The 144,179-nt window shown below is 39.5% G+C and overlaps 1 protein-coding gene and 2 long non-coding RNA genes across 4 annotated transcripts; 1 reads left to right on the top strand and 2 right to left on the bottom strand.

Moving 5' to 3' along the window:
• Positions 1-2,471: 2,471 nt before the first annotated feature.
• On the bottom strand, positions 2,472-86,144 carry SLC39A8 (solute carrier family 39 member 8). 2 transcript variants are annotated; one of them, XM_055587814.1, is made up of 9 exons: positions 85,893-86,144; positions 84,625-85,108; positions 54,436-54,598; positions 47,634-47,803; positions 45,334-45,456; positions 44,693-44,860; positions 9,009-9,216; positions 7,916-8,100; positions 2,472-3,905 (listed from the first exon to the last, which is right to left on the bottom strand). In XM_055587814.1, exons 2-9 carry the CDS (start codon positions 84,841-84,843, stop codon positions 3,756-3,758), a joined length of 1,386 nt encoding a protein of 461 aa, XP_055443789.1. In that variant the 5' UTR covers positions 84,844-85,108; positions 85,893-86,144; the 3' UTR covers positions 2,472-3,755. The 2 variants fall into 2 exon arrangements, with proteins under 2 accessions (XP_055443789.1, XP_055443790.1); XM_055587815.1 differs by lacking the exon at positions 85,893-86,144 and adding an exon at positions 85,554-85,700.
• LOC129657536 (uncharacterized) lies at positions 85,228-94,840 on the top strand. The gene is made up of 3 exons (XR_008716787.1): positions 85,228-85,528; positions 90,870-91,016; positions 94,649-94,840. It is a non-coding gene; the product is annotated as an uncharacterized LOC129657536 (long non-coding RNA).
• A 21,246-nt stretch (positions 94,841-116,086) lies between these two features.
• Positions 116,087-120,045, bottom strand: LOC129657166 (uncharacterized). Its single transcript, XR_008716570.1, has 3 exons — positions 119,773-120,045; positions 118,974-119,421; positions 116,087-116,550 (listed from the first exon to the last, which is right to left on the bottom strand). It is a non-coding gene; the product is annotated as an uncharacterized LOC129657166 (long non-coding RNA).
• Positions 120,046-144,179: the final 24,134 nt, after the last annotated feature.

Genomic DNA, 144,179 nt, shown 5'->3' on the forward strand with positions numbered 1-144,179 from the left:
CAGGGCTAGGTTCATTTCTACTTTCTATGAGAATGTTATTTTCCTTCCCTTACCAGTGTAAGTAATAGAGGTCTCTTATGGTCTGAATGTTAATGTTCCCCCCAAAACTCATATGTTGAAATTCTAATCCCCAGTGATGATGATATGGAAAGTAAGGGTTTGGGAACATACTTAGATCATAAGGTCGGGGGAGCCCTCATGGATGGGAATAGCACACTCATAAAGGAGGCTCCAGAGAGATTCTTTGGCCCATCTGTGGACACAGCAAGCAGGTGCCATCTATAAAGCAGACACCACATGTGCCTGTGCATAGATCATGGACTTCCAGCCTCCAGAACTGTAAGAAATAGATTTTGGTTGTTTATAACCTATTCAGTCTGTGGTATTTGCTATAGCAGTCTAAACAGACTCAGACAGGGGCTGATTCAGGACTCAGAAAATGCCAAATTAGTAATCAATTGTTATAAAGTTCAATAATATAAAAGTATACACCCCCATACAATGGGTTGAAATCACTTTTGGTTTGTCATAGTAGCATCTTTAAAGCCTGAAATTATATTCAATTTGCATAATGAATGTCTCAGTAGAAGGTATGTTGACTGACAGGTTTACATTTTGTTATCTAGGATAATTTAAATTTAATCACGGTTTCCCCTATCCTACCTTCTACCTGGAACCATAGCCTCTAATAAGTAGCAATTTTCTATTTTTGAGGTCGTCATACCCTATCGTCTCTGTTCTAATACTTGAGAAAAATGGCCAAAAGACCAATACATAAAGAGACTAACACAGAGTACCCAGACAGTCCACATACATTTTGATCAACACCAGATGAGTTTGTTAAACTATCTTGTTTTAATATCATGTTGCAGCTTTTTAAAAAATTTTTAAATTGGAGTATAATTGCTTTACAATGTTGTTAGTTTCTGCTCTACAACAACGTGAACCAGCCGTAAGTATACATAAAACCCCTCCTCTAAAACCTCCCTCCCCCCTCACCACCCCACCCCTCTACATTGTCACAGAGCACTGAGGTGAGCTCCCTGTGCTATATATACACAGCGCCTTCCCACTGGCTATCTACTTTGCACATGGTAGTGTATATATGGGCTTCCCAGTTAGTGCTAGTTGTAAAGAACCCACTGTTCTGGCATGACCCAATTCCTGGGTCAGGAAGATCCCCTGGAACAGGATCTGGCAACTCACTCCAGTATTCTTGCCTGGAGAGTCCCATGGACAGAGGAACTTGATGGGCTACAGTCCATGGGGTCACAAAGAGCTGGACACAACTAAAGCAACCGAGTATGCATGCATGCAGTGTATATATACCATTTTGTTATTTGTTGTTTAGTTGCTCAGTTGTGTCCAATTCTTTTTTTTTTTTTTTAAACTTTACATAACTATATTAGTTTTGCCAAATATCAAAATGAATCCGCCACAGGTATACATGTGTTCCCCATCCTGAACCCTCCTCCCTCCTCCCTCCCCATTCCATCCCTCTGGGTCGTCCCAGTGCACCAGCCCCAAGCATCCAGTATCATGCATCGAACCTGGACTGGCAACTCGTTTCATACATGATATTTTACATGTTTCAATGCCATTCTCCCAAATCTTTCCACCCTCTCCCTCTCCAACAGAGTTGTGTCCAATTCTTTGTGACCCCATGGACTGTAGCCCACCAGGCTCCTCTGTCCATAGATTTCCAAAGCAAGAATACTGGGGCAGGTTGCCATTCCTTCTCCAAGAGATCTTCCTGACCCATGTCTCCTGCTTGGTAGGTGGATTCTTTACCACAGAGATACCTGGCAAGCCAATGACCCAGCAATCCCACTCATGGGCATACACCCTGAGAAAACCATGCTTCAAAAAGACACATGTACCCCAAGGTTCACTGCAGCACTATTTACAATAGCCAAGACATGGAAGCAACCTAGATGTCCACTGACAGATGAATGGGTAAAGAAGATGTGGTACGTACACACAGTGGAATATTACTCAGCCATAAAAAGGAATGAAATTGGGTCATTTTGGTGATGCAGATGAACTTAGAGTCTGTCATACAGAGTGAAGTAAGTCAGAAAGAGAAAAACAAATATTGCATATTAACACATATATATGGAAATCTAGAAAAATAGTACTGATAAACCTATTTGCAGGGCAGGAATAGAGACAAAGACATAGAGGATACATATATACTACCGTGCTGTAGCTTCTTAAATAGCTTCTCAACCCAGACATATAATCTGTGCTTTGAAAAGGTAAAGATAATTTCCTAAGATTGAATGTAAACAGGTGAAATGATAAAAATAGATTCTATGTATACTGATTTCAATGAACAATGATTAATCTTTATAGTATTTATTTGCTGAATAGCTTTAAAATAAACATACCTATTTCTCTTCCTCGTAATACCAGGTACATGAAAGTCACTCAAAAACTATCCATTGAAATGAATAAGGAATGACACAATACAAGGTTTCAAAGGTGTTTACTATTTGGTCAAACAATATTTTTCAATTGTCAGAGGGAAATGTACATTAACATACATGCTAAACATTCATCACTTCTGCATTATTGCTATGTGACACAATTTTACAGCCTGTGGGACAGTATAATTGCCAAGGTCATTGTGGGCATCTGTCAAATATTTTTCTCAGTTAAATCATCTTCCCTTAAGTGATTTGGGCGTGAGATTGGGGCTAGGATGTTCAATTATAGACCAAATTTCTGTATCTACTAAATGAATAAAGTCTCTATCTTTTATAAAAGGTAGAAAAATAATCATGCTGTGTGGGATTTTTTTTGCAAAATATACCATATAGGAAAAACACAGGCTGAATACAGAAGAAGTATTTTCTGTTTCTTGGACACCCATAAAAAACATATATCTTAGTCTTTGATATACAGCCATTCAGCTGTTATTTTGCATTTACTTAAAACATCCTCTGCTAAATAGTTGTGTTCATCTTTAAAAGTAAATTGCTTAAAATTACATTCAATTTCTTTCTGTAAACCAACATTTCTTCACCTCAACAAAGGAAATACCTTGGATACCACCGATGAGCTGTCATCAGCGTTACATTACACTTAGAGGGGGAAAAAATCTGAGTCTGAAATTAGTAGAGTTAACAAAATTTTACTGATTTCATATTATTTCAAGATGGTTTTCAAAGCCATCCAACAAGTCCCTATCTGTAATATAAAAACAAAACCAAAGCTATGAGCAATCTTTCTCTCCTGGATTCATTAAGGCCTTGGAATCATTTATATCTGTGTTTTGTACATTTTGATTCTCTTCCACATTTTTATGTACTTGCTTGTGAAAGCACTAGAACAAATTAATTGAAAGAAACCACTCTGAAACTACTTGAACATTTGATCCGACCATAGAGATTTAAAGGCTTATACAGCCTAGTTTATATTTTCCTCTGGGTTTTGGTGTCGAAATGATTATAGAATGCATGTTTCTTGCTTTGTGATGGTTTTTTAATATGCGTGAAACATTAAAAAAAAGTCAGCATTTACCAAAGATCTCATGTATCAGGCTTTTCAGACTGGAACCAAAAGCTTTTTAAAGCATTTTTAACAACAAATGATGGTCTCTTTCACAGATCCTGAAACCAATAATCAGTTTTCTTGACATACAGCTAAAAACAAAATTATCTTTTAACTAAATAGGATCAGCTTAAAAATCCCTTTGGAGCTGTTTTTATTTATTAAATGCCTTCATTAACACCACCATCTTTCACTTCTTATTACTCCAATTCAATTTCTCCCGCATACAAAGTGATGAGAAGAATGGCTGTGAATCCAGTTAACATCCCTGCGTTCTGAATCATGAAGAAGGTGAAATCGGTTTTTCTTCCAGTTACCTTTTCTCTCAACATATCGTTCATCTCTGGAAACTAGAGGAAAGATACATTGTTAGATAACTGTTGCCATCTTGTGGTCAAACATAAAAGTTATTACAGATTCCTGTGGGGGTGGGAGGGGGTGAGCGTTTCTCTCCCTGGTTTAAATGTTTTAGTACAGAGAGCATAACAGCAAAAGCCTGTGTAATCAGACATCAACAAGAAGAAGAGTAGGAAGACTGTGCCCCAGGTTAGTCAATCAGTGGCTGGAGATAAATCTCATTTTATGCCTCCTCTCCCTCCCTTCCTTGCTCTCTCTGCTCCATCCACATCATTCGGACCTCAAATGTATCCAGCCTCTTTCCATCCTCAAAATCTTCACGCCCACCAAAACCTCTTTTGCCTCAAGTCTTTCAACGAGCTAAATCTTTGAGGTTTCTGCTTTCTTATTTTCATAGGAAGGCTTCTCCTAGGCCTTCCTAACTTTTGGTTCAGTTCAGTTCAGTCGCTCAGTCGTGTCCGACTCTTTGCGCCCCCATGAATCGCAGCACGCCAAGCCTCCCTGTCCATCACCAACTCCCGGAGTTCACTCAGACTACATCCATCGAGTCAGTGATGCCATCCAGCCATCTCATCCTCTGTCGTCCCCTTCTCCTCCTGCCCCCAATGGCTCCCAGCATCAGAGTCTTTTCCAATGAGTCAACACTTGGCATGAGGTGGCCAAAGTACTGGAGTTTCAGCTTTAGCATCATTCCTTCCAAAGAAATCCCAGGGCTGATCTCCTTCAGAATGGACTGGTTGGATCTCCTTGCAGTCCAAGGGACTCTCAAGAGTCTTCTCCAACACCACAGTTCAAAAGCATCAATTCTTTGGTGCTCAGCCTTCTTCACAGTCCAGCTCTCACATCCATACATGACCACAGGAAAAACCATAGCCTTGACTAGACGGACCTTTGTTGGCAAAGTAATATCTCTGCTTTTGAACATGTTTTCTAGGTTGGTCATAACTTTCCTTCCAAGGAGTAAGCGTCTTTTAATTTCATGGCTGCAGTCACCATCTGCAGTGATTTTGGAGCCCAGAAAAATAAAGTCTGACACTGTTTCCACTGTTTCCCCATCTATTTGCCATGAAGTGATGGGACCAGATGCCATGATCTTCGTTTTCTGAATGTTGAGCTTTAAGCCAACTTTTTCACTCTCCACTTTCACTTTCATCAAGAGGCTTTTGAGTTCCTCTTCACTTTCTGCCATAAGGGTGGTGTCATCTGCATATCTGAGGTTGTTGATATTTCTCACGGCAATCTTGATTCCAGCTGTGCTTCTTCCAGTCCAGCGTTTCTCATGATGTACTCTGCATAGAAGTTAAATAAGCAGGGTGACAATATACGGCCTTGATGTACTCCTTTTCCTATTTGGAACCAGTCTGTTGTTCCATGTCCAGTTCTAACTGTTGTTTCCTGACCTGCATACAGATTTCTCAAGAGGCAGATCAGGTGGTCTGGTATTCCCATCTCTTGAAGAATTTTCCAGTTTGTTGTGATCCACACAGTCAAAGGCTTTGGCATAGTCAATAAAGCAGAAATAGATGTTTTTCTGGAACTCTCTTGCTTTTTCCATGATCCAGCGGATGTTGGCAATTTGATCTCTGGTTCCTCTGCCTTTTCTAAAACCAGCTTGAACATCTGGAAGTTCACGGTATTGCTGAAGGCTGGCTTGGAGAATTTTGAGCATTACTTTACTAGCGTGTGAGATGAGTGCAATTGTGCGGTAGTTTGAACATTCTTTGGCATTGCCTTTCTTTGGGAATGGAATGAAAACTGACCTTTTCCAGTCCTGTGGCCACTGCTGAGTTTTCCAAATTTGCTGGCATATTGAGGGCAGCACTTTCACAGCATCATCTTTCAGGATTTGAAAGAGCTCAACTGGAATTTCATTACCTCCACTAGCTTTGTTCGTAGTGACGCTTTCTAAGGCCCACTTGACTTTGCATTCCAGGATGTCTGGCTCTAGGTCAGTGATCACACCATCGTGATTATTTGGGTCGTGAAGATCTTTTTTGTATAGTTCTTCTGTGCATTCTTGCCATCTCTTCTTAATATCTTCTGCTTCTGTTAGGTTCATACCATTTCTGTCCTTTATCGAGCCCATCTTTGCATGAAATATTCCCTTGGTATCTCTAATTTTCTTGAAGAGATCTCTTGTCTTTCTCATTCTGTTGTTTTCCTCTATTTCTTTGCACTGATCACTGAAGAAGGCTTTCTTATCTCTTCTTGCTATTCTTTGGAACTCTGCATTCAGATGCTTATATCTTTCCTTTTCTCCTTTGCTTTTTGCCTCTCTTCTTTTCACAGCTATTTGTAAGGCCTCCCCAGACAACTTAGACACCCCTATTATCATCTTGCATCACATATACTGTTTTTCCATTCATTTCAGTTTTTATTTGTGTTTATGTAATCATGTGTGTGGTTTTGTTTGTTGAATTACAGGTTCCCCTCTTTGTAGATAAAAAACCGTGCCTTTCTGCTCCCTCCATCATCTACAATGCCTTACCAATTTCCAAGCCTGATACAAAAATATCAATTGATAATAGCTTATGAAATATGCTTTCAGAAGTCACTATATAGTTAATTCTTATTCTCTCCAATTTGTTTCCTTTTGCTTGTTCTATCCCTCATAAAATCATAAGGTTTTTTAAAAAAAACGGTGCTGTTTTTGAATTGAAGACTATAACAATCTCATGGCGGTGAAAGCAATTAAAACCCCAAGTTCTGTACTTAAAATCCACTCTTTCTCAGCACAAAACTTCTACTGAAAAGGCTCATGAAGAGATCTGTAAATGTCATCTTTTCAAAATGCATTTCCAAGTGATTTGCTATGTACACAGTGGTGCAACGTGCCAAAGCATTCAGGAGACCTCCAGACTCTGCAGTCACTCCATTTGCCTGATTTGAGAAAACGTAAATTACAAGGATACAATGGATGAAATTTGTGAAGCCATTCTGAAAAAAGCAAAACTGCCGTAAGTACATATAGCATCATTTATTCGTATTATTTCTTTAAACCGAATAACTCTAATAGATTCTGTTCTTATATTTCAAAAGAAAAGAAGTGATGACCTAACATAAATACATTATGAGGCACTAAATTCTGTGAAGAAAGACATAAATGCAGTGATGGTTGTAAGAGATGAAATCCTTGTGCTTATAAGGGTCTGCAGAACAATGAACAGTGTTAAGAATGCAGATGGAGGAAATTAAATTAGTAAATTATACATGTAAAAAGACATTCAGTTCCAAATGCAAAGGAAACATTCCTTGATTTGCATCCATTTAGCACATTTTCATTTTCTAGGAAGCCATCCATGATTTATTTGAAAATGCATGGAACCACTGATACTCTCTCCCTTACACACACACAGACATACACAGAAACAGCATAAACATAAACATAGATATAAATATATACTGACCCAAGTAAATATCGTTCACCTTTAACTTATCAAATTTACTTTAACTCAAAAGGCTCTCACTGTTTAGAACTTTGAAGTAACAGAATGCTATTTACTTTATTCAACAAGTCATTTCCTTCCGAATATGACATCTTCTTGAAAAAAGGGTGAAAAGTCCTTCAGAGCCATACCATAGCAGGATACAAGCTTTACCCACAAGGAAAAACACCTGGGAAAATATCTCTACTTCAACAAAAATAAGTCATTTTGTCCTCTAGCAATGAGATCCTACCTAGATCAAAGAATTGATGAGAATCACTGTCAAATCACTATTAGTACAAACCACTCAAAAAGAGTGGACCTGAAATACTTTAAATGACAACAGAAAGGCCATCCACACTGAGAAAAGCAAAAGGTCACCCTTAGAGAAGGAAATGGCAACCCACTCCAGTGTTCTTGCCTGGAGAATCCCAGGGACGGGGGAGCCTGGTGGGCTGCCATCTATGGGGTTGCACAGAGTCAGACACGACTGAAGTGACTTAGCAGCAGCAGCAGTCAATTCATAACCCAGATGTTTATTTCCAAATTTAAAATACAACAAAATCAAAATGTCTTACCATGTCTGCCAGAGAAATATAGAGGAACATGCCTCCAGCAAGGGCAAAGATGATATTTGGAGCAAAATTATTGCCCACCAAGATGCCAAAAGCTAGCCCAACATAGCAGGAACATGCAGAAAGGAAATTGAATAACAAGGCTTGTCGAGTGCTCATTCCTGCATTGAGTAGGATCACAAAGTCCCCTAGAAGAAGAAGAACACATTAAGTCAATGGTTTTTCTTTTTTTTTTTTAATTACTTTTTACTGGAGTATAGTTGCTTTACAATGTTGTGTTAGCTTCTACTGTGCAGCAAACAGGTATTCTCTCTTTTCGATTTCCTTCCCATTTTGGTCACCACAGAGCACCAAGCAGAGTTCCTTGAGCTACACAGCAGGTTCTCACTAGTTATCTATTTTATACACAGTGTCAATAGTGAAAGCAAAAGGTGAAGAGGGTGGCAGAAGATGAGATGGTTGGATGGCATCACCAGAGCTGACTCATTGGAAAATACCCTGATGCTGGGAAAGATTGAAGGTGGGAGGAGAAGGGGACCACAGAGGATGAGATGGGTTAGATGGCATCACCGACTCAATGGACATGAGTTTGAGTGAACTCCGGGAGTTGGTGATGGACAGGGAGGCCTGGCGTGCTGCAGTCCATGGGGTGGCAAAGAGTCGGACATGACTGAGCAACTGAACTGAACTGAACTCAACAGACATGAACGTGGGCAAACTTCGGGAGACAGTTTGACCAAGGGAAGGACAGGGAAGCCTGGCGTGCTGCAGTCCATGGAGTTGCAAAGAGTCAGTCATGACTTAGCTATTGAACAACAACAATCAATCCCAATCTCCCAATTCATTCCACCCCACCTCTTCCCCCGTCACTGGTGTTCATATATTTGTTCTCTACTTAAATAGTTTAGTAGATTTATTCTCTACTTAAATACTTTTTTCTCTTTTTGGATAAAATAAACGATAATAACCAATGTCTAAAAAGGCTCCTTCATTTCGAGACATCAGCAGGAGTTTTAAGAGTGTGTCATCTGAAATGTCTCCCTCCCCTTAAACCAAGAAGTTAACGGACTTGGACGACGTGAGAAGAACTCCTTACCTAACTCATGAGGGAACTCCTCGCATAGGATGGCTATGGAGGTGCTGAGTCCCTGCAGAAGAGACAAGGTGCAGGAGGCCCCGATGGCCAGGCCATCGATGAAATTGTGGAGGGCATCACTGAGCGTTATCATCCAGGCGATCGTCCCTATTTCTGAGAGCTTCGGCCCCTTCAAACAAGTACATGAGCTTGACTCTTTTTTTCCATCCTGTAAAATAACAGAAAATCAATCCACAGGATAACCGACATTTCTTGAAAGTCCAAGCGATACAGAGAAGTAGATGTATTATGTGTTGAGAGAGACAAATGTTTCCAACAGAAAGTCTTTCATAGTGGATAGGAACCACTAATCATAAAAAATGGAGGAAAAAACTTGGAGAAAGGAAAGGAAGAGACTGACAGGCCTTGAACAAACCACTTAAAAGACATTTTACTCTGGTTTCCCTTCAAACAATCCTTTTGACTTGTATGAACAAATTCTTACTACTCCCTTCCTAAAATGTAATATTAATAGATATTAACCTAAGAATTTGATTTATTCATACACTTTAAAGTAAAAGAAGTTTTTCAAAGACTGAATTTAAATTATTTTCCATGTTATAATTTGAATGTGAAATCCACATTTAAAGCATGATAACATCAAGGAGTATGTATTCTAATCTATCCTGTGCCAACCTTGTAACTGTGAGCAAGTAATCTGAGCTTTAGTGTCTTTGATTATGAAGTGAAGAGAATGCTCTAAATTATTCATTTATTTTTCAATGACTTAGTAAGTTTCCACTGTGTTCCAGGTAGAGTTCTGGGTGTTTAGGATATCCTACAAGCTCTAAATTTCAATGATTCTCTTAACAAATTATATGAAGTATGATTAAAACAGGCTTGCCTTTACACCACACTTCTTTCCACCATGAAACAACAGAAAATCCTACAGCAGAATCTTTGTAAGAATTTTAATTTCCATAAGAAATTTTTTCAAAAAGAATTTAAATTTCCATAAAATTTACAAAGTTGTATAAAATCAAATGACAGATGCCAACTGAAGCATATTCCAGAAACTGTGGGAAAAGATAATAAAATGCAAATTCATTTTTAAGTAGGGAAGCAATTTGCAATTAACTGGAGAACATTTTATTCCTAATTCTCCTCCCCTCAACTCTACCTCAGCAGCTAATCAACATATTTATTGAACATCTGCAATTTATACAACAGTCTGTTGAATGCTACAGGAAGTGCACAGAAGTGGGAAACACAGGTTCTATCTCCAAGAAGCCTATTTACCTTGGAGAAACAAGATGTAAAGTATACAACTGACTCTAAAAATTGTGCAACATATATCAGCTGAAAAGGGCTTCCTTCAGAGCGATCATCTGAGAGGTGGTGCTTTTTCTCTGATGTCACTAAACTGCTCAAAACACTTTGGGGACCATTCTTTCTAAGTTGACTTCCAATCTTGCCACACACCTTTTCACTGTTTCATTAGTGGCAAATCTTCACCTTTGAGGGATGTTTTGTTTGTGCATGCGTGCACGCTCAGTTGCTTCAGTCATGTTCGACTCTTTGTGACCCTATGGACTGTAGCCCACCAGGCTCCTCTGTCCATGGGATTCTCCAGGAAAGAATACTGGAGTGGGTTGCCATGCCCTCCTCCAGGGGATTTTCCAGGCCCAGGGATCTAACCCATGTCTCCTGTGGCTCCTGCCTTGCAGGTGGATTCTTTACCACTGAGCTACCAGCAATTTGCAAGGGGAACATCCCCTTCTCTCAAAAACACAGGAAGTGACATTAATCTCCTTTTACTTTAAAAGGCAGTTCTTATCAGCATAAAAAGAATTCCTTCTGGTTTTAAAATGTGGTCTTTTCACTGTACAGTGTTAAAACATAATCTGAGGCAAATTAAATAATTTAAGAGTTTATTCAAGCAAGAATGGATTCCAAGCTGGCAGTGTCAAACCAGGAGTAGTTAGGAGCATTCCAGGGACAGGAAGCCTAGGGAGACTTTTACAGAGAAAAGATGGAAGCAAAGCAAGGAAATTATTGATTGAATACAGCTCAATGTCTACTTGGAAGTTAGGAACTGACTGTCTTTAGGTTTTGATTTTGTAGTCTTGAAGCATTTACAGGCTTAGATTTTGGATTGCTTACATATGACATTTGAGCCACCTCAGCCTCTGTCCTTATTTAATTAATTCAATAGTTGATATATCTTAACTGCCACAATGTAATAAACAACAATGACTTCAGTTCAGTCCAGTCATTCAGTCATGTCTGACTCTTTGCGACCCTATGAACCACAGCACACCAGGCCTCCCTGTCCATCACCAACTCCTGGAGTTCACTCAAACTCATGTCTATTGAGGTGGTGATGCCATCCAACCATCTCATCCTCTGTCGTCCCCTTCTCCTCCTGCCGTCAGTCTTTTCCAGCATCACCTTCTTTTCAATTGAGTCAGTTCTTCACATCAGGTGGCCAAAATACGGAGTTTCAGCTTCAACATCGGTCCTTCCAGTGAATCTTCAGGACTGATTTCCTTTAGGATGGACTGGTTGGGATCTCCTTTCAGTCTGAGGGACTCTCAAGAGTCTTCTCCAACACTACAGTTCAAAAGCATCAATTCTTCTGCACTCAGCTTTCTTTATAGTCCAACTCTCACATCCATACATGACCACTGGAAAAACCATAGACTTGACTAGATGGACCTTTGTTGGCAAAGTAATGTCTCTGCTTTTTAATATTGTGTCTAGGTTGGTCATAACTTTTCTTCCAAGGAGTAAGCGTCTTTTAATTTCATGGCTGCAGTCACCATCCACAGTGATTTTGGAGCCCAAAAAAATAAAGTTTGATCTGTTTCCACTGTTGCCCCATCTATTTGCCATGAAGTGATGGGACCGGATGCCATGATCTTCGTTTTCTGAATGTTGAGCTTTAAGCCAACTTTTTCACTCTCCTCTTTCACTTTCTTCAGAAGGCTCTTTAGTTCTTCTTCACTTTCTGCCATAAGGGTGGTGTCATCTGCATATCTGAGGTTATTGATATTTCTCCCAGCAATCTTGATTCCAGCTATGCTTCATCCAGCCCAGCATTTCTCATGATGTACTCTGCATATAAGTTAAATAAGCAGGGTGACAATATATAGCTTTGACGTACTCCTTTCCCTATTTGGAACCAGTCTGTTGTTCCATGTCCAGTTCTAACTGTTGCTTCCTGACCTGCATACAGATTTCTCAAGAGGCAGGTCAGGTGGTCTGGTATTCCCATCTCTTGAAGAATTTTCCACAGTTTGTTGTGATCCACACAGTAAAAGGCTTTGGCATAGTCAATAAAGCAGAAATAGATGTTTTTCTGGAACTCTCTTGCTTTTTTGATGATCCAGCAGATGTTGGCAATTTGATCTCTGGTTCCTCTGCCTTTTCTAAAACCAGCTTGAACATCTGGAATTTCACGGTTCACGTATTGCTGAAGCCTGGCTTGGAGAAATTTGAGCATTACTTTACCAGCGTGTGCTGCTGCTGCTAAGTTGCTTCAGTTGTGTCTGACTCTGTGCGACCCCATAGACGGCAGCCCACCAGGCTCCCCGGTCCCTGGGATTCTCCAGGCAAGAACACTAGAGTGGGTTGCCATTTCCTTCTCCAATGCAGGAAAAGTGAAAAGTGAAAGTGAAGTCGCTCAGTCGTGTCCGACTCTATGCGACCCCATAGACAGCAGCCTACCAGGCTCCTCCGTCCATGGGATTCTCCAGGCAAGAGTACTGGAGTGGGTTGCCATTGCCTTCTCCATGAGTACAATTGTGTGGTAGTTTGAGCATTCTTTGGCATTGCCTTTCTTTGGGATTGGCAGCTGCACAGCACTGGAGCAGCTGAGGAGATGCCCCACGTCCAAGGGCAAAGGAGAAGCCCCAGCAAGACGGTAGGTGCTGGAGCGGTGGCTACACGGTGCTGGAGTGACTTTGAGGACATACCCAACGTCCAAGGGCAAAGGAGAAGCTCTAGAAGGATGGTTGCTGCTGCTAAGTCGCTTCAGTCATGTCCAACTCTGTGCGACCCCATAGACGGCAGCCCACCAGGCTCCACCATCCCTGGGATTCTCCAGGCAAGAACACTGGAGTGGCTTGCCATTTCCTTCTCCAATGCATGAATGTGAAAAGTGAAAGCTAAGTCACTCAGTCATGTCTGAACCTCAGTGACACCATGGACTGCAGCCTTCCCAGGCTCCTCCATCCATGGGATTTTCCAGGCAAGAGTACTGTAGTGGGGTGCCATTGCCTTCTCCAGAAGGATGGTAGGAGGGGTGAATTCATGTTTAGAATCAAACCCCATTCCCGCCAGAGATACTCAGAGGGCTCAAACAATCTTGTGTGCACCAGGACCCAGGGACCCCACAGAGAGTGAGACAGAACTGTGTTTGAGCATCTCCTGTGGAGGTACGGGTCAGCAGTGGACTGCCACGTGGGCAGGGGCTCTGGGTGCAGCAGACCTGGGTATAGCGTAAGCCCTCTTGGAGGAGGTCGTCATTAACCCCACCACAGAGCTGCCAGAACTTACACAGGACTGGGAAATAAGAGTCTTGGAGGGAACAAACAGGATCTTGTGTGCACTAGCACCCAGGAGAAAGGAGCAGTGACCCCAGAAGAGACTGACCCAGACTTGCCCGGGAGTGTCCAGGAGTCTCCAGTAGAGGCATGGGTCAGTGGTGGCCTGCTGCAAGGTTGGGGGCACTGAGTGTAGCAGTACATGCATGGAATCTTTTGAAGGAGAACTCCATTATCTTCATAACCTTCAACATAGTTTGGCCCCAGGTAAATAGCAGGGAGGGAACACAGCTCCACCCATCAACAGAAAATTGGATTAAAGATTTACTGAGCATGACCCCATTTTATTGTATTACATTGAAAACAATAGAGAAAGGAGTGTGTCAAGGCTGTATATTGTCACCTTGCTTATTTAGCTTATATCATGAGAAATGATGGGCTGGATGAAGCACAAGCTGGAATCAAGATAGCAGGGAGGAACATCAATAACCTCGGAGATGCAGATGACACCACCCTTATGACAGAAAGTGAAGAAGAACTAAAGAGCCTCTTGAAGAAAGTGAAAGAGGAGAGTGAAAAAGTTGGCTTAAAACTCAACATTCAGAAAACGAAGATCATGGCATCTGGTCCCATCACTTCATGGCAAAAAGATGGGGCAACAGTGGAAACAGGTCAAACTTTATTTTTGGGGGCTCCAAAATCACTGCAGATGGTGACTGCAGCCATGAAATTAAAAGACGCTTACTCCTGGGAAGAAAAGTTATGACCAACCTAGACACAATATTCAAAAGCAGAGACATTACTTTGCCAACAAAGGTTCATCTAGTCAAGGCTATGGTTTTTCTAGTAGTCATGTACGGATGTGAGAGTTGGACTATAAAGAAAGCTGATTGCAGAGGAATTGATGCTTTTGAACTGTGGTGTTGGAAAAGACTCTTGAGAGTCCCTCAGACTGCAAGGAGATCCAACCCAGTCCATCCTACAGGAAATTAGTCCTGAAGATTTACTGGAAGGACTGATGTTGAAGCTGAAACTCCAGGACTTTGGCCACCTGATGTGAAGAACTGACTCATTTGAAAAGACCCTGATGAAGGCAGGAGAAGGGGACGACAGAGGATGAGATGATTGGATGGCATCACCGCCTCGATGGACATGAGTTTGAGTGAACTCCGGGAGTTCGTGATGGACAGAGAGGCCTGGTGTGCTGCCAGACACAACTGAGCAACTGAACTGAACTGAACTGAACTGAACTAAGGATAGCCCTGCCCATCAGCACAAGACCCAGTTTCCCCCTCAGTCAGTCTCTCCCATCAGGAAGCTTCCATAGCCTCTTATCCTTCTCCATCAGAGGGCAGACAGAATGAAAACCACAATCACAGAAAACTAACCAATCTGATCACATGGACCACACCCTTGTCTAACTCAATGAAGCTATGAGCCATGCCAGGTAGGGCCACCCAAGACCGACAGGTCATGGTGGAGAATTCTGACAATGACTTAGTACATGTCAAATGAGTGGCTTGGGTGAAAAGTCCCAGATTAGGAAACAATTACTGTCAAAGAGAAACAAAGGCAGTCATGAGAAACACCATAGAGAAAGTGACCTTGGCTTTGCAAAAACTTACTGCCAAGATACACTTCAAAAGACCAGTTGTTTTCCTTTACCAACTTGATTTGCCTAATCACTTATTTATAATTTCCTTATTTACTTGTGATGACTTAGGGAAAAGATTGCTAGACCAAGTCTTAACTACCTGAAATTTTGGACAGAGCCTGTATACAAATTCCTTTAATTCTGAAAAACAAATTAATGTATCAGGCAGGGTTCTTTTACCTCTGAGTACAGATATTACTATGTTTATTATACTTCCTTTAATCTTATAATCTTAGGACTGAAATAACACTGTTGGCTAGATTAACTGTTATACATTTTTAAAAGTCTTAGAAGGAATGAAAGCAGGCAAACATTCATAACAGTTCTTTTTTAATTCACCTGGAACAAAGTCATTGAGCAGAGAGAACACTAGAGTCAAGTCTTTGTTAAATTAAGACTACTCTCTTTCCCATTATTTTTTTTATCTTTCTTTGGTCTTGTTGCTTGTTTGCTTTCTTCCTTGTTTGACTTCTACACTAAATATGAGGCTATTTCTAACCTCAGCCATGATAAGGCAATGCAATCTAGTGAAAAGACCACTGGTCTGAAATCCAGGCCAACCAAGGTCTTGCTTGGCTCTGACAAGAATTACAGTGTAATCATCAGCAAGATGAATAAGATTGCTCACTTAAATTATTAATGAAAATGAAGTCAAAGCAAAGCACAGACTAATCAGAAGCGGGGGAGAAATAATAGCATAAACAAAGTTATGAGAGCAGAAGGGAGACTGAATAGAATCCCAACTTAAGTATGGAGGGGAAGAAGAAAAAGTAAAACAAAAAAGCACTAAGAAATCATAATGAAGAAAGCAAATGGGCTTATTGCAGAACAGTTTAAAGTTAAATAAGGCAGTTAAAGAAAGTTAAAGAAGACCAAAAAAAGAGACAAAGAAGCAGATGTGAGAGGAGGAGGAAGAGGAAGACAGGAAGAAGGAAGAGTGGCATGTGTTGGGAGGAGCAGGAAGAGCTATCAAAAGAGGAAGATAAGTAGGATGAGGAAAAGGAAAAGAAAAAGGAGAGGGTGGAGGAGAAGAACAAGAAGGAGGGCAAAGACGAGGGGGAAGATTAGGAAAAAAAAGAAAGAACTTGGCTATCCTGCATAGGACATGGATCATATAAACACGGCTTACACCTGCAGTGAAATACTATGCAGAGTAGCAGGGATGATGAATATCTGTATTTTTCCAAAACATAGCATTGAGGTAAAATATATTTATATTTATACTTAACAACATGCCTACTGGGCACCTTTTGTAAAAATTAATATTATAATCCTCTGATGGTCTGAGTGCAACTTGAAAAGATACATATACAAATGCTAATCATGGTTCTCCCTTGGGGACAGTACTATGGGTAATCCTCGGGTTTCTTCTTTTATCTTTTATGGGTGTTCTGGATTTTTTGCATTATGTTATTACAATACTCAGAAAACAAAACATTAAAGCCATGGGATGAGAACCAGCAAGAGGCAAAAGTGAAGCTGTAATGACTCAGGAGTTATCACCAGCAAACAAGGTGGGGAAGCTGGAGAAGCAGGCTACCTGCCAGGTTTAATCTGCATTTAAGAGGGCGTATGGTCCCACTAAGTGAAATACTTTTTTGTTCAATTAATGGCTGCAAAAATCAGCATGAACACTATCAGAATTCACTCTGTATCGGGGGAGGCAATGTGAGCCATGATGAATAAAAATGTTTTTTATGGTTTGTTATCTTCTATTTTACTGATAAGAAGGTAAAAGCAGGCAACCACTGCAGTTAAAGCTAAATTTCAAATTCCATATACCATGCTCAAAGAATTTTACAGAGCAAGAATTCTGGTTACTAAAAAAAAAGAAGCACCAAGTCAAAAAGGAAAGTAGAAACCCTCCAAAAAACATAATTAAGATGGCAAAAGGAAGTATAAATAAACAAAAGCTGAAAATTATATGCAAAGCTAAACATAAAATCTATGCCCATAAAAGAGAAACTCATGTAACATAAAAACTATAAAATATTATTTTAAGATGTCACAAATAAAAAGATGAGAGTTAAAGAAAGAGGCATTGAATGCAAGCTAGCTTAATGATTCAAGGATATGGGCTTTGGCACCAAATGGGTATGAGTTTAAGTAATGGCTCTGCTACTTAATATTAATAGCTCCATGTCCTTTGGAAAGTTACTTGGATCTTAGCTAATGCAGTAAGACAAGAAAAGGAAATAAAAGGTATATACATATTGGGAAGAAATAAATAAAACTGTCTTTGTTGGCAAACGGACATGACCGTCTATGTAGAAAATGCTAAAGGATCAACAAAAAAGCTCCTAAAACATAATAAGCAAGTCTGGCAAGGTTTCAGGATGCAGATTAACATATAAAAATCAGTTGCTTTCCAATATGCCAGCAATGAACAAGTAGAATTTGAAATTAAAATCATAATAGCATGTATATTAGTACCTCCTAAAATTAACTACTCAGGTATAAATCTAACAAAATATGTGGAGGACCTATATGAGGAAAGGCACAAAACTATGATGAAAGAAATCAAAGAAGAACTATTCCATTCATGCATTAGAAGACAATGAATAATTGTCAAATGTTAGTCCTTCCCAAGTTGATCAACAGACTCAGTGCAATCCCAATCAAAATCTCAGAATGTTATTTTGTCGATTTTTTTTATTCTAAATCTATATGAAAACGAAAAATTCTTAGAATAGCTAACACAACATTGAAGGAAAGAAAGAAGTTGGATAACTGACACTATCTGACTGCAAGACTTACTATGAAGCTACAGTAATCAAGATGGTGCATTATGATGAAATAATAGACAAATAGATGAGTGGAACAAATAGAGAGCCTAAAAATAGACACATATAAACATGGTCTACTTATCTTGGACCAAGAAGCAAAAGCAATACAATGGAGAAAGTCTTTTCTCCCATTCTGTGGCTTGTCTTATTCTGTTGGCATTGTCTTTTGCAAGAAGGTTTAAATGGTGCTGAAATAAGTGGACATCCATATTTAAAAAAAAAAAAAACACCGAGTGTAGACACAAACTTGACACTCTTCACAAAAAAAAAAAAAAAAAAAGAACTCAAAATGGATCATAGACCTAACTATAAATGCCACACTCTAAAACTCCTAGACGATAAGATAGGAGAAAACCTAGATGACCCTGAGTACAGCCATGGATTTCTAGATACAACACCAAAAGCATAATCCATGAAAGAAATAATTGATAGCCTGGACTTTATTAAAATTTAAACCTTCTCTTTGCAAAAGACAATGCCAACAGAATGAAAAGACAAACCACAGAATGTGAGAAAATATTTGCAAAAGACAAATATCTGATATCTGATAAAGACTTAAGCAAAATATACAATAAGAAAACAATCAATTAAAAAACAAGCCAAAGACCTTAACAGACACTTCATTAAAGAAGACTTACAGATGTCAAATAAGGATAGGAAAAGCTCCATATCATATGTCATCAGGGAACAGCAAATTGAAACAAGATAACACTACACACCTATTAGAATGGCCAAACTCAGTAACACTGACACCACCAAACACAGGCAAGGATTTGGAGCAGCGGGAACACTCATTCATTGCCGGTGGGAATGTAAAATGGTACGGACACTTTGGAAGATAGTTTGGCAATTTCTTACAAAACTAAATATATTCTTCCCATACAATTCAGCAATGATGCTCCTTGATATTTACCCAAAGAAGTTGGAAACTTATGTCCACATAAAGACCTGGACACAGATGTTTACAGTATTTTTTTCCTAACGGCCAAAACTTGGAAGCAACTAAGATATCCTTAATTAGGTGAATGGATAAATGAACTATGAGACATCCAGACAACAGAATCATATTAAAGTCCCCCAGCCCCCAAATGAGCTATCAAGCCATGAAAAGACATGGATGACACTTAAATGCACATTACTAAATACAAGAAGCCAAATTTGAAAAGGCTACATAGTGTATGATTGTAACTATATGACATTCTGAAAAAGGCAAAACTATATATGGAGACAATAAAAAGATTAGTGGTTGCCAGTTGGGGGAAAAGAGAGATGGATATGTGAAGCAAGGAGAATTTCAGGGCAGTGAACATACTCTATATGACACTACAATGATGGATACGTTACAGATTTGTTCAAACCCATGGAATGTAGAATACCAAGAGTGAAATGGAAACGATCGACTTTTGGTGATTATGATGTGTCGATGGATGTTCACCAGTTGTAACAAATGTACTGATCTGGTGGGGGATATTGATAATGGGGGAGGATACACAAGTGTGGAGACAGGGAATATATGGGAAATCTCTGCACTTTCCTCTCAATTTTGCTATGAACCTACAACTGCTCTTTAAAAAAAAATTACTTGGAATCTGATTTTAGATTCCTTATCTGTAGAATAGAGAAAATAATACTACCCACTCCATAGGATTATTGTGATGATTAAATGACATGTCTGTAAACTATGCCACAAATGGTTATTATTGTCACATAGATCATTTTATCTAACAAAGTACAGAGGAATAAAACATTACTAAAAGGAAGAAAAACAAAAACTGCCTAAGAGAAAAGTGTGCATGACAAAAAAATGCTCGTATATGATCCTTAAATAAATTCTCCTGCATACTGATCAAGATGACTGGAGAAAATGGGAGGAAAAGTAAATCTATGCAAAAAAGGAGCTTTGGAAAAGTGAGAGGGTACAGTGACATATTAAAAAGAAACAAAGAGCAACTCCCCTAGGGCTCCAGTGGTTGAGTCTGCCTTGCAATTCAGGGGACTCAGGTTCAATCTCTGGTCAGGGAACTAAGATCTCACACGCCTCGGAGCTACTGAGCCTGGGCACAAAAGATCCCGCTTATGGCAACTAAGACCCAACACAGACAAGCAAATAAATACTTAAAAAAAAAAAAAAAGGAAAGGAAAAAAGAAAAATTGTTAACAAGGGAGCGTGAGCTTGGACATAAATATACTCTACTGAATTTTCAACTACTAGAGTTCAAGGTGTACTAAGGAGTCAGGAGGTTAATTAGCCAGAAGGTAAAATCCACTGTAAAAAGTATCCAGTCTGAGTTAATAAGTTTATCTGAATCAGATAACTGACTGCCAATAGGAAGAAAGGAATCTCTAAGATGTAAAGTAGTATCTTGCATAGTTAGCGTTTCAGTTTACAAAGTACTTTCATATATTAGTGTCTTTGATTTCTTTTGACCTTTACAACATCCTCATGAGTAAAACAGAACAAATATAGTATCCTAATTTTAGAGACAAGGAGAATGACAATCCAAGAATATAAATTACTTGCTCAACATCACACAGAAGGCGTTGGGATTAAGCTCCTTAATTATTTACCAAACACCTATTTTACAGCAGGCAGGAACTCTGCAAAGAACTGAGGACTGAAGCATAAAAAGAATCTGCATGTTGTTGGAATTCATAGTCCCCAAAGGAACATCCAAGATTCAAACTTCAGGGCCGAGATGATTAATTCCCATTAGCCCTTTGAGAATGACTTCCCACCCTCTCACCCTGCTCTCTGTCCTGAAGCTGTTTTTCCTGAATGGGCCATTGCTACAGGCTTCCTGTCCTCTGGTTTCCATTTAAGATGGACAACTAGGAAGCCTTAGAGGGAATTCAGGGGGAGAAAGAAAGGAGAAATCAAGATCTTTATTCCTCTGATACCCCCTTGTGCGGTCGACTCAAGCCGTCCATGACCCTCAAATGGAGAACACAGCTCTTCTCAAGACAACTCTATTCCCAGAAGTTCCTTCCTCTCCATCCTTTGGGTCCAGGGGTGGTAATAATTCTGCCATTACTGGTCCCTGGTTCAGGCACTACTCTTCTACCCATCTCTCACCTTATAAATCAGTCTTCCTGAAATTATTCTACTTTGAGTGGTCTGTTTCCTATTGGATCCTGAAAGAATCACTGGTGCTGGAAATGGCCATAAAAAACAGACCTCAAAATGGAATATAATTGGGTTTTTCCTATATTCAAAGTATGGGGAAATGGAACAGTGGTTACCCACAGGTAGGCTGCATTTTTCAGTGAAACCCAGGACATGAAAGGGCTCTGCAACATCTAGGCTGTGCTGTAAGTTTTTCTGCCATTTGGTTCTTACAACCCAGCAGACTGTTATTAGAAAAGTCTGTGGCAGATAGAGATGCTGAAAGGAGACTTCTGGCAAGCCCTGGTCAGAGAATTCACTGAACAGATCCCTAAGATGTTAGGGTAAAGCCACGCCCTCTTTTGCCATTAACTATTCTTTATCTTTCCCTGGTGGTTCGATGGTAAAGCGTCTGCCTACAATGCGAGACCTGGGTTCGATCCCTGGGTTGGGAAGATCCCCTGGAGAAGGAAATGGCAAACCACTCCAGTACCCTTGCCTGGAAAATCCCATGGACGGAGAAGCCTGGTAGGCTACAGTCCACGGGGTCGCAAAGAGCCGGACACAACTGAGCGACTTCACTTTCACTTTCTTTTCATTCTTTATCTCAGGGCTTCCCAGGTGGCACTAGTGGTAAAGAAACCACCTGTCAATGCAGGAGACATAAGAGATGCAGGTTCTATCCTTGGGTTGGGAAGATCCCCTGGAGGAGCGCATGGCAACCCATTTCAGTATTCTTGTCTATAGAATCCTCATGGACAAGGGAGCCTGGTGGGCTACAGTTCACAGAGTCACAAAGAGTCGGACACAGCTGAAGCAACTGAGCATGTACACACACAATTTTTATCTCAAAAGCTGTGACTTGCTTGCTCCTACGTCCTTGGAGAGACTTACCTTGTGCCCATGGGACATCAAGTGGGTGAGGGATCATGCCCAACATGAACTGGAAGTTATCTGATCCAACAAGCCATAAATTCAGTTGCCCACACCAGCATTCCACTATCAAATTTATAGACAAAAGCAAGCCCATACCAGCCTTGAAGATACAAGCAAATTACAATGGCAGTTAATTCAGACCCTCATAACCTAAGTCTAATATTGCATCTATTTTTCCTCAACAACAGTAAGGCTACATGGGGTGTTTCCTATGGCCAGTTAACTGTGAATAGTGTTCCAGCACCAACCAGCTATACAATCTTACTCACTGCTGCTGCTGCTGCTGCTAAGTCGCTTCAGTCGTGTCCGACTCTGTGCGACCCCAGAGACGGTAGCCCACCAGGCTCCCCTGTCCCTGGGATTCTCCAGGCAAGAACACTGGAGTGGGTTGCCATTTCCTTCTCCAGTGCATGAAAGTGAAAAGTGAAAGTGAAGTCACTCAGTCGTGTCCGACTTGTAGCGACCCCATGGACTGCAGCCTACCAGGCTCCTCCGTCCATGGGATTTTCCAGGCAAGAGTACTGGAGTGGGGTGCCATTGCCTTCTCCAATCTTACTCACAATGAACTTAAAATATAGTAATAAAGATAAATCCTCCAAGTAGGCAGAACTTTTATGTGTGATGTTGACCTACATATAGAAGTAATGGCCTGAGATATAGGTCTACACTAACTCATGAGGGAGAGCTCAAAGAACGGGCCAGGTGAACAGAGACTTTCAAAATACAAAATTGGACACTGGTGGCAGAGATCTGGGGAAAAAAAAAAAAAAAAAAAAAAATATATATATATATATATATATATATATATATATATATATATAGACGGACCACTTGTAAAAGGCGCAGAATGTGAAGACCATTCTATTCTGTTGAATCTCATAAGAGGCTACCACCAAGGATGGTCTCAATAATAAGTGCACAAGAAGACTGTAAATATCATTTGGCATCTTTTATCAGCCATCCCAGTGTCTGCTTAATGGCCCGTAGACAAAGAAGTCAGATTAGTGGGGATGGAGACTATTCATGGGGGATTCCAAAGTGCTCTAACACAAACTTGGAGAGAAAGAGGAGAGGGGGACCAGGGTGTTTATTCCCTGGGCTCCCTCCTTGCGGGGGTAACTTAGGCTGGCTATGACCCTAATGAAAGATCACTGCTCCATTGAACAGCGGCTTTCTGTACAAAACTAGTTCCCTCCAAGTTCTAGTAAACTTCTTTCTCCCCCTTCCCTTTGGACATAAGATTGCTAACGGTTCCACCATTTTAAGTTCCAGGTTTACTGCACTTTCCCCTGTGGTTAACCCACACCTTGCCCCAAGTTTTGTAAATTGCCCACTTTCTATTTTGTATCTTTCCTTGAAAATGCCATCATCTCTTCTGGAAAGGATGATCAATTCAAACTCATCTGTTCATTCCCCATACAGCAATCCCTGACTCTGTATATACTATTAAGTATATTTCAACAGAAAAACTTGCAAAAACAATTAAATGGACACAAAGATATAAAGAGTTAAAGGCACTATTCTGCTGCGGCTGCTTAGTCATTTCATGTGACCCTATGGACTGTAGCCCACCAGGCTCCTCTGTTCATGGAATTCTCCAGGCAAGAATACTGGAGAGGGTTACCATGCCTTCCTCCAGGGGATCTTCCCAGCCCAGGGATCGAACCTGGGTCCCCTGCATTGCAGGCAGATTCTTTACCACTGAGCCACCAGTGAAGCCCTAAAAGCAATATACAATATAAAATTTCAATAGATTTTGTTTTTATAACTATATTTTCAAGTGATTTCAACGGACTTTATTGCTGATGGTTCCTTTATCCTTCCTCTAGCCCTAAAAAGTCAGTCTCAGCTCACTAAAACCAAAATCAAACTTCACATGAGAAAGGAGAAATTATTTTTATTCTTTAATGCCTATAACCAAATACAATTCAAATGTACTTAGTCTCTAGTCATTTGGCTTCAGGAAAAAACTTCATAACCATTTTCAAAACTCTCCTTGCAATGAAAATAACCATTAACAAGAAAATAACAATTTCCAGAAACCTTGAAAATGGTTTCCTTTCCCTCTGCCTCTTCTGTGAAATGAGACCGAAGTTGTTTAGCTCCTTAGGAGTTGAAATAATAGTCTCTCATTTTCAGCTGGGGACCATATCACTTTACTATCCCCAAAAAATAATTTAAGAGAAATCTGAGGGGTTTTCAAGAAATTATGCTCCTAATTTGCCAATGAAACTCAAAGTATCTAGTAATTAAGTATTTACAGTTGTCCTAATGGACCACTTATGCCACTCTGAAAGGAAGCCTACTGTTTCTACAGACCAGGAGGGCATTAATGCTCTGATACATTCGGGAAGCAGAACACCATTTCTTATAAAAAGCCTGCATAATGTACTCCCCATCCCACACAACCCTCATTATTACTGAGAAGTCTTAAAGGGACTCAGAAGGCACTAGGAAATTGGTTAAGTTTTCATGTAAGTTGGAGAAATTTGTTGCTGCGCTCTTGAAAAATTAGGTTCCCCAAAGGCAGGGATACCTACGTTGCTCAGTATTAAGTCCTATAGAATAGTTCAGATGAGGAGACATGGGGAGGGTGGGATGTGGTAGGGGAACCGCCCCCATGCAGCAGCTGCCTGTGGTGTAATTACCATCTGACATGAATTATGTGAAATGAACTGAAATACAGAAGATCCCACCTCGTGCACTACGATTGACTACCCAGGCCTGCAAAAGATGCGGGTGGGCTGTCTGATTTGCAGAGAACGAGAAGCACAGGTTTCTTCGGGCAAGAAGCTCAGCAAAGTGATAAGAGACCAGGGATGACAGATGACAAGAAGGACAAGAGCAAGTGCCAGCCACAGTCACTGCAACAGAAGAAGCGGTGATGAGCACAGTGGAGGTGTTAAGAAGCAGGCAGTCTGCCAGCAGTGAAGAAAGTAAGTGACGAAGGGTTAACCCTGTTCTCTGAGATGGCAGCCAGTCCCTGGTCTCTATATATCTCAATAATTTAGTAAAACGGAGCATCTTCACTTAGTACGTGGAGAGTGAGGGGTGAGGATTACACAATACACAGGGGATAGGGTACCAGGACCTCCTTTCCTCTTAAAGATATAAATATGATTCTCTGAGGATTCGCTCACCAGTTAAAGAAAAGAAGAATTTTACTGACGTACAGTTGATTTACAATATTGTGTTAATTTCCGCTGTATGGGAAAGTGACTCTGTTATACATACATATATATTCTTTTTTTAAAACAAAGATATAATTTTATTGGCTTTGTTTCCACTTTTTGTTTGTTTGCTTTTTGTGGTTGGGTTTCGTTGTTTTTATTTTTTATTTTCTGGCTGTGCCACTTGGCATGTGGGATCAAACCCGCACCCACTCCATTAAAAGCTCAGAATCTTAACCACTGGACCACTAGGGAAGTCCCATATACAATATTTCTTTATATTCAGGAAAAGAAATTTCCTACTGAGGAATTGAGCATGAAAGACATAGGGTATACTCAGGGAGCACAGAAGAGTAATAATGATAATATTAGTAGTGAAAGTGAAAGTCACTCAGTCATGTGCAAGTCTTTGTGACCCCATTGACTATACAGTCCATGGGATTCTCCAGGTCAGAATACTGGAGTGGGTAGCCTTTTCCTTCTCCAGGGGATCTTCCCAACCCAGGGATCAAACCCAGGCCTCCTACACTGTAGGTGGATTCTTTACCAGATGAGCCAACCGGGAAGCCCAAGAACACTGGAGTGGGTAGCCTATCTCTTCTCCAGCAGATCTTCCTGACCTGGGTATCAAACTGGGGTCTCCTGCATTGCAGGCAGATTCTTTACCAACTGAACTATCAGAGAAGCCCAATAGTCGTAGTACAAGTCATTTAATCATCACAATAACCTTAAGAGGTTATTGGTCCCATTTTATAGATGACAAAAGTGAAGTATAAAGAGATTAAGTAATGCTCAGAGTCATACCTCTAGAAAAGAGTAGAGACAGTATTTAAACTTCTAAGCCAAACAAGCTATGCCTGTGATCTCCAGGAAAGGTGGGGTTTTATTTCCTCTTATTCGGTCCTGTTCATCCAGTATGTAGCACTACAAGCATTCTGAACACTTGGTGTCTGACTAGACGAAGGAGATAATAGTAAAAGTACATTTTTTCTCATGACAAATTCACAAACCATTGTCACATGCAGCATCTATTCCAGTCTCTCCAAAGAGCAAACATAATTTTTTTTTTATACAATGTGGGAAGGGTTTGCATAGAAAAATGTCCCTTAATCAATTCCGAACTGGTTCATCTACATTAAAAAAAAAAGACTCAGAAAGTGCAGAAGTGTTTTTGTTGTTCTTTGTTTTCTTACCAATTCTTTAATGTCGTGGAGCCAGATCAAAAGCTCCTGGCAGACAAAGATTTTGTCTTCATTTCAGCCCCAAATTTAACACAGCTGAGAATTTCCTGGTGATCCAATGGTTAGGACTCTGCACTTCCACTGTAAGGGGCCTGGATTCGATCCCTGGTCAAGGAACTAAGATAAGATCCCACATGCCTGTTGCACTGTGCATCCAAAAATTAATTCAATATATATATGGAGGTGTTCAATAAATTTTAAAAAATAAATCAGGGGGAGAGGGACTTGTTTTGCTCAACTGAATGGACTGACAAAATGCCAAAATCGCACTTTAGTCCGCAGATGTCAGCACCTCTATAGCCATCCCAGTGACCACCAAGGACTGAAGGCTTTAATCGGCAGCTATTTTGCATCTAATTCAAGGATAGCTACACGGTTTTAAGAAGATTGTTGGAGGAAAGGAGCCTGAAAATCATAGTAGCAACAAAAGCAACTAACACCACTGAGTGCTTACCATCTGAAAGGTACTCTTCTAAATGCCTTGAGCTGAGTCCCTCTAACATCCAATCACAGATGAAGTAATGTGGGTGGTAGAGGCAAGGCCAGGACCAAAATCCACCTCACTGGAGATGGAAAAGCCACTGAACCAAGATGATTTGACTCTTAAGCCCATGCAATAGACGGCAGAAAAGGCTGCTCAGAAGGACTGAGTTTTTCCAGATAAGAAATTTTGAGTTCAGTAATTTATTGCTATAATAATGGGTTATTTTATTGCTATTGCCAGTTTCCATCCTGAAAGGTACCAGATTCAAGTACCTCTGGGTCTGAGTAGAATACACTAAGCTGATGTGCTGAGGTTTGCTAACACTTCAGACACACTTAAAATAATACCTCCAATCATTGAGGGGATAAAACACCATCCTCCAGCTTTCAAATCTACTCCATATAATCTGTTGTTTACAGACTGAAGTACAGAAGGAGAGAAAGATACAGTTTTCTGACTGTCCCTTCCTGAATTTGTTACAATTAGTAAAAAGTAATTTTAGATCTAGGTGCTTATTTGAGATGATCAATACTTATTTAAATAGAACACAGTAACACTTACTTCGAAGAAAAAGTTCGATCTAAAATTTTCTTCAATGTCATGTCATACCAGCATCTATTGTGCCTTAGCTACTGTGACCTTCTTTCAATTCCTAAAACCAACCAAACTCTTTCCCACCCTGGAGATTTTGCACTTTCTGTTCCCACAGCCCTGACCTTCTTCTCCCTGATCTTTGCATGCATAGCTGCTTCCTATAGTCTGTATTTTAGCTTAAATATGTCCCTGACCACCCAAACTGGATATGCAGACATCATCACATCACCGCATTTCAATTCCCTGCACAGCATCTGTAATCCTACAATGTTAGGCTGTGTGCCCAGAGTGCCAGAGATCAGAAACATTTTCTAATTTGCCACAATATCTCCAGGGTATGAAACAAAGATTGGCACTGGGCATGTGATCACAGGATACATGAGTGAATGACAGAATTAGAAACTGAATACCATCCTCCTGCCCATTAACACAGCCTCACTGATTTGGCCTATAGACCAGGATATCATTCAGAACATGAAACATTACCCCAAAAGAGGCTCATTTTAAGACTGCCTTTATTATTTTAAGATATAAGTTAACTGACTGAAATTTTGGTCAAAGTCACAAAAACTACAAAGAATCCAGAGAAATTTTCTGCAAAAATAACACCTTCCCAGTAAAGAATTTTTGCAATTTTACTTTCCAAATGTAAAACAATCTCTAGATTTGCTTGTTTTACAACCTAGAAAACTACTGATGATGCCTCACTTCAGTTTTTCTGATATGTATTTTATAATAAAATAATAAAAGTAGATGAACTAGAAAGCATCAAGCCAGATGCATGGTTTACTAACACTTCAAAAGTAATCTTTATTGGTGCCTTCTGAGCTATTGAATTTTTTTTTCTTTAATCTGCCTTCACTGAGTTGCTGTAAAGGTTTAATAAAGTCATGCTCATTAAGCAATTTGATAATCTTAAGTAGAAGAAGTTTCAATAAAGTTTGTTCTTTTTTTCTTTTTTTTTACTTTTAATGCTCTGATACTTGATGTCAGAAATAAAAACAGAATAATAAACAGAATTTTAAAAAGAAATGGGGTCATGTACACTCTGCTATATTAAAATGGAGAAGCAACAAGGACCTAGAGTACAGCACATGAAACTCTACTCAGCATTGTGTGGCAGTCTGGATGGGAGTGAGGTTTGGGGGAGAATGGATGCATGTATATGTATGGCTGAGTCTCTTCCCTGTTCACCTGACCACAATATTGTTAATCAGCGATACCCCAATACAAAATGAAAAGTTTAAGGTTTGAAAAAAAATACCAACTGAATAATCAAGTTTTAATATTAAAAAAAGAAAGAAATGGAGGCTTACACATTAAGGTCTCTCCTTTTGATTAATAAAAACTCAAACTTATAACAGATCTAGATATATTGGGCCACTGATCAATATAGCAAGCAAAGTTAGATAGGAGAAAGTCACAACTTAACTAACAGAAATGAGTTATTAACCAAATTGCACTGAAATCCTCAAAAAGGGACTAAAATCCTCTATCTAAGAAGCAAGTACACATCAAAATCAAATTTCACCTCCCATTAATGATCTGACAGTAACCTGATGGTACATTTATTAACAGCAAATACTTAACTTGGACTTAAACACCTTTAATTATTTTTATTCACTAAGATAATCAGTGAAGTATTGATAGTTATAAAAGTGCTATGTGTGCTCAGGACATTTGCCTCAGACATAAAACTGGATAGGAAAAGATAAGCAGATAAATACCTAAAGGGATGTGTGTGTGTGTGTGTGTGTGTGTGTGTGTGTGTGCATGTTTGCACACATGTGTAACAATCTGCTGATGTTCTGCTACGGACTGTAGCAGTATCAAACTCAAAAAACATCTTGGCAAGACCACAGTTCATTTGCAAGATACTTCAGCCTTGTGATCTTTTTAATTTAGGATTCTTGTTTTTGAAATATACAGAATAAATATAATACGGAATAATAGAATATAGAATAAATTTTACCTCCCCAAGACCTTATACTCAGGACATGACTTTTATTGTCACACTAAAACATCTCATGCTTTGGCAAATTTTCCATCATGCAATCCACTGAGTAAAATTTACTCACCAGGTCTTGATCCAGTATTCCCAAACTGCAAGATGTAGCATGTAAAGAACATAGCACCACATAAATATTTTTAAATGAGCAAACAGAAGATATAAAGAGACCTATTTTGGCAAGTTCAGTGTTTATGATATGGACATCTTTTATAACTCAACCTTAAAAAATTTTGAAAAAGCTGATATTAAAGACACACCGGCAATAGAATATATATTTACATTTTCTCCATTGCTTATGCTGCCGTGCATAATAAAATTAAGCAAGGACACAATAAAACTAAGCAACTCTTTCTGATGCCCAGAATAATTTACTTGAACCTGTTATTTTTTTCTCATTTTTCAAAAGAAAAATGTATTGGCATTCATTCTCAATTTTTTTAATCAATCAGCGTGCACGACAAAGCAACACAGCAATTCTTTATTATCCTAATGGGGGAAAAATTAACTTGACATCAAGCGTAATTGAGTAAAACCTCACTAATTCTTCTAAATAAGGATAAGTCCTGCTTGATTAGTGAAAGCAATTTAGTATAGAACATGTTTAGATAAGTACACTTCTATCGCTTCCAATAATTCACACTAACAAACAAAATCCACAGCCAGCATGAGGTGTGGCAGAAGGCCTTCAGAAAACACACCATGTTGTTGGGTAAGATTAATGTGGCATCTCAATTCCATAATAACAACTTGGTGTTTCTTTAGAGAACTTGAAAACTTTAGGTGCATCTTCCTAACAAATTATTTCAAAAGCTATTTTGATAGAGGATACCCAAAGTACTCTGTGGAGAAGGGAATGACTACCCACTCCAGTATTCTGGCCTGGAGAATTCCATGGACTGTATAGTCAGTCCATGGGGTCGCAAAGAGTCGGACACAACTGAGCGACTTTCACTTTCACCTTCAAGTACTCTACAACCCAGTCTAAAAGGAAAATACAACAGATCCTAAGTTATTAGTTATGATATATAAGTAAAATCAAAATTAATGAAGTTTCACTCTGCCGGCAATCCTCAAGTTGTACTGCAGAAGTTCACTTGTAACTTCATTGTTAGAAATCAGGACTAGAGCAATGTTCCCATTAGGAAGGTCATGTCACGTATGTATACAGAAGGAACAGGAGGTTACAAATCAAGACCCCAGGAGGGGATCTCATCATAACTTTGCCATTTATTCTCTGTGTGAGTTATTTAACTGAGTCTTAATTAGATCTGTAAACAGACTTAACACCTATTTCACAGGACTATTGTAGGGATTTCTTTCACTTTCACTTTTCATTGTAGGAATTAAACACAGCACTCTCTACTTTCACCCCTGGGCATTTATTTTCTTTATCAAGTATTCTCAATCATTACTCTGTGCTAGGGCAATGCAAACAAAGACATTATCAAGGAGAGTACGATACCCTGAAGGCCTATGAGATGTTTTCTATTTACACCTGGAAACCTGGCACCGCTCCATCTCACCCCAGCCCCTGGCTGTTTCCTTCTATATTCCTCTCCAGTCTCGCTGAGGACAGAAGTGCCTACTAAGTGGGACTTTGTGCACCAAAGTCTCTTCTAATGTACCTGGACACCGAGAAGTTTGGTCTAAAGGGGAAACAAATAACCTCTGAGTCCAACTGCCTTCATATCCTTTATTCAAACTTGATATTTGGTTTTGTTTTCTGCAAACATCCATGAAAACCTTGCTCTCAACTATTCTGGATAACTTCATAAACATAACTCTTGACTATAAATTGTTCCTATACTTAAGCAATCCATCAATTCTGAACCTTCAAAATGTACCCCACCATAACTTCACAGAAAACCCATGGCACAAAATGCTTTCCTCCTTTAAGTTGATTTGTGCTTATAAACCCGACGAGAGCCCACAACGTTATATCAACTCTCCTACTCGAAATCACAAGTTACCCAATTATTCTGTGATTGAAATAGAGAACTTTGTGGCTCTGAGGCCACACACAAAGTTGGCTGCTGTTGCTCTCACTTCATCCCCACACCTTCTCAGCAAGATGGTGATGTTTGGTAGTATGGTAGCGGTAGTAATAAAATGTGACTTCACAGCTACGCTTATTCATTATGTTTTAAATATTTAATTCTCATAACAATCCTTATTGGGAGAGACGCTGGCCAGTTTAAAGATGAAAAGAAAATCAGTTTTAGGAAAGTACAGTAACCCGACTAGTTGTGAGTCAAAATTTCAACTCAGATCTATCTGGCTCAAGTTCTTTTTTTAAAAAAAGTTTTTATGGAAATATAGTTGATTTACAATGACGTGTTCATTTTAGGTATATAGCAAAGTAATTCAGCTATATATTATATATAGAGAGATAGATATAGATATAGATATTCTTTTTCAGAATCTTTTCCACTATAGGTTATTATAAGATATTGAATATGGTCCTCCATGCTATACAGTAGGTCCTTGCTGTTTACCTATTTTATATATAGTAGTGTATACCTGTCAACCCCAAACTCCCAATTTATCCCTCTCCTTTGGCAACCATAAATTTGTTTTCTATGTCTCTGAGTCTATTTCTGTTTTGTAAATAAGTTCATTTACATCATTTTTTTAGATTTCACATATAAGTGATATTGAACGCTATTTGTCTTTCTCTCTCTGACTTACTTCACTTAGTATGATAATCTCTAGGTTCATCCATGCTGCTGCACATGGCATTATTTTGGCTCAAGTTCTTTTGACAAAGCAAAGTTGCTCTAATTTTCATGTTAGTACTAATCAGTGATACCTAGTGAATAATACTCTAGAGTTGATAAATGACAAAATTTTTGCCAGAAAATTTTATCTATTCATTTAGTCTTCCACTCCACTTTAAGACTCCTCAATTTTAGAAGAAAAAAAAATTAACTAAGTATAGATTATCCATACTTGTTTATAGTACAGAAAAAGAAAAAAATCCCAATAAAATTCAACATTGAGAAAAATACTTAGTAAATTCTGAATATGAGAGAACTTTCTTGATCTAATTAATGGTATCTATTAAAAGAAAAAAGCCAGAGCCAACCACCTTCCAAACTTAAAAGTGTGCCCATTAGAGTCAGAAACAAGACAAAACACCAGCTATCACTACTTCTACTCTGTGAATCCTTGCCAATGTAACAAGAAAAAGGGTTGTAACAATTATAAAGAAAAAAACTTGCAAATTTACTCACTGACATCTACATAGGAAATCCAAAAGAGCAAACAAATAAAACACAAAGAATTATAATAGTCTTCAGCAATACTGCAGGATTAAAATCAATATACTGAATTCAATTTACTTCTACATAATAATTAGAAAACAGAGTAGGAAACGATACCATTTATAATGCTTACAGAGCTACAAGGTAATTAGGAATAAATCTAACAGAACACTTTAAAGACATTTCTACAGAAAATTACAAAGAAAATCTGAAATCTCACAAAAATGTTAGCTGTCCCTCAACTGATCTCTAAGTCCAATGCAATGTCAATAAAAATCCCCAAAATGATATTGACATGAAAGAACAAAAATAATTTTCACTGAAAACAACAAGGTAAAGAGCCTTGTCTTAGGACATTCAATGTTCACTAAAATTATAATAATTAATGCATTGAGATAATAAGGTTGAAATTTGTTAATAGACAAATGAAAGAAAATTTGAAGTCTAGAATATAAGCACATTGATATATAGAAACTTGACATATGGCAGCAATAAGATGCGTTATTCAATAACAGAAGCAAGATTAACTGCTTATCTATACAGAAAGAAAAAAGCTGGGTCCTTATACATAGAAATAAATTCCACATGAATATTAAACTTTAAACTTTTTGGAAAAAAAATACAGAAGAATATCTTCTTTACTTTGGCAAAGGGAACCTATTTTAAACAAAATACATAAAGTAAAAATCTTGAATGAAAGTATTGATATATTTTACTACATTAAAGTTGAAACTTGAAAAAATTCAATTTAAATGACATGAAAAGAGAAGTCACAGACTTTGAGAATATATTTGTAATTCATTTAATCAATGAAGATTAGCATCCAGAATATATACAAAACTCCTCCAAATGACAAAGACTATCCTTGAGTAAACTTTAGCCAGGATCCTCTGAGCCCAGTTCTCAACTAGACGTCACTCTCGGGCTTCTTTGCCCCTGTGTACAGAGTCCAGTTGTAGCAGGGATCGTACCAAGTCAGTTTAGTAAGAATCCCTGTATTCTTGATACCTGATCATCTTGGTCTGCCTTTAGCAAGATTCTGTCAAATTGGTTTAACAAGGATCCTTCCTGGAACTCTCCAGTGGTCCAATGGTTAAAACTCTGTGCTTCTACTATAGGGCACATGGGTTCCATCCCTGGTCAGGGAAGTTCTTCCTGCAGCTCAGTGCAGCTAAAAAAAAGAAAAAAGGATCCCTCCTACTCTTAATGTCTTCACTTAGTAATTCTCTATACACTGACTGGCTCACTCTGCTTGTTAGACATAAATCCTCAGCTGTCTCTGTTATATTCCAAGTTGAGCCCCACCTCTCTACTCTATAGCAATAGCGTTGACCCCTACTTCTATAATCTTAAATAAAGCATTCCTTGCCATTTTTACAAGTCTAAGAATAATCTTTCTGCAATACAAATCAATAAGAAAAGATGCTAAGCAACTCAACTAAAAATGTGTGAGACAGATGAACAAGAAACACAAAAGGAAACTTATGCCCAATAAGCATATAAAGAGATGCTCAACTTCGCTAGTAATCAGAAATAAACAAAGGCTAAACACAGAAAGACACTGTTACAAAGTCATTAAATAAGCAATAGGTATTTTTTTTAAGTCTGAAATGTCCAACAATCACTAAAGAAAGCAATTCTCCAATTGTGGAGAAAATGTGAATTCTCCTCTGCTGCTGATGAGAGTGTAAATAAGTATAACAGTTTGGAGAGTGATCTGTTGTTATTCAGTAAAATCACATATGGACATACCCGATGACCCATTTCTTACAAGTCCAGCTATGTACCCCAACCTTTCTCACAGAAGTTCTATGAGACAAGCCCTAGTACCTTAAGGCATCCATAGTATATAGTAAATTATTTTGTTTGCTGTACACTTTTCCATATATATATATATATATATAATGTTTTGCCTCAGTAAAAATGTTTTCATTTAGAGACAATTGAATCATCTTTCCTCCTCCCCTCCTTCCTCCAACATTCTTTCTGACTGTTTCATTTCTGTTAATCACACTATAATTTTTTCCTGAAGCACAGGCTTATGCACTCACTTTTGATCTTTCAACCCCAGGGGACCAACTCTTGAGAAGACAGACCAACACTAACCAGAACTCTTATCAAACGTCTTTCCTTCTTTCCCACCAACATCAAACAGGTCTTCTGTTTTCCCTTTTGCTTTGCACTTTATAAATCGAACTGGAAACCAAGCAATTTTTGGCATCTTATCCTGATAACTCACAAAAGATTTCTGTCCACTATGAGGAGTACTCACTCATTTCAGTGAATTTTTAAAGATTCTTTGGCAGAAAGTATATGGGATAGAAATTAGTCAGGATTTCTCTGGCAATTTCTAGGGCAGTTGAGAAGTCTTCTCTGGGAATGTCTTATTTTTTAATGTCTTTTCTTTCTTTTCTTTTTTTAAATTAAAAAAATTTTATTATTTTATAATATGAATTATTCAACAGAAATTAAATTGTGTGTGTCTATTTACAGAGGCAAAAGAAAGTCTAAAAGTCTGTAAGTTATACCCAGAAATCAAAACATTTTAATTATGTCTGCATGGACCTGAAAGGATATACAAATGGATTAAAATTAAAAACTCTACAAAAATATTAACCATTAATATATAAGTGTTTATCAGATGATTAACTAAAACATGCCCTTTTCATTTGACTATAATAGCAGTCCCTGACTGAGACCCTTAAGCAACTAACTGCTTGTCCTTCAAACAGATTACACAGTGTGGATTTGGGTACACTGGGGCTTCCCTGGTGGTTCAGATAGTAAAGAATGTGCCTGCAATGTAGGAGATCCAGGTTCTATCCCTGGGTCAGGAAGATTCCATGGAGAAGGGAATAGCACCCACTCCAGTATTCCTGCCTGGAGAACCCCAGGGACAGAGGAGCCAGGCAGGCTATAGTTCATGGGGTCGCAAAGAGTCAGATACAACTGAGCGACTAATACTTTCACTCTGGGTACATTTCAAGACACTTTCATATACATTATTATTTGATTTTCCCAGCTGGCCTCGGAGTTGGTAGTACCAACTCTTTCTTTATGAATTTTCTGTGTCAATGGTGATGCCATCTCTCCCTGTGTAAAAACAGGGATGTCTTAGCTGGCCAAATGACTGGCTAATTTAAGGAACAACAGATAACCCTAAGACCCTTCCCACACTGGATATCTACTAAAATGCTTCTGCCAAATTTATGCATCTGAGACACTGTTTTATCTGAAGAGCAAGAATGGTCCTTCATGGATAGTTTGCCTTTCTGGAAAGTCGCTTCAGTTGACATTTCAAACCTCTCCATTTTAGTTCTGATTTAGCTTAGATTCTATGTGCTAAGTCACTTCAGTCGTGTCCTACTCTGCGACCCCATAGACGGCCGGCCACCAGGCTCCCCCGTCCCTGGGATTCTCCAGGCAAGAACACTGAGTGGGTTGCCATTTCCTTCTCCAATGCATGAAAGTGAAAAGTGAAAGTGAAGTCGCTCAGTTGCGTCCAACCCTCAGCGACCCCATGGACTGCAGCCTACCAAGCTCCTCCGTCCATGGGATTTTCCAGGCAAGAGTACTGGAGTGGGGTGCCACTGCCTTCCCCAGATTCTATGTACTACCTCTAGTCTTGTGACTTTATTCACTGGCATTCTATCTCATCTTTTGAATGACTATCTTTACATTTTATATCACTAAATTTTTCATCTTTAGAATTTTTCTGTATAAAATGTCTGTATCAGATTTAAAAAGTTAACAGCACTTAGCTTCAACTCAATTCAATCTTTAAAGATTTTATGCACCCCAACTATTTCAATAACATGACAACCAAGTGTCTTCCCTATATAATTAAGGTGTCATTTTAATGTCCTTTCAAATGAACTGAGTGTGTCAGAGTATGACAGATACAACTGGACAAATGAGTGTGTAGCTGAACAACTCTGAAAGAATATACAGTGCAAAAACTGATAATATGATTCAAGTGGCATGTTACGTTGGACTTTAAGGTTTTATTCCAGTGAATGAATAAATAAACTGGAATGTTTCAAGTTCTCTTAGTCTATCAGACAGAAGTCAACAGCATATATTCAGAAAGCTGTCATTCTTACCAAAAAGCCTTCAAGTTTTAAAAGTCAAACTTTAATTTCCAGGAAAGTCACTCAGATTTTTTAAACAGTAAATAATCAAGATGACAAAGCATGGAGTTTTATGTTTTTATCTTCTCTACCCCACTAAAAAAACTACAGACAGATTCAAAAGCCTTCATAGCTTAGTATAAGAAGCCCTCTTCTAAACGATGATCTGTAAATATTAATAATTATGCACATAGATTCAAAAGTTAATCCCAGAGGAATGTAAATTGAAGTGAAAAGATTTAATAAGATCATTATGATTAAAAAGTAAGGAAAGAAAAGAAAAAAAACTTGGTGAATGAAAGAGAGGGAAATATATACTGATTGTGTGTGTAACATCAGACACATTGTTACATAGTTGGCCCATAATAAATAATTTTCACAAAAACATATGAAGAATTTTGCTTCTCATTTTACAGATGAGTTGACTCAGAGATATTAACTAACTTTCCCCAAATCACACAAGACTGGCCTCGTGCAACTACAAAGCCCTTGCTTCTTGCCCTAAGTTGTCCTGCAGAGAAAAGGAGATTCTGAGAAAACATCAAGAAAGTAGTAGCTATGGGACAAGGAGAAAAGTATCATGTCACAGAAACCATTTAATGAGTAATTCCAAGAGGAAGGAAATATTAAGAAGTTCCTGTGAAAAATCTGCCTTTATATTCCTAACATTTGGCCAATAAAGGGTACTCAAATGCATGCCGAACTACAGGAATGCTTCAGAAAGGATATGAATGAATGTGAAGAATATAGTCTGCTGCCTAGAAAAATCACTTGTATCATTCCAGAGAGAAATTTCAGAGATTATGGAGTAAATTTTTAAATTGTACACAAATACTTGAGGGGGCTTCCCAGGTAGCTCAGCAGTAAAGAATCCACCTGCCAAGCAGGAGATGCGGGTTCAATCCCTGGGTTGGGAAGATCCCTTGGAGAAGGGAATGGCAACTCACTGCAGTATTCTTGCCTGGAGAATTCCATGGACAAAGGAGCCTGGCGGGCTACAGTCCATGGAATTGCAAAGAGTCAGACATGACTGAGCAACTTAGCATGCACACAGCCTTAAAAAAGAGAAAGGACACAAGTTCTGACACAAAAAGGAAGGTGGAGAGCATGAGGATATATGAGGACACAGAGCTGGGAAGTAACAGATGAAGTAAGACAGCGAAGTTCACAGAGTTCCCAAATAATCTTCACAGTCTGATCATTAAAGGAAGAAAAGGGTGGGTTGAGAATTCTGTGAAATAATGAAAACTTTTTGCAACAGTTATTCCTGAAAATGTAAGAAAGCATTCCCTAAAGATGAACGAAAGCAAGTTAGTATTAGTCAAGCATGGGCTACATTCAGAGTGGATTCAGGTACAAATTTTCATGACTTTGCAAAGACACCGTCTAGCGCCTGATAAAAGTCTGTAAGGAGCAAAGAAGCATAGAGATGGATCCAGTGAGGAAACTAAAGCCACGAACAACCAACATGCGCTCAGAATTCCTCCTCACGGTGGTGTAAGGACATCGTTTGCCTCTAATTCAACCAACTCTTTATAAGAATCTGTCAATCAAGACCAACAAGAACCACTTCTTACATAATTTATGTATCATTTTCAATTTTAACTAACTGCTAGTATAACCCCATAAAAGAAAATAACTGATTTCTGTTTTTAAATCTTATTATGCTCAAAAATATATAACATAATAAACAGGTCTTTGGTGCAGTATGGCAGACTAGACACACATATTTTTCTCTAGTCCCTCTTAAAACTTCCAAAAATTAAAGACTAAAAAAGACATAAAGTCACAAGCGATGAAAGAATGGAAGATGAGAGCACAGAGATATTTATTTTGGAGGATGAAAAGAAGAGGACAAGTTCTGACTCTACAGAGGAAAAAAGTCGAAAGAAATAAAGTGAGACAGGGCCCCAAACCTCAGAAGCATGGGGGAACAGAGGCACCAAGCAAGCACCTCTGAAGGCAGCAGAGGAAGAATGGAACTGAAAACCAGGGGGAAAGATGGGGTGCATTGGGAGACTGGGATTGACACATATACACCATTGCTGCTATGCATAAAATAGATAATAAGAACTGACTTTATAGCACAAGGAACTCTACTCAAAGCTCTGTAGTGACCTAAACGGGAAGGAAATCCATAAAAAAAAGAGGGTATATAAGTAAACGTATAAATTCCCTTTGCTGCACAGCACAAATACAACATTGTAAAGCAACTATACTCCAATAAAAATTAATTTTAAAAAAAGGAATTCGTTGTTAGTTTATTTAGGGAGCAATTAAAACATCAGATGATTTCTTCCAAGTCAATTCAGCAAGGAAACCACTTCAAATAAAGACTAGAGATTTACCCTCTGGGAAAACTGAACCAGAAAAGCCCTCAATTCTAGGACACAGAGCAAACTGAAGGCTGGAGTGAAGTATGGGACTGAATCAAGGGTATCAGGTCAGATACTCACAGTGTCCCAGCCCCCTTTCGTCACCCACCCTCCTTCCCAATATTCCTGGTCAGCCAGGAATAGACACCATCCTTCAACCTCCGGGTAAGAACAGAGAAACACCCCTACACTCGAGGAAAAAGAACAATAAGCAAGCCCCACACATATATACAGAGCTTCTGATTTTTGTACTTAAAAAAGGATGCTTTCCACTTTTGTGTAAAATATTTCTGTATACTACAGAATATTTCAGTTATGTTATAGAAGGGCAGAAAGTTTGTCTGTTCTGTCCCATTGATGTATCTCGGTACTCAGAATAAGGCCAAGCATATATTAATAAACACTTGAATGAATGAACTATATTTAAAATCTGTTGGATTTTCATGGAGACCCAAGCACCTCAAAAATGTTGTTATTTGTAGAGTATCATGTCCTATCCATCACTGACAAAGTCCCTAACATCACCACGCTTTGCAGCTAAAGTCTACTTCATTGCACTTCAATTTTCAACATAAAATTCACAATAGTCAACTTTTTTAAATGGCTGATATTAATTTTTCTTCTGTGGGAAGAATAAATGGCTTCTAGCATTTATATTTAATAGCATCTCCTATTTAATAGCGTCTCTTCTTAAATGAAAGCACAGGAGGTTTCACTTAGACGAGAGTGATTACAGACCACTGTAGGAATGAACTAGGTGCGCCCCCTAGTGGCTGGAAGAACTAACACTCCCCAAAGTACCTGACATGCTTGAGGAATCTGGTAAACACAGTCCTTCCAAAGCTGTAGATTTAGGGGGAAAAGACCCACCTGGCTGCAAAGATACAGCAGTGACTTCTCCCCACGTTTGTGCAGTAGCCAGAGAGAGGAACAGAGCAAGTGTCAGAGAGTGAGATGGGAACCGGTACATAGGGACAGTAACTGAACAACGAAAAATGGCATCCTGTGCTCCTCTTCTTCCCTCATAACTGCCTCCTTATTATGTCTCTATAATTCCCCCAGAACACAAATGCTCCTACACACCCACAGCAGTGCACACACACCCCACACATGCTGCAGTGCTAACATTTACTGAGACTGAAGCAAGGGTACCAAGGAAGTTTCACACTATTTGTCTAAATATTTAAAAGTTATTATCAAGCTAACAAACTGTTAAATATCTTCTACACTCCAACTGTGATAAATAGTCTCCATGGCAACAAAATTTTTAAAAATACATGTAAAGCTATAGTTTTCATGAGTGAAGATAGAAAAAGTACCAAAGGCAACCAAACTTAAACATCATAGTATTTCTGAGTATTCTGTGATGAAACAAAATTGTCCAGATGAGTATTGATAAAGATATCCCTAAGTCATGCATTTTAATTATTCTATAACATTTCATTTGCTCTTCCTATATTCCATAAAAAAACATGAATCATGTCGTTATAATTGATTGTTTCATAATTTGTTCTTTGGATAATAATGTCAAATTAAACTACTTTTCTTAACTCGTGCTTATTATCTTCAATTTGGAAAAACTTCACTCCATCAAAATAGTAAAAACAGGAATCATCAACAAAATTCTTGAGACAATACTTAGACATCGAAATGAATGATGAATTTTACACACCATGTTCAATCACTGAGGTGGGGTCACCTATGTTAAATATATTCTTATCATATAAAAGATTAGAAAATAGCCTAATTTGATTATCAAAATAAGTATGACTCATATATCTTTATCTATTGTCTCTGAAAGCAATATCTGGACCCTGATAGTATTTTTAAATTTCGCTCCTTTCCATTTTCTTAATGCAATGTGAAGAGAAAACTGAAAATAACAGTATGCAGCTCAATTTGTTTGCATCTCTCTTCACTAGAGTTTATACCTACAACCAAAACGGCCAGAAGATAGTCCCCAGGGGAAATGAGCACCAGGACTTTTTATGTGGTTCACATCAAGGCCTGGTTCATGGCAGTCATCCTGGCATGTACCTTCTCTGCTTGACGTGCACTTTTCATTTCTAGAAGTAGATTTCCAGACACCCAAATTTATTCTGCTCTCTCACGAAACTGGTAGCTTACCCAGGTTGACAAGTCCACAGTTGTTTCTGTTCAGAATATTAAAAGAACTGTGCCACCGGTCTCCAGAATTGATGTTGGGAAATGGTGCCATTCAGCTTCCAGCTCCCTTGTATGGGACCAATTTGGTTCTTATCAAAGCTTTTGGAACATTCTTTCCCCAGATATTTGTGTGGCTGTTTCTTCTTTCTCATTATCCAATTCTCTGCTGACCTCTTAAGGGACTGTTCATGATCAAAGAAGCCTCCACATGCCACCCACACATCACCCACGATTTTCATCAAATCTATGAAAATTTGATGAAAACTATTTTATTTTTATCAAAATAGTTAATGCTTCCTGATATTTTCTTTTGTTTATTTATGGCAGTGCTGGATTTTTGTTGCTGTGCGTGGGCTTTCTCTAGTTGCAGCAAGCAGCGGCTACTCTCGGTTGCTGTGCTCGGGCTTTTCACTAAGGTGGCGTCTCCTGTTGCAGAGCATTGTCTCTCGAGTGTGTGAGCTTCAGTAGTTGAGGCTCATGAGCTTTTACAGCATGGGCTGGGTAGTTGTGGCCCAGGGGCTTAGCTGCTCCCCAGCATGTGGGATCTTCTCTACCAGGGATCAAACGCATGTCTCCTGCACTGGCAGGCGGATTCTTAACCACTGCACCACCAGAGAAGTCCTCCTGATATTTTCTTGTGTATCCTTTTCTATATTGTCTATTTCTGCTGAATATAAGTTTCACAAGAATTTGTGTGCTTCTAAATCCCCAGTGCCTAGGATAGTGAGCAGGTACTCAATCAGTATTTATTAGATAAGTGAATGAAAGCCTATATATTAGCACTAGCACGAGAAGTAGAGATGTATGGACTTTTGATTGGTATTTCTAAGTTATGTAAAACAGGATCATGTCTAGGACCACATCTGTCAAAACGCTTGTACTGACCGCAAACGTGTCTTCTGACTATTATGAATTATAAATTAGGAGCCCTGGGACTTTAAAACTAAAGTAAAACTTTTGAACAGTTCAATGTTATTTGCCCTCAGAAAGCAGTGACCTTGGGCCAAATTACCTTCTTCCCCCTACAAAAATTAATATTTATTAAGAGTTAATGTTACTATCTTGATTCTAGTAGAGCAGTGACAAGATGAAGGTAATCCAGCAAGGCATATAGGAGTGCAAGCTCCAGCATCAGGTGGCCTCAGTTCTGATAGAAGCTTCATCATTAGGAGCTTTGTGTCCTTGGGCTTATTTAACCTCTCTAAGCCACAGTCTCCTAATTATAAGAGTGCTTGTCTCCTGGGCTGTTATGAGGATCAAATAAGATCATTTATCTAATGTTCTAGGTGTAGTCCTTGAACATTTAATAAATGTTAGCTTAAATTATTATAAGAAATTATCTATTTGAACATTTATATATTCTTTGCAAAGTCTTGCCTGAAAGCATCATTCATTAAGTTGCATGAAATAATTTCCTCTCTTAGCTTAGTGTTCACACAAAACTGCCTCTTGAAATACACTTGAGATTTTCCTTAATCAGGTGGGAAGAAGTATAAGACCAATCATGCTCTCTTTCCAGAAGGAAATTCAGGTCATCTGCACTAATAAAACCTCTTCCAAATATCTTTTTTCCTGCTTATTTTTCTCAGCTGACTTCCTTTTGATTTGATTTTTAATTGTCTTTTTTAATATTGTGTTTAACTTTGTAGCTTGTGGATCTGCCATTTATGAACTGACAGACCCTAGAGAGGTTATTTAGCATCTAATGCTCTACTTTCTTAATTTGTCAAATGAAATGGACACCGATGACAATAGCATCCCAGTCTCCTTTTATAATAACCTCTCATTTGCTGCATCCATACTCCCTTGGAGTCATACAAAGGGCCCAATCCTCTAAGCACTGAGATGAGTCTAAAAGTGAACATTAATTCAAGATGCACCAAGGAAACACCTGCCAGAAATTGCGTATTTAGGACTGAAAGAGGCAGGTCAATTCCATCTAGTAGCTGAAATTATAAAACATAAATCTCGGGAGTTGCTAGTGGCTATGTTTCCAATTTATGAAGAGGCCGGTCCACCATGAAAGAGAAGAATGACTCTAAAGAGAGAGGAGAAGGAGGGAGTCCTAATGATTCTAATGGTTCCGGGGCTGTAGCTTGGCTGTCCCTTTAGACAGCCCACTATCTTCCCAATAAATTCTCCTTTTTGCACACACCATTTGGGTATGAGGTCCAAATAGTTCTAACACAGAGAAAATAAACTCTCCTTTTAGTTCTAATAGTTATAACATGCAGTCCTAATACATAGAAAAGAATTCTACTTTTAATAGTTATTAAGGAAAATGAATGAGATAAAGTAAGTGCCTGGTGTATTGTGTATGTGTGTGTCCTCGGTAAAGCATGACTCTTTGAGACCCTATGGACCGTAGCCTACCAAGATCCCATCCATGCGATTTTCCAGCCAAGAATACTGGAAAGGGCTACCATTTCCTACTCCAGGGGATCTTCCCAACCCAGGGATCGAACCTACATCTCTTGTGTCTCCTGCATTGGCAGAAGAAATCTTTACTACTAGCTCCACCAGGCCTATTACCCGGCATATAATTCTTACTCAAGAAATGAAACTTATTAACATTATTTAGAAAATTGAAATACAAATAATTAATAAACACAATTTAAAATTTTTTTTAATTTTATGGCCACACTGTGTGGCATGTGAGACCTAAGATCTCTGACCAGGGATTGAACCCGTGTCCCCTGCATTGGAAGGGCAGAGTCTTAACCACTGGACCACAAAGGAAGTCCCTAAATGCAATTTTCTTAGTTTACAAGTCTTCTTTCAATTTCAAAATCACTCAAAAGGATTCTTTGGTTTGGGATCTTGAAAGAATTGCAAAATAAGAGAAATGCTCTGAATTAATTTTGCTACACATTATTGTGTAAATCTAAGTAGTTCTTACATAGTTAAACAGTCTTCAGTTCAGTTCAGTTCAGTCGCTCAGTCGTGTCCGACTCTTTGCGACCCCATGAATCACAGCACACCAGGCCTCCCTGTCCATCACCAACTCCCGGAGTTCACAGAGAATAGTAAAGCCTCTGACCCAGAAACTCACAATTTCATGCTTAATTCATGTGTTTGTAGTAAATACATGGAGGGAAAGTGGGAAAAGTAACAGACTTGGATTCTACTTTTCCCACACATACAGGAAAAAGCCTGACACATTTAAATGGGCAAAATACTAATGTAGCTGCATGCACAGCAGACTTCACAGAGGGTAAGCGATGCGGTAGAGAGAATGACAATACCTGGAGAGATACCACACTGACATTATCGAAAGGGATGTGTCCATTAGGCTCTGTGACAGCTGGATTTGCATAACATGTCACACCATTGATGGCAGGTAATGCTTTAGGTTGATGAGTTTTTTCTTGAGGAGGGCCAAAGTCATTATTTCCAAAGTGGGTGTGATCATTCTACAGGGAAAAACAAGAGAGGAAAATGTTATAAGAAGAAACAAAGATTGCTCATGCAGGCAAGAAAATTTAATGGTTTTTATCTATAAGAGAAAAATGTAGTATAATCTTTTTAGATTAAAATTTTTTTTCTCCCTTTAAATGTATCATTTATTAGATTCTGTTGTGGGTTGTTTTTTTTCATGTTTTAGAGTACATATACCTTCTGATGTTAATGAATATGAGAGGAAACAAATTATGTGCATCTGTTATTGGACATTAAATTGTTAGTATTTACTCCAAATTCTACAATAAGAATCAACTGTTTCTCTTATACTTATCAATATATTGATTCTTTTCTTTCTGCTCATATTCAGAAGTCTAATAACTGAACTGTTCACATAATTGTAAGAATAAAATTCCTGCCTTTACATGCCTATATAAAGTAACTTTAGAGGGTAAAACATCAAACATTTAAAATAAAGTCCATTTACCTGACCATACGTCTTCAATAACATCTTTAGTGTTCTTTCAAAAAAGAAAAGGATGTAAAATCCGCCAAACACAGCAACTGCCTTCTCAACATAGTTGTTAACTTTAGGATTGAATCCAAATGCCTAAGGCAGAAAAAAAGGCTTACGGTTAAGATCAAATAATTTAATTTAATTCAGTATATAATTTTCACCACAGTTCTAAGTCCATCCTTCACATCCAAAATTTACCTGCCAAAAATCTGAAATTTGAATAATCAAACTATAAGAGATGGCATCGAAGTCTTATAACCAGAGGAAGCTCTATTAAATAAAGCCCCCAGAGTAACTTATAGTTTCCTAGCTATAAAATCTTCAGCAATATTGGCCTAAAAAAGTAAACTTTTCATAGTAAAAAAGCAGTACTGATTCCTCTATTTATAAGATAACATTAGATATAGGTCATAAAGACAAATGAGATATTGATTACCCACTTTTCCTAAAAGTAATATATTTTCCCCTCATATCCAGAGTCAAATTTTTAAAGCAAATATGGCAGCTCACTTGGATTACTATTTTCACAAGAGATCTTCTTGAATGTAGAGGATCCTAGTAAGTCCTACAGAGATAAATTAAGAACTGAGCTGCAGAATAAAGAAGAAAAAATTTAAGATACCAGGCACACATACACACACACACACAGACATACATACACACATACAATGATAATGAAATAATGCATCATTTAAAGAACATAGGGCAAAAGCAAGAGTTTGAAATTATAGAGCCAAGAAGTTCTAAGCAGACAAGAATTACAAACTTAGAAGACACCTGGTTTCTTATTCTACATTTGTCCCTGCGGGAGAGACCTCATGTCACATCTTCATTTCAGTAGCTTCTCTGGACCTATTTATACAGTGCAAAAAATGACATAAAATACCTGCTCCATATACCTAACACAGAGGGTATGAAACTAAAATAACAAAGGGAAAGTAATTTTGCCACAAAAGGAATAATTATGTAAATTGGGGTTATTATTAAACAATAGATTCTTTAGTGTTTACATAATTCTCTGAGCACATCCATCCATAATTCCCTAATTACCACAGAAAGGCAAAAAAAATATCTTTAAGTGCTACTGAAGAAGTGTCTTATTTTCCTAGTAGACATTTTTATGTATTATTACATTTTCAATAAAAGAGAAAACTTCAAAATCATAAAGGTACAATCCTCAGTTCACATACAATATCAGTTTAATTTAATTTGACCCACAAATCAGATGAGTTAATATATATGTTATATTAAATATGGTCCATGTATAATATTACATGTAATGTTTTTATTCAGAAAGTCTGAACTATAATCCTGGCTTTGTTACTGATTATAAGTGATTTAATCTCCTTGGATTTTAATTTTTGCAATTGAGGGTTTGAAGTACATGTTCTCCTAGGTCCCTTCTAGATATAATAGTAATACTATGACTTTAAGAAGTTACATCCCCACTTTCATATAGTTATAATTTTCTAAAACTTATGAGCTGAAGGTGGTAGTATTTTCTCTCTGTTTGGAGCTCCACCTTTGTATGTACACGGGCTGGAGTAATATCATCTATGTGTGTATGGATTTCTCTAGTTCTCCTTTGTGGCTCCTTCCTATTAATGTCTTTCTTTCCTTCCCATCTCTTTTCCTCTAGTCATTCTCCTCCCTCTGCCTCTCTTCCCTATATGACCACATTATAGATTTGAAGTAAAACGTATATATCATGTGCTGATCAACTCTGGGCAATGGCATCGGTAACACATTTCATTAAAGGAAAAAGTAAGCTGCTATTTATTTATCGGCCCTCAATTGATTTTTTTTCCACAGTCAAAAAAAAAAAGAAATGAAAAGGTTTGTCAACCTTTTTCTAATATGTCCTCTGATCTTCCACAGCGGTTGTAAATATATGAAGGAATTTTGTTGTATATGTTTAGTAAATTAGATACTGTGTGCTCTCCATAAATAAATAAATAACAAGTACAGAAAATCAAATTTGCTGAATGTGCGACAGAATGGAGTTGTTAAGGCCCTCCAAGGTGTCCCGGGGCTGTCTGAGCACGTCCTGGTGGCTAGCCACCCAGAAGATGAATTTTCTCCCTGACACTGACTTCCCCAGAGTTTGGGACAAGCTTTTCCATTTGCTGTGATTCAGCTTTTTATTATCCAAAACACTATAAACCAGACCATAAACTGCTGCAAGAATTATGGAGGTTTAAAATGTACAAAGTGGTGAAACATTTAAAAGCAACAATTATTCACAGAAATAAACAGCCCAACCTCCTTACCTCTGGTATAAGTTGGAAAATTGCATTTGAAAATAAAGTCCCGATGGCCAGCCCCACAAAATAGGTCAGAATCTTAGGGAAATAAGATTTCTTTATCAATGGAGTCAAAACCAATCCGAGGAGAGATGCCAGATTAATAACTGTCACTGACAGGAATCCATATCCCCAAACTGTGGGTGAGAGGGAAGGAGTGGAAATTAATTAGCACAAAGGAGCAAACGACATCTTACTGTACATTAAGCCTGAAATGTGTTTCTTCTTTAAAGGCTTTTCAAGAAGATATGGGGGGGGGGTGAGTGCAAGATAGGGGTGGAGATGGGTGGGAGTGGTTAGCTTCAAGATGACCAAAGTTGCTGACACTGAGCTGGTCATAATCACTGTCTGCAGGCGCCTGTGGACAGCCCCTCCTCGGGAGAGGTAGCAGCTCAGCCCCCCGCCCGGGCCTCCAGGGAGCCCCAGTGTACTGAGCACTCAGGAAGGGAGCATACGGCAGCGGGGGAGGGTGCATACCTTGCACAACTCACCCTACCGGGCTCAAAGGTGAAAATATGCTACACACATAGATGGGGGTGCATTCTTCATATCTCCATCCCCAGAGCAAGGCACCCTAGTGATGCTTAATAAGTATTACTTAGAATGAAATGATTGGATGGCATCCCAAGGTCTTTAGCCAATGGTATGCATGACCTTTGGGCCTCAATATCTCCTCGGTTATCCTAGAGGAGATGGAAGACAAAATGGGAATGTGAGGAACAGCCTGTGTGAACTGTGCAGGTGCCAGGGTAGGACAAGCTGAGACACAAGTTAGCCCCTGGAACTGTCTGACACTGGCTTTGCCCATGGCCTCACTCACGGCATGCAAAGGACAGTGTGAAAGATTAGAAAGCTGCCTCTGAATTGTCACTTCTTTAAAATGTCCAGAAAGCATTTTTAAATGTTGGGGTGTTTTTTTTTTGTTGACACTATCATTGGGGTACATGTTGGCGAGTGCTTGTCATGTGCCATGTACCATGCTAACTGACTGCTGCTAAGTCACTTCAGTCGTGTCCAACTCTGTGCGACCCCATAGACGGCAGCCCACCGGGCTCCCCCATCCCTGGGATTCTCCAGGCAAGAACACTGGAGTGGGTTGCCATTCTCCAATGCATGAAAGTGAAAAGTGAAAGGGAAGTTGCTCAGTCGTGTCCGACTCCTAGCGACCCCATGGATTGCAGCCTAACAGGCTCCTCCGTCAATGGGATTCTCCAAGCAAGAGTACTGGAGTGGGGTGCCATTGCCTTCTCCGATTACCTCCTTAATGCAGTTGAAAAAACCAAGGCACGTGGAGTTCATTTGAATTTATTTAAGTTGCCCGAGTCATGTGAATAGAATAAGAGATTTCAAACCCAGTCCAGTCCCAGGACCCACATTGCTTAGCAATATGCTTTATTACTCCTTAGAGGTGATCTGATTTTTAAAAAGCCCGAGACTCAACAAAACAGTGAACATTTTATATTGTGCTTCCTGCATACAGGATTGCTCACCATTACTCTAATGACTCTAACTACAAATAAATAGTCCTAGCAAACGGAGCCTAGAATGTAGATCAAAACGGTGGTTTCTGCCAACAAGGGGTTTGGACCATTGGCTTGGGGAGGCTAGCAAGAACACATATACACAAAGAAAAACAAGGTAGCTTGGGCTGAGCACCATATGAAGAGGGCAGATAATAAATGTTACAATGTTACCACAAAGATCATCACAGCACCCACCATGCCTTTATCTTCCACAGATACTTTCCTATCAGTCCCAGACTCCTGACCATCCCTAGAGTTATCTCACCAGACTCCGAAGATCCACCTTGTTCCCATTTGTTACCTTATCGCCTTATGCAATACTACCCACGCCCCTCAGCACTTCCACTTAGAGACAGTTTTCAACCCCACCTCTTCCTCCAGAGTATAATCTGTGTGTGTAGCCCTTAGCACAAACATCCTTCTATCCCATCACTCGCCTACATGTGTTCATTCTTTCAATAAATATTTATAATCTAATCAGGTAGACAAGATATATACACATTGAAACTAAAATCAAAAAATAAAAATGCAAAGAATTTTTTGAGTATCAAACAGAGGCAAAGCCACTATGCGTATTAAACTCATCAGCTTCCCCCTGAGATATCCTATTCCACTACCCTTGTCCACTGTTTCTATAAACAGCAGAAGCATCAGGATCAATTTCAATTTCTCACTCCCCACAGTCAATTCCAAACACAATTAGCAACCAAACTCAATCAGTTCTGCTTGAGATATTTCACTCATTTCTCCATCCCATCGCCTGTGCCTGGAGTTCAGGCTCCCGTCATCTCCCAGTCTTCATCGGCTGCCTTATAACAGCCTTCCTCTGGTCTTCCTCTCCCTACTTGACACAGCCACCAAACTCATTATCTGAAAACACGATTCTGATCACCTAGTGTTCCTATTTGCAACTGCCCTTCATATAAACTGCCACACAACCTCGACAGTATTGTTTATTTACCCCCTTATCAACACGGCTTTCATGGAGACACAATGTTTTCCATATACAGAATATCTTTGCACTGTGGTTCTTTACCTAGAAACACCTTTCTGTCCTCATTGCCTGACAAACTCACACACGGCTCTCCACACCAATGATAAGACCTCCTCTCCTCCATGAAGCCTTTCTGGCTCCTCTGGGCAGCAATCTCTTCCTCATCAAGTTCCCACAGCTCTTTGAAGATATCTGGGGCATTTGCCATTTCTTGCATGCCACTATCATTTTATCATTTATATATTTGTCTGCTTCCCAGGTGGCACTAGTGGTAAAGAACCCACCTGCCAATGCAGGAGACCTAAGAGACACAGGATCAATCCCTGGGTCAGGAAGATCCCCTGGAGGAGGGCATGGCAACCCATTCCAGTATCCTTGCCTGGAGAATCCCATGGACAGAGGAGCGTGGAGGGCTACAGCCCATGGGGTCACAACGAGTCGGACATGACTGAAGCGACTTAGCACACATGTATGCATATTTGTCTACCAATTATAAGATTTTCAAGGACAGGGGCTATGTTTTATTCATCCTCAGAGCCCAGAATGTTGCCCAGCAAATAGCACACATACCTTGATGAATTAATGAATGCCATATTTTCAAGGCACAGCCTAGAACCCTGTCAAAAAAATACCAGTTCATTTGCTGGTCCAATGTTTCTAACCTTCCTTACTCTCACTGTGCACATTTATTGGAACCACCTGGGGAACGGTGGGAGTGTGTACCATTACACTCCAGGCTCACAGCATAGCTTTCCCTTCATGTTGTTAGGGCATTACTCAAGGGGAAAAAAGATCCATTCATCCACTCAACTTGAGCACCAAAGAACGAATTAATATCAAAATATTCCTTGAACCTTTCCATCTACACATGGGACTCCCTTTAATGATCTGTTTCAGAGAAAATCCTTTCTCTCTGCTTCTCAGTGAGCTCTGAAGGATTATTAACACATTTTCAAGGAATATTAGTAACAACAGCTAACATTTACTGAATGCCCATGATGTGATAAGACTATTCTAAGAATATCATCTTTTCAAACTCATTTAGTTCTTTTATTTCATAGAGTTTTTAAAAGGATAAATTAAACCATTTAACCCATTCCCTAATGTCTTAAATAAATGTAGTTGTTGTTTTTTTTAATTTAATAAGTAGACATGATATAAATTTTAGTCCATCTGGCTCACTGTTACACAACAAAACAGGAGTCAGGAGCCCGGGGCTCTCACCCCACCTTAGCTATTGTACCTGAAGGAAGCCATTTAACCCCACTGGAGCACAGACTTATGTCATCAGCTGTATTACAGAGTTGGACAATGTGATTTTCAGGGATACTATTAAGGGTAAGATACTATTATTCTTATCTGTTATTTGAATTGAAAGGCATTCTGTAACTAAAAAAAAAAAAAAATGAGGCAACTTTAGACCATTAACTTACTGCTAAAATATAATTAATCTCCTAGAGAATTTGATTTACCATCAGTTTATTGCACTCATCAATATGAGTTTGTAAAGCACATGAAAGGCAATTGCAAAATTACAAAAAAAATAAATGAGGTCTCAGATTATGTGAAACTCTTTTATCAGCTCACTGAAATATCAAGGTAAATGTACTCATAAAATCCTGGTATCATGACTCTCAGTTCAGTTCAGTTGCTCAGTCGTGTCCAACTCTCTGAGAACCCATGGACTGCAGCACATCAGGCCTCCCTGTCCATCACCAACTCCTGGAGTTCACTCAAACTCATGTCCATAGAGTCAGTGATGCCATCCAACCATCTCACCCTCTGCCGTCCCCTTTTCCTCCCACCGTCAATCTTTCCCAGCTTCAGGGTCTTTACAAATGAGTCATGACTCTTTGGCTTGCTTTTATTTTGGTTTTTCATTCCCTTGAATGAGCTCAAAATTGTCTCTGTATTAAGTAAACTGTTATATCAAGAATCCAGGGCATTTCATTATTTAAAAAATCATTTCTTTGTTAGAAAAGAATAGTCTTACATGGGGGCCAAGGAATGGAGTCAACCTCTGAGCACGTGTGTAAGAAGAGTGAAGGCACATTCTTCCTATTTTCTGCCAGGCACTGTTCTAGGTACTTGCATATGTTAACTCATTTACTATTTCCAACAATTCTATAAGGAAAGTACTATTACTATCTCCATTTTACAGATGAAGCACAGAGACAGGCTGTGTAATCTTGAGCAAATGATTTTGAACTGTGTCTCAGTTTCCTAGGCTGTAGAATGGGAATAGCTGTTCCTTCATCATTTACTTGTCCAAAGATGAATTAACATATAAAAGAATTTGGAAAAGTGGCTGTTATAGTAAGCACTACATAAAAGTTGGCTATGATCATTATTTTTGCCTTCATTGTTATCCCTGTTACTCATATATATACAAAGGAATCCAAAAGTTGGTAAAAATAGGCACTTGCTTTGTTGAGGCTTCCCTTTTCTTCTCCATTTTTACTCTATGCGCTCTATCTCTATGTTCTCTATCTATATCCGCATTAGATGTGCTCACTCAGACCAGTGGCTCCAAGGACCACTAGGATGACAAATCTCCAGCCTCAGCCTGGTCTCTGGATGTGCGTATCCACTGTCTACTGGACATCGCCCCTTGTGGGTCTACATCAACGGCTCACACCAGTCACATCAAAAATACACTCACCCCTCGCTTCCTCCACAACAAAGTGCTCCTCCCCAGTCTTGTCCACCCCAGGATACAGGTGCAACCATTTATACAGTTTCTCTGGCTCAAATTTCATTCATCTTTCCCTCTCACACATCCAGTGCAGAGGGCAAACCACATTAGCACCATCTCCAAAGTCCACCCTGAGTGCTCACATGCTTTGCCGATCAGTCATCCGACTCTGTGACCTCATGGACTGGGATGTTTTCCTGGTGAGAATACTTGAGTGGGCTGACACTTCCTCCTCCAGGGGAGCTTGACGACCTAGGGATCGAACCCATGTCTCCTGGGTCCCTGCGTTGCAGGCCAATTCTTTACTGCCGAGCCATCGAGTCATTGGGGAAGCCTCACGGAAATCCATCCTGAATCTGACCGTATCTCCTCACTTCTCCTCTCCCACCTTAGATCAAGCCCTCATCAGGCTAAGCCCCCTACCCCTGATCCATTTCCTTGCTTCTACTCTTGCCCCATAACAACTTATTCTTCAAACTGCAAGTAGAATAATCTTTTACAAATCCAAATAAAATCATATCACCCTCTTGTTTAGAACCCTACAGTGTCTTCATACCACATTCAGAACTAAATTCAGTTTACCACACCCTACAGGCCCTCCCTATCTGGCCCCTGGCTACCATCTCTTTCTACTCTGCTTCCTGCTCACTGTGCCCAGACATGCATGCTTTCTCACTGATGTATAAGCACATGCCAAGATCATCCCCAAGCTTATGCTGGTATTCCCTGGACCAAGAATTCTGTCCCCTAGAGAAGATCTAGCCATGGCCCTCTCCCTCCCCTCAGTAATCCTTAATGAACAGAAAATAAAGGAACAAAACAAAAGAGAATTAAAATACTCACGTGGGGCAGGTAACAATCGGAGAATACCATGAAACTATAGACTTAACAAACAGCCCCTCAACAGTTGGTTTATCTCACTCATGAAAGAATTCCTCCACACATTTAATTAAGTATATGAACTATATAGTACGAATACACTTGCTTATATTTTAAATGTTCTTTACAATTGTTTTTTAATGCAATAATCTATGGCAACACTACTATAGGCACTTAAAATAGTCAGTGGCATTTTCTTTCATTTTTGAAAATCAAAGCAGTAATAACTCAGTATCTTAAGATTTAATTTAGAATCATACTAGCCCCCTTTTCCCTTTACTGACAGTGACAGATAAATTGACAGGTTTTAAAATAATATGATAAGCACAAGGTAACGGAAAAGGATCAGTTATGACCCAAATAGTGAATGCAAATGGTGTAATGTGCCATCCAATGTACACGGCATAAAACATATATTGTTTAAAACTAGACCAAAATTTATAAAATTTTCAATTGGTACCAAGTAAAACTTTGACTCCATAAATAGAAGAGCATAACTTTTGAGGCATAAATAAGTTCTAGTCATGCTTACTCTGAAAGATTTCCAGAATATAAGTTGGTTTTTGTTTTGTTTAAAAAAGGGATTCTGTGTAGATTGATTCAGAGCAAGTATCTTGATTTCATTTCAGACTAGCCCCCAGATTTTTCCAACAAATGAGAAAAAAACTTCCAACATACCCTCTGAAAGACTGGGTTTTGTTTTGTGTTTGAGCCTTTCCTTGCAAGGGTGAAAGTTCAGTTGCTGTAAGACTGCTGGACAGATGACAGAGAAGTTTGAGCTGGTGATCTGTGTAACATTTGAAAAGCCATGAAGGGAAAAGATCTCTTCAGCTGATAAACACTGAAACAGAAGAAACAAAGTAAACATATATGTGTCAGCACAGCAAAAGTCTGCAGCAAAGATATCATAAAGAGATACAAAGTATTTTCTCTAGACATTCAACATTATTGTTTATACACAGTTCAGTTCAGTTGCTCAGTCGCCTCCGACTCTTTGCGACCCCATGAATCGCAGCACACCAGGCCTCCCTGTCCATCACCAACTCCCGGAGTTCACTCAGACTCACGTCCATTGAGTCAGTGATGCCATCCAGCCATCTCATCCTCTGTCATCCCCTTCTCCTCCTGCCCCCAATCCCTCCCAGCATCAGAGTCTTTTCCAATGAGTCAACTCTTCACATGACGTGGCCAAAGTACTGGAGCTTCAGCTTTAGCATCATTCCTTCCGAAGAAATCCCAGGGCTGATCTCCTTCAGAATGGACTGGTTGGATCTCCTTGCAGTCCAAGGGACTCTCAAGAGTCTTCTCCAGCACCACAGTTCAAAACAAGCCTACTGTAAAAATGTATAGACCTCTATAATTGTGAAGCAAATCATACCTCTTTAATGCTAGAAACTAGAAAAATGGCCAAAAAATTTTTTCTTGATCAACAGCCTATCTATAGCAGCCAAAATATAAGTTTGGAGATTTCCAGGATTCTAAAAATATTAACAGTGAACCAATTCGCACAAAGAGGTCTAAAACAACTTTATATCCTCAGTCTTCCATCTCTGTTTTATTTTGGTTCAAATAGGTATTTCATGGTGGCTACTGAAGTGGCTCAGAATAGCATTTCTTATAGACAAACACACCTGGTTCCCTTATAATTTCATGATTAAGAAATTCATCCATCCTAGACTAAAATAATAAGAATCTTAATATGTAAAAGTTGTTTGAAAACAGATCTTTAGAACAAATCATTGTTTGCTAAAATATCTATTATTCTCAGTGATGGTGGGTAGCTTTTCTGTATCATAGAAAGTTTTGAAAATGGCGCAAGGCTGTTTAGAAATTCATTTAACTATTAATAAGGAATAGAGCCTGCATTAGAAAAAAATTCTCTTCAGAAATAACTTTTTTAAAGTGTCAGTTTACTCAGGTATATTTTAACTGTAAACTTTCTTCTATATACTTGGATTATTAAGATGAATATAAAAGAAATTAAATGTGTTACTACTGCTAATAAATGTTGTAAGAATTACAGAGCATTAAAAATACCCATTCACTCAAATAAAAAAACTATATCTCTAATAAGTGCAAAGAACATTTCTTCACATACTTCAGCCAATATTTAAGCCCCACTAAGACTTTAGCTTTGCTCTCTGGACTGGATTGTGTCCTCCCCAAATATATATGTGGAAGCCCTTTGTTGTTGTTGTTTAGTCCCTCAGTCATGTCCAACTCTTTGCAACCCTATGGACTGCAACCCACCAGGCTCCTCTGTCCATGGGATTTTCCAGGCAAGCGTACTGGAGTGGGTTGCCATTTCCTACTCCAGAGGATCTTCCCAACCCAAGGATTGAACCAGTCTCTCAGGGTCTCCTGCACTGCAGGTGAATTCATTACCACTGAGCCACTGGGGAAGCCCTACTGAAGTCCTAACCCTCTACAAAATGTACGAAGTTGCCAAAGGCTAAGACTTCAATTGCCTTAAAGAAAATGCACATTCAGACAACTGTTAATGTTGAAAAATGTACCTAAAGTTATTCTTTATTCAAGCCAAACTCTCCTTTGGGTTTATGACAGTGAGAACTGTGTGCCATCCCTAGAAGAGGTGACAATACACTCGATGCTCTGTTAACAGTCTTTCCTAAGGTCAAGAATAGGGGATAATGAACTAATGGAGGGAAAAAATAGCTTGATGGCCAACTGGGGGAGAGAAAGTGGGTATAGTTTACTCATTACCATGAAGACACCTAGCAGTATAATTGCAAGGCTCAAACATTACAGAGTCCAGGGAACTCCCTGGCAGTCCTGTGGTTAGGATTCCACACTTTCAATTGCCTAGGGCCTGGTTTCAATCCCTCTTTAGGGAACTAAGATTTGGCAAGCTACAAGGCCCGGCCAAAAGCAAAAAAAAATACAGAGTCCATGTGGCTCAATTGCCTCATTGCATGATTCCAGAAATAAATAGGTCTAGAAGTAGAAACACAAAGCTGCACTGTTTCCCTGCAAGGAAATGCCTCCAAAATAGGAGGAAAAGGGGAAGCTGTGCATAGATAATGTGCAAAGTCTTCTCAGAATTCACAATCTAAGACTTCCTAAAACTTGATGACTGCTAAACAGTTCCTTTTAGACTCTAATGTGACGCATTCATGGGTCAGGAAATCCACTTAACAACATCAGAGTCAGCATTTTGTAAGCAAGTAAAAAACAATATCATAGAAACTGTAGATCATATCACATAAAACAAGAATAAGTATTGCTTAGTCAAACTTTTGCTTCAGTTACACTTTATACATACCAGACACATGGATACTGAACTGCAATATAAAGTTCATTTATTACTATAAATGGCAGTCAAGAGTTTTAAAGTCACTATCCTTATGGATGCCAGACTGTCCATTATAAATCATTAAAGACACTAAAAAAATGCAGTCAAGAATATAAATCAATATTGTATGATAGCTGAAAGTCTTGATGATCTGTGCTAAAAGAACAAAAAGGTAGTGAAACAACAAAACTCAAGCTTTGCTTTATGATTTTAGAATGAGGATTACTAACAGTGTGACAAAACTGAATTAATGGCAGGCCTGCTTCATTTAAAGTGGCTATCTATTTCAGAAAACAAACAGTGACTGCCAGAAAAGGGGATAAAGTAGGTGTAGGGGATTAAGAGATACAAACCTCCAGTTATAAAATAAATAAGCCATAGGGTTGTAATATACAGCATAAGGAACACGGTCAATAATATTGTCATAATTTTATGTGGGGATAGATGGTTACTACTTATCACTTCATAATGCCTGCAAATTTCTAATCACCAAAACTAACATAATTACATTAACATAATCTAATATAATCTAACATAATCTAACTACCTAAAACTAGCATAATATTGTATGTCAACTATATTTTCATTTTAAAAAATAAAAACAAAGGAGTTATGAGTGAAAATTAATTGATTTAGTTTAATTAAATATTAGGTTGGTGCAAAAAGTAATTGCAGTTTTTGCACTGTTGAAATTTGACATTTGATACTGGATACATTCTTAAATAAATGTGGTTATGTTATATAACATTTTAATGCACATTTCTCAGTTTATGTTTTTTTTGCCAATGACTTATGGCCTGCTGTTTATTTTGTATTTATTTTAGACTATGGAAATAATGTTAGACAAAAAACAAATTCAAGTCATTTTCTTCTTCGAGTTCAAAAATGAGTGATAAAGCAGCAGAGACAACTCGCAACATTACCAAGGCATTTGGCCCAGGAACTGCTAATGAACACACAGTGCAGTGGTGGTTCAAGAAGTTTTGCAAACGAGATGAAAGCCTGGGAGATGAGGAGCACAGCAGCCGGCCATCAGAAGCTGATGACCACCAACTGAAAGCAATCATCAAAGCTGATCCTCTTACAACTATACAAGAAGCTGCCAAAAAACTCAATGTTGACCATTCTATAGTCATTTGACATTTGACGCTAACTGGAAAGGTGAAAAAGCTCGATAAGTGGATGCCTCACGAGCTGTCTGAAAATCAAAAAAATCATCATTTTGAAGTGTCATCTTCTCATATTCTATGCAACAACAGCAAACCATTTCTCGATCAGACTCTGACATGCAATGAAAAGTGGATTGTGTGTGATAATCAGTGACAACCAGCTTATGGTTGGATGAAGAAGAAGCTCCAAAGCACTTCCCAAAGCCAAACTTGCACCAAAAGAAGGTCATGGTCACTGGTGGTCTGCTACTCATCTGACCCACTACAGCTTTCTGAATCCTGGTGAAACCATTACATCCGAGAAGTATGCTCAGCAAATAAATGAGACGCACCAAAAACTGTAACGCATGCAGCCAACATTGATCAACAGAAAGGGCCCGATTCTTCTCTATGACAACATCTGACCATACATTGTACAACCAACGCTTCAAAAGTTGAACGAATTGGGCTACGAAGTTTTGCCTCATCTGCCATATTCACCTGACCTCTGGCCAACCGACTACCACTTCTTCCAGCATCTCTACAACTTTTTGCAGAGAAGACGCTTCCACAAACAGCAGGAGGCAGAATATGTTTTCCAAGAGTTGGTCAAATCCCAGAGCATGGATTTTTATGCTATAGGAATAAACAAACTTATTTCTCATTGGCAAAAATGTGTTGGTTGAATGATTCTTGATTAATAAAGATGTATTTGAGCCTAGTTATAGTGATTTAAAATTCACAGTCCAAAACTGCAATTACGTTTGCACCAACCTAATAGCTACCAGCAAGTGGAATGCAAACAGCTGTATACTGCACCTTATTTGGTTTTAAACAACACTGATTTTTATTGTGCTTTGAAATAACAAAGTTGAACCTGACACAAAGAAAGCAGTAGTCTAAGAAAGGGCAGTGCTTTCCAGAGCAGAGATAAACAGGATGAGCGCCCAGGGCCTGGACAGAACAGAGTGACAACAGAACCGGCAGAACCATTAAGGAAGTTCAAACGTCCTCTCAAACACACCCCTTCTCCTCCAAAATAAACAATGAATGAACTATAAAACTGGTGTGACCAACAGGCGCTCCTCAGAAAACAGCTCAGGGTGATTAACCTGAAGAGTATCTGCTTCCGTGTGCTTTCACGGGCTCCTTCACATTTCCGTACTGGCTGTTCTTTCCACCTATTTGCTCTTACAACACTGCTCTTCTCAAGACTGCCACTCTGAGGTCTGCTGTGGCATTTTGAGCTTTGTGCAAAAAAAGCTGCAGACTGCAACCAGCAGCCGTGCTAAGGTACAGTGGGCTGGGGACTTTTTCCTAAAGGTGTCTTCTACATGTTGAGTTAAACTCCTACCTGCATTAAGATGATCTCAAAGGGGTCTTATACACACAAAGTACCAAATAAGTGGTAGAGGTCAGGGGATTTAGATTCATCTCCTTAATGAGACCCCAAATTACATTCAAAATCATTTTAGCAGATAGTCCCATACATTTCTTCTTCTGCTTCCTCCTCTCCACCTTCCACCAGTGAACTGAATAGTAAGAAGTTTTGTTTCTCTTCCAGACATATCTTTGTAGGGATTCTGGGGACCGGTCCAAAGAGAGGACAAGGGAAGGTTGAATGATTAGGGCAAGTTCCTCCCTCAACATTTCATACAGTGGAAATCTGCTTATACTAAGTGCCAAGGAATTAGGCAAGACTTAAGATTACACAGCTCAGATAAATAAACAGACTCCTTGACTAAACTTCAGTCAGGTTCTTCTAAGTCCTCTGGACTTCCCTGTAGCTCAAACGGTAAAGAATCTGCCTGAGAGGCAGGAGACCAGCGTTGGGGTTCCTCTGGAGAAGGGAATGGCAATCTACTCCAGTATTCTTGCCTAGAGAATTCCATGGACAGAGAAGCCTGGCGGGCTACAGTCCGTGGGGTGGCAAAGAGTTGGACATGACTAAGTGACTCACACAATCCACCCAGTCTAAGTCCTCTAGGCTGCAGCTTTGCATCCATCCTTGTATGGCTGGCGCTGCCCAGTTTTAGCAAGAATGCTGCTAAATATGTTTACAGAGAATCCCCTGTCCTTACCATGCGACATTATCCGAATATCCTCAATATCTGGTGAAATTCCTCCTTCCTCACCCTGATATCTGATTAACCTGGCTTCAGCAGAAATCCTGTTGGGTCTGTTTGGTCAAAATCCCTCTCTGCCTCTGATGTCTCCTCTGTAGTTTCCCATCCACTGATCCCCATGCTGCTCCTTGGCTATAAATCTCCACTTGTCTATGATGTATTCAGAACTGAGAAGAATACTGTTCTATACTGAGGTACTTTTTCCCTATTCCAATAGTTCTTGAATAAAATCTGTTTTTATTACCTTACTATCAGACTTTTTTTTTAACAATACCAAACTATGTATAATAACTGTACTACACATCACAGAAATTCTTTCCTTTACTCAACAAGCATTTATTGCTTCATAAAATCTGGGTATTACAGTGATGGGAGAAGCTGAAGGTGGAGGGACGCTGGAGGGTGACAAAAAAAAAATGGCACAAAGAAAAATAAGTCATCATACTTCCCATCAGGAAACTTAAATAATCTCAGCAGCAATAAATCAGATACACCAGTATCTCTAAAACCAGAGAGAAAATGATTAATGATAAAGAACTATGAGAGTTCATACAAAGCAGAAATAATATAGTCAAAAATAGAGGAAATAGTCAAAAACAACTCTGAGGTCAGAACTCCAGGAAAGTAGAAATAGAATGTTGTTACTTGTGGGATTAAAGAACCTAGGAAAAGAAAAGAATCAGAAGGGTGGTGCCAAGTTTCATTTTAGACATTTAAAGTTGCAATGCCTATTTGTGGGACACCAAATGGAAACGATGAATGAGTTTTCTCTGGGAAATTTAGAGGCCAGAGATCAAGATGTGACTGTCTTCTGTAGAGAGGTAACAGCTAAGTGGGACTAGAGGAGATCATCACAGAGAGAGTACAGAAAGGAGAGAAAAGCTTTGAGAATATATATATGATTTGTGCAAAAGCAGGAAAGGAAGTCTGTGAATAAGATAGAGCAGTTCAGTTCAGTCACTCAGTCGTGTCCAACTCTTTACAAGCCCATGGACTGCAGCACACCAGGCCTCCCTGTCCATCCCGGAGTTTACTCAAACTCATGTCCACTGAGTTGGTGATGCCATCCAACCATCTCATCCTCTTTAGTCCCCTGAGTCTCCTCCTGCCTTCAATCTTTCCCAGCATCAGGGTCTTTTCAAATGAGTCAGTTCTTCACATCAGGTGGCCAAAGTATTGGAGTTTCAGCTTCAGCATCAGTCCTTCTAATGATTATTCAGGACTGATTTCTTTACAATGGACTGGTTGGATCTCCTTGCAGTCCAAGGGACTCTCAAGAGTCTTCTCCAACACCACAGTTCAAAAGCATCACTTCTTCGGTGCTCAGCCTTCTTTATAGTCCAATTCTCACATCCATACATGACTACTGGAAAAACCATAGCTTTGACTAGCTGGACCTTTGTTGGCAAAGTACTGTCTCTGCTTTTTAATATGCTGTCTAGGTTGGTCATAACTTTTCTTCCAAGGAGCAAGCATCTTTTAATTTCATGGCTGCAGTCACCATCTACAGTGATTTTGGAGCCCAAAAAAGTAAAGCCTGTCACTGTTTTTCCACTGTTCCTACAGTGGAAACAGTGCAAGTGGAAGACAGAGCAAGATAAGCCCAAAACACAAGAAATAATTAAGGCCAGTGAATTGCTGTTGCCTGTCTGAGATCCCTTCTCCATTATCCAGGAACAGCTCACCTGCCTGGGATGAGAGCCTCCCTCCACATGATGTAGCTGTGACTGACCAGGGAACATAGGACCCAGACTTGTCCACTCTCTGGTGGAGCCACTGCAGAAATTTTCTTCCACTAGGATTGCTATGGTGGCAAAGTGGCCAAAGGGACCCTCAGACTGCCTATGGGTCCCTTTGGCCACTTTCCCATTACATGAATGAAGGTGAACTAATAAGCAGAGAAAGGCAGGTATCCAATACGAGCACTAGTCTCCTGGATACATCTGCGCCTAAAGCTGGTTCTGCCCCCCTTGACTTTTTGGTTACCTAAGTCAATGAATTTCTTTTTTGACTTAAGCTAATTTCACTTAAGTTTCTTTTACTTACAAATGAAAGACTCCTAATTGATACTCAAAGTAATTATTTAAAAGACACTTTGGGGACTTCCCTGGCGATCCAGCTGTTAAGACTCTGAACTTCCACTGCAGGGGGCACGGGTTTGATCCCTGGTTGGGGAACTACGATCCCATGTACTTTAGAATGTGGCCAAAAAAAGAGATAAAAATCAATGCAAAAAAAAATCCATGATGAACAAAAAAAGTCAAAAACAAAAGATACTTTTAAAGCTAGCAAAGGAAAGCTCCTGGTACATCAGAACCTGACTGAAAGCGCAAAAAAAAAAAAAAAGCTTCTCCATCCTTCTTCCTTTTCCCAACACATGGGTTCTCCTCTCTACTTGGCTGTTTAGTCAAACGGCATCCACTAAATAATACAAAGCAATAGGACTATCTGATCCTGCACACATTAAGCCTAGGCTTTCACACTACACCAAAAATGAAACATCATCCCATTCAGGAGTCACCCCAGAGGTGGTTTCAGATTCTGTTTTGCACAGACTGTGATTCTGTGGAAGCTGAGCAGCTCACATTCTGAACAAGGACCCTGCTATAGGAGCAGCTAAGCTCTCAAATCAAGGAGAGTAAGGGCCTCCTAACACATTTAGACTCAGTGATCATCAAAACTAGAATGCAACATCAAGTTTAGTCAGTTTTTCCAGGCTGTCAAGTAACTGAGCCACACAAACTTTAAATTTCATTACAAAGTCCCAAAGGGAGCCAGAGGTAGAACTGGAGTTAGAATTCAAGTCTGAAAGAGCCCTATCCACCTTCTTTTCTCTTAGCATCCTGCCCTGTTCTGTGACAGCTGTTGTTTTTCGTAAGAACTACAGCTAGTCTTCCGGAATTTGCCATATATACAGCTGAGAGGAAAGTCGTGTAATCTATCTCCCCGTTCCCCAGATGAATGACAGGTCTCTTGTTCTCTGAAGAGATGCCACAGGTAAGAGGCTGAATAAGAAAAAAAAAAAAAAAAAAGAGGCTGAATAAGAATCCATGCAAACTCTGAATCTATTCTGCTCTCATAAAAGCCATTTCCACTTCTCCCTCACTTTCATTTATTCATTCATCAGTCACAGGTTGATCAAACTCCTCTGGGCCAAGCATTCTGGTAGGTGCTGAGAATAAGACATGGTTCCATCTTCAATAAGCTCACCATTCAGTAAACAAAACATAGATATGGATAACAATGGGCTTCCCTGGTGGCTCAGACAGTAAAGAATATGCCTGCAGTGTAGGAGAGCTGTGTTCGATCCCTAGGTTGGGAAGATGCCCTGGAGAAGGGAATGGCAACCCACTCCAGTATTCTTGCCTGGAGAATTCCATGGACAGATGAGCCTGACAGGGTACAGTCCATGGGATCGCAGAGTCGGAGACGACTGTGTGACTAACACTTTCACTTTCACAGATAACTATAACAAGTAATTGCTCTAAATTGATATAATAATAAAGACACATGCAAAGTTTCATGAGGGAAGAGGTCAGGGAAGGCTTCTTGGAGGAGGAGATATATGTGCTGTATCTGAAATGTCAGTTCAATGCTTCTGATGGCTGGAAGATAAGACTGGGTCAAAAAAACTCACCTAAAGCAGAACTCAGTAATGTAAATAACTATGTGATTACTTGACAAATGAATTTTATAAAGAATAGTTATTATAGGAATTCTGGCCAGTACATAAAAACTATATGGGAGACTAAAAAACTATCCCAGGAGACTAGTGCTCATATATGCTTAAGATAAATGTATAATCTATTTTAATCCCCACATCAACTATCATACTAAAGTAGATTTTAAGAGAAATCTGGGATACAGAAATCATGTCTTAGAAAGGTAAATTGTCCAATATTAAACAACTTAAAATTCAAACCAATACTTTCCTGTGTCTCCTATGTTTAGGTGGGCTGAACACTGAGAAGAACACAATGAAAGAAAGAACTATTTAGACCCATCAAGGAATGTATTTATACACTTATAAATAGTGTATAAATGTGACTTATAGTGACTTGAATCATCAAGCTATATTACTCTTAGACCATATTTAGCATCCTATCCAAAGAGAGACCTCAAAAATAAACATCAGCCAAATTCAAACATCAGTCAAGTTTTCTTACCATGATGAGAATTAAGAGGGAAATGGGAGCGGGTCATGACTTTTGCCCTTCCAATAAGCCTTCCTTATTGTCCATCAGCCTCCAAGAGGCTCATCACCCCAAACACCCAGTGTGGCTGGGCAGGTGCAACAGCCACAATGAAGAGGCAGACAGCCCTGACCGGGCACAACACCCTCCACCACATGCCCACGGATGCTGATGCGGCCCTGACACACCCCTGCAACACAATCACCAAACCTAGAATATCCAGAAGTGGATGTTCTTTGCTTTGCTTCCCTATCACTGCTTTAAACCCAGTATTCTTACAGTTCAAGCAGAGAAGTCAGCTTTTCGATTCACCCACCTAAGCTACCATCGTATGAACATAAGACGGCCAGACCAGGAACACTGGTCTCAGATTGTTAGGAATGTATCAGGAGGAAGAAAAGATGAAGATCTAAAATAAATATTTAATGGGAAAGAAACCTCTGGAATCCTTGAGCACATATCTTAGTATTATATTAACTATTGCTATTACTAACAATATTAATACCGTGTGACTGACACACAGCTGCTGCTGCTGCTAAGTCGCTTCAGTCATGTCCGACTCTGTGCAACCCCATAGATGGCAGTCCACCAGGCTCCGCCATCCCTGGGATTCTCCAGGCAAGAACACTGGAGTGGGTTGCCATTGCCTTCTCCAATGCATGAAAGTGAAAGGTGAAAGTGAAGTCGCTCAGTCATGTCCGACTCTTAGCAACCCCATGGACTGCAGCCTACCAGTCCATAGGATTTTCCAAGCAAGAGTACTGGAGTGGGGTGCCATTGCCTTCTCCACACAGCAAGGATCAGCAAATACTTGTTGAATAAATGTAGTCAATGAATGAATTAACCCCTCAACTGTCTTCACAGAAGTTTTTAAAACCAATTGCCAAACTGGTTTTTCATAGTAGTTACTTACACAAAATTATTAAAAAAAGGAAAAGAAGTATAGAAGATGAAGTACACACAAGAATGTTTTGAATATTATGGCAACGGGCCAAAGATCCCAAGAGGACAATTTAAATATTTAAAGTTTAAAAAGGTGATTTGAGTTTAACAATTGGAAGGCCATTTCTGACCTTGAAAACAGTGAACTGTTCAATTAACTTTCCACTTCAAGGGTGACCGCACAAGAGCCGGGAACTGGTGATTCAAATGCTCCATGCTGGTAGTGGAAGCCTTAAAGTGGAGCAACTGCAGGCGTCACTTCCAGGTTTGTTTATGATGCAACAATGGATCTGCCCAACCGCAGTTACAAGGAACTCCATACCACTTCCAAGACGCCTTGATATTGCACAACGTGTGTATGTGCTCAGTCACCCTCTACTAATCTTCTCTTGAACTTTTCCCCCTCTTAATTTCCTCTTTAGAGTTGAGTCATGAGTTGTCTAAAGTTTGAGAACATTCTTGAAGGATGATCTTCTAAGGTGTAAGAAGTGGCTAATCAAGTGATCCCAACTCTGTTTCCCCAAGATTTGTTCTTCTATTTTCCCTGTAGGTTTTCTTACTGAAGGCTTGATGGTACTGGAGCACTCCCCTCACATGATGTACACACATGTACATACACACACACTTGTGTGCATGCTCAGCAGCACTCTCAAAAGTCTTCCTTAAGACAAAAAGACCCTTTCCTGGATATATTATTTAAAGGAGAAAGAGATAGTAAAGAATCTGCCTTCAATGCAGGATACCCTGGGGAAGGTTCAATGCAGGTTCAATCCCTGGGGAAGATCCCTTGGAGAAGGAAATGGCAATCCATTCCAGTACTCTTGCCTGGAGAACCCCATGTACAGAGCAGCCTGGTGGGCTACAGTCCATGGGGTAGCAAAGAGTCGGACATGATTGAGTGACTAACGCTTTCACTTTAAGGGGAAAAAACAGATTACTACAAAACAATGTGTGTAAAATGATACCACTGCAAAAAAATAATAATAGTAGTAGTACCACTGCTATAAACCAAGTTAAATAAAATCCAGAGATACATGCCTCAAAATGTTAACATTTTTTATCTCTGGGTGCTGAAATTATGGACGATTTTTTTTGTTTTTTCCTTTCTGCTTCTCTATGTTTGCCAATATTTTAAACATGCACGTATTCCAGTTTCAATGAGGAAAATAAAGTCAAATCATTGGGGTTTTTTAATCTTTTTCCAGGTTCCTCCAAATACAGTTAAGACATGTTGATTTTTTTTTCTTTTAATTTTTACTAAATAAAAAGAAATTTTACAAGCTTTGATACACTCTTTAAAACAGGTTTACAAAATTTTGACTTGACCACGGCTACCGACAAGTTTCTCAGCCATGCCCCACTCTCCATGCAGTTTCTCAAGTTTCTCTCACCTAAATGCCCAGTGTGGTGTCAGAGCACAAACAACCTGGATTCTTGACTTCCTGATCCTGACCTGCCTCCTGGGGTAAGGAGGTAGTTCCCTAGGCCTCCTCCTGTTTGTTGTTAGGAACAAAAGGTCTTTTCAGTTCAGTTCAGTTCAGTCGCTCAGTCGTGTCCAACTCTTTGAGACCCCATGGACTACCGCATGCCAGGCCTCCCTGTCCATCACCAACTCCTGGAGTTTACTCAAACTCATGTCCACTGAGTCAGTGATGCCATCCAACCATCTCATCCTCTGTCGTCCCCTTCTCCTCCCGCCTTCAATCTTTCCCTGCATCAGGGTCTTTTCCAGTGAGTCAGTTCTTTGCATGAGGTGGCCAAAGTATTGGAGTTTCAGCTTCACCATCAGTCCCTCCAATGAATATTCAGGACTGATTTCCTTTAGGACGGACTGGTTTGATCTTCTTGTAGCCCAAGGGACTCTCAAAAGTCTTTTCCAACACCACTGTTCAAAAGCATCAATTCTTCTGCACTCAACTCTCACATCCATACATGACTACTGGAAATACCATAGCTTTGACTAGATGGAGCTTTGTTGGCAAAGTAATGTCTCTGCTTTTTAATATGCTATCTAGGTTGGTCATAACTTTTCTTCCAAAGAGCAAACGTCTTTTAATTTCATGGCTGCAGTCACCATCTCCAGTGATTTTGGAGCCCCCAAAAATAAAGTCTGCCACTGTTTCCACTGTTTCCCCATCTATTTGCCATGAAGTGATGGGACCAGATGCCATGATCTTAGTTTTCTGAATGTTGAGCTTTAAGCCAACATTTTCACTCTCTTTGACTTTCATCAAGAGGCTCTTTAGTTCTCCTTCACTTTCTGCCATAAGGGTGGTATCATCTGCATATATGAGATTATTGATATTTCTCCCATCAATCTTGATATATTAAATAAATATTTAATTTTTCTTAACATTAATTTCTATGATGGCAAATATCAATAGCTATAAACCACGCATACTTTAGTATATTGGTGTCTTCATGAATTTTTAAGATCATAAAAGATCCTGAGACCAAACGTTTTGGTCTTGGGCATAAGAACAACAGACAGGCCTTGACATGCCACTTAACTGACAAGTTGGGAATTTCTAACCAATCTTATTCCATCAATCTCTTATCCTGTTTATCTTTACCCCTCTCCCACACACAAGACTATCTCTACTGAAATGTTGGCATCATCACTCTTCTGCTCAAACTAAGCCCCTTCATACACACCAAAACCAAACACACACTTTTCCTTTTGCCAAGAGTCTAAAGACCTAAGACTGAAGACTTATCTGTCTCCAACCTTCCTTCCTCCCTTTGCCCTCCTCCAAAAGCAGACTTAAACTCTCTGTTTTAACCAAGCAGTTCTAATGTCACATGTTTTACTTTCACTGTGACTTTGCCTGCCCTAAGATCCCTACTTAGAATTATGAGATACTCCTCTCAAAGTATCCAGCTTCTATCTGTCCTACATTCGGCCCCCACTGCCTCTGCTTAATATTTCTATGCTCTCCAGACTCCCCCACTCATCGAATTTACACGTTCAGTACTTATTGTGTGCTTCCTTGTATTACCATCTGTTCATGAAAATGAGTATCTCTTTAATAAGATCATGAACATCTGGAGAGGAAGGCTGTCTTATTTCTTATCTGCCTCAACTTCCAGCAAAGCTTCAGACACAGAAGACACTCAACTTGTAACAATCACTGGCATGATAGATTAAGGAAAGGGAAGTGAATGAAGGATCAGAGACTAATACATAGTGTCTGAATATTAATTCTGAGAAATACAAAGTGATAACCTGAGCCATTTACCAGGAATTCTGAAGACTCAGATTTTTCTAGACATAAGTTGCTTTGCTCATTCTTTGAAACTTTCCCAGCATCATCTCAGTAGGGACTTGATAACCACAAATAAACTAATATTGACACCAGTGTTTACAAGTTGTCCTAAAAATTACAGCTGATCTGATGGGCTATGGAGAAAATCTGAGTCTAAATTATGACCAAAAAACTCTAGAAATTTCAAAAATTGGAAGGAATAAAGACTTTATTATTTCCTTCTATTGATATGACATGTGGGTGAATCTTAACATAGTTTCTTTTCTACTATTTTTTATTAACATGTCTGCATCAAATAAATGGATTGCTGGTTTATGTTTAACTAAATGAGACATCTACGTTGACTGAAATAATTTTAAAAACTATATTGGAAGAAGATTTATTGTAAAAAGCTGAAGTTATTCATTCATTTAATAAATGAATGGTATTACCTGAATACCAACTATATGCTAGACACTATGCTAGTTACTAGGTTATGCTAGTAACTAGGTTAGATATCAATAACCTCATATACGCAGATGACACTACCCATATGGCAGAAAGTGAAGAACTGAAGAGCCTCTTGATGAAAGTGAAAGACAGTGAAAAAGCTAGCTTAAAACTCAACCTTCAAAAACTAAAATCATGGCATTTGGTCCCATCACTTCTTGGCAAATAGATGGGGAAACAGTGGAAACAGTGATAGACTATATTTTCTTGGGCTCCAAAATCACTGCAGATGGTGACTGCAGCCATGAAATTAAAAGACGCGTGCTCCTTGGAAGAAAAGTTATGACCAACCTAGACAGCATATTAAAAAGCAGAGACATTACTTGCCAACAAAGGTCTGTCTAGTCAAGGCTATGGTTTTTCCAGTAGTCATGTATGGATGTGAGAGTTGGATTATCAAGAAAGCTGGGTGCTGAAAAACTGATGCTTTTGAACGCTGGTATTGGAGAAGACTCTTGAGAGTCCCTTGCAAGAATATCAAACCAGTCCATCCTAACGGAAATCAGTCCTGAATATTCATTGGAAGGACTGATGCTGAAGCTGAAGCTCCAATGCTTTGGCCACCTGATGCAAAGAACTGACTCACTGGAAAAGACCCCGATGCTGGGAAAGATTGAAGGGTCCCAGGAGAAGGGGACAACAGAGGATGAGATGGTTGGATGGCATTACCAACTCAATGGACGTCAGTTTGAGCAGGCTCTGGGAGTTGGTGATGGACAGGGAACCCTGGCGTCTTACAGTCCAGGGGGTCGCAAAGAGTTGGACATGACTGAGTGATGGAACTGAACTGAACTGATGCTAATTACAGGAATACAGAAAGTGACTGAAGGACTTCCCTGGCAGTCAAATGGTTAAGACTTCACCTTCCAATGCAGGGGGTACAGGGTCAGTCAATGGGAGGAGCTAAGACCCCAAATGCCTTGCAGCCAAAAAAAAAAAAAAAAATCACTTAAAAAAGAAGCAGCGTTGCAATGAATTCAATAAAGACTTTAAAATTGGTCCACATCAAAACAAAAAAAATCTTTAAAAAAAAGAAAGTGACTGAGATAAACCCAGTCCCCAGCCTCACGATAGATCTCAGAGACTAGTACAGGTTCAGATTTTAAAAAATAATAATAAGTTATTACAGTATGGCCTGATAAGTGTTAGGGTAGATCCATTTATGAGAAGGAGACAGAATAACTAACCTCCCCTAAAGTAACAGGACTGTCCAAGTCTTCCTGGAGAAAACAACATCTAGGATGAGATGTGAAGAAAAAAGAAGAAATAAGGTTGGAGACATACAAGAGATAAGTGTAGGTACTAGAGGGCCTTAAATATCAGGCAAGGAGTTTAGATTTATTCTTACAGTAATTATAAGCCATCTGAGGATGGTGAAATGATCCGATTTGCATACTGGAGATATAAATCTGGCAGCAATGTGAAAGATAGGACAAGGGGCAGCGCGGAATGCAGTGAGTAGCAGCCTGCCGGGCACAAACACAATTCAAGATACAGTATCTAATTTAATCTCACAACAATCCCATAAAGCAGGCAAAACTCTTCTCCTTACACAAAAGAGAACACTCAAATTTAGAGATATTAAATAAGCAATGTTTAAGTTACTGTGACAGGACTTATGTGCATTTGACATGGAAAGTAGGGAGAGAGAGGCACCAAGAATAACATCCAGTTTTTCATCTTAGTCAATGGAGTGGACGGTGATGCTGATCACTGAGACTGATTACCAGAAGGTGTGGGTGGAGAAAGGATGGAGTTGATGAGTTCCATTTGGGACAGGTTTAGACCTGCTGAGTTGGGGAGGGGAGAGAGTTAGACGTCAATTGGCAACAGGATGTGCAAGCTGAACATCAAGAGAGAAATGTGGACCAAGCCAACCTATGCAAAAAGCATCCACAGAGAGGAGATAACTGCAGCCAGAGGAGTGACTGAGGTTGCCCAGAGAGTGTGCAAAACCAAAAGGAAGAGGGCTTGAGACAGAGCCCTGAGGAACATCAAGATTTAAAGGATGAGCAAACGACATAAATTGAAAAGAAACAGCCAAAGAGGTAAAAAATTCAAACCAAGGAAAGCACAGCTGCGGGCAAGGAGAGTGTGAGTTTCAAGGAGGAAGTGTTCAACATCATCAAAATTAACGGAGGTAAAGCCTGAGACTCTCCCATTGTATTTAGCAGTAAGACATTCTGGGTGACATCCTTTAGAGCAATTTAGAGCATCCTTTCGAGTGTTGGGGAAACAGCCAGACTACAATGCGCTGAGGTGTGTCTGGAAGGTAAGAAAATGGAATAGGCTTCATATATTACTACTGCCCAAGTTATATATAGAAACTAAGGCACGAGGACCATGGGATATTCAGGGGATTTATAGCACAAGAGCCACACTAAAGCAACACCTGCTTAAAACCAGAACAATGGAGAAGAACTGAGGATTCAAAATTGGTACCTCTGTTCTCCCAGACAAATCTGAGCACGTGGTGATTTCTGCCAGAATACTTATTTGTGCCTCAGTTTCTGGGGAAACTGCTATGTTCTAATTCTCTGACAATACTGCTTGGAATATCAAATGTCAATGATCACGAAATAATATTGTCAGGTTGAAAAATAGCTTGTGAAGGAATTAACAATCATATTTTAGCACTAGACCTGACTACTGCAAGCAGTTCAGCAGGTGAAAACATTAATAATAATTTTTTTCTTGCTTTACTGGAAAAAAAAAAAATTGCACTGTTTCCAGGGGCTTCAAGAAACCAGCATCAGTTCTACCTTGACATCTAGGCACTTGGATAATATATGAGGCACTAAGATTTTTGGAAAACAAACCAGGATTATATTCTTCCGTATGAGAAGCAACAGTGGAGAGAGCAAGGGTTTTGAAGTCGAGTCATTCTGGAGTGAAATCCTCACTCTGCCATGTCTGAGCTATGAGGCTGAGGGAGGTCTCAGGGAGACTGGGTTTCTTTATGGAATAGCTAGAGTACTTACCCGGTGAGATTAAGAGGCTTATTGGGACAGTACATAAGAAGGTATCATGCCTGTAAGTGTTAACTACCACTACTACCAGCACTTGCTTCCTCTGCTAGAGTGAAGGTCCTAACTGAACATTTACTTAAATGGCAATCATTCCAAGATTAGAGACTTATTAATCCAGTGTCTAGACTTCCTCATTAATATGTGTAAGAAAAGTAACCAAAGGATATACCTGAATTCTGAGATCCCTGTTCCTAAAGAAAACTGCAGAGCATCATGATTTGCTACTCAAACTCAAGTACCTGATATCATCAATAGGATGCCTCCTTTAATAGAAGGGTCCATGTGGCTTCTAACATATATGTTCAATAGTCATTTACAGCAGGGTGTGTGACCCAAATCAGAATCGAACTCCTAATTTTACCTCTCCTTTGAAGTTTGGCCTAACTTCTCTTTCCCTATCCCTGAAGAGAAATGTCCCTCACTTATCACTGTGAGACCACAGTGGCTCCTGTTCTCTTACCTACTTTCCAACTGAAAAGGTCAACTGAATCTGGAGAACCTTGGATTCTTCTGGCTTGCAAAACCCATATGGAGGTCTTGAACTTAAAACCACAATTACATCCTTTTCTACAAGTATAATGTGGACTTCCAATCATTCACATTTCAGTACTGATGTAAACTTTGGACAAGAATTATAAAACAAAAATTACAAACATAAAAAAATTATAAAACCCCTAAATAAAGCCTCTGAAGCCCTCTGGAAAAGAGGGAATGTTTACAATTTCAATGTCTATGGAAATACTCAAATTATTTCATTAGTCTCTAATGTTAACATTTGCAGGAGTTTAATACTACTGTTTGATGAAAAGGAAGAAGAGGCAAATAGTAAAGTCTTTCTCAAGAGGAGAATCACCATGGAAACTAACACCAAATTCACTGGACTGATGTAGTTCTCACTGAACTTTTTATTTCATTAATCCCTGCCCTCTTTTTATAGCAGTGCTTTCTTCAAAGTTGACTGATCCTAAGGTGCCCTGGCCTCCAGTGAAAGACAATTTTCTTGAAGATAGTTCAGTACAGTTCAGTTCAGTTGTTCAGTCATGTCCGACTCTTTGCAACCCCATGAACTGCAACACGCCAGGCCTCCCTGTCCATCACCAACTCCCGGAGTTCACTCAAACTCACGTCCATCGAGTCGGTGATGCCATCCAGCCATCTCATCCTCTGTCGTCCCCTTCTCGTTCTGCCCCCAATTCCTCCCAGCATCATGGTCTTTTCCAATGAGTAAACTCTTCACATCAGGTGGCCAAAGTACTGGAGTTTCAGCTTTAGCATCATTCCTTCCAAAGAACACCCAGGACCGATCTCCTTTAGAATGGACTGGTTGGATCTCCTTGCAGTTCAAGGGACTCTCAAGAGTCTTCTCCAACACCACAATTCAAAAGCATCAATTCTTTGGCGCTCAGCTTTCTTCACAGTCCAACTCTCACATCCATACATGACCACTGGAAAAACCATAGCCTTGACTAGACAGACCTTTGTTGGCAAAGTAATGTCTCTGCTTTTAAATACACTATCTAGGTTGGTCATAACTTTCTTCCAAGGAGTAAGCGTCTTTTAATTTCATGGCTGCAGTCACCATCTGCAGTGATTTTGGAGCCCCCAAAAATAAAGCCTGACACTGTTTCCATTGTTTCCCCATCTATCTGCCAAAAAGTGATGGGACCAGATGCCACGATCTTCATTTTCTGAATGTTGAGCTTTAAGCCAACTTTTTCACTCTCCTCTTTCACTTTCATCAAGAGGCTCTTTAGTTCCTCTTCACTTTCTGCCATAAGGGTGGTGTCATCTGCATATCTGAGGTGATTGATATTTCTCCTGGCAATCTTGATTCCAGCTTGTGCTTCTTCCAGCCCAGCGTTTCTCATGATGTACTCTGCATAGAAGTTAAATAAGCAGGGTGACAATATACAGCCTTGACGTACTCCTTTTCCTATTTGGAACCAGTCTATTGTTCCATGTCCAGTTCTAACTGTTGCTTCCTGACCTGCATATAGGTTTCTCAAGAGGCAGGTCAGGTGGTCTGGTATTCCCATCTCTTGAAGAATTTTCCACAGTTTATTGTGATCGACACAGTCAAAGGCTTTGGCATAGTTAATAAAGCAGAAATAGATGTTTTTCTGGAACTCTCTTGCTTTTTCCATGACCCAGCAGATGTTGGCAATTTGATCTCTGGTTCCTCTGCCTTTTCTAAAACCAGCTTGAACATTTGAAAGTTCACGGTTTATGTATTGCTGAAGCCTGGCTTGGAGAATTTTGAGCATTACTTTACTAGTGTGTGAGATGAGTGCAATTGTGTGGTAGTTTGAGCATTCTTTGGCATTGCCTTTCTTTGGGATTGGAATGAAAACTGACCTTTTCCAGTCCTGTGGCCACTGCTAAGTTTTCCAAATTTGCTGGCATATTGAGTGCAGCACTTTCACAGCATCATCATTAAGATATTGTAAAGCCATATCAACTAACATAGTATTATAATGAAAATAACTATACATTGAGTACATAATTTGAGCCAGGCTAAGTATTTTACATGCACTGTCTTTTTACTTGCTATTTGAAGTAATACAGGAAAAATACAGCTTCTTTGTTTGACTTACTACACATAATACACTAAATATAGAAGTGTCTAAAATATAATGAATGCTCAGTAATTATTATTATTGTTCATATATCTTAGTTCACAACTACCCTATAAGTTTCATTCTTTCAGTACACAGATGTGAAAACTGAGGATTAAGGAGGTTAAGTCACTTGGCTGTGATTCCCCAGCTAATAAGTGACAGAATTAGAATTTCAGCCCAGGCCTGGTCTAACTATCAAGACTAAATTGTTAACCATTTTGTTGTACTCTCTTCTATAGTTAGAGACCTAAGAAACCCACTGAATGTATCGATGACAAGTGTATTATTTTTGAACTAGGTTCACAGAAATAAAGCCTTAGAGGCCTTATCAAGGCTTGCCTGAGTTTTTTACTCTATTCAGTTAAGTATAAATAAAGTAAGGTACTAAATATTTGGACTTGGAAGGCATAATACTACTTTTCAGGTTAACACCTTTGATCTAGAATTCACAGATTTTTGTTTTTGTTCTCCTTAAACTTCAGGCCAAGAAAAACAACAGAGGATCTTTGGAAGGATATGGAAACCAAATTAAACAAGGCTCCATTCTGAAGATTTTCTATGCTCCGAAATTCCATCATCACAAAGGTAATTCAGTGATAGTTTCATTTCTTTATAAAATAAATCTCAAGACTCAGCAAACCCATTTGGCTCCTGAGACAGACACTGGGAACAATTGGAGAATAAATTAGTTTCAATATTCAATTACGAACAAGAATCTACCATCACCTGGAACTGGAAATGGGAACACTCTCTGAAACCTACAAGTTTCTCAGGTTTTATAGAGTTTTTTAACAATCTTTTTTTTTTAACAAATTGCATTGTAAATGATCCTAATATAAACTGTGTGCACTTAGTAATATGGACAGTCCCTTGAGGAAATGCCACTCTGAATCTAAGTAACTGGCAAACTCTTATTACCAACCACATTAGACTAACCCTCACTGCAGGTTGCTTTGCTTTTCCCTGAGAAATGTCAATCCTTAACAACTTCAGGCCTATTTCCCATGCTTATTTATATTCCTATTTTCTCCCCCAACCTCGTTGGTTGTTGTCATTCAGTTGCTTACTCATGTCTGACTCTTTGTGACCCCATGGATTGCAGCATGCCAGCCTTTTCTGTTCTTCACAATCTCCTGGAGTTTGCTCAAATTCATATCCATTGAGTCAGTGATGCCATCCAATCATCTCATCCTTTGTCTCCCCTTCTCCTACCCTCAATCTTTTCCGGCGGCAGGGTCTTTTCCAGTCAGTCAGTTCTTCACATCCGGTGGCCAAAGTATTGGAGTTTCAGCTTCAGCAACAGTCCTTCCAATGAATATTCAGGGTTGATTTCCTTAGTATTGATTGGTTTGATCTCCTTGCTGTCCAAGGGACTCTTTCAAGAGTCTTCTTCCCCAAGCCTCTACTATCAGCAAAAGAAATAGAACCTCGAGGATTCAAATGTATATTGAATGTAAAGAAAAAATTCTTAAGCTGCAGTCATAGTTGAAAAGCAATGGGTTTTTATGATGGGAAAATGAAGACTTTGCCCCTCAACATCTCCCATGGTGGGCATCCTTAAGAAACAGAAATATGGTGTGAACCATGAAAAGCACAAAAACCCCAAATCTCCCACCCAGCTACTCCACTTTGAACATCTCTAAAGAGAAATGAAGATCTACCTCAATTAAGGGGGAAAGTTTATTACGCCCTCTCTTCATAACTGTGTTAGAGTTCAAACTCTCACCTTAGTGGCAACGAGAGTCCAAGAGTTAGGAATTCTGTTAAAATACTCTGCTCTTTCCCTCATTGCTTTAACTCATTCCAAAGCACCAAAGCACAATCCTCTTTCTCCAGTATCATGCAGTCAGCAATGCAGCTGCTTCACAGGCATGAAAAAGGAGGACTTGCAGGATTAAGAGGAGAAAACTACAGTGTATAATATAAGTTATAAGGGTATACTGTGCAGTGTACAGAACATAACCAGTATTTTATAATTATAAATGAAGTATAATTTTTAAAAGCTGTGAATCACTATATTGTACACCAGTAACATATAGTATTGTACATCAATAAAAAAAGAAAAAAGATGATTAATTAATACGTATAAAAAAGAACTATCTGCCAGAGAGAATATGGCACAATTTTTTTAAAAAAAGAAGGATGTATACTCTAAACTGCCAGAAGAGAGAGTAAATTCACTGGTAGAATTCTTCTGGAGTAAAAGTGAGAACAAGACTGAAAAATTTAACACTAGACATGCGTATTTCTCCCATTCCCACAATCTATCCACAGAAGAAAGAAGTTGATTAATATGCCATTCTCCAGGAAAACTTTGCAACTCAGAATTAGAACTATTGTTGCCAAAATATTTTCTCCAAGAAAAATTCAACATATAAGAAAGAAATAAAATAAATTTTCCTTCTATTAGAGAATTCATGGAACCCACTGGAAAATCCATCTTGTGATTAATAGCACAGACATTTGGTACTAGCAGATGTTCATCAAGTAAGTATTTTAAAAGCCAAACCAAACAAGGAAAATTCTCCAAAAAAAAAAAAAAAGAGAACTGACTGACTAGTAACTCCTTCTGAGGTGTTTCCCAAAAGGCTCCCTCACTCTTTCAACAATTAGAGCATGCTACCAAAAGTGTTCATTTGGCAATTAATCACACACAGTCTTGTAATATGTCTGGTAATATTTCTTTCAGTGATTATTTAACTATTGCAGTTTTGCCTTATATATTTCCCACAAGTTCCCACCTATTTCTTAGATTAAAAGCTCTCTGAGGACAAGGACCCATCATCATCATTATAATTTTTTTGCCCTTAAAGTGATCAAGCAATGTAGCTAGATAAGTAATTGAAAGTGAAAGTGAAGTTGCACAGTCATGTAGGACTCTTTATGACCCCATGGACTGTAGCCTATCAGGCTCCTCCGTCCATGGGATTTTCCAGGCAAGAGTGCTGGAGTGGATTGCCATTTCTTCTCCAGGGGATCTTCCTGACCCAGGAATCGAACCAGGTCTCCCGCATTGCAGGCAGACGCTTTACCGTCTGAGCCACCAGGGAAGCCCAAGTAATTGATGGTTAGCCCAAAATCTGAGGTAATAGTTGCGCTGGCTAGAGACAGTATGATTTTCTAAAGTAAAATTCAAAAAATCCACTATTAGTATCGTCAACTACAAACTGGCACTTGCCAAGAGCATTGCCAGCGGCTCAACATCAAGGACATTTGCCACCTGCATCTGCAGAGATTGAACCCTGCGCTGCTCTAGCTGCTGACCTTCAACACCCCCTGAGGAAGCTCAGGGTGGAGTGAGGCACTCTGTGCTCCAGGCACTCTGATGGAACAGGTCTTTGGATAGTCAGATATTTTCAGGAACTGATTTCATAAGCCAATCTTTGCATCTCCTCATATCTAGAAAAGTACTAAATCCCTTCATGATGACATCAGCTCCTAATAACTAGCAGAAAACCTTTTGTAAAATGAGTGCTTAATTGCATTGAACTCCCCCTTCACCAAAATATTATCTATTGACCTTCCCACACTGCCTCTTTGGAGCAGTCTCCCAGAACTAACTGAGGTGCTATCTCCTCATTTGCAGTCCTCATTTTGCCCCAAATAAAACTTAACTTGCAGCTCTCAAGTTGTGCATCTTTTTTAGCCGACAGGATTTAAGATCGTCTGAGGTTCTACCACTTACTGTTTGATTTTTGTTGAGTTACATAATCTCTCAGAACCACATATTTCTCCTGTGTAAAGTTAATAATGGTATCCTTATCATAGGATTGTTGTGATTTTGAAATGTGTTAATACAAATAAATTGGTTAAGAGTATGTCATACAGAAAAAAAAAACAATAAATCCTTAGCTATAATTATTTATTTTATGTACACAAGGGCCTATGTGACTCCTAGGGTAGTGGGTGAAGATGCAAATTTGGGAGTTAGTTATGGAAAGAATGAAGGGTATTTCCTCATATAGATTACCATCATCCTTGGCAAGGGAGCAAACTAAGCTCTTGACATCATGGTCAAGTGAGCTATGAGTGTCTCTCATTTTTTCAAAACCTTTTAGAAACAATGATCACACTGTACACAGTCAAGTTAAATAGAATGATATAATAAGTCAGTGTAAGTCCATTGTCTCTTAAATACAACCACGCCCTTCCATCCTGCCATTCCAGACAGTTTTTCACCTGAAAGGCATTCCTAGGACATTGATCCCATCATTTTTCAGAACATAAAAGAAAGAAAGAAAAAAAAAAAGAGGGCAACAACAGATGCTTTCTCTCATCCATCTACAATCTGTGCTTCCCAGCATGTCCTTCATCTAATGCACTGTTACCCGCTTGCACGCCAGGAAAAAGTACAATAAACAAGCTATGCATACAACATGCATGTAATAACCACACACACATGCTCCTGTGTTTGCTACAGACCACCAGCCTGACCCCACTGAAGTAAGCCAAGTTATCTCCCTGCCTCTTCCTCTGGCATCCTCGGGCCATAAATTAATGAAAGGAAAGGTCTAATAATAGTTACATGACCACTACAGACAAAAGGCTGCAGTAGAAAATACCTGTCTTTGGGACTTTTTTCCTACTCCTCAGTCATGGCTGCTCTCCCAGGAGAAAGCAGAGCCTTTATGCTACCTCCTGATGGCCTCTCCAGGTTCAAGCGATCATTACAGCTCCTGCAAACCACTGCAATTTCCTCAGCTCCTGTCTCGACCCACTCTGACACATTCCACACTTTTATGCAGAAGAATTTTCTAAGAACACAAGTCCGATCTCATTCCACTTTTGTTTAAAATTCTTTAATCAAAAATCTCATTCTATTATACATTGTAGTCATACGTGCATTATGTCATACATCTACCTAGAAACTAAAGTCATGTGAGGGCTCAAACTGCCTTACTCATATTAAGCAATCTTCACTCATTCATTCAAAAATATATATAATGGGAAATTCCATGGCGTTCCAGTGTTTAGGACATGGAGCTTTCACTGCTGAGGGCCCAGGTTCAATCCCCGGTCAGAGAACTAAGACCCCACCTGGCTTGGCTAAAAAAAAAGTGTATATATATAATATACGTATATATATTATATATATACACGTATAATGAATATATGTTGTGTACCAGGCATTACACTAGCCCTTAAAGAGATGAGTCAGATCATTCCCTTCAATTTATTCAAAATCATATCAGAGGAGGAGAGGACATTCAACCATGTGAACAGAAAATTAAAATATATATAAATTATTTACATATTATACTACAATTTCAATATATGTTATGATTGCAGAGGCACCAATTAATATAGGGGCTTCTACTAAACCCCTGAACAGGCTAAGAAAGGCTTCTTGGAAGAAGTACTGTCTAAACTGATACCTAAAGCATAAGCAGATGTGTATGCAGAACCAGGAACTACCAGCAGTCTATGAAGACTGGAGCAGTAGCAAAGGATAAGACTTGGGAAATATACAGGAACCAGATCGTAAAAAGACTTAAGCCACTTTTAAGTGTTCGAAGTTTGTCTTAAAGGTATTTAACTGTTCTTAAAAAATGAGCAGTATGGTTAGGTTTGTACTTTTAAAAGACCACTCTAATTAGAGTATAGTAGTTATTCAAAATATTTCTAGAACACATGAATAGCTAAGTCTCATCAGCATATGAAAAAAATTCAAGAATTCAAAAAAAGAGAAATTGGCAAATCAGCGGTGGCTGTGAAGTCCTAGAAATATTTTATGGAAAAAGTGTATCTGGGTTTTTAAAAGTGTAAGATTTTGAGAGGGTAATTCAAGGAAATGAAGGATAACCCAGCTGGGAACAGGAAACGGTGCAAGGAAAAAAATGAGGTAAAAAGTGCTTGAATAAAAATATACGGTGAAGTCATAGAAGAGTAACTAGTTTAATGTAGTGAGTGCTAGATCTGGGCAGGTTAGGTTGATATCTCAGGGTTAACCTTGCTTGCAGAGCCTCAAATGCCAGACTCCAGATTTAGACTTCACCAGCCAAGAGAATTCATGGAGGAGAACTGAAAGGAGAGAGGCATACTCCAAGTAGTGCTTTATGAAGATTGACTATGAATTAAAAGATGTTTTAAAACAACCTATGAATGAAAAAAAAAAGATGCAGGAGCTATGCTGGAAGATTTGTATCAAATGAAAAAATGCAGTTTGGAGAGAGAAGCAAAAGTCAAAGGCTGAGTGAAGGCGGGAAACAAAGGTTGCCTCACACGCCAACCTGCCACACCCACACCCCCATCACCCCCACTAACCCTCCCCAGGAGACTGATTTAAATAGAAACATTTCCTGCAGCTGAGTGTGATAATTTAGAAATTAGGGGTTTTGAAGGAGAAATGAAGAGAAAAGACCACTTGGAGAATGAGATAGGACTATCAGAACAAACAAAAGGTGGCGCTGAGCCCATTCTTAAATCCCCTCAATTAATCACCCAGGGTGTTCACTCAGTTGGGGCTTCCCTTTGTATTCTACACTTGATCTTAGCCAAAAGGCCAAGAAGCGATCCCTTTGTATTCTAGAAACTCCCTCAGATAGAGCAGACCTACACTTTGTCTTAGGCCCCAGAGACCCATTTAGATAAAAGAGCTCCTTCCTCTCACTTGTTTGGCCTACTTCTTCTACCTGCTCTTTGTACCCTCAGAAACCATAAGAAGCAAAACAGTAAACTCAATCATTCTATTGTCTCCAGTTTGAACTCAGGTCACTTTGATCTCCCAAAGCAACAAGCTAATTTAATAGTACTTGCTGAAGGCAATGGCACCCTACTCCAGTACTCTTGCCTGGAAAATCCCATGGATGGAGGAGCCTGGTAGGCTCCAGTCCATGGGGTCGCTAAGAGTCGGGCAAGACTGAGCGACTTCATTTTCACTTTTCAGTTTCATGCATTGGAGAAGGAAATCGCAACCCACTCCAGTATTCTTGCCTGGAGAATCCCAGGGACAGAGGAACCTGGTGGGCTGCCGTCTATGGGGTCACACAGAGTCGGACATGACTGAAGCGACTTAGCAGCAGCAGCAGCAGCAGCACATGCTAGCAAGGTAATGCTCAAAATCCTTCAAGATAGGCTTCAGCAGTATATAAACCGAGAACTCCCAGATATGCTGCTGCTAAGTCGCTGCTAAGAAACAACGTCATTTGTAAATAGATCTCATATAAGATTCAATAAATCCCTGGCCCAAAGAAATAAATTCTATCTTTTCAACTGTCCTCAAAGTCAGAAAATCATGTTTTTCACATATATTATTATTCTACTTTGTTGCAGGTGAGGAAAATGAAGTTACCTTCTTTAAGGTATGGAGATATTAACAGCCCTAAATTTTGCTCAAAACTGGATAGTCTCCTGCTGGAGCAGATGTAAATGCCAGCAAATTAACAGATTCTTCTGGAATGGCATTTCACTGGACATGATTTAACTGATGATGGTTGTTATCAGTAGAACTTTTTAGAACATCAAACAGATGTTTGCTAGGTCTGATCAAGTGATAAATTTTCCTTGGCTTCCCTTTGTTTCCAAAGTAATTAGGGGCTTTTCCCCATCTCTTTGATGTCCACAGAGGCCATAATGAGGGTAGTTAAATACGCAAACAGAAGAATGAAAAACAAGGTGTCAACATACATATAATTTACCTATTGAGGTACCTACCTACTTATAAGCTGGGAATCATACTGCTAACAAACTTAAGCAACTTTCCTAAATTATTTAGGTATATTTTCCACTGTCTTTGTCAAGGTGTGGCTCAGGGGTCTTTTGTCCCTTTATAGTTCATCAGCACCTTCAAACATTGCAAGATAAGGAGATAATTTAAGTCAAAACAATGTGTAGGCTACAGATATGCAGCTGCAAGTCAAGTCCCCAGGCATCTTTCCAAGCATATGACTGACCACTCCTGCTCTTATCTAGAAATGCTTTAGTCAGCTCAGCTGTTCCCTTGATTGAAGAGTCTGCAACTAGATGGAAAATACTTACCAAGTTAGTTGTTTGCCTTATTTTCTAAAACATCAATATAATATGAAGTCATTTCAGCTTTTCCAATGTATTATTTCTTAGCCATTACATTCTGGTATGTAATGCCATGCAAGAATCAGATAGACAGTTTACTAAAGAACTTGCATAAGAAGACCATAAAACCCTTCTAGATCAAAGGACACGCACTCTGATACCTCATGGCATCAGAATCTTATACTTCTTATGTACTGCATGTTTCAATTGAGGTAAAATATTTCTAACAAAATGAATGCCAAACTATAAGGTTATCAACAAAGAATTTATCTGATTAAAGGGGCCTCCCTGGTGGCTCAGCTGGTAAAGAATCTGCCTGCAATGTGGGAGACCTGGGTTCAATCCCTGGGTTGTGAAGATGCCCTGGAGAAGGGAAGGGCTACCCACTCCAGTATTTATTCTTGCCTGGAGAATCCCATGGACAGAGAAGCCTGGCGGGCTACAGTCCATAGGGTCACAAGAGTCTGACACGACTTAGCAACTAAACCACCACCACCACCCACTCCAGTATTCCGGCCTGGAGAATTCCATGAACTGTATAGTCCATGGGGTCACAAAGACACGACTGAGCGACCTTCACTTCACTATCTGATTAAAATTTCCCTAATTGTAATCGAAGGCCAGATACGTTGGGAAACTCTAGATTTCCAGGAGTAGAGTAACAGTATAACATTCCCAAACATTTTTTGACGTTCCCAAACATTCTGGACCACAAAACTTTTTGTAACACAAACTAACATCACCCAGAAGTGACAAACAATATGGAAAGTACTGAATACTGCCATTCATCATCAGTTATCACTGGAACCACAGCAGAAGGGGGGAAAAAAAACAATCAAAGCACTGAGTTAACAGAGTTTTAAAAAGGAGAGGGGATTTTGGGGGAGGATGCTAAAAGCACACTTTGCTTATTTCACAACTTTAAGAAATAATCATAGGCTATTTATTATGGAAATAATGAAGAATCTCTAATACCCTTTTTGAAGTTTACTGACAGGTATGGTCTTAACTGCGCCTAGGTAACTTAGGGTGATCCTTAAATCTTAGGAATTACCAAACGCCTAAATAATGCTGTGTATCTGTACTAAGATAGGTTTTTTTCTTTTTGTTTGAATGAATGAATATTAGAACCAAACTTTTGACCTGATAGATGAATAAAAACTGGCTCTAAACCCAGTTCCATCACCAGTTGACGTGTGATCTTGGTCTCGGGGCCCCCTCGGCCTGCTGGTCTCTATACAATAAGCCCTTCAGCCCTAAGTGCCTCCTGTAACTTACAGGGGAAAGACAGAACTACATTATACCTTGCTAACAGCTGTTACCCACCAAGCAGCTGTTAACGGGGGTGCCTGTGAGCCACTGTCTCTGCCAGGAAGACTTCAGTACGCCATTCGTATCTCAAACGCATCTCTCAAGGTGCTTCCCGCACTCAACTACTTCATAAACTTTTGCATAAAATCTTATAACCACAAGCGTCCGACGGCTCAATTCATCGGGCATAAAACTGCAGTTTCTGGTTCCCTCGTCACCGCCAGCCCTTTAACCTCGGCTAGAAGGTCAGATCCAGTTAAAAAAACAAAACAAAACAAAACAAAAAACAGGACCCGCCTCACACTTGAGAGACAAAACCAAGTTCTTTCTCCTGCGCTGTCCCCTTTAATCAACGTTCAAGTACAAACGGACGTCTCCGGACACCCCGGCGTTTGGGGAAGGGCGGCCCGGCCCGGCCCTACCTGGTTGAAGTGCAGGTGTCCGGGCTCGGGGGCGCCCTCCACGGGGGCGGCTCCCAGACGCTCCAACAGGCGCCCGAGCTGCGCCGCCGACAGGCTCCGGTTGGCGCCGAACACGCTCAGCACATCCTCGCTGAAGGCGAGCCAGGGCACCTCCGCCTCCCCTCCGAGGCCAGCGGCCGCCAACAGCAGGAGCCCAGCCACCGCTCGACCCGGAGCCATCGTGGCCGCGGTTGCGCCTCACGGGCCCAAAACGGACTAGAGCGCACAGGGACTGGACGGGCGCAGCCTCGTCGGTGCCCAAGGGCTCCCGTCAGGCGTCGGCGCCGGTCCGGGTCAGCGGTGGCGCGGGGCGCACCTGGTCCTCCGGCGCCTTCGAAATAGCAGCAGCCCGCGACCTGCCGGGCATTGAAGTGGCGGTGCAGCCGGGCGGGGAGGGCGAGGTGGGAGCGATAGACAGAGCGGGCCCCCGGGCCTCCTGGAGAGCCTGAGATAAAAAGGACAAAGGGGGACAGAGATAAAGGTCACCCGGCTACCCGCCGGTCGGCCTCGGGAGCATTGCGAGACCGGACCCCTCGGACGCCCCGCCGGGCTTGGGGCCAACTGCCCCGGAGCGGAGTTTGCAGACATTCCAGGATTAGCTTGCAGTGTGAAGACACATGCTCCTTCCGGATCTAAAGCCCCAAATCACGTCACTTTTTAGGAAGAAAACTACACTGGCTACAGAACCCCACCTCCCCTTCCTTTCTTTCTGATTAGTTCCATCTGCAAACTTAGAAGGGGTGAGGCGTGCAGTCCCCAGCCAGCTGCAGGAAATGGCCCCTTCGGAGTTCGGGGGTTTGACCTTCTAAACGGGACCCTCCCTCTCCCAGATCTCCCAGATCTTCCTTGGCAAGCAGAGAAGTAGGTGAGCTGACCTGCTAACCTCTCACCTCGCCTGTGTATTTCTGCGTCTGCTTTTGTCCACGTAAATCAGTCCCTCTCTCTCTCCTTCTTTCTTCCCTCCACTCCCTCCCTCCCCCTCTCTCAACACTATCCCCGGCGAGTCCGCGGTAAAAACGCTGAGCTCCGGCCCCGCGCTCTTTACAAATAACCAGAGGAGGAGGGCCCTATCCCCGCCTCCCCGCAGCACGTGGTGACACGCTCGCCGGCCTGGACTCCCGCGCGCGTCCATGCCGGGGCGCACAGCCGCTGTCGTCCGCTCTTGGCGGGCGGGGCGCACTCCTACCCCCAGCGGCGCCGGCTCCCCACCCTCACCCTCGGGGAGTTACCTGAATGCCACCTCCCGGTCGATCTCCCTCGCCTCCTTTCTGACCTTGGTGGTCTCTTTGTTACCTTGTTGAAACCAGCTTCCTGAAATGGAGCCTGGAACCCTCAGCATTGTCTAAGAGATTAGCCGGAATTGCTTTTTTGTCTTACTTCTTAAAGTCAAGAGAAAAAGGAAACCCAATCTGCAGCGGCGGTGGCGAGCTCAGAGCCGGCACTGCTCTACCCGGCCCTTCCTGACGCCGCACGGGATATCCGCAGATCAGAGTGAATTGTTTGTTTGTTCAGATGAGAGTTCAAGAAAAGCCGACTTAGGTGTAAGGTCAACAAGTTTGTGTAAAGTGTACGCGGTGTTTGAGGGCAAAGGTTGTGTCTGGTAGCTACCACTGTCCAGAAATAAACTGAAACCACGATTCACTGTGACAGAAAGACGGTAAGAGGAATTCAGAGCGCTGTTCTTGTATTTCACGGGGGAGAGTGCACGGCTTCCTAAAACTGCACGTTTTAAAAGAGGCATTTAGATCCAGACAAGGGGCAGGCAATCTCATTTTCCACGAGGAACTTAGATGACGGAAGAAAGAGACACGGAGAGAAAATTCCAGAAGGATGATCTAGGGGGACATATCTGCAGGACTGTCCCTATGGAGAAAATTTTGTTGTTGTTTAGTCACTAAAGTTGTGTCCAACTCTTTTGTGACCCCATGAACTGTAGCCCACCAGGCTCCTCTATCCCTGGGCTTCCCAGGCAAGAGTACTGGAATAGGTTGCCATTGCCTGTTCCAGGGGATCTTCCCCAGGGATCAGAACTGCATCTCCTGCTTTGCAAGCATGCTTTACCACTGAGCCACCAGGGAAGCCCACGAAGAAGGTTTGCCTGTGTTCTAACCAGAGAGCTTGGAAGGCAGCAATAAGAGGAAAAAGTTACCGAGAGGAAGATTTCTGCAGAAAATAAGGCACAACTGCTTTGGGAGGTAGTGATTTCCCCATGATTGAAAGTGATTCAAACTCATGGGTATGTAGTAGGATTCCTGCCTTGGAGGAGTATCAACAAAATGATCTTTAAGGTGTGTCCCTTCCAATTATGAAATCTGTGTGTTTGTTGTTACTAATTTACAGAATTACATTGGCGCCAAAGGGCAAATATTTCACCAAGGGCCTGAAATACGTTCATATCACACTTACGTTCTTAAATTACACAACTGATGGGGGACACTTCAAGATTTTTCTTGGATCCTTACATATAGCTTGTTGCCCATTTTTCCTTTTGACCCCAATAACTCAAGGTGATTCTTGGAAATCAATGAATGTTCTAAATGATTCACCTAAACCCAGCAAGTTGTTCATTCCTACTGGAACTGCAACATGGATAAGATGTTGAACTTTCCACAAATGTGAATGGGTTTCAAGTAATACAAATTTTATATTGTGGATTTTTAAAATAAAATTTTATTCATCAGCTATTTGGCTCTCTCTCTCACATTTTGCTTGGATGGGCTGGATGAAGCACAAACTAGAATCAAGATTGCTAGGAGAAATATCAATAACCTCAGATATGCAGATGACACCACCCTTATGGCAGAAAGCAAAGAAGAACTAAAGAGCTTCTTGATGGAAGTGAAAGAGAAGAGTGAAAAATTTGGCTTAAAGCTCAACATTCAGAAAACGAAGATCATGGAATCCAGTCCCATCATTTCATGGCAAATAGATGGGGAAACAATGGAAACAGTGGCAGACTTTATCTTGGGGGGCTCCAAAATCACTGCAGATGGTGACTGCAGCCATGAAATTAAAAGATGCTTGCTCCTTGGAAGAAAAGTTATGACCAACCTAGACAGCATATGCAAAAGCAGAGATACATTACTTTGCCAACAAAGGTCTGTCTAGTCAAGGCTATGGTTTTTCCAGTGGTCATGTATGGATGTGAGAGTTGGACTATAAAGAAAGCTGAGCACCAAAGAATTGATGCTTTCGAACTGTGGTGTTGGAGAAGACTCTTGAGAGTCCCTTGAACTGCAAGGAGATCTAACCACTCCATCCTAAAAGAAATCAGTCCTGAATATACATTGGAAGAACTGACGTTGAAGCTGAAACTCCAATACTCTGGCCACCTGATGCAAAGAACTGACTCATGGAAAAGACTCTGATGCTGGGAAAAATTGAAGGTGGAAGGAGAAGGGGACAACAGAGGATGAGATGGTTGGATGGCATCACCAACTCAATGGACATGAGTTTGATTAAACTCCGGGAGTTAGTGATGGACAGGGAGGTCTGGCATGCTGTTGTCCATGGGGTCGCAAAGAGTCAGACACGACTGAGCGACTAAACTGAACTGAACTGATATACATTTTGCCAAACCATCAATCTTACATGATGATAAATAGAATGAATAATCAACCTGCTCGGCATCTTTATCAAAAACAGTTAATGTAAGCATGCTATAAAAGACAGTATTCAAAAAATGTTACTAACAACCAAATTGGTGAGGCTAATTTCTAGATCTAATGAAATACAGTCACCAAAATACTACTTACTTAATGTTTTAGGGCCTAAAATATAGCATTATATCAACAATTTCATTATTGAAGAAAAGAACTTCCAATTTAAAATATAAGGTATAATGTAAAAACTAATTTATCTCAGAAATGTGCTGTAAAGGTCCAATAATTTTAAATGATAATAATGAAGAGAAGAGTGCCAAGAACACTGGCCACGATGTAGAAAATTGTTCTTTCTCTTTCTGTGTCACCTGGGAAACCTGGGAGAGTCATTTGACGCTCCTCTGTCCATGGAATTCTCCAGGCAAGAATACAGGAGTTGGTTGCCATTTCCTACTCCAGAGAATCTTCCTGACCCAGGGATCAAACCCAAGTCTCTGGCATTGTAGGCAGATTCTTTACCATCTGAGCCACCAGGGAAGCCCCATTTGACCTCACCAGGTCTAAGTTCCCTCATCTATGAAACAATAAAATTGGGCTAGAAGCACAAATATTCACTCCAGCTTTTTCATTTCTAAATGTCTAATTTAGAAGTCATCTATCGGGGCGGGTGGGTGGGGCATGAAACATCTAGAAGAGAAATAAAAGTTCAATTCTCCAATGAAAAGGGTATTTAACTTCAAATCTTATTAAATTTTCTTAGTCCAAATCTTTTGTTACTATTGCAGATGAAGCACATTGACCACTTTTAAACTTTTCCATGCATTCATTTCCCTCTAGAAGGACTAATGAGCAAACCTGGGAAATGGTATGTCCTTTTCCTTTTTTCCCCTCCTTTCTCTTCTTCTGGAGAAGGAAATGGCAACCCACTCAAGTACTTTTGCCTGGGAAATCCCATGGACGGAGGGGCATGGTAGGCTACAGTCCACGGGGTCGCAAAGAGTTGGACACGACTGAGTGACTTCACTTTCACTTTCTCTTCTTCTCTCTTCCAATCCTAAAGAAGTCATCCTCAGGAGCATAGCATAATAAATAATATCTGTATGGAGGGCAGTCACAGTGGCCCAAAGAAGAGTGTTGGAACTCAAACAAGGGAAGAAGGGTACCCAAGTGGGAGGGAAATTCAGCGTGTGCAGTTAGAGCCCAAGCAGGGTGACAAGGTGTCAAGATTGGGGAGGAAACTAGAAATCAGAGGATGCCTTCCTAAGGTGGTAAGAGCGTCTTCAAGTACCTCCACACACTATGTCAGCACCCAAGTATGATGAGTGAAGCATCCTTTCCAGTATGATTCATCAGAGCCCAGGCTGGAAAGGAGGGCTTCAACAAAAAGCAGTGACATGGTGTAAGGTATCAAGATCAGAGCAAGGGTTATACAGCACCCTTGGTCAGAGTCTGAGAGAAAAAGAAGCTGTTGAGTGTCGAGTCAGAGGCTGGGTGGGTGAGGAGGGCATTCCTGCACAGAATGTCTGAGGTGGACAAGGGTGAGGAGGGAGACCCTGCCAAGCAGCCACACCAGGGTACCAGGGTCTGTGCAGTGAAGACGGCAGTCTGACATGGGAGATGTGATAGTGTGATTTATAATCAGTTCGGTCACTCAGTCATGTGCGACTCTTTAAGACACCATGGACTGCAGCACACCAGGCTTCCCTGTCCATCACCAACTCCCGGAGCTTGCCCAAACTCGTCCATCGAGTTGGTGATGCCATCCAACCATCTTATCCTCTGTTGTCCCCTTCTCCTCCTGCCTTCTATCTTTCCTCATTGGTCTTTTCCAATGAGTCAGTTCTTCACATCAGGTGGCCAAAGTGTTGGAGCTTCAGCTTCAGCATTGGACCTTCCACTGAATACTCAGGACTGATTTCCTTTACAATTGACTGGTTTGATCTCCTTGCAGTCCAAGGGACTCACAAGAGTCTTCTCCAGCACCACAGTTCAAAAGCATAAATTCTTTGGCACTCAACTTTCTTTATGGTCCAACTCTCACATCAATACATGACTACTGGAAGAGCCATAGCTTTGACTAGACAGACTTTTGTTAGTAAAGTAATGTCTATGCTGTCTGGGTTGGTTATAGCTTTTCTTTCAAGGAGCAAGCGTCTTTTAATTTCATGGCTGCAGTCAACATCTGCAGTGATTTTGGAGCCCAAGAAAAGAAAGTCTATCACTGTTTCCATTGTTTTCCCATCTATTTGCCATGAAGTGATGGGACTGGATGCCATGACCTTAGATTTTTGAATGTTGAGTTTTAAGCCAGCTTTTTCACTCTCCTCTTTCACTTTCATTAAGAGGCTCTTTAGTTCCTCTTTGCTTTCTGCCATAAGGGTGGTGTCATCTGCATATCTATCTGAGGTTATTGATATTTCTCCCTGCAATCTAGATTCCAGCTTGTGCTTCTTCCAGCCTGGCATTTCGCATGATGTACTCTGCATATAAGTAGATAAACAGGGTGACAATATACAGCCTTGACATGATGTATAATAAGAAAAACATATTTGTCTTCATTTCTGTTTCTGGCACCAAGCTCCTAAAAGCCTTGGAATTTCCTAGGTGATGCAAGTGTTAAAAAGGTGACTTTTGGACCCCACCTAAGGATGAGGAAAACCAGCCATGTGATGAGAGGGTTTGAACTTTCAATTTGACCCACTGAACTTCTTGGGAGAGGAGAGCAGCTGGAAGTTGACTCATTCACTAATAGTAAGTGGTTAAATCAATCATGCCTATGTAATGAAAGTGAAAGTGAAGTCGCTCAATCATGTCCGACTCTTAGTGACCCCATGGACTACAGCCCACCAGGCCCTCTGTCCATGGGATTTTCCAGGCAAGAGTACTGGAGTGGGGTGCCATTGCCTTCTCCATTAACAGCAGCTAGGCATATTATATTTACTTGGAACTGGTATACTTGGTGACAGCCTTAGTGCCCTCGGACATGGCGTGCTTGGCCAGCTCCCCAGGCAGCAGCAAGCACACGGCAATCTGGATCTCCCTGGATGTGATAGTTGAGCACTTGTTGTAATGCACCAGGCGCGATGCCTCGCCAGCGATGCGCTCGAAAATGTCTTTGACGAAGGAGTTCATGATTCCCATGGCCTTGGACGAGATGCCAGTGTCCGGGTGGACTTACTTCAGCACCTTGTACATGTAGACGGAGTAGCTCTCCTTGCGGCTGCGCTTGCGCTTCTTGCCGTCCTTCTCCTGGGCCTTGGTCACAGCTTTTTTAGAGCCCTTTTTAGGGGCAGGAGCAGACTTAGCCAGTTCAGTCATGCCTATAATGACAACACCCAACAACACAGAATGAAGCCTTTGTAAAAATCCAAAGGATTGGATTGGGAGAGACTGCAGGTTGTTAAACACAAGGAGATTCACCTAGAGTGGTGCATTCAGAGAGGGAAGAAGTTCCACCCACTTTCCACAGACCTTATCCCACGCACCTCTTCCATCAGGCTGTTCCTGAGTTACTTTTTGTAATAAATGAGGGATGTGTTAAGTGTCAGTTGTTGGGCAACCTTTTGCAACCCCATGGACTGTAGCCTGCCAGCCTCCTCTGTCCATGGAATTTTCCAGGCAAGAATACTGGAGTGGGTTACCATTTCCTTCTCCAGAAACTGGGGATAGAGTAGGCAAAATGTTCTCTTGAGTTCTGTGAATCATTGGAACCTCTGATCTATAACCAGTTGATCAGAAGTACAGGTGGCAACCTGAACTTTGTGACTGACATGGGTGGGGTGACTGTCTTGTAAGACTGAGCCTTAAACTGTGGGTTCTGACACTCTCTCTAGGTAGATAGTGTTAGCATGGAGTTGAATTGGGGGACACAGTGGTGTCAGGAATGAACTGGGTACATGTGGAAACCCACCTCCCATTTTGAAATTTGGAATTTCAGAATTGTGGAAGGAGAATCCAAGAAGGAGGGAATCAGGGGGGGAAAGAGATGGCATCAGAAATAGATTAGTTATGTATAAAGAAATCCATTAAATAAATATATTAAAGATAATAGCAATCAGTTTTCTCACTATCAGAGAAGGAACTTGCAAACATCAAGATGGAGAAAGCTAGGATGAGCCCATGATGAGGTGTTGGAGATGTCAGCGTTACTTTGTGGTTTTCAGTATATAAACAAATCAAAACAGATATTGTTGTAAATAATCCCTAGCTCTGTCCATCAGGAGGGGCTGGAAATGGTGATGCCGTAATAACAATAAGCAGACCCAAGGCCCTGAGCTTGGCTTCTAAACACTATGCCCACCAGTAGGAATCAGAGCTCCCTAGGAAAATAAGTTGGTTCCAGGACTGAGCAGGCCAAGACCAAGATAAACCTAGAATCTTTTGCTATGCCTGAAAACAAGAAAATGATCCAAAAATGTAGGAAATGCATGAGAAGTATTCCAAAAGAATGGAACATGGGAGCAGCACACACACTCAGATGGATGGGTGGAGGAGAGGAATCTCTGTACTGCTCTTGCAACTTTTCTTTAAGCTTGTAATTGTATCAAATTGTTAAAAATAATAATAATAAAATAGTAAGTATGAATAAGGAAAGGAGAACATTCCTGCAACAAGTTACACAGAAATTAATAGTAAAATTTGATAAAATCCCAACTTGGTAATACCCCATAAAATTAACAAATTCACTCAATACATATTTTTAGTCTCTGCATCGCAGTCCCTAATATCCGGGAAAAGAAAAGTGAAAATATGCATTTTGTTTTACCTTTAAGAAGCCTGAGGCTTCCCTGGTGGCTCAGTCGTTAAAGCGTCTGTCTGCAATGCAGGAGACCCAGGTTTGATCCCTGGGTTGGGAAAATCCCCTGGAGAAGGAAATGGCAGCCCATTCCAGTACTCTTGCCTGGAAAAGTCCATGGACAGAGTCTGGTAGGCTGTAGTCCATGGGCTTGCAAAGACTCTGACATAATGAAGCGACTTCACTTTCACTTTTCTGTGTTATGCTGTGCTCAAAAAAAAAAAAAAGAAGAAGAAGAAGAAGCCTGTAGTTAAGGTTAGACAGCAGGGAGATGGTTAGTGTTATGGAGATGTTAAAGTTGCAGAGGAGAGAGATTGGAGGACGGATACTGAGCAAATAATTCACAGAGCAGGGAACACTTGAGCTTGAAACATCAGTAGAGGTTTGACAGACAGGGAGTGGAAGCACATTCCAGGACGAAGAAATGCAAAGTAAAAAGCTCCAAGAAACCTGAAGAGCAAGGAGAACTGAAAGAGGGCCTTTGGACCTGAAGAGTCTAGAGTAGGAACTCAAAGTTCCAGGGGGTCAAAGACCTCTTTAGTGATGCTCCAAAAGATTCCTTATGGTCATCTGTGGTAAGAGTTCTCCTCAGTGAATTTAAACCTTCTATTTCCTGTATTATGAGTATCAAATATTATTCCTTCCTTATTATTACAAACATGCCACACATAAAATTCTCAAATGGGACTAAGATAATGATAAAATATTAAATCTGGATAAAATCTGTCCAGATTGTACGTGACCATTCAACCATCAATGCCACAGGAAATGTAGGTAAGTAGTCCGATTTCTGCAAGTTTTCTCTGAACTTAACTCTTAGTCTATAAAATGGGAATTAATATCTGCTCAATCTATGTCACTGAATGTGAAAATCAGATATGATAAGGTGTGTGAAAACCCTTTATACTTAAAACAGAATTTGGTATTATTATAAGCTTTTTCAAATGGTAAGGTAATCTGACCTGTGTAACCAGCCTAGTGAACTGCTTTTGGGAAATGGACAAAAACAACTGTGAGCCTTGAAACAAAGACTACATTATACCTAACTAAATTCTTAAGGTTTTTTTTTTCCCCCAAGGAAAGTAAGTGCTAATCAGAAATGGAACGAATCATAGGTATCGTTGACTCTAATCTAGTCATTTTCGAGTGGAGAAAGAAAACCTCAGGAGAGGTGAGGGACATAGCTAAGTATTATAACAATCAGCCTAAGCCTGTCTCTTTTCATTTTACCACCAAAAGCAAACACCAGGCAATGTTTGGAGAGTGTTACCCTTGTGACTTTAATTTGAATAAGCAAATGAAACTGGAAATTATATCAGCCTATGTTCTTCCTAGCTCTGCTTCCTTCTAATGGACCAATATCCCTGGGCCTTTTGCTCCCATTCAGCTTGGTGTATTTACCATGAGCTCGCCATGGTTTGTGTGCTTTATAATTAATTCCATACAATTTTTTGAAGATATTCCTAGACTTTTTGGAAAATGTATATGCACACTCATAGAAAGATGCTGAGTAAATTAATGAAAAAAGTAAAGAGCAGAATGCGCTGTAAAACAATATGAACAACAGCGTGTGTGTTTATGTGTGCAGGTGTCTGTGTTGCACTTCCAACATCAAACATCTGCAGGTTTATGCACCAAGCTGTTTACAACGTCTTCCTCTTCAAGAGTAGGTTTGAGAAGCAGGTGATTCTGAAGGAAGAATAATGCCTTTCTCTGGAGGGAAGAATGAGAGAAATGTCTGTTTTTTTCTTTTCTTTTTTGCAGTATTATTGGGTTTGCTTTAGTTTTTATTTCTTTTTTATTGAATTAAAATTGCCTTACAGCGTTGTGTTGGTTTCTGCTGTACAACAAAATGAATCTGCTCCATGTATACATATATACCTTCCTTTTAGGACCTCTCTCCCCCTTATCCCCCACCCCCCGCCCATTCAGGTCACCGCAGAGCACCAAGCTGAGTTCCCTGCACTATACATCAGCTTCCTACTAGCTATCTGTTTTACACATGCCAGTGTACATATGTCAGTCCCAGTCTCCCAGTTCATTCCTTCCCCTGCCCCTGCCCATGTCCACCCATCCATTTTTCTATGTCTGCGTCTCTATTCTTGCCCTGTAGATAGATTCATCTGTACCATTTTTCTAGATTCCATGTGCACGTGTTAATATACAGTGTTTATCGTTTTCTCTGTACACTTCTATAGAGTTTGACTTTTTCAACAGTTGTGCTTCACTCTTATAATTAAAAGAATAAAAACTGTCAATATGTAGATGGTGGTAGAACTTTAGGCAGCCTTTAATGTAGGGACTCTGGGAGTTAGAACCAATATGCCTCTGTGAGCCCGGGGAGGAGAGTCCTGAGTGGCAGATGTGCAGATGCCCTGCTGTGGGGTTGGCATGCTTCATCATCTCAGAAAGCTAACAAAAATAGCATGGGTTTATAACAATAGCCCTGAAAGGCATCCATCTGGGTCTTTGATGGGTAATGGAGTCAGCTGAACATCAGGCACGAATAATTCTCCTTGGAACCAGGGCTTCCCATACCTCAATTCTCCCAACACTTGAGGGTCAGGGGCCCAATGCTGGAGTGAACTGGAGCTTTAGGAAGTAGGATCATGTGAAAACAGTTATGAATTTTGTTTTCAAGATAAGATCTTAGTACAAAGTCTAGCCTCAGGCAAATTTTTGGAATGAAACTTTGAAAAGGAATTCTTTTCTCCTCTGAGTTCCCAATCTCTTAATAACTGGACTCCCATCCTCTTCCCTTGCCCTCCCTTCCTTCTTTCTGTTTTCCACTCACATTAAATATCTCTGTTCAAATTAAAATATCAAAGATTAAGATTTAAAAAGTGATAGCTGACCCAGGCATTATTTGCAAAATTTTGTATGCCAATGGTATCACTGGCTTACTTGGTTCACAAAGCATTTTTAACTTAAGAAGAGTTCCGATGAAACGATTGGAAATGAAAAAGGAAACAGAACAAGTGTTCTCTCTTCAGTGCATGTGGGCACTGTGCTAAGCCGCTTCAATCATGTCCAACTCTTTGCAATCCTATGGACTGTAGCCCGCCAGGCTCGTCTGTCCATGGGATTCTCCAGGAAAGAATACTGGAGTGGGTTGCCATTCCCTTCTTCAGAGGACCTTTCCAACCCAGGGATTGAACCCATGTCTTTTTGTCTCCTACAGTGGCAGGCAGGTTCTTTCCCACTAGCACCACCTGGAAGCCCAATGTGTACATTAGGAGGAGCTTAAATCTACCTAAGAATCCTGTTGACCAGTTTCACTTCTAGCCTTTTCCCCAAGGCTTATTCAGACCACATTCTTGCTGCAGAAATACTCTCACTATAGGAAGCATTCATCTACGAGGAGCCCACCAGGCTCCTCTGTCCATGGAGATTCTCCAGGCAAGAATACTGGAGTGGTTTGCCAATAATCAAAGGAAAAGTGGGAAGGGGGAGAAGACCTTCTTTGTCTTTCTTGAGTGGATATCATGTCTCCATTATCAGTTCCTCCTGCAAGTTGAGAAGAGGGGTGTTCTTGTCCTTATAAGGTCAAGCTAGATCTACAAATCATTGGTTTTTGTTTTTTATGTGTGCAGAAGCATGTCTGGGATCATTAACTTACTGAGCTCACTGGGCAGTATGTGGGTCTCATGCCACCATTGTTCTATGGTTTAGGGGCATGTCTCATGCTTCTGTCGCAAGTTTTTGTAGCTAAGCAACCTGCTTGGTTTTGTGGTTAAACAAACCTGTTCTCTTAAGTAATCATTAACTTACAGGGGTCTCCCGTTTGTTCCCTACTTACAATCCCCTAGTTGGTATGCTAAGTCGATTCAGTTGTATCTGACTATTTGAGACCCTATGAACCATAGCCCACCAGGCTCCTCCGTCCATGGGATTTTCCAGGCAAGAATACTGGAATGGGGTGCCATGCCCTCCTCCAGGGGATCTTCCTGACTCAGGGATCAAAACTGCCTCTCTTACACCTCCTGCATCGGCAGGCAGATTCTTCACCACTACTGCCCCCTGGGAAGCCCCCCTCCCCCACCAGTGGAATTAACTGTTTAGTCACCTACTTTGTCTCTTTACTCTGTCCCTATCAGAGTTGTATGGTCTCTTAGGGGTGCACCATAAGCTAACTCACCCAATGTCTCTTGGCAGCTCAAGGTCTCTTGGCAGCTCAGTCCTGAGGGATGAACAATGAAATAAGAATCCGAAAACTTGAGTTCTCATTTTAATTGAAACCATGCGAACAACATTGTCATCTGGGTAGCTGAAGTCCCTTAGTTCTTCTGGGACTTCACTGGGGTGTTTTGATAGTTCACTGAGATAAACATTAAAGCACTTTATAATCAACAAAGCCAAGGAAAACTAAAATTTCAAACCAGCCAGATCAGACTGAAACGTCATTTTGAGCACAGTTGATAGCAATGTGACAACCACTCGTTTATCTGACACGTAACAGTATCAGACAGGCCAGGTAGCTCATCTTCTATAGACCGGAAAATTACTTGTCTGTAGGACATGGTCCAGAGAGCCCATTTTCAAAAACACTTTTTTTTTTTTTAACTTGGATGGAATTTGTCATTTAATCATTGAAACTTAAATTTTTTCAGTTTGATTTCTTATTCAGATGCCTTTTTTGGTATATTTCAGAAGGAGGAAAATTACTCTTGGCACTCAATGAAAAATCAAGCTTTGGTATCTGTGGCTTTATACTTAATATGATCCATTCTTATGGGAAAGTCTTAAAGTACATAAAAGTACTTGGAATAAAAATGTACACAAATATAAAGTAAAAGCAGGATAGATGTTACAAGTAAAGATACTGATTTGAAAACAACATATTCTAATACCTTGGGAATTGTAGAGAACTGTTCAACTTGAATTGGGTTGGCCAAAATGTTCAAGTTTTTCTGTAACATCTGCCATAACATCAATATTTGTGAAAGAAGAAATATTCCTCAGACATGAAGTCTGATGCCACTGAGAAAATGATGGATTTACTAATGCCATGTTTTTTTATGTTCCATGCACAAGCTCTAGAAATGCCTCGTCTGGTACCCGTGTATTTCTTAAAGTCTATGGACAACTAATAGACCTTGGGTGTCTTCTAGGAACCAAGCCTAGTTCTTAATCCAAGTTACCAAAAACATGTTGGTACTTTCTTACAAATGAAAAGTGTACTTTCTACTACAGTTTGGGAACTAAATTAGATATGAAAAAAATTCACATTAAAAGAAGCTTAAATATTTACCCAGGCAAAAACACTATGAGTATTTCTACAGTTGATACAAGCAGAAATAAGTAGGTGCTTTATTTCAAAGTCCCAGGATGATTGCCTAGGTTTCTCTCATCTAAAAAAAAAAGAAAAAGAATTGCTATAATGGAGTTAATTCCAGGAAAATACAGCATTCAGATGAATTTTCTTTAATTTTTTTTTTTTATTATCTGTCATTTCCGAACTTGAGGGAAGTAAAAAGAAAGAAGAAGGATAGAAGGAAATGCTGTATAATGGTATGAATTTGATGTGTCACATACTGAATTAGGCTTCCTAGTGGCTCAGCGTTCGGAGAAGGCAATGGCACCCCACTCCAGTACTCTTGCCTGGAGGGTCCCATGGATGGAGGAGCCTGGTGGGCTGCAGTCCATGGGGTTGCTACAAGTCGGACACGACTCAGCGACTTCACTTTCACTTTTCACTTGCACGCATTGGAGAAGGAAATGGGAACCCACTCCAGTGTTCTTGCCTGGAGAATCCCAGAGACGGGGAAGTCTGGTGGGCTGCCCTCTATGGGGTCGCACAGAGTCGGACACGACTGAAGCGACTTAGCAGCAGCAGTGGCTCAGTGATAAAGAATCTGCCCTCAAGGCAGGAGACACAGGTTCAATCCCTGGGTCAGGAAGATCCCCTGGAGGAGGACATGGCAACCCACTCCAGGATTCTGGCCTGGAAAATTCCATAGACACAGGAGTTGGCAAGGCTATGGGGTCACAAAGAGTCAGACTTGACTGAGCAACAGCCAGATACTGGATTAAGTTCATATTTTCTTTGACATTTCCCATTAGTTTTATTTTTAAAAATGAAATTGTAACGCCAAACTGTAATTTCCAAACTAACTTGAGGGTTTATTATATATCTGAGCTCTCATCCTCTTACTGTAGTTGTCTTTTAAATACAGTTTTCATTGTTTTAAATGTCATGAAAAAAATGTTGCTAATAAAGTCATAATTTTTAAAAATTAAGTTAAATTCATTTTTGTAAGAAACTAAATAATAATAATGCATAAAGAAAAGAGTGAGTGCACAAAGTCAACTTGATCATCTCTGGATGATTGAAATGTGAAATTTTTATAATGTTTTATATTTTCTAAATCTTCTGAAAAATGATTTCACAATCAAGTTTTTACTATTAATTTTAAAACAACAATGACAACAAATTAAGTTAGAATGCTAAGTAGAATGAGGATACAAACAGCTTTTCATTGAAAACCAATGGTAAAGTGTGGTGAGACTTTCTTGCTCCCAATTTCATGCTTGTGGGATTTCCTTTCATTTGAGGACAGAACCTTGCTTTTTCCTAGTCTCTATGGTTAATTACAGACTCACAGTAAGAACAAGAATTAAGTCAGCAAACTTAATATCTAGTAGGGTAAAAAAAGTCCCCCAAGGCCAGAATTTTTATGCTCCATGAAACTTTCCAAGTGCAATTATACCCTCCTACATAAAAGGCAGCTTAAAACCTTAAAAATGATTAAAATACAGTAAATAGTGTAATACATGCTGGGTAGCTACCACCTTGCAAGTTTTTATCTAAAACATTGCATAGGACTAATAATTATTTTAGAAGATTTTAATCTAAAATATTAGATATGCCAGCAAATTTGGAAAACTCAGCAGTGGCCACAGAACTGGAAAAGGTCAGTTTTCATTCCAATCCCAAAGAAAGGCAATGCCAAAGAATGCTCAAACTACCACACACTTGCACTCATCTCACATGCTAGTAAAGTAATGCTCAAAATTCTCCAAGCCAGGCTTCAGCAATTTGTGAACCGTGAACTTCCACATGTTCAAGCTGGTTTTATAAAAGGTAGAGGAACCAGAGATCAAATTGCCAACATCTGCTGGATCATGGAAAAAACAAGAGAGTTCCAGAAAAACATCTATTTCTGCTTTATTGACTATGCCAAAGCCTTTGACTGTGTGGATCACAATAAACTGTGGAAGATTCTGAAAGAGATAGGAATTCCAGACGACCTGACTTGCCTCTTGAGAAACCTGTATGCAGGTCAGGAAGCAACTGTTAGAACTGGACATGGAACAACAGACTGGTTCCAAATAGGAAAAGGAGTACGTCAAGGCTGTATATTGTCACCCTGCTTATTTAACTTCTATGCAGAGTACATCATGAGAAACGCTGGGCTGGAAGAAGCACAAGCTGGAATCAAGATTGCCAGGAGAAATATCAATCACCTCAGATATGCAGATGACACCACCCTTATGGCAGAAAGTGAAGAGGAACTAAAGAGCCTCTTGATGAAAGTGAAAGAGGAGAGTGAAAAAGTTGGCTTAAAGCTCAACATTCAGAAAATGAAGATCATGGCATCTGGGCCCATCACTGCATGGCAAATAGAAGGGGAAACAATGGAAACAGTGGCAGACTTTATTTTTCTAGGCTCCAAAATCACTGCAGATGGTGATTGCAGCCATGAAATTAAAAGACACTTGCTCCTTGGAGGAAAGTTATGACCAACTTAGATAGCATATTAAAAAGTAGACACATTACCTTGCCAACAAAGGTCCGTCTAGTCAAGGCTATGGTTTTTCCAGTGGTCATGTATGGATGTGAGAGTTGGACTGTGAAGAAAGTTGAGTACAGAAGAATTGATGCTTTTGAACTGTGGTGTTGGAGAAGACTCTTGAGAGTCCCTTGGACTGCAAGGAGATCCAACCAGTCCATTCTAAAGGAGATCAGTCCTGGGTGTTCATTGGAAGGTGCTGAAGGTGCTGATGCTGAAGCTGAAACTCCAATACTTTGGCCACCTCATGAGAAGAGTTGACTCATTGGAAAAGACCCTGATGCTGGGAGGGATTGGGGGCAGGAGGAGAAGGGGATGACAGAGGATGAGATGGCTGGATGGTATCACCAACTCAATGGACATGAGTTTGGGTGAACTCCGGGAGTTGGTGATGGACAGGGAGGCCTGGCATGCTGCAATTCATGGGGTCACAAAGAGTCGGACACAACTGAGCAACTGAACTGAACTGAACTAAATCTAAAATATTACTAAATAAATACTAAAACACCTAAATAAAACTAAAAATTTAAGCTAAAAGAAAATTATCTAAGATACCCAAAATAGGAACAAGTAACTTCTCTCAGTTGTTTCTCCCTAGTTAATCCATTGAAAGTTAATACAACGCAAATTTTGGTCAATATTATGTGTAAGTTTTCAATCTTTCAATTCAGAATTATTTCTATTAGGTTCCTGCCTATTTTATTCATCAACATTTTTTGATTCTGCTTTAAATGAATTTTTAAAGAAGGCTTGGAAAACTCTTAGGACAAACTTGGAGCCAAGATAAATTTATCACCCAGAGAATTCAGACAGAAAGTTGTAACTCATAAAAACTCTAGTGTCCTTTCTACTCCTTTATCTTGAGAGAGGTTCTTAATGCTCTGTACTGGCCAACACTGGAGAGCAGGATTAGCAAAATGACTGAGATTAGAAAAGAAGATGTTTGTGTGGCATTACCATCTTCATGTCCTGCACCTGGCTGTGCCATAGATTTAAGAATTAAAGAATGGGGTAGGGGGTCATCAAAGATCAGATCAAATCAAAACTGCTTCTAGAGTAGGTTCCAAGATGCCTGGCTTTCAAGATTATTCAGTTCAGTTCAGTTCAGTCACTCAGTCGTGTCCGACTCTTTGCGACCCCATGAACTGCAGCACACCAGGCCTCCCTGTCCATCACCGACTCCTGGAGTCCACCCAAACCCATGTCCATTGTGTCCGTGATGCCATCCAACCATCTCATCCTCTGTCTTCCCCTTCTCCTCCTGCCCTCAATCTTTCCCAGCATCAGGGTCTTTTCAAATGAGTCAGCTCTCTGCATCAGGTGGCCAAAGTATTGGAGTTTCAGCTTCAACATCAGTCCCTCCAATGAACACCCAGGACTGATCTCCTTTAGGATGGACTGGTTGGATCTCCTTGCAGTCCAAGGGACTCTCAAGAGTCTTCTCCAACACCATAGTTCAAAAGCATCAATTCTGCTCTGCTCAGCTTTCTTTATAGCCCAACTTCCACATCTATACATGACTACTGGAAAAACCATAGCCTTGACTAGATGGACCTTTGTTAGCAAAGTAATGTCTTTGCTTTTTAATATGATGTCTAGGTTGGTCATAACTTTCCTCCAAGGAGCAAGTGTCTTTTAATTTCATGGCTGCAATCACCATCTGCAGTGATTTTGGAGCCCAGAAAAATAAAGTCAGCCACTGTTTCCCCATCTATTTGCCAAGAAGTGATGGGACTGGATGCCATGATCTTAGTTTTTTGAATGTTGAGCTTTTAGCCAAATTTTTCACTCTCTTCTTTCACTTTCACCAAGAGGCTCTTTATTTCCTCTTCACTTTCTGCCATAAGGGTGGTGTCATCTGCATTTCTGAGGTTATTGATATTTCTCCTGGCAATCTTGATTCCAGCTTGTGCTTCTTCCAGCCCAGCGTTTCTCATGATGTACTCTTCATATAAGTTAAATTAGAGAACATTTATATTACTGTCATTTTTTTTAATCTAACACTCTGCTGACACTATAGGATTCAATATTTATAACTGAAGGTCCAGTGCCGTCAACAAAAATAATATCTGCAATTATTCTCTCTATTCCACACTGACTATAAAAACATAATCTCTCTGGGGACAATTTGGTTTATGGGGTAGGTCTGGGGAAAGCCTACAACAAAGATAACAGCATTCTTGCTTTATCATCTAGATTAATATATAGTTATCTAAATGCCATCATTTTCTTACAGATATTATTTTCTTCATATAACCTTTACTATCTGACATTTTAATTCTAGCTGGTGAACATTTGGAACATTAACTTATTGCCTTAATCAGACAAGAACGTTTTACATACAGTTTATATTCTTAAATATTATAGAAGTGAAGATAAATCAAAGGTAGGTTAAATACAGAAAAGTAAACCAGTTTTTAAAATATTGACTCATTTGTAGCAAAAGTAACATTAAAATAAAAAATATTATACATTTTAAATTTGTAATCTTCTTTTGATATAAATATTTATAAGGATGGTAAAGACTATACCTACTAACAAATTGATTTATATTTGAGAAACTAAAACATAAAGACAATGCCTTCTGGACTGGGCTTCTGGTCAAGAAGCTGCAGTGTTTGATCAGCACATAAAGTCAGTTATGAGGAACCCAAGAATGCTTGTTCACAGCGCATTTCTACTTACAACTCTTAGAGCTGTTAACATGGGTTTGATGTATTTGTTTTATTTGTTACCTATTTGGGAGGGTTGGCATTCCTTTTATCATCCTAGATTCTTCTTAATAGCTAATTATTATTAAATATATATATATGACAAAGAAGCAGTATGGAGTGCCCTAAAAGTTTTAAATGACAATAAAGAGATTTGGTTTGGTTTGGTCTTAGGTCTCTTTGTCCTGTTATTGCTAACACAAAACTGATTTTGATAAACAGTGGTATTAATTAAATCACTTAGTTTAGGTAAATATTCACTAATTGATCTTTAATCTATACTCCATATTTTAATCTATTCAAAAATCTATATTTTAATCTATTAAAATTTTTTAAACTATTCTTCTCAGCTTTGTACTGATCGCATTGCAGCATTCAAAGGACCTATTGACAATGTACTATTAGCTAACCTCTAGACTACTATGGCTGCCGTCCATGGGGTCGCACAGAGTTGGACACGACTGAAGCGACTTAGCAGCAGCAGACTACTATGAGAGGATATTTAACACTTTAAACCTTTATGGTATGTAGAAAGAGAAATTCTTTTGCCAGAAAATTTCTTTGTCAAATGTTATGAGGATTAGAGTAAATGATACATGTAAAGCACCTAGCATAAAGACATAGGAATATGTGTGGGTGCATGTGTGTGTTTCAAGCACCACACTTCTTTCACATGGATTGCTGCTGCTAAGTCGCTTCAGTCGTGTCCGACTCTGTGCCACCCCATAGACGGCAGCCTAACAGGCTCCCCCGTCCCTGGAATTCTCCAGGCAAGAACACTGGAGTGGGTTGCCATTTCCTTCTCCAATGCATGAAAGTGAAAGTGAAGTCTCTCAGTCGTGTCCGACTCCTAGCGACCCCATGTACTGCAGCCTACCAGGCTCCTCCGTCCATGGGATTTTCCAGGCAAGAGTACAGAGTGGGTTGCCATTGCCTTCTCACATGGACCACAATTCCCTAAAACAACACTAATTGTGATTTTTATATTGATTCAAAGTTCAAGTCAGAAACATTTGTTTCTTTTTCACTGAGAAAATACAAATACTCAAAAGAAATTTCTTTTCCTGCCATCAAATCTGTAGTCCAGCCTTACCTGAATTCCTAAACTCTTCTCTCCTGTTACAGCAAATGAAATTTTCATCCTTTTTTTCCAAGACTAGCCTCCACTGTACAATGGTTCCCATCCTCTCTTGCTTTCTCAAGGTCTTTGTTCCCACAGTTATACCTTCTCTCTCCTACAATGCCATCAATTTTTCTCTCTGTGCTACAGCATTCCCAAGGACAGGAAACATTATTTCTAGTGTCTGAAAAGATCCTTTCCTACTATATATTTCTCAGGAAATCAGTATATTTTGTATAGGTTGTATCATGTTCCTCAGAAAAAGGTATGTTGAAGTCCTCCTAATTCTCAGTAACTCAGAATGTGACCTTGTTTGAAACTAAGGTCATTGCAGATGTAATTAGCTGGGGATGGGTGCGTCTCAATCTGATATGATTGGCATCCTTCCTTGAAGTTGGACATGTGAAGACACAGGGAAGAACATCATGGGACAATGAAGGCTGATGGTGGAGATACGCAGCAGCAAGCCGAGGAATGTCAAAGCTTATCAGCAAACCACCAGAAGCTGGGAAGATGAAAGGACAGTTCCCCCTGAAGGTTTCAGAGGGAGTGTAGCCCCACCAACAACTTGTTTTCAGACTTCTAGCTTCCAGAACTGCATGTGGGACAATAAACATCTGTTGTTCTCAGCCACCCAATTTGTGGTCCTTCATTACGGCAGCCCTAGAAACTAATACATCATTTCCACATTGCACTAAGTTATTCCTAATGAGCAGAAAATATTATCTCTTATCACTTAACAATTTCCTTGACCCTAAAGCTAGCACTCTATTCCTTTGCTTCCTTTTTATAGCAAATATCTTTTAAGAGTTACTTCTAATTGTTGTCATCACTTACCCCGCCCCTCCTTTCTCTAATGGTCCTATTCTGGTCAGGACCCTCACCCCTTCCACCAGTCCCCAAAACCACTTTTGTCAAAGTAACTTATTGTACCTTATTTTTCTTCTAAACAAATAATGTTTATTTCTCAATTTAGCTACTGTCCGTCTTCCTCACTGAAATCTAAGTTCCAAAAAGACAAGGAATTGATGTATTTTTTCACTAAAGTGCTTTTTCTCTACAGTGTATTTTTCACTACAGTGCAGGTCCTGGCACTTGGAAGGTTCTTAATGAAATTCTGTGGAACCATGCAATTCACTTGCTTTTAGATTATTAATTACATGTGACACATTAAATTTCCATTTGGATATAAGCACTCTATTTATGGATGCTATAAATTTTACAAGTATTTTGTTATAACTTTTCAAGTATTTAAAGGTTACCAATAAAAAAAGTTTTTATGTTTTGAAAGCATACAAAACATAATTTTTAATGTTTTATCCTAATATTTATCCCAAGGTAAACTGTTATGTCTTGATTTTATTTTATACTTTCCAAAGCTATCAGAAGATATTAATCTTCATATTCAGCCTGTGTGTTAAGAAAAGGGTTTTTTTTTTTAACTTTTATCATGTACATTTAGAAACTAAATGACTTGAAAACCAGAAGTCCTTCCTGCAATATCTAAGTGGGTAAATATAAAATGCAAACTTTGTTAAAAGCTTTTCACTATCACATATGTTTAATTCTCCTATCACCAACTCTATCTTATAATTTTATTGACATTTAAGATTATTATCTTAATATATTAAATGAAAAAATAACTTCCTGCTGGATATAAAGGCAATTTACAGATGAGGAATATTAAATCAGAGGTATTATGCAAATAATACAATGAATGAAGATTCCTTGCTTAGTTCAAGGCTCTGAGGAGCAGCAGAAGTTTTACACAATGAATTAGGCAGCACTATTAAATGTGCTTATAGAATGCATTATCTAAACGTGAACCAGACTATGATCACATTGGTCCATGATGTGACAGTACACAGTAATAAACCATCTATAGCCACATAAACTTGTCTTTCCATTTTTCCATTGCTCTCCTTATCAGTAGTAAGCAGTAGCTCAACAGCCAGATAAGGCAACATATTAAACACATTGAAACTTTGCTAACTGCTGATATTGGGGCTACGTTGCTTCACTTCTTGTCAAGTCCTCCATAGAAGAGCACTATGTATTTTATTCAAGCTATTTTTAGGAATAGAGTAACATAACAATATCATTTAATCATCCATGTATAGACACAATAACAAATATTGTATGAAAACTGTGTTTCATCTTTGAACTAAACTCTTTGACAAAATATGTCAGTGCTCTGATTTCAAGAAGAAAATGGATTCCAGAAATTTCAAGACCAAAAATGATACTAGATTGAACATAAAAATATTTATAAAGTTACATCTGCCTGCTGTTTTATGGAATCATATTTCAACCCTTTGTTTAACTCAAACTATCTTCTCTCCCCCCAAACTCTGCTTTCCCAACATTCCTCCTTACTTTCCAATCATTTTTCCCACCACTTCTCCTTCGCACCCTGGACAAATGGAAGCGCTGTCTCTGTACTTATCTAAGGCCAGTCCTATACATGAACTATGAATCCTTTCCTCTTCCTCCATCTCAGTCATTGCTCACCTATCACCTCCTCTCTCCCCTCTACCCCCAGCTTGTCTTCCTTGTTGGTTCTTCCCAGTAGCACTGAAACCCATCCATTTACACCATGCTCCCCTGGAGCTACTGCAGTATTTCACTCTTCTCTCAGCCATAGTTTTGCAGCTTCTTTTCGACGATCAACTCATGGGCTCAGCAACCTCATAGCTTCTCTCTTCTTCTGTGTCTCTGAGCAGCCTTTAGCATTGGCTGCTTATCCTTTTCTGGAAACAATCCAACCCCCTTCTTGCATAAAGCCACATTCTCCTGGTCTCCTCCCACTTTTCTAAACTCCTTATCAGTTTGTTTTGTTAGTATTAAAGATTAGTCCTGTTTGTGCTTGTGTTAATCCTGTTAAATGATAGTATCCCTTCAAATCCTGTTCAAGAACCTTTCCTTCTTATTCCTGCTTCTTAAACAAGCTTATCTGTTCCCCTCCTGTCTATTACTACCTATTGTATGGGCTAAATTGTGTCCTGTCAAAATTCATATGCTGAAGTCTGAACTGCAGTGCCTCAGAATAAGACTACATGTGCCGAATACATAGCATCTTTAAAAAGGTAATTCAGGAAACAGAAAGAGAAATTAAGGACACAATTCCATTCACCATTGCAACGAAAAGAATAAAATACTTAGGAATAAATCTACCTAAAGAAACAAAAAACCTATATATAGAAAACTATAAAACACTGATAAAAGAAATCAAAGATGACACAAATAGATGGAGAAATATACCATGTTCATGGATCAGAAGAATCAATATAATGAAAATGAGTATACTACCCAAAGTAATCTATAGATTCAATGCAATCCCTATCAAGCTACCAATGGTATTTTTCAGAGAACTAGAACAAATAATTTCACAATTTGTATGGAAATACAAAAAAACCTCGAATAGCCAAAGCAATCTTGAGAAAGAAGAATGGAACTGGAGGAATCAACCTGTCTGACTTCAGACAATACTACAAAGCTACAGTCATCAAGACAGGATGGTACTGGCACAAAGACAGAATTATAGATCAGTGGAACAAAATAGAAAGCCCAGAGATAAATCCACACACCTATGGACACCTTATCTTTGACAAAGGAGGCAAGAATATACAATGGAGAAAAGACAATCTCTTTAACAAGTGGTGCTGGGAAAACTGGTCAACCACTTGTAAAAGAATGAAATTCAAACACTTTCTAACACCATACACAAAAATGAACTCAAAATGGATTAAAGATCTAATTGTAAGACCAGAAACTATAAAACTCCTAGAGGAAAACATAGGCAAAACACTCCCTGACATAAATCATAGCAGGATCCTCTGTGACCCACCTCCCAGAGTAATGGAAATAAAAGCAAAAATAAACAAATGGGACCTAATTAAACTTAAAAGCTTTTGCACAATGAAGGAAACCACAAGCAAGGTGAATAGACAGCCTTCAGAATGGGAGAAAATAATAGCAAACGAAGCAAATGACAAAGAATTAATCTCAAAAATATACAAGCAACTCCTGCAGCTCAATTCCAGAAAAATAAACGACCCAATCAAAAAATGGGCCAAAGAACTAAACAGACATTTCTCCAAAGAAGACATGCAGATAGCCAACAAACACATGAAAAGATGCTCAACATCACTCATTATCAGAGAAATGCAAATCAAAACCACAATGAGGTACCAACTCACACCAGTCAGAATGGCTGCTATCCAAAAGTCTACAAGCAATAAATGCTGGAGAGGGTGTGGAGAAAAGGGAACCCTCTTACACTGTTGGTGGGAATGCAAACTAGTACAGCCCCTATGGAGAACAGTGTGGAGATTCCTTAAAAAACTGGAAATAGAACTCCCATAAGACCCAACAATCCCACTGCTGGGCATACGCACCAAGGAAACCAGAATTGAAAGAGACACATGTACCCCAATGTTCATTGCAGCACTGTTTATAATAGCCAGGACGTGGAAGCAACCTAGATGTCCATCGGCAGATGAATGGATAAGAAAGTTGTGATACATATATGCAATGGAATATTATTCAGCTATTAAAAAGAATGCATTTGAATCAGTTCTAATGAAGTGGGTGAGACTGGAGCCCATTATACAGAGTGAAGTAAGTCAGAAGGAAAAACACCAATACAGTATAATAATGCATATATATGGAATTTAGAAAGATGGTAACGATGACCTTATATGCGAGACAGCAAAGAGACACAGATGTAAAAAATAGACTTTTGGACTCTGTGGGAGAAGGCGAGGGTGGGATGATTTGAGAGAATAGCATTGAATCATGTATATTATCATATGTGAAGCAGACCACCAGTCTAGGTTCAATGTATGAGACAGTGCACTCAGGGCTGGTGCACTGGGATAACCCTGAGGGATGGGATGGGGAGGGAGGTGGGAGGTGAGTTCAGGATGGTGGACACATGTACACCCATGGCTGATTCATGTCAATGTATGGCAAAAACCACACAACATTTTAAAGTAATTAGCCTCCAATAAAATAAATTAATTTACACACACACAAAAAAGGTAATTCAAATGAGATCACAGGGGTGGACTGAATCCAGCATAACTCATGTTCTTATAAGAAGAGGAGACTCGGGCACAGATAGACACAAAGGAAAGACCATGTGAAAATGCAGGGAGAGGATGGTCACAGAGAGAAGCCACATAAGAAATCATCTCTGTTGACGCTGTGGTCTTGGACTTCTAACTTCCAGAGCTATGAGAGTTCTGTTGTTTCAGCCCCTCAGTCTGTGGAACCTGGCTTTGGCAGCTTAGCAAACTAATACAAGACCTGTGAATTGGCCTACAGCTCCTAAATTCACTGGGCTTTCCTGTTGACTCAGATGGTAAAGAATCTGCCTGCAATGCAGGAGACCCGGCTTTGATCCCTGGCACAGGAAGATTCCCATTACTGTGGTATCAGGTCTAACCACCAAATTATATCCTACTACCTACTGGGTCTTGCCACACAGATGTCTCAAAAATATTTCAAGAACTATATGCTGTTGCATCTAGTTGCCTGAACATGAAACACCTTCACTGTAGTAGACTCTGCTTGAGCTCCAAGTCAAATCTGCTGATCCCACCTCTAACTCCAGTTTCACCTCAAGCAGTTCTCTCAGATTTTCTGCCTCAGGGTTTTAGCCAAAGTTCTAAGAACTTGTTCAGCAGCTATGAGTTAATGTCCCTGGAGTCAACAAACTAAAGAGATAGGAGATCAGGGACTAAAGGCCCAGTCTCCAGTTTTCCAGAGATACCCTGCTGTGAGATTTCAGTATGGTTCCTCAGAGGATCCCCCACAAGACTGTGCTCCCGTTTCTGCAGCAATGAAGAGCTCAGTGGTGCACACTGGATTGATTTTCCTCCTTCCTAGAATCAGCTTTTCTCCTTTCCTGAGTCAGTCTCTCCATTTCCTCACTCTTACTTTCTAGGATCTCCTCTAAATTAAACTTTCTGAACCCCAGTCCTTGTCTCAGACTTGTGCGTAGGGGAACTCACGCCAAGACTGTCAATGTCATTCTCTTAGATCTCTCCTTTATCCATTTTATCTGGCCACCAATTATTAAATTCTGGTGATTCTACCATGGCTTTCAGGTCAACCTGCACTCTCAGAATAAAAGCCCATTGCCTTTATTCTGGGTTCGGACCATCATCAGTTATGACCTGGACAATGCTACAGTCTTCTAACCTCCTTGCCTTGTGAATCACCCCTCACCAATTGGTTCTCCAGGGGAAAGTCAGTGTGTGATTTCTAAATGGACTACCTGATCCTACTTACTCATAAAAACCTTCAAACATTTCCCATAATCTCTAACATAATGTACTTAACATGATTTGCAAGATCTTTTAGATTTAGTTTTCATCCCTAGTCTCATCTCTCACTTAAGCTAGTCTAATTAAGTTATTTTTAGATCTCTAACTGGCCATGCAATCTGTCACCTCAGGGCCTTCGCGTACCCTGCTCCTGCCTCTTGAAATGTCCTTCTCCACTCCTCATACCACTATCACTCATCTTTACTCTTCCTAGTTTAGTCAGTATTTACTCTTGAAAACATCTGATGTTTATTTTTTGGTGAGTTGCCTCGCCTATGTGTTTTTAAAATATGTTATGCTATATTTTCACTGGCTGTTTATATATTCAGGTCATACACTCAATTACACTTTTTGAGGGCTTTTTCCCCCTGGGTATGAAGTACATCACATATTTTAGGTATTCAATAAATACCGGTAAAATTAATTAATTAATAAATACAAGTAACATTGTTAAATAATGTTATAAAACATTTTTAATAACAAAAAACTGGCAAACAAGTTTTTAGATCATATAGAAAGGGTTGAAGCAAACCAGAAGAAAGATTAATAAATTGGAAAAATCTAGGACAAAAGTTCTATCTTCAGACAACTTTGACACCACACCATTATTGCTGTAACCGTGGATACATGCCTACTCAGATTCTTTTAATCTATTACTTAGAAAGCAATTTGAAAAGTTTGTAATACAAAGCAGGCATTTTCAAATGGAAATTTAAATCAATCCCCAAAATTAGTGAATTTTTAAATAACTTTAAATGACATGGCTTTAATTTATGACCTCACCCAAAGCAACAATAAGGTGCTGAACAGGACTAGCCTTTCAGTAAAGCTGAGAAGGAAGTAAAATCTGTTTCAGGCCTTGGACTCCAGGATTTACTCTCTTGCTGCTTCCGCCTCAAGTCCTTGCTCTAAAATCAGCAGCCTTCTGTGTCTGTCCACTACTCCGCCCCTTGGTGAATGTAAGAATCTTGGCAGGATGTCCTGGTGAACTGCCCTTTCCAGCTATCAACCTTCTAAACATCATATAATCACCGCCACTCCCCATCTCTTGGCCTTGTTGGACAAAAAAATGCCAGCCTTTGAAAACATGAGTAGGAATTTCCAGTCAGCTAAAATGGAGAGGCAGTTTTCTTGGCAACTACCAGTCACTCTGGATAAGTGGTTCCCATCCAGAAGCATCAAAAAGCCCTTCCTAGCAGGTACCCTATTATCAGGGCATCATTGCAGCCACATAATCCAGGTAAAGTTCTCTGCTGGAGACAAAGCTTTATTTCTCATCAGCCTCTTAACAATAATGCTTAGTTTCTCTCAAGAGAGAGACAGGGCACCACTGAAAAACCCTCAGTTGTACATATACTGCCATCACTAACTATTTGAAAAAACTGCTATAGTAATCCGTTTCTTAAAAACACTGTATTTGAGACTGCTCAATTATTTTGATCCTCAGTTTAGCAGGCAATAACTTAGTCACCAAAACTAAGCGCAGGGTTGATTCTAAGGGGTAGTTAATGAAATCATACAAATTTCAAAAATACAATTCTTCCATTTATTCAACAAAAGTTTTTTAAGAGTGCCTTTTTTGTGCCTGCCAGGCATTTTTCTATGTACTGAAAAAAAGACCAAAATCCTTACTTTCTCAGAGTTCATATTTTACTAGAAGAAGAATGAAATAACACATAGAATTCATTTTTAAAAACACTCATATAATGAGTCTCTGTGTAGTTATTAAATATCATCTTCCCCAAAAATAAAATTTAAAGATTTGAAAATATATACACATAATGGTAAGTGGGGAAAAAACTAAGATACAAAACTATATACACTATATATAATACCAAAGTTTTTAAATAATTATTACAGGCATATGTAGACATAGATATAGCTTCTAGATGTAGCTAGATACACATTAGGTTTTTAAAAAGTATAAATATACACTAACAGTTACTAGTGTTATCTTTGGCATGAAATTACCAATAATATTTATTTTTTATATTTTTGATATTTTCTAAAATCTCATAATGAATACTCTTTTAATAGTAGCAAATGAACACTTTTAATAGTAGCAAATGAATATAATAAATATTTTTAAATGCAAAAATATATATCAAGATGGATCTTTATTTATAATTGTTAAAAGTTGGAGGCAACCAAGACGCCCTTCAATATATGAGTAGATAAACAAACTGCGGTCCATCTATACTATGGAATACTATTCAATAATAAAAAGGAATGATCTATCAAGCAATAGAAGTCATAGATGAAACTTAAATACATACTGATATATGAAAGAGGCCCTTATCTGAAAAGACTACATATTTTATGATTCCAACCATATGATATTCTGGAAAGGGTAAAATAATCTGGAGACAGTAAAAAGATCAGTAGTTACCAGTGACTCAGGTAGAAGGAAAAGATGAATATGCAGAGCACAGAGGATTTTTAGGGCAGTGAAATTGTATTGTATGATACCTCTAACGGTGGATATATGTCATTAAAAAGTGAAAGTGAAGTTGCTCAGTCATGTCTGACTCTTTGACCCCATGGACTGTAGCCTACCCGTCTCCTCCATCCATGGAGTTTTCCAGGCAAGAGTACTGGAGCGGGTCTCCTCCTTCTCCAGAGGATCTCCCCAACCCAGGGATCAAACCCGGGTCTCCTGCACTGCAGACAGATGCTTTACTGCTTTACTGTCTGAGCCACCAGGGAAGCCCAAACATGTCATTACATGCTGTCAAAACTCAAAGAATTTACAACACAAGTAGTTAACCCTTATGCAAACTATGGACTTTAATAATAATGAACCTATATTGACTTATCATTGTAACAAATGCACCCCACATTAAGGATAGAGAAAACTGAGGGAATGGGAGGGGAATTATGGAAATCTCTGTAATTTCCATTCATTTTTCTGTAAGCTATTTTTTAAAAATATAGTCTATAATGAACTGCATTTTGACCTTGCAGTGTACAAAACCCTATATAAAATAATGGTTCCCAGATCTTGGAACTTCAGAGACCAGTAAAATTTCCCAAAAAAGAGTCAGGAAGAGACAAAGAGTTTTCCACTTTCCTTCACCAAATAAACACATTAAATCTACATGTGTGTATGAAATACACACACACTCACTCTTTCCATAATATCCCTTACAAGGGAAGGATGTTTTATCACTCAGAATGCAATTTTTCTTAAACTAAGAAAAATTCCATTAAATGCAATAAATTTGGCCTTATGAAAAACCCACTCCATTTTGTGACTTCTCTAATTTCACTGTGCCCTTGTGAACACCTGACCCACCTGGGTTGGGAATCCCTGGTATATGACCCAGTGTTTTATCCAACTACAATCCAGGACTGGAGAGGAAAAAATCAAGATACAAAAATCAAGACTCTTCAGTCTGGACTTCCTCAGGATGGAGAATCCATCTCCTAAAGTCAGTTATTGAGCAGTTGGCTGGTTGCATGTTCTCCACTGTTCTTTGTCATTTATCATGATTGTGAAATCATGCAAAATGTTCAAATGCTAATGTCTTGCAGGCAGTGAATTAGTGGTCATTTGATTTGTTCATGTCCTTAAAGTTCTCACATCTATGCCTGTGAAACAGAACAAAAAGTATATCTTCACAAAAGAAATCTTCTGATAAAACCTTTAGACTATGGTTCACTGCAGAATCAATGAAGTGATGATCACATAGTGCCAGAGGAGGCAGGTGTTTTGACTCACCAGCGACCTCAAGTAGGTACTCACTGCTCCTCGACAAGAAGCGGCTCAGAACTTTCAGATCCAGTCCCATGGTCCACTACTTCTTCCGCAAGCTCTCACCTCTGGCCCAGGCCAGCGCATCACAAGGTGTGATTTAGCTAGAATTTACCTCTATCTCGGAGAGGGAGTAGCGAGTGAGGAGCATCTGCATTGAGGGGCAGGGGTCACATCCACCTGTTAGTTATGAGTCATTTTACACAATTATAGGAAATGGCAAAGTTTTCTTCAGGGCAGAACATGCAGGGATATTTCTGATCCCACCATCCAGCTAAATTCTTTTGCTACTAGTGTCAGGCAAGTGACGAGCATGCACACGTGCTCAGTTGTGTCCGACTCTTTGGCGACTCCATGGACTATAGCCTGCCAGGCTCCTCTGTCCATGATACTTTCCAGGCAAGAATACGGAGGGGGTTGCCATTTCCTACTCCAGAGATCAGCCCAACCTAGGGATTGAATCTGCGTCTCTTGCGTTTCCTGCATTGGCAGGCAGATTCTTGACCACTGGTGCCACCCGGGAAGCCCAAGGCAAGTGTGGACTTCTGGAATTATGCGAGGCTTTAATGGCAGATTCATACATAGCCTTCCCCTCTTCTTCAATCTCAAGGCAGTGAGGACAAATCCACTTTCTTTCTCTCACACTCACAACAGTGATGGAGTTGGGCTTCTCCTCAGCACTTAATTGTTGTTCTGGGAAGAAAGCAGTGTGGCCATATGCATTCATCTGACTCCTTCTCTGTAGATTGACAAAAAGAAAATGGGTGACCTCATCTGGTCATTCCAGTTCCACAGAATTTACTCCAAATTAAAGAGAACGTTCAGTTACAAATTGTGACAATCAAGTTGCAGGTAATACTTAATGCCTCTATGAAGCAAGAGAAAATTGATCTTTGCTTTAGACATCCTTACAAAGACAGGGAGCCTCATGCAACTGATAAAAGAGATCAGATGGGCTATAATATAGTCTAATGCACCCATTGTGTTCTATTTAAATTATTTGACTTCACTCACTGACTACTGTCTGTGCTTAGTTAACATCTCAGATTTGAGGGTAAAATGGCCATATTCTACATACTGACAAAGTGATCTGGTACATAATAATCCTGTGGTGTTAATAAATGAGCCTCAGCCCAGACAACTCACAGAAGTACAGAACATACCAAAGCAGCAAAATTCCAGCTGGCAATCTGGGACTCTCACAGCAACTAGAACAAGTCCTTCCTTCTCCACACCCACTAATGTAGGCTTATGCCCTAAGTCACTTTCCTGATATGATTTTTTTTTTTTTTCAGTCTTCAGAACACCAGGAAAACACCAGCTGCTTGACTCCTCTGTACTCCTAACAAAATCACTGATGATCTTTGAGCCAGCTTTCTTAATTCCCTCTGCATTGATTTGTTCCAACAGATAATTCTAGTGGGACTGAGTTTTGGCAACAAAAGACAGAGGACCCAGACTAGGCATCTTGCTTAAACCTGAGAACCAGAGTCACTTTTATTATAGTATTGACACATCTTATTTTTAAAAAAGGTAAACCCCATACTCTCCCACCTTTCCTACTCTGGTGATCCCAAACCGCCCCCTTTCTGGTCTTCTGTCTTCCAGATATACTGGTTAATATCTTATCTACATTGCCAAGAATGATGTATTACTGTCCTGTTTGCCAATCCCAGGTTAGCCTCCTTTCCAAATTCTTTCTTCTTCTTTCAGAGAATGTGCTGCTCAGGTCTTATCGTAGCAGTAAACATTAATTTTACTTTGTACTTATTGTAGTAACCTGTAGGTAAAATGGTAAAGGTAAGTTTTCTTTCTCAGAACCTCTCTCAACTTTGGTCCTAGGCACACACTTCAGACTTCCATGTTTTCTCTATTCTTCCCTCTAATATAATTAACTTTCCAGAAAATAAATTATTCACTCTATGATATAGGATTGGCAAAACTTATCCCCTCTCCAAAGATGTTTGCTTTAACAGAGAACCAAAATCTCAATTTCCAGCTCTAGAAATACAACATCTGTAAGAGGTCTTGGGGAAAGATACCTTTAAATCATACCCTTTAGGACATAGTATTCATTTGGGCATAACATCCTACTTTATGAGTTAATATCAGTTTTTTTTAATCAGATAAAAGAGAAGTAAATAAAAATATCAAGGTCAGAATCACTTACAGTAAAGGTAAATAATGTTTCTTAGAATTTTCATTCCTGTTACACATATGTATGTATAACATGTATGTGTATATAATTATATATAAAAAGCATAAAGGCATTTGTATGGTGTTCACCACCAAAAAGTGGAACTAACATGTCTGGCTTACACCTTTAACAGGTGCTTCTGAAACTATCAGTTGCATAAAACCAGCATTTTTCAGTTTCCAGTCTCAGACCAACACTTTAAAAAAATATAATAAAAAGAAATAACTAGCAGAATGATATTAACACACATAAAATTACGCAGTTACATTCCTATCTTCCTATCTTAACCATCTTTTCTCAATTGCTGTATTTATTTCATAATAGACTGGTTAAGAAACAGTTTGAGGGCTGGCACTGGCCTCCAGCCTACACTTTGGAGAACACTGCTTTAGGATATACATTCCTCAGGTGGGGAGCATGTTTTGGTCACCTGTGCACCTCCTCGGGTAGCACAGAGTGGGCACAGTTAGCACAGATTGATTGCTGGTTAAGTTGAGTCAATTAACCTATTAACAGATGGCAGCTTCAGCAGTAAATAACTCATTCAACCAGTGAAAAGACTATTTTTTTGCATTCAGAACTTAGGCAATAGAAACTGGCTAAGATCAGCTCATCCTGATTAGTAGTCTATGGCAGCCATGGTTCACAATGGCGATGTTAATTATTCTTCTACATTAAATGGCAAATATGCTTTTTTTTTTCCATATCAGCAGTTTACAACTTACCTTCATGAATTAGAATGACATCACTTACAAAGTAAATAACATATGATCAAAACAAAGCCAAAATCAGAGATAGAATCATTTTAGCTCTAACATGACCAAGAACTTCAGGGTTGAACTTTGATACACGATTCATAGATAATTTACAGCAAGCAGTTAGTGGTGTTGCTAAGACTAGCCCTATTTTTTAAGGTGGAGGGGAATTTGAAAAATATTTTTTAAGGTTCCCTTCCTTGAAATGTAGATAAGTATGTAAGTTGCTACCAGAAGTCTTTATAAGGAAGAGATTGAGAGATATCTGAGACATGAAGTCTAAAACTGGGCTAGGGCACCACTGGAGATTCCATTAAACCTTTTAATTATTGCATAGCACATATAGAATACTGATTTTAAATCTCAACAAAACTATCAGCTAGCCTAAAGAGAGGACATCAGTTGAAAATGTCCTGGGGAAAGGATTTTCCAGACTTACGTGTGTTCCCAAATGTAGCTGAGGCTTGAAAAAAACTGTATGCTGAATTTACTTGATTCCCTTTTTGCCAGTGGAGTGTAAACAAAGATGCCTTATGGTTGTCCCTCTTTAAAGACATGGAACAGAGATACGCTGGCTATAAATGAGTCACCCAGTCTGGATGGGAGCTACAGCCATAGTGCCCAGATTAGGGCCATGACCCCATATCCTAGAACGTCTGGCCACCAAAGGACAGCCTTGTCATGGAAGCATGGTACTTTTTTTTTTATTTTTGAAGGTGAAGTTATTCTACTTCTTGCATAAAAGAAATAAAGCAAGATTATGTGAGTCAGATCAATGTTAGAGCCTCACATATTAACTCTTAATCAGGTAATGCTATGATTTCAACCTTCTTTTATCTTACAATATAATACTCTGTAAGAAAGAATGTGTGAAGTAAAATGGCTACTCAGAATTTTTTATATAAAGACAGAAATTTCCATAAAGATGGTGACTTAATGTGTATCATGTCATAGTACAGACATACAGTGGTAATTTGTCTTGCTTTACAGAAAATGTACTGTGTAGAAAATGAGAAGTGCTAGTTGTATTAGCCAAAATACAACTATTCACCAACATTTTTATTGTACCAGTTTGTTTCTCCCATCACACATGCACACACATACACACAAACACACAATTAAATCACACAATATAAAACTTGACAAAACAGCCATTCCTTTTGAATACTAGCACAATTGCTAGCATTCCAGGTAAGAGTTTTCCAAAATGTTTTGCAAATTCCCTCCCACTACACATTTATAATCACTCACCTTCAGAGGATGTTATGGAACCAATCCCAATATTTTACTTAAGAACAGGTGAGTAAAGAGCACAAATCAAAACTTTTATCCTGTTGTTCCTCTCTGAATCATGGTGCTAGGTAATCCAATAGGTGAAAGAAGCATCTCAATAAAAATACTTTAGCCAAATGATAGAGTATCAGCCTTTTTGTGACCCACAACAAATGATTTGAGGCAATTAGTGTCAAGGTCTACTAAAAGTCAGAAACGCAGTCAGATATAATGTGTCCATTGAACTAAATCTGAGTCTGACCAAGCTCCTGGATCCAGCTGCCAATGTTCAGGAAATATGGAGGATAAACATGTTGAACTTCACCATGAGCATGCAATCAAAAAAGTCCAGCCTCCAAGACACTTTGGTGAAATAGCCTAGGTTCTTCAACAAACTGTGAGGCAGAGACAAGAATGGAGGATAAACCTGTAGATTAAAAGAGACAAAAGACATCAGTTTTTAATAGGCAAAATCAACTACAGTATGATAATGCATACTTAAGTGACAAAATCAAAAAGAGGGAAGTGATTACCTTTGGAGAGAGGGGCAGGTGTGTGGGACAGGTCACCTGGAGGGGTTTCTGGAGTGGTTGGCATAACTTTATATTTTGGCGCAGGCAGTAGTTAAAACAGTATTTGGCTTATAATAATTCAGAGCTATACAATTCTTTTGTGTGGTTTTTCTGGATCTGTATTTTATTTTACAATAAAAAAGGAAAAATATATAAACCTTGTGATGGGAAAAAAGAACATATCTGTTTGACACCTCATCACTCACCTGGAAAATAGCACAGAAGCTCACAGGAATATCTTCCCTGCATGATTTACAAGTATTACCTTCTCTAAAATGAAGGACTCTTTCCCGTAAGTAGTGCTTGCGTTTTAAATTCCTCACATATTTCCAAAGTACACAGCTGAAACTAGCCCTGTGGTTAGCTATCACATCAAGAGTCAGATATTAGCCTTACAAGCAATTAAAAATCACACAAATATTTTACAGAAATTCTAGGTAAAACCTGCCCCTAGTTTCTGGCTGTCGGCTATGATAATATAATGGCTTCCCAGCTTGTGTTCCTGACCTCTTACAATCCTCTCCACATTGCAATAAGTATGCTTATTTTTAAAAACTAAATGAGAATGGTATGAGCACTTAAGGAAAAAGCCATGTGTTTCTTATAAAGCAAAACACACCTCGTCTATGACCCATCGATTGCATTCCCAGGGATTTGCTCAAGAGAAATGAAAGTACAGTCAGCCCCCTGTGCCCATGGGTGCGGGACCCACAGGCTCAGAGGGTTGACTGTTGTTGTCCACCATTGTGCCTAAGGATCTTGAGAATCCGTGGATTTTGGAATCCACAGGACTCCTAGACCCAATGTCCAGAGATACAAGGGGACAGCTATATATGATTACAAAAACATCTGTACATAAATTCTCTTCACAACTTTATTCATATTTGTCAAACATTCCAGACAACCCATTGTAAATTGTGGGATGTTTACATAATAGAATACAACTCCAAAATAAAAAGGAATAAGTTACTGATACATGTAACAACACGGATGAATTTCAAAGAATATCTTCAATGAAAGACACTTTACACAAAAGAGCACATACTGTATGAATATATATATAATATATGAAAACTTCTACAACAGGCTACACTACTCTATAGTGGAAAAATTGAATATAGTAGTTTTCTCTGGGACAGTGGGTATGAATATTAACTGGAAAAAACCACAAGCTTCTAGTGTGATGGTAGAAGCCTATATTTCAATAGGGATTTGAGGCACACAGATGAAAGAATTTGTTGATGTCAGCAATGTATGCATTTCATGATATGTAAAATTTTCATCAAAATAAAAGGAACCAAATTCTGTCATCTGGGTCTATTTCCTTTGTCTTCTACTGCTAACTGATGTAACTGTGCCTAATGTCCTTTTGCAGTAAAAGGTTGAGATGTTCTTTAACAATGTTTTCAATACTGTATGCAACCCTACCTTTTTGCAAGATTTGGAATTTCACTTTGCAATTGACTTGCCTTTTATCCTGGCATCCAAAAATCAGTCAAAGGGTGATAGAGAAGACCATCTGCAGGCTTCAAAATCTGTTAAAGGAAGGAATGTATAAGTAGAGATTAGTGTAAGTAGAAGTTCATTAGTAAACATTTTCATGTTATGAGGACTTTTGCTCCTCTATGCAAATTTGTAACTATACTTGGGGGACCCCCTTAATGAAAACTTGGAGAGCAAGCAAGAACTCCCTACACGCTTATCCCAGGTTCCTTTAGTGAGTGTTATTAAGACTAATTGATCCACTTGGCAGAATGTTGAATCATGATTCTACTTGAGCAAGCAAAAGTATTAATCTCCTTTAATACATGTACCTTTTATTATCAAATAATTGCAACTCTTTATTCAAAGTCTACTGATTTACGTGTTAGTATCATCTGAAAAACACCTTCACAGAAACATTTAGAAAAATGTTTGACCAAATATCTGGGTATAGTGCCCTAACAAAGTTGACACATATAATTAATTATCACTGTTATCACATGAAATGTAATGAAATTTAATACTGTTTGGAGGATCAAAGGAACTTACCTTGAGTGTTAATTAAGCTTCAATAGAAATTCACCTCCTAAAATTGTGTGATCTTAGATAACAGGTTTCTGATTTCTTAACCTCTAACAATAGGAATAAAATTTGCTGTCCTTAGTGAGATTATTGTGAGCATTAAATGAGTTAATTAATAGTATTGAACATATCATTGAGTGCTGAATGTGTATTATCATCATGACTTTACTTAAAGTATATCAAAATTTCTTCATCTATATTTTATAATTGAGTTACTAAGCAATAGTTATAATAAATTTTTTGTCTGTTTTCCCCTCAAATCATGTTAACAAATGAGCATGCATTCTTTAAGTTCTTTTACTAGAAGAAATATTATGATATATAAAACTATCTCATAAATTGGCTGCCTGTTTTCTTTTAGGCCCCAAGCTTCAAAGAATAGGGCTTCCCTGGTGGCTCAGACAGTAAAGAATATGCCTGCAATACAGGAGACCTGGGCTTGATCCCCTAGAGAAGGGAATGGCAACCCACTCCGGTATTCTTGCCTGGAAAATTCCACGGACAGAGAAACCTGGCAGGCTATAGTCCATGAGTCACAAAGAGTCGGACACGAATGAGTAACTAGCACTTTCTGTTAATAAGCAACCTTATTAAGTATAACTGGTTTTATATGTGTCACTCCACCATTCATATCCTACCCTGTTTGGATCTACCTAGTTTGGAACAACTTTAAGGAGGATGAACATTCTGAAAATTGAGCAATCCATCAACCATTCCTCTTAAGAATGTTTCCTGTTTTAAACTGAAGTCAAAGAACCACCATTGTTTCACAATAGGATCATCTGTCTAGAAAGGTTAACTATTAAAAGCAAAGATATAACTCTGTTGAAAAATGATGTGATTTACAACAGTGATCCATGCTGTTAAGTAATAATCTTCACCATTTTGGAACTTTACATAGGTGAAATTAGAGTTATTTAATTAAGCAAAGGAGTTTGGTTTTTCTCCGTGATAGACTACTCAACAAACACTTCTCATTCATTTCTCCTATATCAAAGTAGTAAGGAAGAAACACCTGACATCAATTTAACAGACAATAAATTTAGCTATGCTTTTACTGTTTCAAAGATTTAGAGGTTAAGATTTTGAGGGGAACATTTTACTCTTTTGGTTTCAAGTAAGAGAAGCCCAATTCAAATTGCCTTAGGCAAACAAAAGAATTTACTAGACCACACAACAGTGAAGAAGAAGGATGCAACATGATTTTAAGCACAAATTGATTCAGGGCTTAAGAATGTCATCAGGCAACTCTTCATGTCTTGGCCATATTAATAGGCAGGCTTTTCCTAAACTGCAACCAAGCCCATCTTTGGGCTGTCTTTACACACAGCAGTGCCAGCTTACCTCCTATTTATAGTCCCAGCAGAGAAAATCTCCTTCCTGATGGCTCCACAAATGCCCCATGACTCTCATTAGCCAGGCCTAAGTCCATGACCACCCCTGGAGCTAGACAGCAGAGCTGACCCCACACTTGATGATGGCTGAGAGTGAACTAATAGTGACAATGGGATGTCTCCCAAAAGGAAGAAACAGTACATTGCAGAAGCAAAAATAACAAATCCCCACTTTAATATGGATATTAAATTTGATCCTTTAAAAAATAAGCCATCTTCTAATGCACCAGAAGATCCAGTGGAGACAGAACCTTCCAGCATCTCAGATATTTTGACTCTTGTTCAGACTACAACTTCTGATCAGTTACAGGGCCTTTCCAACTAACTTAGGCTCTCTGGATATCTGTTGCATATATGTTAAATAAATGAGAGAATGTGATTAGAAACTTTTTAAATTTTCCTTCAGGCCTCCATGCAATGATTCTATAGTCGTGTCTATAAAACAATGTGATCTATAGCTTGAGGTTTCAAAAAGACATTGACTATATAAATCGCTTTTTTTAAAAAATATCATTAGCACTGAAAGTTTTTCTTCAGATTGATTTCTTTCGTCCTTCTTTCTTTTCTCATTTCTTTATTTGCTTCCTTAGTGACTGCCCAGTGGTGGCAATGACTTAACATGAAGGTCCCAGAGAACAAGAAAGCACCCCAGCCTATGTCAGAATCCAAGTAAGGAGGGTGTCTGAATGAGTCAGGACCCATGCAAGGAGGCGGCCCAAATGGTGTAGAAACTTAGAAAGGTCAAAAGATTACTGATATTTGGATTGAATAAATAAACATAATGAGGATATTATGTTTATTTACAGCAACACAGCCAGGAGAGAAGCTAGAATGTATCATGTGGTGCCAAAATGGAATAGGAGACATGACTGTGAATTCATGTTTTCCATATATGTAGGTAGACATAGAAATAAATATGGATATAAATGAGTGATACATATATATTTTTTATAATTCTGTTCACTGAAAGGGTGTGGTGCATCACTATCTCAGCAGCAATAGGCATACTTATCACCCAGATCTTTGGCTTCTAAATATCACTCTACACTAAATGGAACCAAGGTACTTGGAAAAAATGCCTAATTCCAGGACTTAAATAGGGAAATAACAAGATGAGCCTAGAACATGTCTAAAAAAATGATAGGGACGTGTCAAACAAGCTCAGTGAGCAGCTTGAAGGGCCTCTTACCAAGTAAATCCAGAACAACTTGAGTATCAAAATAAGTAAAAAAAAGTAACAAGTTATGATCCATTTGATAAAATAAGGATTCAAGAGACCGTGGCTATAAGTAAATATATGAATAAATAAACGGGAGAAAAAAAAGTTCTTCCTTACAAAGAATGCTGACTAATAAGTGTAGAATGAATGATGAAATTAGAAAAATCACAATTTGGCGGTCATCATGGTAATAATATATCTTATCAATAGATGCTAAAATTGATGGGTGAAGGTGGGATAAGGAATGGGAAGGTGGGATCAGGTTTTACCTGATTTCAAGGTGTCGCCCCACAAATATTTATTAATTAAAATGAAAAAAAGCAATACTATAAAAGAAAAACCAGGCAGATCCATCATGAAAAGTGATCAATGTTAACTCCACCAGAAATGGGACAATTAGCCACAGTGTGTCACCTAATAGGGTACAAGGACAATTACTTGCCATAGAATTACTGTTTGCCTTGTTCATGTATAAAATATTTCTGTACATGAATAGTGTCAATTACACATTTGTCCAAGTATCATTGAGAATTTTAGAGGTAAAAAGATAAGGAAATTAAGTGACACTTTCATATGAATTTTTCTCATTTTTAAAAATGTGGGCTGTGTGTGCTTAGTTGCTCAGTCATGTCTGACTCTTGCTAACCCATGGACTGCAGCCCACCAGCCTCCTCTGTCCATGGGATTCTCCAGACAAGTACACTGGAGTGGGTTGCCTTGCCTTCCCCCAGGAGATCTTCCCAACCCAGGAACTGAACCCATGTCTCCTGCATTGCAGGCAGATTCTTGACCATCTGAGCCACCAGGGAAGCCATTTAAAAAATAGTATGTGGTTATCATAGAAAATTAAGAAAATACAAATAAGCATAAAGAAGAAAAGAAGAATCACCAAATCTCTCTCAATTCCCACACTGCAGGACCTTAAATTAGAAGTTGCAAATAAAAGACCCAAGGTACAAAATATATCAGATGTAAAATTGAGTTATGAGACAAACCACCAAAATGAAATTTCGAAGGAAATATTCAAGAATTACATACACACTTGGCCTTCTTCCTGGTTCAAAAAGAGTTGAAGTAGAGAGAAACATGAGGAAGTTTCCTTTGGGAAGAGCTTCTCAGACAAAGGTCATAGTGAGTCCAGTAGCAAAGGTCGCTGTTCAGAGCCCTGACTTAAATAGCTTTCTATATCCTCAGGCATATTGAAGGCCCTCAGGTAATCATGACCCATAATTATGTCCTCAAAACCAAATCCCTGGGTTGAATAAACTTCCCCAGTTGAACAACCTGTCTGAGCCAGACTAAAAAATGGTAACTACCTCACAGTGACAGCTACTCAGACGCTCACTATTTCATGAGTTTGCTTCTGTAATGTTCAGTCTTCATGGAGGTAAACTATATACTTTCTGATATAGGATTTTGCTTAGTTTGTTGTGTTTTATTTGGTTTTGTTTTTGTACTGTGCAACATGGGGAAAGAGAATAAAAGTAAGCAAAGCCTCTTTCCTTGATTTTTTTTCACTTTATTTATTTTTTTGGAGGCTAATTACTATACAATATTGTATTGGTTTTGTCATACATTGACAAGAATCCACCACGGGTGTACATGTGTTCCCCATCCTGAACCCCCCTCCCACCTCCCTCCCCGTACCATCCCTCTGGGTCATCCCAGTGCACCAGCCCCGAGAACCCTGTAACATGCATCAAACCTTCACTAGCGATCTGTTTCACATATGATAATATAGATGTTTCAATGCCATTCTCCCAAATCATCCCACCCTCTCCCTCTCCCACAGAGTCCAAAAGACTGTTCTATATTCTGTGTCTCTTTTGCTGTCTTGCATACACGGTTATTGTTACCATCTTTCTAAATTCCATGTATATGCATTATTATACAGCATTGGTGTTTTTCTTTCTGGCTTACTTCACTCTGTATAATAGGCTCCAGTTTCATCCACCTCATTAGAACTGATTCAAATGTATTCTTTTTAATGGCTGAGTAATACTCCATTGTGTATATGTACCACAGCTTGCTTATCCATTCATCTGCTGATGGACATCTAGGTTGCTTCCATGTCCTGGCTATTATAAACAGTGCTGCGATGAACATTGGGGTACACGTGTCTCTTTCCCTTCTGGTTTTCTCAGTGTGTATGCCCAGCAGTGGGATTGCTGGATCATAAGGCAGTTCTATTTCCAGTTTTTTAAGGAATCTCCACACTGTTCTCCATAGTGGCTGTACTAGTTTGCATTCCCACCAACAGTGTAAGAGGGTTCCCTTTTCTCCACACCCTCTCCAGCATTTATTGCTTGTAGACTTTTGGATAGCAGCCATTCTGACTGGCGTGAAATCGTACCTCATTGTGGTTTTGATTTGCATTTCTCTGATAATGAGTGATGTTGAGCATCTTTTCATGTGTTTGTTAGCCATCTGTCTGTCTTCTTTGGAGAAATGTCTGTTTAGTTCTTTGGCCCATTTTTTGATAGGGTCATTTATTTTTCTGGAATTGAGTTGCATGAGCTGCTTGTTTATTTTTGAGATTAGTTGTTTGTCAGTTGCTTTGTTTGCTACTATTTTCTTCATTCTGAAGGCTGTCTTTTCACCTTGCTTAGAGTTTCCTTTGTTGTGCAAAAGCTTTTAAGTTTAATTAAGTCCCATTTGTTTATTTTTGCTTTTATTTCCAATATTCTGGGAGGTGGGTCATAGAGGATCCTGCTGTGATTTATGTCAGAGAGTGTTTTGCCTATGTTCTCCTCTAGGAGTTTTATAGTTTCTGGTCTTATGTTTAGATCTTTAATCCATTTTGAGTTTATTTTTGTGTATGGTGTTAGAAAGTGTTCAAGTTTCATTTTTTTTCAAGTCATTGACCAGTTTTCCCAGAACCACTTGTTAAAAAGATTGTCTTTTCTCCATTGTATATTCTTGCCTCCTTTGTCGAAGATAAGGTGTCCACAGGTACATAGATTTATCTCTGGGCTTTCTATTTTGTTCCATTGATCTATATTTCTGTCTTTGTGCCAATACCATACTGTCTTGATGACTGTAGCTTTGTAGTATAGTCTGAAGTCAGGCAGGTTGATTCCTCCAGTTCCATTCTTCTTTCTCAAGATTGCTTTGGCTATTCGAGGTTTTTTGTATTTCCATACAAATTGTGAAATTCTTTGTTCTAGTTCTGTGAAAAATACCACTGGTAGCTTGATAGGGATTGCATTGAATCTATAGATTGCTTTGGGTAGTATACTCATTTTCACTATATTGATTCCTCCAATCCATGAACACGGTATATTTCTCCATCTATTAGTGTCCTCTTTGATTTCTTTCACCAGTGTTTAATAGTTTTCTATATATATATATATGTCTTTTGTTTCTTTAGGTAGATATATTCCTAAGTATTTTATTATTTTCGTTGCAATGGTGAATGGAATTGTTTCCTTAATTTCTCTTTCTGTTTTCTCATTGTTAGTGTATAGGAATGCAAAGGATTTCTGTGTGTTGATTTTATATCCTGCAACTTTACTATAGTCATTGATTAGGTCTAGTAATTTTCTGGTGCAGTCTTTAGGGTTTTCTATGTAGAGGATCATGTCATCTGCAAACATTGTTTTACTTCTTTTCCAATCTGGATTCCTTTTATTTCTTTTTCTGCTCTGATTGCTGTGGCCAAAATTTCCAAAACTATGTTGAATAGTAGTGGTGAGAGTGGGCACCCTTGTCTTGTTCCTGACTTTAGGGGAAATGCTTTCAATTTTTCACCATTGAGGATAATGTTTGCTGTGGGTTTGTCATATATAGCTTTTATTATGTTGAGGTATATTCCTTCTATTCCTGCTTTCTGGAGGGCTTTTATCATAAATGGATGTTGAATTTTGTCAAAGGCTTTCTCTGCATCTATTGAGATAATTATATGGTTTTTATTTTTCAATTTGTTAATGTATGTATTGGTTCAGTTTTGAAAAGTTGTACTTTTCTAAGAATTTGTCCATTTCTTCCAAGTTCTCCATTTTATTGGCATATAGCTGCTGATAGTAGTCTCTTATGATCCTTTGTATTTCTGTGTTGTCTGTTGTGATCTCTCCATTTTCATTTCTAATTTTGTTGATTTGATTTTTCTCGCTTTGTTTCTTGATGAGTCTGGCTAATGGTTTGTCAATTTTATTCAACTTCTCAAAGAACAAGCTTTTGGCTTTGTTGATTTTTGCTATGGTCTCTTTTGTTTCTTTTGCATTTATTTCTGCCCTAATTTTTATGATTTCTTTCCTTCTACTAACCCTGGGGTTCTTAATTTCTTCCTTTTCTAGTTGCTTTAGGTGTAGAGTTAGGTTATGCATTTGAATTTTTTCTTGTTTCTTGAGGTAAGCCTGTATTGCTATGAACCTTCCCCTTAGCACTGCTTTTACAGTGTCCTATAGGTTTGGGGTTGTTGTGTTTTCATTTTCATTCATTTCTATGCAAATTTTGATTTCTTTTTTTATTTCTTCTGTGATTTGTTGGTTATTCAGCAGCGTGTTGTTCAGCCTCCATATGTTGGAATTTTTAATAGTTTTTCTCCTGTAATTGAGATCTAATCTTACTGCATTGTGGTCAGAAAAGATGCTTGGAATGATATCAGTTTTTTTGAATTTACCAAGGCTAGATTTATGGCCCAGGATGTGATCTATTCTGGACAGCATTCCATGTACACTTGAGAAAAAGGTGAAATTCATTCTTTTGGGGTGAAATGTCATATAGATATCAATTAGGTCTAACTCGTCTATTGTATCATTTAAAGTTTGTGTTTCCTTGTTAATTTTCTGTTTAGTTGATCTATCCATAGATGTGAGTGGGGTATTGAAATCTCCCACTATGATTGTGTTACTGTTAATTTCCCCTTTCATACTTGTTAGCATTTGTCTTACATATTGTGGTGCTCCTGTGTTGGGTGGATATATATTTATAATTGTTATATCTTCTTCTTGGATTGATCCTTTGATCATTATGTAGTGTCCTTCTTTTCTCTTTTCACAGCCTTTGTTTTAAAGTCTATTTTATCTGATATGAGTATTGCTACTCCTGCTTTATTTTGGTCTCTATTTGTGTGGAATATCTTTTTCCAGCCCTTCACTTTCAGTCTGTATGTGTCCCTTGTTTCAAGGTGGGTCTCTTGTAGACAATATATATAGGGGTCTTGTTTTTGTATCCATTCAGCCAGTCTTTGTGTTTTGGTTGGGGCATTCAAGCCATTTACATTTAAGGTAATTATTGATAAGTATGATCCTGTTGCCATTTACTTGATTGTTTTGGGTTCGAGTTTATACACCCTTTCTGTCTTTCCTGTCTAGAGAAGATCCTTTAGCATTTGTTGGCGAGCTGGTTTGGTGGTGCTGAATTCTCTCAGCTTTTGCTTGTCTGTAAAGCTTTTGATTTCTCCCTCATATTTGAATGAGATCCTTGCTGGGTACAGTAATCTGGACTGTAGGTTATTTTCTTTCATCACTTTATGTATGTCCTGCCATTCCCTCTGGCCTGAAGAGTTTCTATTGAAAGATTAGCTGTTATCCTAATGGGAATCCCCTTGTGTGTTACTTGTTGTTTTTCCCTTGCTGCTTTTAATATTTGTTCTTTGTGTTTGATCTTTGTTAATTTGATTAATATGTGTCTTGGGGTGTTTTGCCTTGGGTTTATCCTGTTTGGGACTCTCTGGGTTTCTTGGACTTGGGTGACTATTTCCTTCCTCATTTTAGGGAAATTTTCAACTATTATCTCCTTAAGTATTTTCTCATGGCCTTTCTTTTTGTCTTCTTCTTCTGGGACTCCTATGATTCGAATGTTGGGGCATTTAACATTGTCCCAGAGGTCTCTGAGGTTGTCCTCATTTCTTTTAATTCTTTTTTCTTTTTTCCTCTCTGTTTCATTTATTTCTACCATTCTATCTTCTAATTCACTAATCCTATCTTCTGCCTCTGTTATTCTACTATTTTTTCCCCTCCAGAGTGTTTTTTACCTCATTTATTGCATTATTCATTAAATATTGGCTCTTTTTTATTTCTTCTAGGTCCTTGTTAAACATTTCTTACATCTTCTCGATCCTTGTCTCCAGGCAATTTATCTGTAACTCCATTTTGTTTTCAAGATTTTGGATCATTTTCACTATCATTATTCAGAATTCCTTATCAGGTAGATTCCCTATCTTTTCTTCTTCTTCTTCTTTTTTTTTTGGTTTGGTGGGCATTTATCCTGTTCTTTTGCCTGCTAGGTATTTCTCTGCCTTTTCATCTTGTTTATATTGCTGTGTTTGGGGTGGCCTTTCCATAATCTGGCAGCTTGTGGTTCTTCTTTATTGTGGAGGTTCCTCACTGTGAGTGGGGTTGGATGGGTGGCTTGTTGAGGTTTCCTGGTTAGGGAAGCTTGTGTCAGTGTTCTGGTGGGTGGAGCTGAATCTCTTCTCTCTGGAGTGCATTAAAGTGTCCAGTAATGAGTTTTGAGATGTCAATGGGTTTGGTATGACTTTGGGCAGCCTGTATATTGAAGCTCAGGGCTATGTTCCTGTGTCATTTGAGAATTTGCATGTCTTTCTCTGGAGCTTGTTGGCTCTTGGGTGGTGCTTGGTTTCAGTGTAGGTATGGAGGCATTTGATGAGCTCCTATCGATTAATGTTCCCTGGAGTCAGGAGTTCTCTGGTGTTCTCATGATTTGGATTTAAGCCTCCTGCCTCTGGTTTTCAGTCTTATTCTTACAGTAGCTCAAGACTTCTCCATCTATACAACACTGATGATAAAAGATCTAGGTTAATGATGAAAAGTTTATCCACAGTGAGGGACATCCAGAGAGGTACACAGAGTTACATAGAGAAGAGAAGAGGGAGGAGGGAGATAGATGTGACCAGGAGGAGAAGAGGGGGAATCAAAAGGGGAGAGAGCAAGCTAGCCAGTAATCACTTCCCTATGTGCTCTCCACAGTCTGGATCCCTCAGAGATGTTCATGGAGTTATACAGAGAAGAGAAGAGGGAGGAAGGAGACAGAGGTGGCCAGGAGGATAAGAGGGGGAATCAAAAGGAGAGAGACAAATCCAGCCAGTAATCAGTTCCCTAGGTGTTCTCCACAACCCGGAACATACAAAGAGATTCACAGAGTTGGGTAGAGAAGAGAAAGGGGAGGGAGGAGATAGAGGCGACCTGGTGGAGAAAGAGGAGAGTCCAAAGGGGAGAGAGCAATCCAGCCAGTAATCTTGCTCCCAAGTAAAAATGGGTACTGAAGATTGGGTTCTTAAAGGTACAAAATTTATAAAAAATACCAAAAAGCAAAGATTAAAAATCTAGAGTAGAGGTTAGATTCTCAAAAATACAATATTAAAGGAAAAAACAAAGTCACAAAAACTATTATATATATATATATGAAGTTTGCTTTAAAAATTGGGTCTTTTTTATGTAAAGTTATAGTTATGTTATAAAAATGAAAATTAAAGGAGTAATAGAGGACTTAAAAATAAAAAAAATTTTTAATTAAAAAAATGATAATAGTAAAAATATATCTAGGACTTTCTCTGGTGTTGTGGACAGTGTGGGGCCAGTTCATTTTCAGATAGTTCCCTAATCTGGCTTACACTTCTCAAGATCTATGGGCCCCTTCCTATGTAGTCGGTGCTAACTGCAGGGTTTTAATCTATTGCACCTGTCACTTTCAAAGCGGTTCCCTCTGTTTTGGCTTTTTCTGTTTGCTGGCCTATTCAGTGTCTAATTTCCACCCTGACACAAGGGGGGTGGTGGTGGTCACTTTTTAAAGCTCACTTGTTCAATTTTGCTGTGGGGAATGGGGAACATCGAAAATAAATATCACTGGCATCTGTGGGGAGTGCTCCCAGTGTGTCGGCCACACTGGGTTTGCTCCCACTCATGGCGTGTGTGCTTTCCCAGTCTATACTGCTCAGGCTCTAAGTTGCTCTGTCCAGAACTGTGACACGGGCCCTGGGTTGAGTGTACTTCCCAGGTCTAAGCCATTCGGGTTCAGGTTCTCGGGAACTCCACAAAGGTGCAGACTTGAATGGGCCTGTGTTTTGTGCCCTTCCCTGGTGTGAGCAGCTCAGGTGACCAGGTGCTTGGTGAGCACAGTCGCTGCGATTTATCACCTCCCCCATCCCTGCCGCTTGGTTTTCTGGGTGTACAACTGGGTGCACGCCTTCTCAGGTGTGCCATGTGTCTCTCTTGAGAGCTGATCTCTGGTTGTGACCCTACCGGCAGATGTTGACCGTCCAGAATCCCAAGTGGTCTTGGTTAGCAATGAAGCCTGCTTGCAGTTTGGTAAATGATGCCTCTCTGGGGCCATGATTGCCCCCTTCTGGCTCTGGCTGCCCTTGCCTGCCTGTCTCCAGCGGGAGATGGGCCTGTCCACAGCTGTCTAGCTCTGCTCAGTGCTTTGTTCTGTGAACAGGCCTGGCAGTGTCTTCAGTTCAGTTCAGTTCAGTTGCTCAGTCATGTCCAACTCTTTGTGACCCCATGAATCACAGCACGCCAGGCCTCCCTGCCCATCACCAACTCCCGGAGTTCACTCAGACTCAAGTCCATCGAGTCAGTGATGCCATCCAGCCATCTCATCCTCTGTCGGCCCCTTCTCCTCTTGCCCCCAATCCCTCCCAGCATCAGAGTCTTTTCCAATGAGTCAGCTCTTCGCATCAGGTGGCCAAAGTACTGGAGTTTAGCATCATTCCTTCCAAAGAAATCCCAGGGCTGATCTCTTTCAGAATGGACTGATTGGATCTCCTTGCAGTTCAAGGGACTCTCAAGAGTCTTCTCCAACACCACAGTTCAAAAGCATCAATTCTTTGGCTCTCAGCTTTCTTCACAGTCCAACTCTCACATTCATTTATGACTGCTGGAAAAACCATAGCCTTGACTAGACAGACCTTTGTTGGCAAAGTAATGTCTCTGTTTTTGAATATACTATCTAGGTTGGTCATAACTTTCCTTCCAAGGAGTAAGTGTCTTTTAATTTCATGGCTGCAGTCACCATCTGCAGTGATTTTGGAGACCCAAAAAATAATGTCTGACACTGTTTCCACTGTTTCTGCATCTATTTCCCATGAAATGATGGGACCAGATGCCATGATCTTTGTTTTCTGAATGTTGAGCTTTAAGCCAACTTTTTCACTCTCCTCTTTAACTCTCATCAAGAGGCTTCCTCTTCACTTTCTGCCATAAGGGTGGTGTCATCTGCATATCTGAGGTTATTGATATTTCTCTGGCAATCTTGATTCCAGCTTGTGCTTCTCCCAGCCCAGCGTTTCTCATGATGTACTCTGCATAGAAGTTAAATAAACAGGGTGACAATATACAGCCTTGACGTACTCCTTTTCCTATTTGGAACCAGTCTGTTGTTCCATGTCTAGTTCTAACTGTTGCTTCCTGACCTGCATGTAGGTTTCTCAAGAGGCAGGTCAGGTGGTCTGGTATTCCCATCTCTTTCAGAATTTTCCACAGTTTATTGTGATCCACACAGTCAAAGGGTTTGGCATAGTCAATAAAGCAGAAATAGATGTTTTTCTGGAACTCTCTTGCTTTTTCCATGATCCAGCAGATGTTGGCAATTTGATCTCTGGTTCCTCTGCCTTTTCTAAAACCAGCTTAAACACCTGAAAGTTCATGGTTCACGTACTGCTGAAGCCTGGCTTGGAGAATTTTGAGCATTACTTTACTAGCGTGTGAGATGAGTGCAATTGTGCGGTAGTTTGAGCATTCTTTGGCATTGCCTTTCTTTGGGATTGGAATGAAAACTGACCTTTTCCAGTCCTGTGGCCACTGCTAAGTTTTCCAAATTTGCTGGCATATTGAGTGCAGCACTTTCACAGCATCATCTTTCAGGATTTGGAACAGCTCAACTGGAATGCCATCACCTCCACTAGCTTTGTTTGTAGTGATGCTTTCTAAGGCCCACTTGACTTCACATTCCAGGATGTCTGGCTCTAGGTCAGTGGTCACACCATGGTGATTATCTGGGTCGTGAAGATCTTTTTTGTACAGTTCTTCTGTGTATTCTTGCCATCTCTCCTTAATATTTTCTGCTTCTGTTAGGTCCATACCATTTCTGTCCTTTATCGAGCCCATTTTTGTATGAAATGTTCCCTTGGTATCTCTAATTTTCTTGAAGAGATCTCTTGTCTTTCCCATTCTGTTGTTTTCCTCTATTTCTTTGCATTGATCGCTGAGGAAGGCTTTCTTATCTCTTCTTGCTATTCTTTGGAACTCTGCATTCAGATGTTTATATCTTTCCTTTTCTCCTTTGCTTTTCGCTTCTCTTCTTTTCACAGCTATTTGTAAGGCCTCCCCAGACAGCCATTTTGCTTTTTTGCATTTCTTTTCCATGGGGATGGTCTTGATCCCTGTCTCCTGTACAATGTCACAAACCTCAGTCCATAGTTCATCAGGCACTCTATCTATCAGATCTAGGCCCTTAAATCTATTTCTCACTTCCACTGTATAATCATAAGGGATTTGATTTAGGTCATACCTGAATGGTCTAGTGGTTTTCCCTACTTTCTTCAATTTAAGTCTGAATTTGGCAATAAGGAGTTCATGATCTGAGCCACAGTCAGCTCCTGATCTTGTTTTTGTTGACTGTATAGAGCTTCTCCATCTTTGGCTGCAAAGAATATAATCAATCTGATTTCGGTGTTGACCATCTGGTGATATCTTAGGTGTGTCTTAGGTTAGGGCTTTTCACGGGATAGCTATCCCACAGTCTGGATTGCCAACTCTAGTTAATTCCCTCATATTGCTCTCAGGGCATTCAGGCCCGGTCCTTACTTTAAGCAATGCAGGCCCTAAGCAATGCAGCCTGTGCCTCCCTGTCCAGTCCCCGCTTGCTGGGGGCGGAGGCAAGTGTCTGCACTGCTTTTTGGCTGGGAGTTGCCTTTAGGCACATAATTGTGGGTTTCAATTATTTATTTATTTTTCCTAGCAGTTATGTTGCCCTCTGAGGTTCCAAAGCTCACCACAGACTTGCCGGTGAGAGTGTTTCCTGGTGTTTGGAAACTTCTCTCTTTTTTAAGACTCCCTTCCCTGGATGGATCTCCATCCCTACCTCTTTTGTCTCTCTTTTTATCTTTTATATTTTTTCCTACCTCCTTTTGAAGACAATGGGCTGCCTTTCTGGGTGCCTGATATCCGCTGCCACCATTCAGAAGTTGTTCTGTGGAATTTGCTCGGCGTTCAAATGTTCTTTCGATGAATTTGTGGGGGAGGAAGTGGTCTCCCCATCCTATTCCTCCACCATCTTAGCACTGCCCCCCCTCTTTCCTTGATTTAGCAGGACTGACAGACTTCTGACAGAACTCTGAGCTGGAGTCTACATTAGTGTGCTGGCAAACACCAGGGAAATGTGTGTGATATTTTGTGTTTTATAAAACTCAGCTGTCATTCTGTCTGCTCATGCACTATGTTTTCCATTCGGTAAATGGGAACTGACATAGTCGCCTACAAGAAGTAAAGAAAAAAGCAAGAGTCTTTATTGAAAGCTTCTCTGGAAAGGTTCAGTTTCTAATTCACTCTCCAGTATAAATTTCTAGCAGATATATTCAGTACATTTAACTACTCAACACCTAAACCAGGTTTCATTACCTGCCTTGCTGTTCTTTAACTATTAATTAATTTTCTTTCTAGTTGGACTATACTTCAAAGTTCTTCTCAAAGAGAATATCAGTCAACACATCACCTCAAAATGATCAGGTCTAGACTATTGGGCAGATATGGTCAAAGGCCTTTCAGAGATTAGATACACATCATCATTATTTCTTGCTAGGTTACCCCACTGATCCAGAGGAAGCTTGCCTTATTACCATTTCCCTAGAAAATTTGTCCTTCAAATCAAAAACCTTGCCACCTCAGTAAGACTCTGGCCTCCAAGTTTATGGTCTTTATGATGAAACTTTCATCTCCCAGCAGCCTGTTGAGGTCATGTCCTGCAACACTCAGCTTATTCTGAATTCTCCAATGAAGAGGCTTTTCACATCAGCCACTTTCTGCTTCTCTTTGAACCCCATGAAAAGGCCCTCAGCCTACCCCTTTATATATTGAACATGATACCACAGATTCCATTTTATGTATGTTCTTTCCCTAATCCTCAATTTTTAGGTTTCCTGTTACATCTATGCCCAAAGTACTATTAAAAAAATAGGAACTGATTGTCCCATAAATAAATGAAAACTAAATGATCCAGAACTGAACATCTTGTTCAAGATTGATTGATCAATGGACTACTGCACCAACATGTGCATTTTATTACAAACCCTCCTATCTCACAAATGTGTGTACACACACACAGACACACGCATATATCTTAAAGATGGAAATAATCTTGACAAAGGCAAGGTGGTGGCACTTGAAGTTAAGGACAAGGGGACTGACATCTGAAAAATACCTATAGTGTACCAGCATTACAAATGGCATGCAATTCTTGAATCCTCATGACAGCACTCGGAGACAGAGCAGCATTATCAAGGCCAGGCTGTGGGACAAGAATAGGTTGTCGAGTCCAATAAGTCTGCTTTGAATCTTTACACCCTTTCTAGATGCAATTTGTAACCCAGTCATGACTGCAGCACTTTGCCCTTAGCTTCCTGTCAATTCATGGCCCTGGAGTCTCTCAAACCACTTCTACATTACCTGCATTTTAAATCTATCACTGGATATGGATATGGGCAAGCATTGTCCATTGAACAAAATATCACTCTAACAAAAAGAATGAATCTATATTCCACAGCAGGGTAAGGTAGGGATAATAAGCCTCTAAGTTGGTGATGGACAGGGAAGCCTGGCATGCACCAGTCCATGGGGTTGCAAAGAGTCAGACATGACTGAGCGACTGAACTGAACTGAAGTCACTACTGAGCATTACAGATTATCCTTGAATAAAAGAACATTTATTAAAAGTCTTAGAATAAAAACTTTTTCTATCCTTTCATCACCGACACAATGGACATGAGTTTGAGTAAACTCCAGGATCTGGTGATGGACAGGGAGGCCTGGCATGCTGTGGTCCATGGGGTTGCAAGGAGTTGGACATGACTAAGTGACTGAACTGAACTGATCCTTTCATAAACTGGTTCGTTCTTCTCATTATGTGTTTCCTTTTTTTTTTTTTTCTTCTTAAACCATTTCAGTTTTGAGAAATGTAATAGATGTTTACTAAAAAGGTCTGGACCATATTCAGAACTTGTGCAAGCCTCAAAATTCTTAGTTTATTCAGTATGTGGAGTTCCACTATTGCTTAATTGCCACACCCTTTTCAAATTCTTCAGAGATCTGCAAATCTGAAGCCAATCAGAGATGGTTAATTTATTTTATTCAGCCCAAAGTGCCCCAAATAAATTTTTTTCCTTCTTGGAAAATTCACTTTAGACCAGGTCAACACAATAATCAACACCCAACCTGCTTGACAGGCACCCACAATCTAACAATCTGCTTTACCAGACAGGCCTCCTGCTTCCCCTTCTAGTTCCCAGAAGTCTCTGCATCAACTGTGATGTCTGTCTGCCCAAAACAGAAAAAGCACCACTTGTAGGACTTCCCTGGTGCCCAGTGGCTAAAACTCTGTGTTCCCAATGAAATGGACTTCCACATGCCGCAACTAAGACCCAACACAGAAAAATAAATTAATTAATTTTTAAAAAAAGCATCACTTGTAAAAGATAACACAAGCCTGACTTTATCTAGTGGGAAATTAACATAAAAAACATAGATTTTTAGAGCTAAATCCCAATTTGGAAACCTATGTGGCAATTAAAACACAAGGATTGGCACAAATGTCACTTGTCCTCACAATTCTCAATACTCTTCCTTCTCCCTCTCCACCACCCCTCTCTTCCCTCCCTTGCACCCACAGCTCCTTCACTTCATGCCCACACAGATGCAGCAACCAGATCTGCAGTATCAAATCAACTCTTAGAACACTGAGGCTCATAGATGTGAAATGAGCTGTCCAAGGTCAACTATGTAGGTAGTTAGAGAATCAAGATTTAAACCCTGATCAAATCTTTTGCTCTTTCCATAGCACATTGATAAAAAGGGGAGAAAGAAGGAAGGAAGGAAGGGACAGGAAGTCTGTTCTGTGTCTGGACACACAGAGGACCATATTGTTCCAAGCACTTGTTAGAGAAGCAAGTGCTGGTCACTTACAAAACACCAGCAAATTTCCCATGCTCTTTTTATATTCTCTCTGCATTGGTCTTGGACCCTGGGGTGTAAAAACCTCACTCGTCCATCATCCACCAGTCAATAGTTATGATAAAGAAAAATATTAGCCCACAGTGGAGGTGATATTTAGTCTGAGTCTTAAAAAAAAAAAATGAGTCAATATTTGTGAGGCAATTGGGAGAAAGACATTACAGACGTAACACTTTCAGTTGGTAAAGCACTTTCTGAATGTTATTGCATTTAATACTAAGAAAAGGAAGAGAAAAAAATCTCATTGTGAGATACACGAGATTGTTCTTATTATCCCCATTTTAAAGATTAGGAAACTGAGGATTAGGCTGCATGAATTAGCACACTTCACATCCTCATGACACACTCAGTATATGTGGAACACATTGGAGAGGAAAAACTCTTTTTGTAGTGTTAAAAATGATCAAAGATCATTTAGGCAATAAAACAAATTTTAATATTTCATGAAGCAGGCAGTCCCCATTCCCAAGGGTCCAGAGAACTGCAAAATGGAAAAGACAAGAAACTTTTACAGGATATAAAACAAGGAACAAGGAAGAGAAAAATAGGAAATGAATAAGACAAGAGGAAATAAATAATCTACAGAATCCAGAGTTGGCTTGGCATTTGGGGATTGGCTAACTGCATATACTATGCTTCTGCTCAAGTGGAGCATTTACAGGGACAAAAAGTTTTCTAAGTTGTGATATGCTGACTAGGCACCCCATCTGGGAGTAGTTCTATCTTGAGCCTAAAAATGTATTTCAATGATGAGGTCATATGGATGAATGCCTCAATTTGGTGGGACTGGTGTCCTCATAAGAAAAGAGAGACAGACACCAGAGTTACAAAGCACAGAGAAAAGGCATATAAAGACACAACAAGAAAACAGCCATTTACAAGCCAGGAAGAGAGGTCTCATCAGAAAACAACCCTGACAACTCCTTAATCTTGGGCTCTCAGCCTCTATAACTGATAGTGAATACATTTCTGTTGTTTAATCCACCCAGTCTGTGGTATTTTGTTATGGTAGTCCTGCTGCTGCTGCTGCTGCTGCTAAGTCACTTCAGTCGTGTCTGACTCTGTGCAACCCCACAGACGGCAGCCTTCCAGCTCCTCTGTCCCTGGGATTCTCCAGGCAAGAATACTGCAGTGGGTTCCCATTTCCTTCTCCAATTCATGCACGCATGCTAAGTTGCTTCAGTCGTGTCCGACTCTGTGTGACCCCATGGACAGCAGCCCACCAAGTCCTCTGTCCACAGGATTCTCCAGGCAAGAATACTGGAGTGGGTTGCCATTTCCTTCTCCAATGGTAGTCCTAGAAGACTAAAATCCTAACAAAGCTAGCCTAGGACATGGCGCATCAGATCAATTGCAGATGCATGATCCAAGGAGAAACCAGAGTAGGCAACAGTGACTCTCCTTGGGCCTGACCCTGGGGTGTGGTCCTATTACTAGATTTATAGCAAAACTTTGGAAGACAACTGGTGAATAAAGTTGGTGGTAGCTCAGTTATTTAACTTGTATCTATTGAGCTCCCACAATGAGTTAGATATGAGGAATCTAGGGTATATTTGGATGAGATGTACATGTAAACAAACAAATGAGATGAAGGCAGAGTGGATAGAACACGGAATTAGGACCAGAATCATCTGGTTTTGAATTCCAGCTCTACTGTTTACTCTAACATTATGAACTGGACATATTAAGTTACCTAGCCTCTCTGTCTAAGACTAGATGTTCTCATCTATAAAATGAGTTTGATATACACACCGCATAACACTACTGAGAGAATAAATGAGCTATTTTATGTACAGCCCATTTAAAGTACGTGATGCATAGTAGATACTCAATAAAGTATGTATATTATTATTTTAATTATGTACAAAATCTATTGAAGGCAATCATAAAAGGATTATCACCTTTACATAGATATATCAAGAAGGTTTGCTAGAGAGAGAGCAATATTTAAAAAGAATCTTGAAAAATGAGAAGGCGCTTACTTGGCTCGCAGGGCAAATGTATTTGTAAATGCAGTTCAGGTCCAGGTAAAGGTAAGAAGAAATTTTAAAACTACAATTGAAAGTTCAGGGAACTGTATTTAATTTAACCCAGTTTACCTAGAGATTGAGGGGATAGTGAATTAGGATATGATACTAACTGCATGTGATAGGCAGAGAAGGCAATGACACCCCGCTCCAGTACTCTTGCCTGGAAAATCCCATGGACGGAGGAGCCTGGTAGACTGCAGTCCATGGGGTCACGAAGAGTCAGACACTTACTGAGCGACTTCACTTTCACTTTTCCCTTTCATGTCTTGGAGAAGGAAATGGCAACCCACTCCAGTGTTCTTGCCTGGAGAATCCCAGGGACGGCGGAGCCTGGTTGGCTGCCGTCTATGGGGTCACACAGAGTCGGACATGACTGAAGTGACTTAGCAGCCACAGCAGCGTGTGATAGGAGGCTTCCCAGGTGGTGCTAGTGGTAAAGAACCCACCTGCCAATGCAGGAGGTGTAAGAGACACAGTTTCAATCCCTGGGTCAGGAAGATCCCTTGGAGGCGGGCACAGCAACCCACTCTAGTATTCTTACCTGGAAAATCCCATGGAGAAAGGAGCCTGGCAGGCTACAGTCCATAGGGTCGCAGAGGACGTGACTGAAGCAACTTAGCACACAGGCACACTTTGTGTGACAGAGACACAAAGTAACAGTGACTTAAAGCTGATAGTTTATTCTTCTCACATAAAACTCTGAGCAGTATGGTAACTACTCTGTAGAATCATCAAGGTATCTAGTTATTCTTATCTTTGTCTTCATATGCAACATCCACATTCCAATCAGTGAAAAGACAAACAGAGGGAAGAGGAGGGAATCCTCATTCCTCTGAAGAACAGAAACTCGATGGACTTCCCTGGTGGTCCAGTGGTTAAGACTCTGCCTTTCAGAGCACGGGGTTCAGATTCCATCTCTGGTTGGAAAACTAAGATTCCACATGCCGTGGGGTGCAGCCAAAAAGTAAAAAAATAAAGAACGGAAACTCAAAGTTACACACATGCCTTCTAATCATATCTTCTTAACCAGAAATTAGTCATGTGAACATACATACCAAGCTGCAAAGGAACCCAGAAAATGTGATTTGTATTGAGAAACCATTTTCCTGTGCCGAAGTCTTCCTTGAAAAATATTATATTTTTGATCTGAAACTGCTCAAAGTTCACTATAAGGACTACGTTAATCATCAGTATTTCTGAGGAGGTTGGTTATCTTCAATACACCACAAAGTGTCTGCCACTAACACTGGTTCCCCCCAAACTGGCTTCTTTCAACATGACTAGAGCTTGTCTCTGATCTGTACACTCAGCAGCCTGCCCCTGTGTGATCTCCAATCTCACGCTTACTGTAAGGAGAGGAGGGTTTTATCTCATTTGAACTTGAGTGAGAAGAGTGAGTTCCAGACTGGGTGTCTGAACAGAAATGGACTCCCCACTGAAGAGAAACACAATGCCTTTTGGGCTAAGTGATCCTTTCAAATGTTCTTCTAAGGTCAAGAGTTTATCGTGCTATGGTTTCGTATCCAATTTACGGGACTTGAAATTATAATTTTAAACAGATGAAGTACATTAAGATAGATACTTTACTTGTACCATAATTAATTTATAAAACCTGTCTCAACTAAGAGATGCTGATTTCTAAAAATCAGGGTTTTCAAACTGAAAAAATGACTTTGCCCATAAAAAGATGTGTCAGATTTCATCAAATAAAGTCAAGAATCCAAAAGCTATAAAGTCAAGAATCTATAAAGCTAAATATAGCAAGAACTACATTCATTATTTCTCAAAGAAAAATGCCCCCAAAGTCTTTAAGTTGTGACAGAAAATCAATTAATAAATGAAAGAATTGCCCTAATTGCAATACAGAATATCATCTAACGATAGTGAAGTAGGTAATTGAGCCTAATGGTAATATCATTTAATTAAAGAAATGTTTAATCTAGTCTACTTAAGACCCCATGTCCTGATATTTGGCAAAACTAATACAATTATGTAAAGTTTAAAAATAAAATAAAATTAAAAAAAAAAAAAAAAGACCCCATGTCCTGTGTAGTTGCTGCTGTGTTGTATCGTGGTTAGCCTCTTAGTCAGGTCTGACTCTGTGACCCTTTGGACTGTATGTAGCCCACCAGGTTCCTCTGTCCATGGAATTTCTCAGGCCAAAATACTGGAGTGGGCTGTCATTTCCTCATCCCAACCCAGGGATTGAAACTGCGTCTCCTATGGTAGGTGCTATGAAGAGTAAAAGATTTTTTAAAAGTATGTGACTATATTTTCTTCTCTGTACCAAGAAAATGCTGTTTTTTCTTTTTCATAACAGAATGTAGGCCTATCAGCCTAACTTGATGGCTTTCAATCTGTTTGCTCCCGGGAATCACCTAATAAAATGAAAATTTCAAATTAAAAAGTAAAAGAAAGAAAACTTTAAAATATATACACCAACACCCAGGTCACACAATGAAAACAGACTTCCTGTAAATGGAGCCCAGCAACCCAAGTGATTCTTTGTTCAGCCCTGGTAGGGAACCAGGGCCCTAACAGGACTGAGCTCCTTGAGGGAAAAAAAGCATGTCCTCATCACCGCTCCTGACACACACTCAAACTTTCTATAAGTCGACAGATGGATGGATAGACAAACACATCAAAAGCTAGTGTTTCCTGCCCTGAAGTTACTTATTATCAAGTAAGAAAAATATAACTTGTACACAGATAGTTGTGTAAATTACAAGCCAGTAGATGTGGCATGATTGCCACTGTATTTTATAACAGAGATTCTGATCTGAAAGAAAGCCCTGTTAAATGCATATAATGGAGCACTTTCATTTAAGAGCCAAACAAGAAAGGCTTCAGTTATGCTGCTGATTAACATCTAATTTTTGAAAAGAAGGGAGTCATTTCACAGATTGTATCATTTAAAAGAAATAAAAAAGAAAGTAACAATGAGGTCAAGCAAATCTTGGAAGTGAATTTCAAGGCTCCCTTAAGCCTTGTCCCCATATCAGCTTCCCTAGGCAGACTAAATGTTTGGTTTGATTTAATTTGGTTTGGTTTTAGGATGACTTTCCTCCCCTGTTATGATTATTCCCAGGTCACCTGACTACTATACTCTCTTTTAATCTACAAACAGTGCTTTCATCCAGCTAGATAATCTAGTATCAGGATATTAATCCTTCTAAGGCCCTTAGCCAGCATCATTCTGAACTAACTCTACCACGCCCAATTAAGTGTCACTTAGCATCAAAACTGACTCCAGATCCTTTGATGCCAAACACTACTCACAAGGGACTGTGCAAATTAAATGACTCATCTTAAACAATTGGAGCATTTATAATCTATATATTTCCCAATGGAAACTAAATGAACAAATAAACTATGGAAGCAAATGATATTTAGGCAAAAGTCTTCCTATCCAGTCAGCTTGTGTATTTATGTTTGATGAGGAAAGAGAAAATTCTTACCACTTTCTTGGGGAGGACATTTTCAGAACAATTTGAAACATTTTTAAGCATAAAATTGCATAACAGTTAACTCAAAAACATCTCTAGTACAATAGAAAACAAAAGTGATATTCAACCAAATGCATCAGGCAGATAAAATTCAGGCACAGAAATGGAAAAGTTGGTTTAAAGTTAGAATGCTATTATCTCCTAAGAGGCAGATTATATCTCCCATGTTTCTCAACTTTTGGAAAGTGGGGTACTAAGTTTCTAAGGTCCTCTT

This window comes from Bubalus kerabau, chromosome 7, assembly GCF_029407905.1.
Source record: "Bubalus kerabau isolate K-KA32 ecotype Philippines breed swamp buffalo chromosome 7, PCC_UOA_SB_1v2, whole genome shotgun sequence".
NCBI classification, from domain to species: Eukaryota; Metazoa; Chordata; class Mammalia; order Artiodactyla; family Bovidae; genus Bubalus; species Bubalus kerabau.

Coding starts and splice junctions, on each gene's coding strand:
- SLC39A8 (XM_055587814.1), bottom strand. CDS start 84,843: ATGGCTCCGGGTCGAGCGGTGGCTGGGCTCCTGCTGTTGGCGGCCGCT. Junction 8,101..9,008: donor GGAGTTCCCTCATGAGTTAG/GTAAGGAGTTCT, acceptor TTCTTCTTCTAG/GGGACTTTGTGATCCTACTC. Junction 3,906..7,915: donor ATATTTCTCTGGCAGACATG/GTAAGACATTTT, acceptor TCTTTCCTCTAG/TTTCCAGAGATGAACGATAT.